The 137,146-nt window shown below is 43.1% G+C and overlaps 14 protein-coding genes across 30 annotated transcripts in view; 12 read left to right on the top strand and 2 right to left on the bottom strand.

The window, feature by feature from the left end:
• The first annotated feature begins 13,022 nt into the window (after positions 1-13,022).
• ube2d4 (ubiquitin conjugating enzyme E2 D4) lies at positions 13,023-19,850 on the top strand. The gene is made up of 7 exons (XM_076039053.1): positions 13,023-13,544; positions 14,936-14,999; positions 15,114-15,145; positions 15,233-15,310; positions 15,448-15,553; positions 16,231-16,324; positions 17,289-19,850. Exons 1-7 carry the CDS (start codon positions 13,521-13,523, stop codon positions 17,332-17,334), a joined length of 444 nt encoding a protein of 147 aa, XP_075895168.1. The 5' UTR covers positions 13,023-13,520; the 3' UTR covers positions 17,335-19,850.
• Positions 19,851-20,152: 302 nt separating this feature from the next.
• dbnlb (drebrin-like b) lies at positions 20,153-28,087 on the top strand. 6 transcript variants are annotated; one of them, XM_076039046.1, is made up of 15 exons: positions 20,155-20,565; positions 21,580-21,635; positions 21,878-21,990; positions 22,076-22,150; positions 22,233-22,382; positions 22,781-22,858; positions 23,078-23,229; positions 23,323-23,377; positions 24,036-24,110; positions 24,390-24,513; positions 24,833-24,949; positions 25,279-25,359; positions 25,587-25,645; positions 25,742-25,835; positions 26,799-28,087. In XM_076039046.1, the coding sequence occupies exons 1-15, from the start codon at positions 20,483-20,485 to the stop codon at positions 26,933-26,935; spliced, it is 1,449 nt and encodes a 482-aa protein (XP_075895161.1). In that variant the 5' UTR covers positions 20,155-20,482; the 3' UTR covers positions 26,936-28,087. The 6 variants fall into 6 exon arrangements, with proteins under 6 accessions (XP_075895162.1, XP_075895166.1, XP_075895161.1 ...); XM_076039047.1 differs by lacking the exon at positions 24,036-24,110 and having other exon boundaries at positions 20,153-20,565; XM_076039048.1 differs by lacking the exon at positions 24,833-24,949 and having other exon boundaries at positions 20,157-20,565.
• A 2,959-nt stretch (positions 28,088-31,046) lies between these two features.
• Positions 31,047-38,235, top strand: arid5a (AT-rich interactive domain 5A). 2 transcript variants are annotated; one of them, XM_076039000.1, is made up of 7 exons: positions 31,047-31,150; positions 32,231-32,301; positions 34,679-34,847; positions 35,009-35,061; positions 36,039-36,136; positions 36,223-36,382; positions 36,467-38,235. In XM_076039000.1, exons 1-7 carry the CDS (start codon positions 31,147-31,149, stop codon positions 37,691-37,693), a joined length of 1,782 nt encoding a protein of 593 aa, XP_075895115.1. In that variant the 5' UTR covers positions 31,047-31,146; the 3' UTR covers positions 37,694-38,235. The 2 variants fall into 2 exon arrangements, with proteins under 2 accessions (XP_075895115.1, XP_075895116.1); XM_076039001.1 differs by lacking the exons at positions 34,679-34,847; positions 35,009-35,061.
• Positions 38,236-38,891: 656 nt separating this feature from the next.
• On the top strand, positions 38,892-41,746 carry gins4 (GINS complex subunit 4 (Sld5 homolog)). 2 transcript variants are annotated; one of them, XM_076038949.1, is made up of 8 exons: positions 38,895-39,162; positions 39,298-39,384; positions 40,202-40,315; positions 40,396-40,493; positions 40,589-40,677; positions 40,801-40,891; positions 41,026-41,130; positions 41,380-41,746. In XM_076038949.1, exons 1-7 carry the CDS (start codon positions 39,064-39,066, stop codon positions 41,120-41,122), a joined length of 675 nt encoding a protein of 224 aa, XP_075895064.1. In that variant the 5' UTR covers positions 38,895-39,063; the 3' UTR covers positions 41,123-41,130; positions 41,380-41,746. The 2 variants fall into 2 exon arrangements, with proteins under 2 accessions (XP_075895066.1, XP_075895064.1); XM_076038951.1 differs by lacking the exon at positions 39,298-39,384 and having other exon boundaries at positions 38,892-39,162.
• A 1,383-nt stretch (positions 41,747-43,129) lies between these two features.
• On the top strand, positions 43,130-44,798 carry ppp1r3c2b (protein phosphatase 1 regulatory subunit 3C2, duplicate b). The gene is made up of 3 exons (XM_076038948.1): positions 43,130-43,156; positions 43,276-43,336; positions 43,925-44,798. Exons 2-3 carry the CDS (start codon positions 43,317-43,319, stop codon positions 44,796-44,798), a joined length of 894 nt encoding a protein of 297 aa, XP_075895063.1. The 5' UTR covers positions 43,130-43,156; positions 43,276-43,316.
• A 54-nt stretch (positions 44,799-44,852) lies between these two features.
• Positions 44,853-56,012, bottom strand: phyhip (phytanoyl-CoA 2-hydroxylase interacting protein). 2 transcript variants are annotated; one of them, XM_076038946.1, is made up of 6 exons: positions 55,856-56,012; positions 52,924-53,024; positions 50,644-50,832; positions 48,564-48,738; positions 48,206-48,323; positions 44,853-46,408 (listed from the first exon to the last, which is right to left on the bottom strand). In XM_076038946.1, the coding sequence occupies exons 3-6, from the start codon at positions 50,818-50,820 to the stop codon at positions 45,862-45,864; spliced, it is 1,017 nt and encodes a 338-aa protein (XP_075895061.1). In that variant the 5' UTR covers positions 50,821-50,832; positions 52,924-53,024; positions 55,856-56,012; the 3' UTR covers positions 44,853-45,861. The 2 variants fall into 2 exon arrangements, with proteins under 2 accessions (XP_075895061.1, XP_075895062.1); XM_076038947.1 differs by lacking the exon at positions 55,856-56,012 and having other exon boundaries at positions 52,924-53,141.
• On the top strand, positions 55,454-59,319 carry polr3d (polymerase (RNA) III (DNA directed) polypeptide D). Its single transcript, XM_076038952.1, has 9 exons — positions 55,454-55,587; positions 56,433-56,600; positions 56,831-56,874; positions 56,962-57,119; positions 57,213-57,337; positions 57,416-57,578; positions 58,094-58,341; positions 58,678-58,830; positions 58,927-59,319. The coding sequence occupies exons 2-9, from the start codon at positions 56,439-56,441 to the stop codon at positions 59,041-59,043; spliced, it is 1,170 nt and encodes a 389-aa protein (XP_075895067.1). The 5' UTR covers positions 55,454-55,587; positions 56,433-56,438; the 3' UTR covers positions 59,044-59,319.
• Positions 59,320-59,639: 320 nt separating this feature from the next.
• LOC142897058 (glycerol-3-phosphate acyltransferase 4-like) lies at positions 59,640-73,374 on the top strand. The gene is made up of 13 exons (XM_076039092.1): positions 59,640-60,138; positions 60,894-61,492; positions 64,405-64,474; positions 64,565-64,865; positions 66,586-66,660; positions 66,777-66,866; positions 68,684-68,777; positions 68,878-68,993; positions 69,151-69,206; positions 69,296-69,381; positions 69,978-70,106; positions 70,233-70,312; positions 71,911-73,374. The coding sequence occupies exons 2-13, from the start codon at positions 61,325-61,327 to the stop codon at positions 72,017-72,019; spliced, it is 1,374 nt and encodes a 457-aa protein (XP_075895207.1). The 5' UTR covers positions 59,640-60,138; positions 60,894-61,324; the 3' UTR covers positions 72,020-73,374.
• A 1,202-nt stretch (positions 73,375-74,576) lies between these two features.
• On the top strand, positions 74,577-91,339 carry inpp5l (inositol polyphosphate-5-phosphatase L). Its single transcript, XM_076039093.1, has 16 exons — positions 74,577-75,139; positions 78,707-78,748; positions 79,071-79,171; positions 79,394-79,481; positions 83,839-83,902; positions 84,951-85,054; positions 85,301-85,353; positions 86,413-86,532; positions 86,799-86,889; positions 86,976-87,071; positions 87,522-87,596; positions 87,757-87,830; positions 87,915-88,026; positions 88,360-88,428; positions 88,686-88,745; positions 89,963-91,339. The coding sequence occupies exons 1-15, from the start codon at positions 75,080-75,082 to the stop codon at positions 88,725-88,727; spliced, it is 1,191 nt and encodes a 396-aa protein (XP_075895208.1). The 5' UTR covers positions 74,577-75,079; the 3' UTR covers positions 88,728-88,745; positions 89,963-91,339.
• Positions 91,340-93,170: 1,831 nt separating this feature from the next.
• nkx6.3 (NK6 homeobox 3) lies at positions 93,171-95,869 on the bottom strand. Its single transcript, XM_076039003.1, has 3 exons — positions 95,187-95,869; positions 94,230-94,399; positions 93,171-93,540 (listed from the first exon to the last, which is right to left on the bottom strand). The coding sequence occupies exons 1-3, from the start codon at positions 95,602-95,604 to the stop codon at positions 93,307-93,309; spliced, it is 822 nt and encodes a 273-aa protein (XP_075895118.1). The 5' UTR covers positions 95,605-95,869; the 3' UTR covers positions 93,171-93,306.
• Positions 95,870-98,804: 2,935 nt separating this feature from the next.
• Positions 98,805-101,045, top strand: LOC142897025 (E3 ubiquitin-protein ligase NEURL3). The gene is made up of 4 exons (XM_076039031.1): positions 98,805-99,001; positions 99,173-99,706; positions 99,857-99,979; positions 100,139-101,045. Exons 1-4 carry the CDS (start codon positions 98,953-98,955, stop codon positions 100,345-100,347), a joined length of 915 nt encoding a protein of 304 aa, XP_075895146.1. The 5' UTR covers positions 98,805-98,952; the 3' UTR covers positions 100,348-101,045.
• Positions 101,046-102,743: 1,698 nt separating this feature from the next.
• LOC142896983 (E3 ubiquitin-protein ligase NEURL3-like) lies at positions 102,744-104,833 on the top strand. The gene is made up of 4 exons (XM_076038968.1): positions 102,744-102,802; positions 103,291-103,800; positions 103,951-104,055; positions 104,261-104,833. Exons 1-4 carry the CDS (start codon positions 102,751-102,753, stop codon positions 104,458-104,460), a joined length of 867 nt encoding a protein of 288 aa, XP_075895083.1. The 5' UTR covers positions 102,744-102,750; the 3' UTR covers positions 104,461-104,833.
• Positions 104,834-112,578: 7,745 nt separating this feature from the next.
• sorbs3 (sorbin and SH3 domain containing 3) lies at positions 112,579-135,712 on the top strand. Of its 7 annotated transcripts, none has more exons than XM_076038872.1 (21): positions 112,579-112,709; positions 121,482-121,560; positions 122,341-122,529; positions 123,314-123,386; positions 123,562-123,695; positions 123,882-123,945; positions 124,813-124,842; positions 124,927-125,014; positions 126,348-126,456; positions 127,908-127,961; positions 128,119-128,226; positions 128,772-128,830; positions 129,842-129,912; positions 131,309-131,370; positions 131,458-131,504; positions 131,620-131,734; positions 131,813-131,938; positions 133,002-133,535; positions 133,680-133,756; positions 133,890-133,996; positions 134,455-135,712. In XM_076038872.1, exons 2-21 carry the CDS (start codon positions 121,549-121,551, stop codon positions 134,514-134,516), a joined length of 2,121 nt encoding a protein of 706 aa, XP_075894987.1. In that variant the 5' UTR covers positions 112,579-112,709; positions 121,482-121,548; the 3' UTR covers positions 134,517-135,712. The 7 variants fall into 7 exon arrangements, with proteins under 7 accessions (XP_075894987.1, XP_075894992.1, XP_075894988.1 ...); XM_076038877.1 differs by lacking the exon at positions 112,579-112,709 and adding an exon at positions 115,032-115,176 and having other exon boundaries at positions 133,002-133,103; XM_076038873.1 differs by lacking the exon at positions 112,579-112,709 and adding an exon at positions 115,032-115,176 and having other exon boundaries at positions 131,312-131,370.
• Positions 135,713-136,301: 589 nt separating this feature from the next.
• The window catches only part of pdlim2 (PDZ and LIM domain 2 (mystique)), a 31,034-nt gene continuing 30,189 nt past the window's right edge, over positions 136,302-137,146 (top strand). The window contains exon 1 of one of the 3 annotated variants that reach the window (XM_076038882.1): positions 136,302-136,357. The gene's annotated coding sequence lies outside the window, so the exon portion shown is untranslated. Of the gene's footprint in view, positions 136,358-136,960 lie in introns of those variants that run through there. The other 2 variants (XM_076038881.1, XM_076038880.1) reach the window with 2 other exon arrangements.

The raw sequence follows: 137,146 nt of genomic DNA on the forward strand, positions 1-137,146 counted from the left end.
TAGCCCGGGGGCAGATCGACTGGTGGCCAGAAAATGTATTCAGAGGGAGCTGTCCCTGCATCTGCCTTACTTTGAAGTTGCTCTCCCTACACCCCAGCTCACCGTACGTGACTGCGTGCTCATTTCCACCACCACCCCCAACTCTCGCTGCAAAAGAGACGCGTTTCTCCCTGTGATGTGCATGTGTGTGTGTGTGTGTGTGCGTGTGTGTGTGTGTTTAGAGACAGAAGGGGTGTCAATCCATTGCTTTGGAGAATTCAAGGTCATTCTTTTATGTTTTGCCAACTGACGGTCAACCAGCTCCTCCAATCAAAGAGTTGCTTAATTCAGCAGTAATTCTCATCCCTGCATCACATTTCCACCTCACTCTTTTCCTGTCTTCTCTCTGATCTGCTGCAGTGTGCCTGACCGGTCTTGTGATGCCTATCCGGCTCTGTCAGACCCTCTAATGACTCTGGTTAAAGTGTGTGGAGGACGTGTCGGATCGCACCGCCTGCTGCCGCTGCTTCCATCTATCTCACTTGGCGAGATTTAAGTCTCACTTGATTGTGTCTGATGCGAACGCGAGTCATGTCTTTTTTATTAATCTAGCAAGCGCAGAGAAGGTCTCCATTCAGCTTCGGGGAGTTAGGCTTTTGTTAGGTTGAGCATTCAGCATTCACTGAATGGCACACTGAACGTTTAAAGATCCTATTTTCATCCTGGACATCAGTGAAGCAGTTGTTGCTGATTCGTATTACAAAGAAAAACTCAATACATTTCCCAAAGACGTCAAATTTAGCTCTCTGTTTATAACCCTCCACACCACCATTTAACCATAACCACCAATTTTTGAAATCTCCTTCATTTCCAGGACTGTGTGTTTTAACACACTCTTGATAAGCGGGGCCAGCAAGTAAAGGACGGCCTTTAGCCATTGATGGGACTTTTGTTGTTTCTTTACCTGTTTCCAAAAGTGTTCGGAAAATAGAGGACTGCCCCTGCCAAAATGTTAGCGACCCGATTGAAAATCAGTTGAAGACAGCTAGCTGAACAACAGCATCAACACGCCTGCAGTTCAGTTAGCACTCGTCTTCTTCACCATCTTCTTGTTGTGAACTAGCTTTGTGAGCATGCATTGGGTCATCTTCTCATTTTGAGGTGGAAACAGACCTTGTTAATGTTCTGCCCAAACAGGCAAAACTTAACAGGTCAAAGACAGCGTCTACAGATTTATTCACTCGAAAAGTAGCGCTTTCCAACCTTGAATACAATGGTTTCATCTGGACGAAAAGCCTAAAAGACACAAAACCAGTAGATATTGCTCAAGAGAATTTTGCATAACATTAAGACCTTTCATGTAAGGGTTTAAAATCCATATTGATACTTGTCACGCACAATATTTTATGTGTGAAGTCTGTATTTCAAATCACCCTGAGGCACATTTTCCTCCACATGACCCCATTACAAACACGCGGCACGTACACCAACTTTCTCACTGAGGTATCAGATTTAAAAGTCTAAACATTCGTCTTTTCCACTGAGGGCCAGGATCCATCGCTGATGAACTTACACAACGCGTTTGCATCAGCGCCGTGCCATATTAGCTCACCTCCTCAGTCACCGCACTTAAGTCTTGATGGGAGTGCCTCATGCAATCATGGATCTCACAAAAATAACCTCATATCCGTTTTAATCCACTGCAAGGTCCCCTTTCCAGGCTGGTGTGGGCGTATATGGCATTTAAGACTGAGGATATGATTAGATGACAGTTTTTACTGCTTAAAGGGTGTAACTGAAACATGAAACTGTGCAGAGAAGGAGGTTTTTCCCCCCTCACTCCTGCCTTGCACCATCTTGCTGGTGCTTTGTTGCGTTTGTGGTGTTCCTTTGTGTCCTAAAGGCTCCTGTTTTTTCCCCTTTAGAAAACAGAATGCTTTTCTTTTCTTTTTCAGGAACATGAAGGTGAATGATCAGAACACCAGATGAGTTTATGGCTAAAGATCCAACGATCCAACATGGAAATCCAGGAAACATCCAGAGATTTTGACATCTCTGTGTCCAAAAATAAAATGTTTCACCTTGTGAGATGCTAATCAACGCAACCTCTGACATTGTGCGACTTGAAAAACATCAAACATGTCCTCCGGTGTGGATTAACATGGCTACAAAGTGCTCGCTCAGGCCCCTTTGCTGAAATATACGGACCTGTTTTGCTGTATTGCAGAGGATGCTTTTAAGGAGCATTATTTCTGAGGACTTCAAAGCCGGCCAAATGCACTCTCCTTTGGAGTCCGCAGCTGCTTGAAAATGTACTTATATTTTCCAAATGGACAGGAAGAGGCCCTCGCTGGTATTGAGGTGATGCTAATGCAGCGTGGCACTGCTCTGTGTAGCTCTGTTTACGGCACAAAAATACATTCCGCATTTAAAAAAACAAATAACTTTTTTTTACAGGCATGATTTTCATATTAACCTTAATTTCCTGTTATTTTAATAACCCAGGGACAAGCACAGTCTTTATTTTGCTTTATAGAAAAACTGAACTTTATGGTTTTAGCGGAAAAAAAAATAAGCACAGCCAATAATGTCCTTGTAGACTCTCTTTACAACGCACAGCTCTGCCATAATTGTCCACGAAGCCTGACGCAGGCTATTATCCACGCGTTGCCATTTTTATTGATCTAGTTGACATCATGGCTTGCAAGGTCGCCGGTCTTCAACTGTCTGTGTTTTCTCAGCTGAGGACGCACTGCACCGCTCCTCCAAGGGCCAGAGACTCTTTGTCCTGGGATGTAAACCCTGCTGGAGCGACAGGCTGTTGATTTTATTTAATAAGTCCAACACATTTTTCTCTCTCTCTCTCTTTTTTTCTAATAGCTGTTGCACACACAGGAAAAAAAAAAAAAAACGCTGAGGTTTCGCACTATGCCGTGGACCATACATTTCGGCGAAGGCATGCATGGCTGCAGACAGCTGGGAGTAACTCGAGCCGTCCCGGTCACTTATCAGCCCTGGCATCCCTGCCATTTCCCATAGCCATCTTCAAGCCAGAAGAATCCAGCCATTGTTTTCATCTCTGTGGGCCTTGTGTTAACTCAGCAGTGCCTCGCTGATGGCCGCAGAGATATTAAAGAAAAAGGTGAATTTGTCTTTGTCTACATAATCCCGGCTCGTGACATCCAAGCTCTATGTATGCGCGTGTTTTTTGTTGTTGTTTTTTTTTTTGTTGTTGTTTTTTTCCAGGGAACTGGGAAGTTCGCGGGGGGGTCCACACTTGATGCGGTGGTAGAGAGCAGCTGCACCTGCCCTGTATGTCAACAACAGGCTCTGGAGCAGACACTCAAGAAGAGAGGTGGCTTTCACACCACCGGCCTCACTCAGGCTGCCTACTTTCTAAAGACAACAATGACCACGCTGCTCTGCGGCGCTCCGGAGCTTTTAGGCTCTACGGGCTTGGCGCCTGGTCTGTGTGGCCTCCAGATTATCTCCCGACTGAGCCCCTTTACATACAAGCTTATTGGACTTCCTCATGTCCCCTTGTTTTCCGTGCCTCTAAAGTTTCCAGGATGCTTTCCGACGGTCTGTTTTACACATAGAGTCGGGATCCCCCCGTGGGGGTTGTTAGGAGGTTACGGGGGGGGTAGTAACAGGGTCAGGGAGAAACTGTCAGTCTATTTCCTTTCTCTGGCCTTGGGAAACGGCACCGCAAGACTTCTGCATATTTTTAGCGTCCTTGCTGGGCTTTCGAGCACGCCTGTCCACAGGAGATGATAAAGTCTATCCCGGTCCACGAGGGCTTTTGCTTTTCTCATAATTATTTGTCATTAGCCCTGCTCTTTTGACTTTTCTTGTTTATTTTAATAATTATTATTAGTTCTCGCTCCCGCCAGCCATGGTAATCATAATCATGCACATGGTCTGGAAAGCATCACCTTATTGCACTGATGCATGCGTAAATCTTCGACAGAGTTGCTGCACAACCCTCTGCGGGTGGACGCTGCTTCGTGGTGGAATGTCCACAGCTGCTTGACGGTGTACTCTGTCACTGGGGAGAGATGCATGAGGTGATGTGTGTGTTTTGCGTTTCTTTTGTCTTTTCATTTCTCAGCTTAATGGCAGTGGGAATACAGCTTGGCGCCACATCCTGAAAAGACATTGATGTCAGCGGCGGCTTAGAAGTTTAAACTAACAAGCACAACTGCACGTTTCTACTGAGCAGTTTTGTCACATTTATAATAATGCAACGCGGTCAAAAATCAGCTTGCTACAAACGGCACTCTTCAATGGTCGTGTGCCGTGACTCTGCAGGAAAAATGTTTCCTGCTGATCAGAAGCATCCAAAAGTCTTGGCATTGAAAGCGACACTTTGAAAACAGTTTGTGATTAACAAAGCAGAAAAACAAGCCGCCAGATGAGGAAGGTAGTGTGCAAAGCACAACGACCATATCAGCCCTGGGCACACTTTGTTCAAGACTACGGCATGTCGTGAGTGCTCGCATTGAGCCGTGACCGTGCTCTCGCAAACCTGCTGGGCAGTCATGCTCATTGGCATTAAGACATTATTTACTGAGAATCACCTGCCAGAGCCGAGATGGTGTTGCTCACAAACGTGTCTTACCTGCTGCGCCACATTTCTCCTTTGCGATATCTTCAGGTGCATCGACTGCACTCTGTGAACCACTGTCTCCGTGGCCCTTTGTGTCAAAGACTAGCAGACGCCTTGATGTACTCATCCTTCGGATCGCTGCACTCCCCTGCAGAGTTGCAGTAATGTTCTAATTTGTCTGGGCATCACGCAGCACAAACAGCTCAGTGCGTGTCCCCGAGAAAGACTTCTGAATGAAGAGGAGGTCGTGCTACTGTAGAAAATAAAAATATGATTTACACTGAATTCCTCTTTAACCATGTTAATGTGAGCTCAACAGTCTGCTGCCCTGGCTTTCAGATTCCAGCATACAGTTATCACTTAGTGAACAGAAAGGTGAGTGCCAATAAAAATAAGTCATTTCTCTGCTGCTCAGGCCCACCTCTCCACAATTCTGGACTTTGCAGCTGCAGCGTGCCGTGGAAAACAAACAGTGCAGTGCAGCTGGGCTCCTCAAGACAGCAAAAGGGGAATTTTAATCCCCTCCCCCCCTTTTTTTTTCCTTTGGCACTACTCAGATTTATTTGGTCATAAAGAGTGGAAAAGCACCCCACCATCTGAAAAGGATTGGGAAGTGAGAAGGCAAATTATGCCAGATCCCCCTAACTTGCAGACTTGGAAACACAACGGGCAAGGAAATGAATCCCCCAATAGGTCAAAGTGCTTGACGCGCAGAGGAGTCTAATTATCTGAGATAGTGACACCTTACTGGGATCAACGGAGGACAGCGGCAATCAGCCTGTCGCACTTAAGGGAGGCGGGAGGGCGCCAGAAGCGCGCTAAATATGCTGCAGTGCAGAATTTTTTAAAGCGCCGTCGCTTGCAGGAGCAGTTTTATTGGCATGAGGTGTTGCAAGCCAGAGGCGAACCTACATGTGCCGCTCATCCATTCCCCGCTGCTTGGTCTGAAAACAAACTGTCCAAGAGCCCAGCCTCAAACCATTTCCAGCTGTCACGTTGCGACTGAGGCGCAACTCCTAACCTGATATGACAGGGCAGGACGAGGTGAGCGGCCGGCCTCCAGAGGGACTCGCAATATTGTTACTGCGAGCATGAATTAAAAAAAATTAAAAAAAATAGATTAAAAAAAATACAAGCATCAGGTCATGATTGTCCATGGAAGAAAAGCGAGGATGGCCACGCGCCACATCTATTGTCCGCCCCCTCCTCATAATCCTCTCATTTCACATGATCACACACCAGACTCCTTCAGAGCTAGATGAGCATTTATAAGGTCAGAGAGTACGAGGAGCAAGTACTGTACTTGACTAGGTAAGTACTCCTTTAGGGTTTTAATGTTAGACTCTGGCTCAATATCTGTTTGAGGTAATTATTACATCTGTTTGGCAGCCCAAATTACACACGAATGTTCTAATTTTGCAAAACATGTGATCCACTTGTGAAATACGACTGACTGAACAATAGCTATACGAGTTATTTCCATTGTAACTTGTGATGGAAAGAATGAATAGCTGGTAGTGCTCATTTTGTGACTGACTAAGTGGAATTTCTGGCAGAAAGCTAATGAAGTTACACTCTGCTCTGTAAAAGGGTTACAAATGCTCCAATAAAGGGTAGACACACTGCCACTGTTTTAACAGGGAGCTGAGAAAGCACATCATACCTTTCCATGGGTTTGTCACAATGTGCATGTTGAAATGCACATTATAGAACAGCAGTGTCCAACCACGTGTTTAAATCGAGCCACCATTTCAATGATAGTGCTCTTGGATGTAATACTGCGTCGAAGAACTCAAGTCGGAAATCCAACTTAAAATTGGAGGAACAAAAAGATGATTCTGGGTGTTAATGTCCTGAAACCAGAGCATTATCAGTTACATTTCCAGAGTTGCATGTCTGCCAAGTAAGCCCGAGAATATTTAATCTAACCAAATAGTGTCATTAAATATTAACATAAGAATATGACATCAACGACATTAAACACTCATGTTAACACATGTTAATGTAAACTCAGAACAAAAACGTAAATGGGTTACTGCTGCCATCCATGTTGGATTTCTCGGCTAATCTCATTAACATACTTTTCTACAGAAGTCAAGATTGTTAAAGATAGGTCATCCAAGTTAGTGGTTGTCATGAATGAAGCATTTCATCACAGGCTTCTCTACCTTTACATATCATCCCGCCTCCCAGGTGATCTTATCACTTAATCAGAATAAATCCCACCATCACTGGGCTGAAACCCTATAGAGTTGTGCAGCAGGGGGGTTTTCCGTAATTAACATAACAGGAACCATTGTGTGACACCGAGTTATGTAGTTCATGATGTTTCTGTTTGTGTTTGATTGCTGAGGGACATTTGATCGGTCATAGGCACGATGCCCAATAAGCAGCAAAACAGCAACCCTTGTCGTGTACATTAATTGTTTAACTAAGGTGAGTTGAGTTAAATTTGAGTTTTATTCAGTATTGCAAATAATTAACATGTTTACATTTTATTTAAATCAAGAAAGTTAAATAACTTAAAATGTTAAACCAACATTTTAACATTTTAACTAGCAAATAACTTAAAAAGTTGAATAGATGACTTTTTTCAAATCAACGAGCTGAGAAAAAGTACAATTCAAAAAAGATGATCGTAAATTGACAAATGTTGTACATTGTCTGTTAAAAAAACAGGCAAAGCTGCTACTCTTTTTTTCTTCCTATTTATCATTACTAATCGTGCTGACAATAGAGAATGTACTTTCACCATACCTATATTATAGGGAAAAAAAATTAGAAGCAAACAACGGGAAGGGGAAAAAAATACAAAAAAAGTGTCAAGACAATTTTGCTGGGGAAAAACTTTTGAATTTAAAATAGTTACATTGCTGCCCTCTAGGCCAGCTGGTTCTTAACGCAGTGTTTCCACGATGGTGACGTCTGATTTCAATAGGCCCTGTGTTTCATATTGTGGTGGCTCAGACAGTAAAGATCACTTTAACTCAAATGCTGGGATCTGCAATCAATCAATAGAGCATTCAGCAGCAGCACTACCATAGTGAGTCACTAAATTGTTGACATTCATACACATATAGATGTTTTAGAAAATAACACAATAAGGACTGCTGCTTTATGCTGGTGTCTGAACTGTACAAGGTTTGGTTACTGTTGATCTGATAAGATGCACCGCAGCAAAACAACTTGGACCCATGAGAAAGATAAATAAGTACTCTCTGCGACGTCCACAGTAGCATGATTACTTTCCATAGAGCACGCTGTGCAGGCTGCAGGCCCCAGCAGTCTTTGGTTCAGTCACGAAGAAACAAAAACAACCACAGCAACAATCAAACGTAATACCAAGATAGGGGGACATACGTAGATGCTGTTTCACACAGGCACAGGAAATTTGAGTTAAAGGTTAAGGACGACTCTGTTGTGGCAACATTGTGTCTCCATTTAACTATCATAAACGTCTGCTGTTATGAGGCGACATATTTAATCAGGCAGCAAAAACAGCATTTATAGGGGCGTTTGTGTCCCATGCTATTTCCATGGCCACTGCAATCAGAAGCATGTATCTGCTCCATAGCCTCAGCCAGTGTTTAAGCTGTCTGGTTGTTAAAGTATAACATTTGTGTGGTGAAAACAGCACAATGCAACCACTGCTCACTTGGCTGTTTTCTTTTTTTTTCTCTCTGCCTCTAATGATATGCCTTACCCTCTTCTAACTGCACGGATTGAATTTCCCATTTATGTATGGGAATTCCGGAGAACGAAGACGAGGAACGCATGCACAGAGAGCAGAGCACTGAGAGCCAAGCCATGAAGTTACAAAAGGCAGCCAGGATGTCTGATGTGAAATATTCAGCTGTCTGTTTCATGAAATCCCTGAATACTGTTAGAAACGAATAAAAGATAAGACAAAATCGAGGGGAAAATTTGAGAATTTGATTTTAACGTGTTTTTTTTTTGTTTTTGTTTTTTTTAAGGGTCTGTGTCTGTGTGCGTAGAGGAGGCTGTGTGCAGCTCTTTATCAAGCCTCGCTATCCAACCTCTCAGCTCCCCTTTTGGGCCTTTAGGAGCATCCTGTGACCTCTGACCTCCGGGACAATAGAGGCCAGGACGTTTCCCAGTGAGCAGCGATGGAGCCAACAACAGGAACATGAGGGGTGCTCCTGGGAAACAAACTGTTTATTGTGCAGCAGGATGGACAGCCCCCACCCGCCATGTCCCACTCACTTACTCTCACACACACACTCACACACATGCACGCACGCACATGTGCGCACCTCTGCACAACGTCCAGCAACAGGTGTTGATTTTATTGCCAATTAACCACGTTGAAGGATTAACGTTTAAATCTCCTGTCTCCAGTTTAGGCAGAGTGTGCATGCAACAAGCACGTGGTTTTACTCTGCACGTCACACAAATATGTCTGCGGCTAAATTTAAACACATTTCCTTTATTTTAATTGATTTCCTTTAATTCTGTCTGCGAAAGCAGCAAGTGAAAAAAAAAAAAAAAAAGCATGTGCGCAAGTGCTTTCTCCTTTTTCCTGCGCTGTCTCAGGCCACAGATAATGTGTTTATATTTAGTCAGACTTTCTGTTTGATAACGGTACCAAGGCGTTTGTTGGTGCTGCCACTGCCTGTCTGTTTCAGAGGAAATCCCTCCTTTGTCTCTCAAGGAAGCACGGCAAAGTGGGAAAACCTGAAATTGTCAAGCCGACCCGACTGAACAGCTGGAAGAGATTCGATCACGGCAAGTCACCGCTGAACGTATTAGTCAACACTCCAGACTGCTTATTACCTCGGCTCTGGAGACTACTCATTGCAATAGCAGCACAGTAAAAGAGTTTCCAGAGCTGTCAATCACCAGAATCTGGGCAGTGGCGCAACACAGAGACGAGGCGGGCTCTGGGGAACGCTCTTTAAGTGCTTAACCCCGAAGGATTACTAGATCTCTATGACTATATGCGTGGTTTGTGCCTGCACTCCACATAATGCACATCTGATAAGGGGGGATCAGAGGTGATAGAAGCAAGAGATGGGCTCTGAGCTCATTCTTCTCTCGCCGGAGGACGGATATTAAATCCTGATAATCAGAGAGGAATTTTGAGTAAGAAAAAACATAAATCAGTTTGGGGGCAGTTTTCAGTGAGACGTACTTTAGTGATAGTGCTTCATTGTAACTTGGAAAGTATGTTTGGGAAATGTTTTTTTTTTGTGGCGAGGAGGCCAAAGAGGTGGATTTTTCATAGAGAGAAACAGTCTTTTACATTTCCTCAATGTAATTCTGACATTTATGTAAAACCTGGCAGCCATCCTCCTTTTTAAAAACTGGTTTAATCCAAGAGAAGACCAAAATCAAAATCTGATTTTTGTGGCAGAACCCTGCTGGCAAAAGACACATCCCATAACCAGACTGTAATTAGACCAAAATTAAACTGGCAGAGTTTACAGCCACAGTTAAAACATATGACTTCTAAAAAGCACATGTTTTGACCAATAAATGTTTATTTGTTTGCATAACTTAAACCCTGCAGCCAAAAAAAAAAGAATGCAGTCACAAGTTAAATTTATTGACCCAACATGGAGAAGGAACAGACAGCTCATCGAAAATACTTTTGAGTTATTGATGGTAGTGGTGAGAATCAAATGTGAAAAGCAAAAAGAGAAGAACTGGGGAAAAAAATTCAATTTTTTTAGGTCAAAGGCCACCTTAACACTGACGAGCAAAATCGAATCACAGCTTAGGAAATGAGCCATGAAACACTGATTGCTGCATGCCATAATGCCCCTTTTACCCAGCTGCCAAGCTCAAGAATTATTTGATTGTGTAGAGTGCTGACTTCACTGCAAACATGAGCACTGCTTGCACATATTGCCTGAGTTTATAATCAAATCAAGACCATTGATACAAGGGGTGAACAAACATCTCTTAGTACGGGGGAACAATGGATCTTTGTTCCACCAGAGAGCCTCTCGCAGAGCTAATACACTGACCCAAGGTAGAACACCTCTGAGTCCAGCCTGTGCTCGGCATTAATTGTGTATGCTTTTATTGGATAATTCAGACATTTGCGAGATCCATTTAAGTTAATTTTCCAAAATGACAGTGAGTGTAGATGCTTTGTCTTGGCAAGCATGGGAAACGGCCACAGAGAGAGGCACACTCTTCGGCTCAGACGCAGCTCGAGCGTAATTGCCACAATAAGCTAAATGCTCTGTGTTAAGCACAATGGAACATCTACTGACGATGATTCATATGACCAAAGGAGACAGATCACCCATGCCTGCTGAGTCCACGGTTTCAAATAACAGCACTACAGGCGACATTCCTCATGAGACGGGCCAGTGAAACTCCCGCCCTCCACCCATATCATCCTAGCTCTGACACATTCACACCTTGGCTCGTACATCAATTCCGAAGTTTGGGCAGCAGTCGTGTAACTGAAAACTCAAATTGTGGACGCGGGTGGGAAATTCCCCACACAGGTTAGCAGTGTAACTCAAACAAAGACGTGACTTGCTTTTTGCTCTCAGTGTTTACAAGGTAGCATCACCCCGTAATTGTATCTGCACAGACTCAAAACACACCAAAACAATGAGATTTGAGAGCTCCGTGATGAGATGGTGACTGTGGGAGGCTCCGTGAAGTGAGGGTTCGGGCCAACAAACTGTGGGCCTGACTGCATCTGAGGGCCTCGTGCTGATAAACAACCTCTCCAACTAGACAAGCTACGAGTACAAGGCCCTCGCTCCACAAGACCCAAAGTGCTACCTCTGCTGCTGGCTGAATCTGATTACAGACAGGCCCCGAGGACAGGCAGGTCATTGAGAGCACAAGGATGAGCAAACAATAAGATATTATCTGAAGGAATCTTCAGCTTTCCAAAGGAAAATGGTCCCTCTCAGTGTCACATTGACGATAGGATCCTCAACCTGACACTGAATCAGCCATTTAAGAAGAATGAACAGTGTGCCCCATTCATGCATACTCACTAAAATAATGAGAGCTCTTTTTTCACTCTTGTTTAAGACATATAAAGGGGAGCTCATGAGGCTTTGCGAGACAAGGCTGTGCAGAAACTGGAGCACGCAGCTGACACAGATGAATATGCCTTTACAATGATTGGGCGATGAATGAGCAAATTCTATAGCATTTCTCGCTATTCTTACGGTTATATAAATAATACAAGTAGTGGATTTGTGCTTTACCCTATCTTTGAAGTGATCTTTTTTCCTTTGAAGAAATTCACAGAGTAAACAATTATATACAGGACTTTGTCCTGAGAATTCAACATCGGGTGAGAGATATGGCAATGTAAACTTGCCAACTGTTTGCCTTTCCTGGGTGTCGTTGCACCTTTCAAATAGTGACATCTTGTGGTCACCTGGCCATAAACACGCGTCACATTCACAAAAGAAAAATAAACGTGCATGAAACCATGGACTTACTTCAGAGCGTCTGCTAAGATAAATATATTTAAACAAGAAAATGTCATGTGGTTACATACGGTATACCATGAAAGTTTGCAATTATTTTCCTTGAACAGTGACCATACCTGCGTACAGGTTCAATTTGCATACAAGGAAATATCTCAAGAGGAAAACTATTTTCTAAATACTTTTGGGCATCATTGCGTTGAATCGAGGTAAGTCATAATGGTTTGGCCGTTATTTTCTCATTTAGAGAATTGTATATTTACGTAGTGTATATTTATATGTTATCCACAAACGTACCTACCAACCTAATTAAAATTGCATTATCATATTGAGGGTTTTATGCCTACGTGATAGGAGAACTATGACCACTATGGTCACATTATTGTGGAATTAAATTAAACGAGGAAGTTGTATTTGTCTAGTTATGATATTGTAAGTCTCGCGATACTTGCTAAAACGGTAGGTGTCGTGCAAAAGTGATTGTCCCGAGAAAAGGGATTGTGGGCCGCGGGAGTGCGCACAAGCTCTTAAAGCTGCAACGCCCTGTTTATATACCATAGACCTACTGTGCGCAAGAATATATTTACATTTTTAAAAAAAAAAAAATTGGCGTCCCCCCCCCCCCCCCCAAGGTCCAAATGTGCTCTGTCGAATCGGTAGGGTGTGGCTGTATACAAACCAAAGTTGTTTTAAAATGACAATCACACCTTCCCATAAATTGATTTCTGATCTGTGTTTGCACTGGAAAGTGACTGTATGACTTTTGGATGGAATCACAGGAGTGCCAAATTTATTTATATATAAATAAATAAATAAATAAATAAATAAATAAATAAATAAGATTCCATACTTGTGTGTGTGTGATGATTGTGACTATTTCAATTTCGGGAATTCTTTTTTTCCCCCGTCAAAATTCTGAGATTAAAGGCATCCGCTTCAGTAAAGGCAGTTAAGGCAGACACATGCTGACACATATTAAAATTAAGTCTTTGGCTGTTTTAGTGTTTGAGGTGTCCCAGAGAAAGCAACTCCATTAGGTTTGGAGCTCACGTTTTCTTCAGCCACACCGCGTCTCACTTCCCGTTCTGCCAGAACACATCTGCCACAACTGACATTTCAGACCCTTCAAGCTCAGACACCGTAGTCAGTGCACGGTTAGCTGCCGTTTCCGCTTTGGCCGTGCACGCTCCCGCGAGCTGCATGCACTTCTCAGCAGCTGCACAGTACTTAACGTAACACCAGGCACGAAGAGGGATGAGAGACGAGAGCAAAATATCTTCGTTGTCTTTCCCTGTTATGTCAAGAAAAAGCTCCATTCTAGATATTATCTCGAGTAAGTTCAAGTAGACAGTTTGAGCCATCAGCTTGTCACATGCTAGGCGTGATTTCCTGATTAAACGTTGAGGGAGATTCGGAGGTACGCGTCGAGGGAAACTAAATTGTATGTGTGAAAAGCAAATTGCTAGCTGACAAGCTACCCAGACATAGCCATTGATGTAATGGCGTTGAAAAGAATTCAGAAGGTGAGTATGTGTTTTTTCCCCGTTCGTGTATTTGCAAGTACGTCTTGAAGACACGTGTTTGTTCTTGTAAACCCCGGTTTGAATCATACCCATACTGATTTCTGTCGCTCGACTCGGCTCCACCGGCCTGCTTGCTTCCTTGTACTCCTTTTTGTAATAATTTACAGACAAAGACGAGCTAACGACTAGTGGCCCTGTTGGTGCATTGCTACAGCAACACCTAGGTATCAACAAACACCGAGACAACGCCATCGTTTTGACGGCTCCTATTAGTTGGTGCCTGGTGTAATGGTTTTCTCGGCGGCACTTTTGACGAGGTTACTTCAGCCAACAAGCTAAACAAATGATACTGTAGCACCTGGCTAGCAGCAGGCTAACATCAGTAGCCCGTCCCGTGGATTAATTGGGCGACTTGCACAGCGCTTTCGTTTGACAGTTCAAGCTTGTCACTCGTCTTTGTGTTTGTCTGTTGGTGACAAAGAGTTGGGGCTGTGTTTAGTCGCTGAATGACAGCTGCTAGCTGGTTGCCAAAATTGACCCCCGGTGTTAGTGTTGCCATATATGGAATGTAAATGGGCCACTGGAGCAGGCCACGGTGTGTATTTATATAACAGAATAGATACGCTTCCTTCATCCAATGTTAAATAACACGATTAATTGCTATTTTAACGTCTGTTTATTCCCTATTTAAATCAAGAGACAGTCGATGGTACCTCTACCTGCGGTTTTTTTTTTGTTTTGTTTTCAAATACTCGCTGTTATTGTTTATTATTCTGTCTGTGCCACTGAATCGTTGTTTTGGAAATTGTTGTAAATTATCGATTTAAACAATTAAAAAACCCCGCTGACTACTAACAAATTCCTAATTTAATGTTGGCAGACCTTTTGAGAGCAGCCATTTTGAGCATATGCCGTTGAGTTTACACAGGTGTTTGTAATGATACTAATTAAGGTTCACTTCCATTAAGGTCATTCGGAGCCTGGATGCTGCCCTCATCGCTGTAGGGCTCTCGTACACTAAACTGAACTCCATCCTGATACAAACTTCAACTGACCCGTATCTTAACCTTGATAAAATGTAATATTGCACCTGAATCTGCAGCCAGGTCAGCCAATAACAAATGGTGGGAAAGTTCTAGAGCCATGTGTAACTAAGTTAAATATCCAATAATATTATATGCTAACTTTAAAAAAAAAAATCATGTTGGGGTTTTAGCTATGTCTATTTTAATTTTGACATTAATTATTAATAACTTCTGAACCAGTGGAGAAAAAAAGTGCAAGTAAACACACCACAAACTAATCAAAAGCAGACTAATTAATGGTTGACCTAAATTAAGCTAATGGTTGCCAAATAAATACATGTTTTAAATGTTTGGTCATGGTTGTAGGAACTAGGAGACCTGCAGAGGGATCCACCAGCTCAATGTTCTGCTGGACCAGTTGGGGAGGACTGTGAGTAAATACTCTCTGTAACAATTGATACCATCTGAGCTTTCGATAATGTTTCTGTGGATGCTCTTAAAATTGTCTGTTTAAATATTTAATTGTTTTTCTCTACCTCCCCAGTATTTCATTGGCAGGCGACAATAATGGGCCCGGTAAGTAAAATATTCAAAAGTGTAATTACAGATAAAATATAAGGTGCAAAATTGTCAGTCATTTGACTTTTGTTTCTGTTTCTAAAGAATGACAGTCCATATCAAGGCGGAGTATTTTTCCTCACAATTCACTTCCCAACAGATTACCCCTTCAAACCACCCAAAGTAAGTGAGAGTCTGTTTTTAAACCGCATTATATTACTTATTATATTTATGGATTTTTTTTTTTTTTTTTTTTTTGCTGTGCCACCAGTCATCTTCTTTGCATAATATATTTAACATTATTTACCTCTCTGCCCCAGGTTGCTTTCACAACAAAAATCTACCATCCAAATATCAACAGCAATGGAAGTATTTGTCTGGATATACTGAGATCGCAGTGGTCGCCCGCATTAACAGTATCAAAAGGTAATATCAGTAGGTGTTAATAAAGGCTGTTGACCTTGTTACGATTCCCAGACCAATCCCACCACCACTAAATGTATTACATGCTAATACGTGGACATTTGTTTTGTCTTTGCATTATTGAGCAATTGAAGTTAATGGACAAAGGTGACTACTCATATGTTCCAAAATAATTCAAATGACTATTTAAAAATCATTTGGTGATGCATTACATACATTAACTGATGAGTTTTGTTCTTTGTTTGTTTCTTCTTTTTTTTTTCTTCAGTGCTTTGAATTTCAAGCATTAAAATGCACTTTCAAAAGCCCAGTTAACTTACTGCTGCTGGCTATTTGGCTCTTTCAACATGGGTGGCGTCTGAGCAGATGCCTTTCTATATCACAATCCAATATTCAGTTACTGTCTTAAATATACCTCAATGTCAGCATTGATGAAGTGATTGTCTGGGACCATGTAATTATTCCAGTAATATGTTAAAAGCAAACAAAGATTGAGTCCATTTCTATTGACTAAAATATATGATTAACAAAAATATTCCTTGTACATTTTATTTTGATGGCTTAAAAAAAGAAAAGTGTGTGCATGTCATTAAGTGACCTTTGCTCTTGAAGGTCTTAGTCAATGAACCCCCTTTCACTTGAATTCTAATTTGAATATTTTCTGATAAATTTTTCCACAGTATTATTGTCTATCTGCTCTCTTCTTTGTGATCCAAATCCCGACGACCCGCTGGTACCAGAGATCGCCCATATATATAAGGCCGACAGGGAAAGGTGAGTAAACTGTAGCAACATTGTTTATTTGCTGATTTCTCTCTCTTTCTCTCTGAATCAGGAGTTTAAAAAAATTGATAAATGGATGACAGTCATGTGAACATGTGAAAGTACACGTCCTAAATGGGGAAATGCACTGAAAAAGAGAAATGTGAGCTTTCAATGAGCACATTCTATTCCGTTACAATAATATGTTCATAAATTAAGTGTTCAAATAGTGTTGAAACTCCGTTGGCCAACATTGTGTACACAAGGGACATTTGTGCTGATAAACGTGGTGTGACGGAAATATCATCTGACTTTAATAAAACTCAAAATTAGTACTATTCCGTTTAATCCCATTAACAACTAAATATAGTGGAGTGCTTCTTCCTCTGAACAATATGAAAACAAGTCAGGAACAAATAACATTTATTAGTACCTTGCACTTATCTGGTTGTTGAGATAAAATTCTTGCAGATGTAATTACTTTTTAAATGACATGTATAAGCAGCTGACTAGTCTACAGTCTTATGATGCAGTAGTAGAGCTTTGCACCAATAGCTGAATAGTCTTAACAATGTTACTCATAGAGTTTTAGTCATTAAACTCTTCAGAAGAGTTCAATGACTTAACTTAATTAACTTTCCCAAGAAAGTACAATCTCTTGCCCAACTCAACCTTCATGATTTATTTCTTTTTGTGAAAATTCTGTCCACAGGCAGTGGCTTAATCTTAGCTGTAAAAGTAAATGAGATGATGATGCGTCCAGAGTTCATATATTGGTGAATCACAGATAGACGGCAACTTAAAAGTCTCCATGAAAGAGTTCAGGCAGTATTAGACAATTTATGACCCCAAAAAATTGATTTAGATGTGTTTTGTTTCTCAGTGTAAATGTCTGTGGTGAGGTAGAATTGTAAAGCTATGACTGGAAAAAAAACATTATTTGTTATTAAAATCCTCTTTTTGTGTTTTTGCACAGGTACAACAAATTAGCAAGAGATTGGACGCAGAAGTATGCAATGTGAGAACAACCAGGGAGATCAAAATACAAATGTGAAGAAGAGAAACGTGTTCAATTTGTAACTTGAAGCAATTGAGCAACGGAGGGGAAATAAATGTAAAAGCGAAAAAAAAAAGAAAAAACAAACTAGACAACAGCTCATCTTTTGGAAGCGGAAGCATTACAAAGAGGTACAGTGCCACCTGGCTTTCCACGTGCTGAGCTGCTACCATTTGCTGTCCTTCATGTCTTGGTATGGAACTGCTGAGGAGGACCTGCTGGGCTCCTTAAAGCACTCCCATATGGAATACTGGAAACTCTTCACGGTCCATACCACGACACTCAAGACTTCTTACTCTCATAATGGCTACAGTGAAAATTACTCATTGTTGCTCATCATACGGCCCCATTTTCACTGTCCATGACTCATATCGCGCTACACAACAGTTTTGGTTTTAGGAGCTCGGCTCCCCTGTCATTTCAGCGGTACCGCCTGTGTCCCACTGGATGTATTGTTATTGTATTTCCATGTATTTAGTGGCCTTTCTGTGTTAATTATTTGATAGTATTTGTGCAATGGAGGCAGAATGTCCCCTGACGATATGGTGCAGTGCCATGACCAGCAGCCCATCTGTAGGTACATACTGTCTCTTCCCCACAACAATGTGAAAAGACGAAAAGAATCACACACTGCATTTTTGAATTGCAACATTATTTACTGGCGTTTGGATGACACTGGAGAGCTGCTGTCAGAGCAGCAGACCTATGCCTCATTGTCAAGGGGGGGCTCCGCAGCGTGAATGTCAACTTTCGTTTTTCTCACACATGCTCTCGTCACTGTTTAAGCTGTATAAGCGAACATCCACGGCTGGTGTCCACAGTGCACAAATTACTGCTGTCTGACTTGTTACTTGTCACGTAGCTCTGAAACAAAAGCTGCATCCCGCGCGATACAGCTGAGCTCAGTACAGTTAACTCAGGTATTCAACCAAATCATCAGCCTTTTACAGACAGCGACGCATGGTGAGAAAAATGACCAGGGCTCATTCCATCAGGCCTCGAAAACGTAAAACGTTTAAAGCGATAGGTTTGAAGTAAAAAAAAATAAAAAAAAAACAAATCCTGGACTAAAAATTGATGACGGATTAAATTTGAAGTTTTGAATTCATATAAAGTAATGGTTTGTTTTTCCCTGTACCTCCCATCCTTCTCATGTTTCATTTCATTATAGTTTGACAAAACATGGATGTGAATGGCTCTTCAATGACTATTTTAACCCTTTCTGTGCATCTATTTTGTTTTCTCAAAAAAAAAAATGTAATGGCCTTTGGTCACGGTTCGTGTCACTATACTCAAAATACGAACGTCAGCGTTTGCAGTATGTTGTCATTTTAAGTCAGAAGCATGATGTTACTTAAGGGGAACAAGTGCAGTAACTTGCCATGACAATTTAATCTGCTTTAAGTATCAGGTAATGCAAAGTTTGTCAACTTTTTTGTTATGTTTGCTTTTATTATCAGGTCAGCAGAGATTTATTGCTTTGGAATTAATAATCAACACTGATAGTAAAACAGTTTGTCTGGTTGACACAGTTTCTGATCTTTTGTATTGTATCATAAGTTTTTTTCCCCCCATTTATTTCACCAGAAGTTGAACATGATTGTAATGTGTCATAATGTAATATAGGTTATAATCCATTGTCGTCGTGGGAGAAAGTAGTTAGGAAATTTATTTTTTCTTTCAAATCTTGGTTTATATTGTGCTGAAGTCACCAATATAAAGGGAATGAGTTGATTACCATGGGGAAAGACACTTGTTAACAAGGCATTATTGAGTGGCTTCATCCACTGCAGTCAAATACAAAGCATGAACATATTAGCTTTGATTGTAGATTTTACATCACAGTTTAGGCTCCACATATAGGTAATTAACATATAGTTAGACGCTGTAAAGAAAAAGCAACAAATCATATTGTCCTGAAATAATGTATATGCTGAAAGGTGATGAAAAATATATACACTAAATGCAGTGAAAGGGTTTCTTTTTGTTGTTTTTTTACTGCCAAATCACAACTTAAAACGGCTTGTTTGTAACAGTACTAGTTCCAACTCGGTGTGCTTTGTTGTTTGCTCATCTGGCTATTTATTCAGAAAGCTGAGTTTCTTCCAACTGTTGAATGGAGCCTCGATCCATCTCGTGAGTGACGTGACATTGACTTCCTAGACTTTATGATAGGCAGCTTGGCATGCTTTGCACTCTGGAGAACCTTCTCACAGCCAGTTTCCAGATATCAGGGATTTCGTTACAACTCATCTGCCTAACACCTCGGACTAAGATTTTAGCCTTAACCCACATCTCGTGCATATATTCAGAACATATAGGGACAGAGTTGTCACGTGTTGCTGTCAGGGCTGCATTCCCCATTCGTGATTCGCTCCACCAGTAGGCTTGGAATCCTGCTCCATCGGCTTCAGCATTTTGTTGAAAACCTAAACCTGGCTTCCTTGTTTTTTGAATGCAGGACCAGCCTTCATGCATAGGGGGAAAAAATGGACTACCTGTGTGCTTCAATCAAATCACTACATACCTGCACATCCTCCCAGTCCCCAGAGAAATAAATGACTGACCTTGACATAACGTAAATAAAGCTCACTTTGGTTTAACGTTTGGTCAGTCTTGGTGTCTCAATGATGTTAAATGTTAGATTTTAAAGCAACCTATATAGGGCACCGGCATTTTTCACTTAGGCAAAGTCGTGGGGGAGAAAAATAAAGTGCTGCCCAATGCCACTGCTGCTCTTCGAGCTGTAGGGTGCGCTTGGATCAGAAACATCGCGTCGGGCGTCTTGCGTTGCAACATCCACCAATTACAACACAAGGAAGTGGTCTTCTTCTTCCAGTGACTTTATACTTACCGAATCATAGATATGGTAAAAGGCGCTGCCTTCTATGATCTCTAATCGCAACAGTAAGAAGAACGGAAGCGTGAAGCTTTGAAATCATCCGTCACCGTCCGACGCTGTGTGAATGTAGCCACATAACCGCTAAAGTAGCTTCCGTGCAGCAGCAGCAGCAGCAGCAGCAGGATCGCCAGCCAGCCACTCCTCCTCCTCCCCCTGTTCAGGAAGGGCGCATCCCCGGATAGCTAGCTGGCTAGCTGTACTCAGCGCAACGATGGCAGTAAACCTGAGCAAAAACGGCCCCGCTCTGACAGCTGCCTTTAAAGAAGTGGTGGACGAGAGATCCAGTACTAACTGGTAAGGACAGACTGTTTGTGGCTTTTAGAACCTGGTCGGAGGCGTCTCGTTAGCCGCAGTGACGGTTAGCATTGAGTCAGTCGTCAAGGAAGTTCACGTTAACCTGACGTTGGCTAAACTTAATGTGTCATTCACTAGTACTAATTGATAACCACAGCAAAAACCTTTGCTTATTATGCTGGCAAACTTTGAAGTAGGTTTTAATTTACTCACTCTACATGTTATCTTTATTTATCGCCAGTCTGACCTGTACAAACGCCTGTCAGGCTAAAACTGAAAGGCTAACGTTAGTAACGCAGTCAATTAGCCTGTAAACGTTACTTTGCCAACCACCCAAACAGGAGAACAGTTTCATGCGTCTTGTAGGTCATTTGGCTGATGGGTTTTTAGCTCACTTTTCTGTTTAAACACTTTGTTTGATAAAGTTGCTCTTCGCCCTGTCTACTTCCTGATTAACTATAGTTATTTATGTAAAGTGTGGGGAAAGTTGGTGGCTTCAGCTTCCTCTTGGCGGCATAAAAACCGTGCCGTGAACTTGCCTTGAGATTAAAGAGAACCGTGTTGCTGACAGCTCTGGTGTTTAACGATGACCTGATTAAGCGAATCCCAGAGAGCGGACTGTCGGGGGACGAACAGCAGCCTGGCTGCATGCTTTGGAGACGACTCTGACAGAATGACATGCCACTTATTCTCCACATTTAGTTGTACCCGCTGTACTTGAGTCAGACTTGCTGTGGCTGTTTAAGTTTCTCTAATAAATTTTAGCTAAATTTATTGCACATGTGAAAGGTAAGCCAGGAACGTAAAAGTCGAAACGTCTCTGTGTTGAGTCCATCTTTCTACACGCATGTTCCCCAGCAGAGATGGAAAATTGAAGTATGTTATGTATTTTTAAAATATCCTGTTAAATTTAGTGAACATGGTGCCAATGAAACCATGCTGATCTATGTGAAGCATGCAAAGTCACCTGATGTTATGTCAATCTTTTTTTTTCTTCTTCTTCTTAACTTCTAGGGCCTTGTTTACGTACGAGGGAAACAGTAATGACGTCCGCCTGGCCGATAAAGGGGGTGAGTGTTTATTGGGGTTTTTTTTTGTTTTGTTTTTTTTAGGTTCTCAACATGATTAAAAAAAAAAAAAAAAGTGTGCAGGAATTTCACCATCAGCATAAAGCTGCAGCACTGGAAAGTCTGCACAAAAGAATAGCATGCCTCTGCTCTCCAGTCCTGTCATCCGTAAAGGGAAAAATATCCACAGTTACACAATCGACCACAGTGACCATTGGAAATTTTCCACTACTTCCCTGCATCAGATGGAGGACTCGAGGAGCTGGTCGAGGAGCTGAACAGTGGCAAAGTGATGTACGCTTTCTGCCAAGTCAAAGATCCCAACTCCGGTCTGCCGAAAAATGTGCTCATTAACTGGGTTGGTACCGCAATTTTCGTGTTGGTGGATCGTTTTTTGTTTTGTCTTACGCCATGAATTTGAGGAATAAGTCTCGTTGTTTCAGACTGGAGAAGGAGTAAAAGATGCCAGGAAAGGAATTTGTGCAAACCATGTCAGCTCTATGGCCAATTTTCTCAGGGTAAAAGCAAAGAACATTTTTAGCCTCGCTTATGTATACAGTACATCGTCTTTATGTCTGAAAAGCCATCTGGTGGTTTCAGGGGGCCCATGTCACAATCAACGCCAGAGCGGAGGAGGATGTCGAACCTGAGGTGATCATGGAAAAGGTGGCCAAGGCCTCAGGGGCAAACTACAGCTTCCACAAAGAGGCTTCCAGCAGGTTCCAGGACAGCGGGCCTCAGGGTCCTGTGGTATGTAGCGCTCGCACTGACTTCCTGCCGCGCGCCCTTCTGTTTGTTTGCAGTTCATACCAGACTGAGGGCAGGATCTTATCTAAGCTCCTTAATCTCCAATGTGGCTACATTGAGAATGTTTGCAGTTTTCAAGATGGCCATCTGTTGATCCCATGCCTTCTAACACACTGTGTCAAATTTAGTGTTGGCTGTACTGTACTCAGTGCCTACTCAAGTTTTTCTTTTCTTTTTTATGTTCAGAATGTGAAAGGTCAAGAACCTAGTGAATATTGCAAGGGACATTGATTGGTCTGAGCATACACATGGAGTATTCTGACTACTGCCCTCAAGTTAAGTCTGTGCATCTCACTGGAGTTTCTTCTGAAGTGTAAAATCTGATGGTTTGCTTCACGCAGGGCTCTGTTTACCAGAAGACCAACGCCATGACTGAAATTAGAAAAACCAACAAGGACAACTTCTGGGCTCAGGCAGAGGTGGGCACCTGATTTCACATTTTCAGCCTTCTGACTGGAGCGACATCTGTCTTGAGGGCCGGGTTGACGACACGTTTATGGTTTCCTCCAATTGTAACATTTCAAACGTGCCACTTTTTACATCATCATCTCTTGTGCGTAGGTGTTTTTGTGCATCACTGACGCGAGCGATTTAAGGTCTTCGCAGAACACTTTTTACGCTCTTTACTTGTCGTTTAGAAAGAAGAGGAGAAACGCCGACAGGAGGAGCGGCGCAAGGCGGAGGAGGAGCGGCAGAAGCTGGAAAAGGATCGGAAAGACCGTGAGGCCAAGGAGACGGCCCAGAGGGACAAACTGGATAGAGAGAGGGCCAGTCAAATCGATGAACAGAAGTAGGCTGCACGGGCAAGAGATGAAATCTCGGAGAAGGTGGGACTTAAAGGTGAAAATGGCATTTTTCTCTCTCCCTGTCCCCCGTCCAATAGGAAGTATCAACAACAGCAGGAAGCTGAGACCAGGGAGAAGGGCAGGCAACGTCAGGTGAGTGCTGTGCTCGCATGTCATCTGATGAGGAACCTGATGGACACATACGGGATCCATTTATAGATGAGGGCTATAAATAAGTCGAGAACATTTTATTTTATTTTTTATTTTACACAAGTTAAAGGAGGCTGAATCCAAGTGACCTACTTCTAGCTCAAAGTTAGTGGCACTGCGTTGTCTTTTCTGTCGTCTCCTCTCACGGCTGTATTGACAGCTGATGGCCCTGATCATTTAGAAAAGAAAGCCCAGCTATTTTGATTTAAAGAAAGCCGATTGTGCGGCATAAATGTGATTTAATACAGCAGTGAGCGCTCGCTAACTCTGCAGAAACCTTTACGTTCTGCAACAGTAGTGCAAGTCTGGACATTTAGGCAACGTTTAAATTGGTGCAACTCTTCACTTTTCCCGCTGAATTTGTAGACGTTTGAGTCCAGGTGCCAGAGTGAAAGGAGCGAGAACCACATTTTCTTAACTTGATGTGAACCAATGAGAGAAAAGCAAAGACCTTCCCTTTTTTTTGTAACTTTATCGTGACTCCTGTCTACACGTGGCCTGGAATTCAGACAAGGGTTCTTCTTGGTGGTGGTGGGGTCGTGCTGATGTCAGTGAGGGAGCTAATCGTTAGCTGTGTCAACATTGATATTAACACCATCAGGAGGAGGAGCAGCAGGCGAGCCAGGCAGCACAAAGGAGTGCAGTCAGCAGAGGTGAATCTGTGGAAAAGGTGAATGTGAGTGGAAAAAAAACAGTGCTCTCCTCTGACCCGACTCTGATTTCTCACCCGTCTGCAAAACATGACTCCTGCTGCTCTCCGTCTTAACTTCCGACCTTTAGTGCATGATCTGCCTTCCTTGATCTTTACTCTGCAAGAAAAAAAACATCCGTCTGTTCTGTCACAATGAACACAGACAAACTTTCCTCAGTCTAAAGGATTTCCTGCTCGGCGGCGATGTGTAAAATTCATCGTCGTTTTCAACACGGTTTCCCTTTCGCTTTTCTTTTCGTCCAGGAGGCGGCCTCGCTCATCTCTCAGCGGGCAATGAACCCGCGAGAGATGTTCAAGCAGCGCGAGAGAGGAATAACTCCCAGCGACTCGGACGTCCCCTCGGCTGCTCCTGCGAGCCCCCAGCCAGGTATTTCATCCTATTTGTCCCCTCACCCCCGCGCCCACACACACACACACACACACACACACACACGCAAACTAGCGCTTGTTGAGCGATCGAGCAAATCGTCTCCCGTCGCCGCCTCTCATCCATCAGACTGTCCCGCTGATCTCACAGTCAACATTGTGTCTCCATCATAGTGTCTTCTTCCTCTTCTGCTCAACGTGTCCACACTTTTGTTTCCCTGTCTCTCTCTCTCTCTCTCTCTCTCTCTCTCTCTGTTTCTCTCTCTCGCTCATTTTTTCTGGTGGGCGGGGCATTGCTCTCGGTGTGCGTCTCTGCTCAGGGCGTCTGCAAAGCCCCTTTCTGTCTAAGCCTGCGTATGAAAGTGAGCGAGCCAGCTCACCTCAACGCCAGGCTTCCCCCGTGCCGGCAGGCTCCGCCTCCCCCATCCCTGCTGCAGGTGTGAGCTTGCACCTACACACACATACACACACTGAGTCATAACAAGCCATGTTTAACCAGTCGTCGCCTGCTTTTTATTTCCCCTCGCTGTCGCCACTGTCTGTTGTCACACCTCATGTAATCACTGATTCAATCACGACTCGCCCTCTCACCTGGTTTCTTGATTATTATTTTTTTTTGTTCGTCAGCTCCACTTCAGTAGTTTACTTTGTGCTAAGAATGCCAAACACTCCTGGTGGTGGTTTCTGTTCGGCCTGTACGGACTTGTGATTGTGCTCCTCCGTCTACATGCATGTCTGTGCTTGTGTCTCCGTTCTGGGTGATAAGAGCCCGATGTGAATGACGGACAGTCCACTTTTGAGCGCGATGAGCAGGAGCCGGCCGCCCCCCCACAGGAGAGGCAGAAAGGTGGGGCCCACTTCGACACGGCAGGCATCGGCGGTTCAAAGTTTCTTTCTTCGCTCTCTGGCTTCCCGGCCATTCCATCGCCGCTTCCTCAAAAAAAAAAAAATCAAAAATCAAAAAACTGCTGTAGTTGCTTTTCTCTGACCTTTTGCCCTCAGTATCGTCTGCTGCCACCTTCTGGTAGCACTTGTGTCAGACGCACTCAGGCTGATTGTTATCTGCCTTTCCAGAGGAAGAACCGGCCGCCAACTCATACGTCCAGGAGGCAGTTCATGAAGATCCGCCCCAGGTAGAGGGTTACACACATCTGTTTAGAAGGAAACCTTACACCGTCCTCATCAACTAAATTGCTCTGAACACAACTCCCCTCTTTTCTTTTTTTTAGTCTCAGTTGGAAGAAAATAACCTCTATGAGGTGCCAGCAGATGAGACTCCAGACAGAGGCACCTGTGCCAGAGCCTTGTATGACTACCAGGCTGGTGAGTGAGCGTTCTGTCATTATCATTCCATTATAGCCATTGAATCAACCTGAAGACGGTTAATTGCTTTTGGGGGATGTCAAGGAGCACTGAAGAGCTCATTTCAGCTGCACGACTAGACTTGTTCAATGAAATCATCCCTCATTTTTCTGAACTGTTATAAAGGATTTGAGGCAGATGGCTCAGACCGCCATATCGGAGAAGACGTGTTTAAGGAAGACTGTCACTTTTTTGTAATATAGTTCAACCGAAAAAATATTGATATTACCAAACGTTGCTGGGTTTGCGTCACATTGTTCAGTTAAAAGAAATACATCCATGCTAAAATGAAGGCGTGGGCAACAACTGTGCTGTGTGCCACGTATTAAGAAAATGATGTGTCGAGGCGTGATATACTGTATTCACTGTCAATAAATGAATTAATAATAAGGACAAGGAAAAAGATAAAGGATGCAAACGAGTGACAGTAGCTATGTTCACACGGGCACAAATGATCGGAATAAAGGCCCAATCAGATTAAAAATGTTCCATGTAAACACGTCAATCGGGAGAGTCTAATCTGATACGGTCCATTCGGAAAGGAAATTTCATTCGAAAGAGAGGTGTTTTTTTTTTCCGAATGGCGACCATGATACACACCCGTTCAGATCCTGTCTTCCTGGTTGGGGTAAAATGATCTCCACCGCGAATGTGAGCTACGTCAGCATGACGCAACACAGGCGGAAGTGCAGCTTCTTCTTCTTCTGCTATTTCTGGAAAATTAGGCAACTCCATTCATTCCCAAATTATTTATTCTGATTAAACGCTTGGTGCATGTATGCGCACGTCATGATCGGATCATTTCATTTAGCGTCCATGTAAACGGTGGATTTGGAATTTTTTACGATGAACCACGGTTTAGATCGGATTGGAGAAATTTGCGTGTGCAAACATGGCTAACGAGACCCCGGTTCCGTCCCGCAGCCGACGACACCGAGATCTCATTCGATCCCGATGAAATCATCACGGGCATCGAGATGATCGACGAGGGCTGGTGGCGGGGCTACAGCCCTGACGGCCACTTCGGAATGTTCCCAGCCAACTACGTGGAACTGATCTAGCCCCCACCCCGCGCCACCTCCCCACCGGACCCCACCCCACCATCCCAAGATCGTCACAGCGGCAGCCCCGGGCGGAGAGACTCTGCGGCACAGCAGCGGTAGCAGCCAGCTGATCGGCCTGGGCCGAACACACGGCGCAAAGTCCTCCGCATCACAGGCCAGTGAGCAGCTCGTCACTGTGGGCGTCTCAAGTCTTTCATTTCAAAACAAGCGATTCCATGATGTAGTGATGTTGTGCGCAAAATGACGGCTTAGTTTAGCAACTTGTAGAGAGACCTTACGACTCGACCAAAACTCTCCCGCCCCAAACGTCGTCACCCATAAATGTGATGCAGTATGATATAAGTCACAATTAAAGTTGATCTTTTGTGAGCATTAACAGCACTTCTTGTTAGCATTCCTTACAGAGTGACTTTGGCTCTATTTCAGGTATGATTTTTGTCTATTTTTTTTTTTTTTTTTTGTAGCAAATGCATTTTGTTCCTGAACTTTTCAGTTGGGATGAGAGAAATCAAGTGGTGGTACTGAGTTTCTGATCACACTTGAATCTTCTGCCTTGTTTTGTATTTCTTTGCCAGTGGATGTTTTTTTTTATTATTATTATTTTAATGTGATCAAATTGTCATCCTGTGTAAAATTTCAAACCCTGTTTTAATACTGATCCGACTGTGGTTGCATTGAATATTTTTGAAATTAAGGGTGTTTGCTGTGCTGTGGGGTGGTGGGAAAATACGTAAAATTGATTGATGCCCTTTAACTGTGAGTATTCTAGTTGTTTCATTTCAGTCCTTTGTCATCCTGACAAGATTATTTCAACATTAATTTTTCATGGACAACTGACTAGCCTGTCAAGTTCATTTCAGATTTCGGATCTTGCCGGTCTGAGGTTGAATTAAAATGCTCATGCGTGCAGTATATTGGTGGAACTGAGGTGCCATTAAGAGGGGAAGGGGATGCTTTTAATTGAACTGTAAATTATGCAAGCGAAACAAAACGGTTGATCCCTAAAAGCTGTAAGACAAAGAGAAAAGGAAATGGATTTATCTTGGAGTGAAACATTGTGAATTCATTGCATCGTTCATTTGAATTTCTTTTTTCCCAGAGTCTATTGTAATGCAGAGGCATTCTTCATAATAAAATAATCAAACACGCTGCAGTGTCTCACAACTTCCGCTAAATTACCAGGGATATAACGGTTTCAAAGGACCAAAGGCCATGAGGGATTTTCAGAGGGTTAACAGGAACTTAGATGTATAGAGTGAATCTGAATATGTGTTTTACCGTTAGTTTCCTGGAATGAGGCAGCGGCGGGGGAATTCACACGCAATGCATAGTAGGTTTCATTTTCAATAGAAAAATCAGATTGTGTTTCTTGCAGCTTTCTTTTTTCTTTGGATGAGTTTCAAACAAATTATATTTGATGATGCACAGAACATCTGCACATAATAGTGTGTTTAAATTGGGGCTGCCTGTTTTTTTTTTTTTTATAACTGTCTACATGTTTGTATGTGTGGTTGCTTAGTTTGATCATTTCCGAATGATTATCGAAACCACAGCTTTGTGGCGCGCGATGCAAGACTTGGAGCTTTTGAGTCAGCTCAGCTGGAACAAGAATTGCTCATTTGAAAATAGATTAATGTTTTCCTGCAATCCTGCTGCAATCAAGTATAACTCAAACTGATTTTTTTTTTGATTGATAAAAAAAAAAACAAAAAAAAAACACCCACTTCCTAATAGTTCTTAAACAGTAAATCTTAAAATTGAGTTTTTGAAATGAATCAACTCCTTCATCTGAAATTTTCCACTTAACCTAGTTTCATGTTGACTGGGCCTTCCACCTACATCATCTAGAAACTGTAAGGACAAACACATTGACTTTCACTATTATATATTGTACAAAAGACATGCATGAACTTCTGCTTTGAATAACAGGACATCTGCTTGTGACGGTTCCTGCGAAGATCCTTTGTAACTTGTAACATGTGATCGCTCCCCCTGCCGGGAAACACACAGTCAGGACAATGACGTACTCGGGGCTGGTGTTCAATTCACAATATTCTCTCCACACGGTCTCACAAGTTGTTGCTGCCCTCGCAACATTCTTGCATGTGTGTGTCAGTGAAAGTCTGAGATGAATAGCTCAGGGACTTTTTCTTTTTTTTTTTGGTCTCATCGTGCATGTTTTGGGCACATTGTTGCGATAGCTGTTGTCAGCTGCACAAGATTTATACATTTTATTATTTTTATTTTTTTAAAGGACAGCTTGTGCGGGCCCATGATCCAAATGAACCAACTCTGCTTCAAAATGTTTTCTCGCACTTCATTCCAGATACAGCGTTTACAATTTTCTCGTGAGACCTTTCTATTAAATTGAAAATTATTTGGCCTTCCAATGAATAGCGGAGGTGCTTGTTTTGAAAACATGAATTTGAAAGAAAGAAAAAAATCCCTCCGATTTGGACAGGTTTCGGATTTTTGGTTATTTGACATTTAAATGCAAATCGTGTTGAAATGTCACATTATCTGGAATAGGGCATCCCCCTTTTTAAACAGATCAAAAACAAGCAGAGGAAATGTGGATGGTGTCACCTGTCAGTGTTTTTTTGTGAAAAAGATCTCTGTCAGTGATTGGAGGGCAAAGAACAGAGGAGCAAAAGATAGAGCACCTTTTGATCTCGATCAGACACGGTTAAAAGCGATGTAATTAAAAGTCCATGCGATCTGGCAGTGTGTTTCCTAGTATTGCTGACGAGGCTTCAAAGAACACACACAGTGTGTTCTGCGCATCAGAGAAATAGATAACAAATGTCAATTTTAATTTCAGTCTCTGTGGGAAGAAAATCAAGAAGAAGCCATCCTACCCTCTTTTCAAGCAAGCTCTTTCAGACAATGGCCACCTGAAACTGTTTTAAAGAAGTTGCGTTTCACCTCTTCCTTAAAATGTCACCAGTTCACGGCGTGCAGCTCTTAACGCCTGAATCTGTGATGTCCATCTCGTAAGTTTAAGGTGGGCTTGAAAATGCTTTCATCGAGTTGACAGCTCTTATTAACCTCTGAAAGTATTAATGCAAAAATATGTATGACACAATCCATTTGCATTCTTTGGATGACTTGAGTAAATGTAGTACTGAAGGTGGACACACAGCCGTCGCTGTTGTCGGGTTTCAGGGTGTCGACTCCTGCTCTGTTCTGGAATATTCAGTCAACATATTCAGTTCTGTTCGATTACCCTTAGAAAGTGCAACAAAAAGCTGATTGCTGGTTTAATATGCAACATTTCAACATACACAAGATCAAATTTTACTTGTATGTTGTTCTGTAACTTGTAAAAACCGCCTATAAATGTAAAAACAAAAACAGTTTTATTTACTTTTTTCATTTCAGTTAAACAAAGATGTGTTTGATGTTGAGTATTTTAGTATGAATAATGATACTAATGAAAGTGACGGGGATGATTAAAGAGTTCTTTTGCTATTACGTCTGACCGTATCCCATTCTGATTTAATCACTGGCAGACATACAAATGCAGTGTAATGTGCCTCCAAATGGATTTAAAGACTAAAACTGTTCTGTAGTTTAGACTGAATCACTTTGTCCTGCACTGCTGCATTGTGTAATGTCCCCTGCAGGAAATGTGTGACGCTTACTCAAGAATTCTGTCAGTCACATTCGATTATGGAAAATACAAAACAGGAAAAAAACAAAAAAACACACATGCAAGATGTAATATAATAATTATTTCCTCATTCAACTTTGCCATTATGTTATTGAGATTTGTGACGACAATTTTCCATAATTATGACACAAACACTGCATCAAAAATAAAAACACTTTTTTTTAACCAGTAAAGAGGGATGTGATTCAAGTGTTGCTTGGAAAAAAAAAAAAAAATTCAAAATTTCACTTTCATTTGTCTCCTTTTGCTCAAAAGAGTTCAACAGTTGGGTCCATAGATTATCTGAACAAATAAAAACCCAAATGCTGGTTTTGTCATTTTGAAATTCGCCTCCTGCCACTCAGAAGAAGTGTTTTCTGAACCGCCAGAATAGTAAGAACTCAGTTTCCCAGAGTCATTGCAGTCGACCAATCAAAGTCTTCTGGGACGCACCTTCCTATTTCGTGTTGTGAAGTTGAAGAGGACGCCGCAACACTTTTACAGTCAGGCGAACACTGTCAAGGCTTCCTGAAGACCCGAGGAGCACTTCTGAAAAATGGGTGAGAATAACATCTATCTTGTTTAGAAGGAGACCTGCTGATTAGATAAAATCCTGCATTGTTTAAGTCTCATGAGGGGAATGAATGTTTTTGTTTTTTGAGAATAATTCGCATGTAATTTTGATTATATTTTTTACGAATGTGTTTGTCAAATGACACATTTTGTGCTTTTGTGTCTGCTTTTGAGAAAGTAAATCTAGCCTAAATTACATTCATCTCGAAAATCAGATTTCTTCTTTATTTTATCGTCAACCGGATCAACAGCAATATTTCTGCCTTCATGCTATTTATCATGACTCAGATAAATATCTGCTTAAATCAAAACTGTTTAAGTGTATTTCACACATTCTTTGGAGGTGCATTCAAGGCAGTGGACTGATGCCAGGAAATATGTCAAAAATACTTCTTGATCGTGTAGAATGGAGAAGTTCAAAACGACTGAAAGCAGAATTTATGGTTCAAGCCACAGTACAGGAAATAAATGATCTCAAAAGAGAAGCATATTGGTTTTGACTCGCGAATGATTTCGAATGTGACAGAAGAGCTGCAGCGCTCAAATTCTCAGAATTACTTTGTCCCCCAGTCACACCTCGCCCAGAGAGCTCTTTGTGTCATTTTCCCTATCAAATACATAGACTAAGTAGAGGCAAAACAACACACACACACCGGAACATGACAACATCTCCACTGTCGCTGCTCGAAAGCTCTACGGCCTTGAAAAGAATCACCTCCGTGATGTCCGAAGATAACACAGAGTTTAACATTTCACGGATCCCAACTTCAGATTATCTCGCCATTGTTGTACTCAAAGTATGTTTTACAATATCGTATACAGCATGCAAGCGGTTGTGTTCTTGAGCAGGAAGCGGTTTTGAAACCTGTGGTTTCATATCATGCTCGGTTGACTCCGTGCTCGACAGATTTCTATTTTTTGTGCTGCCCATTACAGAAATTGCTCAACGCGTTCCTGGCAGTGACGCCGACCTGTTGTGAATTCATTTGTAGCGCAGGGTCAAATGGCCTGGTTTCACCGAATGTCAAATGATGTAAATGTGTCTCTCCTTTGTCTTGTGCCTGAAGATCAGGAGGACCACAGTGAGGCGTCACAACCGGCAGCGGCCAGCGAGGATGAGTCGGGGACAGAGACGCAGGTGATGCACCACTGTCACACAGGCTAAATGTCAGTTGGTCTACTGGCAGCCGGCTGGGCAATTTCCAGTTACAGTTAATCAGTGACTACAGGAATGACTGCTCAGAGGGAGTTATGCTTTGCGTTTTCATTTCCCTTTTTTAGTTAATTTCAGATAGCAGCCAAGCGCCAAAGTGCTGATTGCGTTAGTGCATTTGTTTCATCTCAACGTTTGCGAAATGACTAACCGGGGAATAAGTGACTCTCGTCTGTCTTCCGAGAGGGCCCTGAAAAACGCACCAGATGCTGCCGCAGTGCACTCGAAAGACACACGCAGAAAGGTTCACGAGGTCCTGGGAGAGAGCGTTCTGGTAACCGAAACGGAGAGAGGCCCAATATGAGAAGCGCAAATTAGCTCAACTAATTTCCAAAGAGCGATGTTAGCCGAAAGCCTGGTGGTTTCTGTGGTGACTTCTGGCCTTCCCTTTGCATCATTCCAGCACGCCACTGACAATCATTGCGAGAGTCACATGTGAACTGCGCACTGACATCACCCACACTCTTTTCCAAAAAAAAAAAAGAAAAATCACCTAGTGTAGTGGAAATTAGTAACATCGGAGAGCACCGCTCCGTTGCAAAAGATTCTCTAAACAGTTAAATAAAAAAAAAACACACACAAGCTCCTCCTAAAAATAGAGTCCAACGTGTACTTCCTGTCCCTTTGAATGTGTGCTATGTTGACTTTTTTTCTTCCCCTCGACTGTGACTTATGTGCACACTTATATTCATAGGGTCACGTTTAGAATAACATCAGATTTTTTTTAGCCCAAAGTTCAAAATAAAGTGATCAAGTGTCCACGTCCAAAAAAAAATCCAGAGAAAAAACAGTTAACCTTGTTTGCGGTTAAAAGTTCAATTGCCTTAAAAACAAAACTTTTTTTTTCTTTTTTTTTTTGTTTTTTTAGGTAAAATGCAGCTTTCATTATTGCATCTACTTCCTCAATACAATAACTTGCTCATGGACCCGAAAGTTTTGCAAGCAGTATCTTAAAATAACTGAAAGAGCCATGAATTCCAGTGAATCAAGTCCAGGATCCTCAAAAAGCCTTTTTTAGCTCGTCATCTCCAGCTCAAGAGCGCTTGAGATGAAGACAAAACGTCTTGTGTGATGCAAACGTTCTGAGGTTTTAGCACAAACAAAATATCAGCAGTCGCTATGGTGGAAAGTCTGGGAACGACCGTGTGAAGCTGCTGAACTGTGACTCAGTCAGGGCCATCTTGGTTAGAGGCCTGCACCTTCACTATTACTCACCCTGGTTGCCTACTTCTCGGAACCAGAAACCTCCTAGAGGAACCCAATTCAATATGAAACCACCTCAAGTCATTTATTGTACAAAAGTGTGCCTTCAAAATAATGCAGCATCTGCCTTCGGTGAAGCATGTTTAAGATATTGACATTGTTGATTGTGGTTTCCTGTGACACACCATCCCCCCAAAAAATTTATCACCGGCAGCGGCATTGTGAGACTTTCACATTGGAACAGGTGGTGTGAAAACCCGTAGTCTGTGATTTGCAGAAGAAGAGAGAAGTGAATCAATCGACATTCAAAAGCCATGAAGGCCAGTGTTCACTCATAATGTAATTGAAACCCCGTCGTCCAACTTCTGTTGTTAGGTCATCGCTGTTTCACGGTTTTCTTGAAATGTCTTCAACTGATGATTTTAATTTTGCATGCCTTCACTGTTTCATTTCTCCTTTCTCGCAAACCACAGATAGTGACATTGTCAATTTCTCGTACACGACTTCTGGGTAGCGCCACACTTAAAAAAAAACTGTTTCTTCAAATCCTCTTTTGAGTAGATTACAAAGAAATGGACAAACAATGGTTTAAATATAAGTTTCAATGGCCAGACAACGTATATATATATTTTTCTTTTTATATACATATATATTTATATGTACGCACACAAAGATATATATTTATATTTTTTCCACAACTGTTACACACTAGTTTATTTTGCGTGTTGTTCAACTCATGCAAGTTTAATTCATGCCCTCTGTTTGTTTTAGACTGTCGGGTTTTCAATACCAGCGACAGACAAGTCGAGACCAAAAACCCCACAAGTCTGCTGCTTTCTCCTCAGACAGGATGTATAGCGGTTATCTAATGAAAGTAGCGGTAAAACCTTCCCCACCGATTTTGATGTTTCATTTCAACATTTGCACCCCAGGAGATTTCAGTCAGTATCATCTTTGCTCATCTGCAATAATCCCCTTCAACTGTAAAACCCGGTTTCTACGTCAGTGCAATCGGTCGAGTCACCTGATTTTGACTAAAAGGATGTCGTTTTTTTTTTTTGGTTTGCGTCTGATTCATTTGGGTTTCTTGGCACTGCAGGACTCTGCGACTGTCATTGAGATCCACGACTCCATGACTAAATGTGAGGAAGACATGGGGCCTAATCTGTCACAGGTGGAAGAGAAAGTGTTTGCAGCAAACCTGCATGCTTTTATGAAGAACAGAAGTTCACCCATAGAAAGGATTCCACATCTGGGCTTCAAGCAGAGTGAGTCATTACCACTGTGCTGTTAATACTTCACACAGCTTTGAATTTAAAATAATAATAATAATAATAATAATAATAATAATAATAATACATTAATGTAAATGTAGCCAAATTAAATTACTTTTATTTTAACTTACGCTGCATGTCATTTGCTGTCATAGTTAATCTATGGAGGATCTTCAAAGCTGTGGAGACCCTGGGGGGCTATGATTCAGTAAGTAACAGTTAATCATCTAACGACTAGAAAAAAAAACTTTGCATGTATCTCTGTGTAAAATGCACAGCAGGTCAGGCACTGTGACATGGTGGTTTCTACCACAGCAGAGGGTGTCTATGCTGCAGGGCTGCTGAGTTTCTCTCGCGTTTGATGTTGCTACCGTGGGACGAACTGCGACAGAAGCAACTCATAGTGAGAGGACACAAGATACAATGCAGGGGCTTCAGGCGCAGTTGGGTGCTGGTACGAACCACGATCACTCCATTGTGTGTGAGAAAAATTATGACAGCTCTACGCATAAAAGAATTCCACCAGTACTTTACAACAAAGCAAGCTTTGCAACTTTACCAGCATCGCAGCCAATGGCTGGCACTGTGACAGAGAAGCCACACTCACTCAGAGGGTGTTGCATGTGTGAAGATTTGAATTTTACCACACATCATTTAGCGATTTACTCAAATTGCTGGCTGGAAATGACTCTTTCGTGGCTCCCAAGTGTGCAGGCAATGTGCACTTGGTTTAAAAGAACATGGATGAGTTCCAAATAGCCAGCAGGGGGCTCTCTCCCTGGTGTCAAAAATAATTTGACTGTTAAGACAGTTTATGAGAAAGCAGCGGTTCTGTTTTTCCAACGTGATACATGACTTCAGTGGACGCTTTTATAATAAGTGTGGTTCTGTCGCCGCAAAAATAAGGAAAAGTCCATCCATTTCTTCTTTTGCTTTTCTTGGAGATTTGTTCTCAATACGATCAGTTTGATGGACCTATTTCTGTGCTCTCTGGCGTGTAAAATATCTAGGTGACAATAGGAATTGTTATCTATAAATCATTTTATCATGAAGAATTCTACTCTTTGACAGTCTCGTTCACACTGTCCAAGACAAACGTCAGAGTTGCAAGATTCATCATCGACCGTTTTCTATGTTTTATGTATTTGTCGTGACCTTCTTCATTTCCACTGTGTCATCCAACAGGTGACAGCGCGTCGTCTTTGGAAGAAAGTGTACGATGAGCTGGGTGGGAGTCCAGGGAGCACCAGCGCTGCTACTTGCACTCGTAGACACTATGAAAAGTAAGGGCCGACTGTGTTTCCAGAAAAAAACTAGCACAGCAAATTGCTGCGGCAACAATTCACAATTGCAAAATATGTTTCATCAGGCTCGTGCTGCCATTCGAGAGACACATAAAGGGAGAGGAAGACAAACCCCTGCCACCCAGCAAACCACGAAAACCTTACAAGCGAAATTTGGATGGCAAAGTTCAAAAGACTGAGAAGAAAAGGAAGCGGAGTCATTCAGATCGAGAGATGGATCCTGAGGTAACATCCAGAAAACATTTTACAGGAGCAAAATAAGCATTGGCGACGGCAAGCGTCCAACATACTTTTTGTTATTGTTTTTAGATGCTTCACCAGAGAAGTCCAGAGGCTACCTCCCAAAGTGAAGCAGTGATGCAGCCTCACCCTGCTCTCTGGCCTGCCACCGCTGATAGAAGCAATCCAGACTGCCCAAGCAGGGCTCCTGCTGATTGTTGCACCTCGGTCTACGCTCGCCTCGCGCAGGTTCCCACAACCAGCCCCTGGACTGCTCACATCCCATCTGCAGCCGGAGAGGTCATCTCCCCTCTGGAGAAAAAGAAGCGAGTGGCTCAGGCCAGCCTTAAGTTGCCTCTGAGCCCGCCGAGCGAGGACAAAGAGAGACCGTCTGTCATTCACTGCTCCCAATCTCCGGCCCGTGCATCCTCCAGTCACAACTGCAAATTTTCCGATGGCTCTCCCATTCCTTTATCATCATCATCCTCCCGGAGCCCTTCCCCTTACTCCGTTTCTTCAGAGGACAGTGAGACAGGAACGAAGGAAGACAAATCCACGATGGGCCTCCTTCATGGCTCCTCAAACTCAGGAAAAAACATCCCCTCGAGTATCGAGGAGCAAAAATCAGTCATGTGCAGTCAAATACCCAAACAAGTGCAGAATAAAGACAGTTCTCATGTGAGTTTCCAAACTACAGACTCATTCAAAGTACCAGCTATAGACTCAGCCTGGAAGCCAATGCACAAAGAGGGTGGAAGATATTTCCCCCCTGCTTTCATAGCGTCTCCTGATTACTCTTTGAAGTCTGACTGGTGTCCAGCATCAACGTCTAGTTTCACAAAAGTCATTCCAAAAACTGTGCAGCCACTGCGGCCCGCTCCCATCCGTCCAGGCTTCAAAACCCACCAAGGCAGGTTGATGCAGCAGGACTCTTTGGCTTGTGCGAAGAAGCTGAGCAACATGCCTCCGTGGCTTTGTCAGGCAGAGAAGCGGGAGAAATCCAGGACGATGCCTCAGAAAGTTCCCATCAGTCAGGAAAATCTGGTCCATTCCGGCTCCAGGCCGCCAGTGTCATGTGTTCTGTCAAGTCTCAACAAATCAGTGAGAGACTCTCGCCACCAGCCTCTTCTGCCCCCCGGGTTTCTCTCCAATAGAATGAGACTACCTCAACCTCAGCTAATGTACCATCACGTCCCAGTGACCCCCGCTCACCCTGGTCTCATGGGGTCTGCTCTTTACCAATATCCATACTCCATTAATCTGGTAAATCCCCCAAATGCATACACCTTTCCTTCCATTTATCCGTACAAGCTGTGAATATCTATGTCCATCCCAAAAACTATGACAGCACCGATTTCTGTTCCATTCTGATGGTATTTGTATGACACGCTTCATGTTCATGTTCTTGTTCCGTAGCGAAATTAAGATATTCTCCTTCAGAAAAGGTACAAAACAATTATCACCTGAATTCTTTCAAATAGGTGCATTATATTTCCAATAAAACAGTAAAGCTTTACTTGACATTAATAGTATTTAACAGATAAATGTGATCAATTCATTCTTTATTTAAACACTTTACACAAAATGGAATATGGTTAATTTCATTTCATTTTGCTGAACAGCCAAGAACCCTGTACTGTATTCTGTTGAGTTTGTGGGGTATTAATGAAACTGCATTGCCACATGCAGCTGTGTGTATCAGTGTATGTACCACATCTGAGATTGGTAATTACAGGTGTATTTTTTTCAGATATGTTAAAAAGAGTGAGTGAGTGAGTGAGTACAAAACTAACAGCCAGAAATAAAAATAAAAAATGTTATCACGTTATTACAGAAAGTTTGTTGTTCTTATTTCTTTGGGGGGGAAATCGCTACTAGTCTAACTTCAAGTGTGTGGTTTTTTTTTTATTATTATTATTATTCAGGGGGAAAATCCATCAAGTGACAAATTTCCATTAAATAAATCAAATGTTTTGGATAATACCATAGCACAACCTTTTTAAATGGGTGTGGGTAATGCCATGTGCATTCTAGATGTCTCTTGATATGCTTGAGACAGCACGTCACAGATGTGTTTGATTGGCTTTATTCCTTATGTCTATTAAATTATCTGTTTTGTTTTGGTTATTAACTGAAAAACAAATCAAGATAGTGTTTGCAGACACGTATTTATATATGTGTACAGCATATGTTATTTTACATTACGTCCATTATAAACCTATATTTCGTAGTAAACCCGAAAAGGGTTGTTTACATTAGTAGCTGTATTCAGTCTGATTAAAAGAAACATATCCTGAATTTAAGCTAGCAGGAAGTGCTGCTTTATAGATATATTTAGAAGAAGAAAAAAAAACATGCGTTGTGGCAGGATGACACCAGAAAATTTGACTGGATGATTCCCTTAAGATTGTAGCCAGCGGAGTTCTACATGCAAGCGTTCAAGAACAGTACCTCGCTCAGACCGTCCGCGGGTAAAACATCCGGAAGGAGGAACGCTAAACGCGTGATCTCTCGCGAGAAGACGGTAGTGGCGCGAATAAACAAGGACTCTCCTCCAGCCGACCTGTGGCCGCTATTGTCGCGACTGCACTTTGGCAGACGTTGCGCACTGACAACTTTGCTTCCGCGAACTCGTGTTTCTAAAAGCTAAATCGGGGACTTAAAGTAAGGAGATAGATAATAAAAACATGTCGGACGCTGCGTCTGACGACGGCAGCGACATCAACCAAGATGACACGCAGGAGGAGCTCATGACTCCGGCGGAGCTGATCGGCAAACTGGAAGAAGTAAGCTCATTTTAACACAGGAAATATCGCGTTGTCTTGTCTAGCTACGTGTTGCAAACGCCTTACAACACGTGAATGTCACCCCTCGAGACACGTGTCAACAGTCTTCGTGTGTCGTGGTTGTTTGTGTGGCAGGCTTGGCTGAATGAGAAGTTCTCTCCGGAGCTGCTTGAAAACAAGTCGGAGGTGGTGGAGTGTGTGATGGAGCAGCTGACTCACATGGTAAACTTACCGGGGAACACCTTCCCGCCTACTGTCTCTGTGTTCTCGAGCACGAGTGACCGTGCACAGCGCACCGATGGAAATGCCAACCCACACATTTGTAGGACGAACGCTTGACTGAGTTCCCCCCCCGACGCTTGATGTTGATGAACCGTTGACAGAAATGCGCAAGCGCAAGTCCTCTATACACACCGCATTGTAATCGATGGCGGTTAATTAGCAATAGTATTGCGGTCTAAACACCAACATATTATATTTATTATTTTAATATTTTAATTTCCACTGTGAGTTTTGCCTCTCCTTCCACTCTTACATTATTATTTATGTTTATGTGTACATTCTTTTTCTGTATTGTCAACAAGAGGCAAAAATATGCTCTATATCTGTAGGTGTGTTGTAGCTTTTTGGATAATCAACTGAGCAGAACTGCTCTATTTTAGTCCAGATTTTTATTTTTATTTTATTTATTTATTTATTTTTTTTTTTAAATGAAGACATATAAATGCCTATAAATAGAACCTTTGATTACTGTTTGTTTGAAGGCACATCATCATATCCAGAACTCTAAAATGTCTGATCAACAGTGTTTGTATATAAATCCTAATTAGCAACTTCCCCCATCCAGACATTCTAACAGCTTCCCCCGCTGATCACAGTCGTTTGACCTTTATGACCCTCGTCTCATTACCAGCAACACACAGCTGCTTACCTAAAACTAATGGAAACATATTTTAGATAATGTGTTTTTCTCTGCTTGTAACTCACCCCAAATAAAGGAAACTGTTTACATCTTGTGTTGACCTCTTCGTGCTGACAGGAGGACAACCTGCAACGGGTGAAGAAGGGCGACGCTAAGGCTGGAATCCACCGCATGGAAATAGACAGGATCCGCTTTATGCTAAGCAGCTACTTGCGCTCCCGTCTGCAGAAGGTCAGTTGGGTAATGGGCCAAAGAAAAAACCCTGACATTTCATCATGGTGGAATATTACAAATGCTCAATCTTTGTTTAGATTGAAAAGTTTTTCCCCCATGTCCTGGAGAGACAAAATTCTCGAAAGGCTGGAGAGCCGTCATTGCTTTCGCCGGAAGAGTTTTCCTTTGCCAAAGAGTGAGTGGGATTGGTTTTTCTTTCCATGTAATGCTTTTCGTTTCTCGCTTCCACTGTGAGCATAACAACTAACGGCACGTTCACCTGGCCCACAGGTACTACGCCAACACAGAGAGCTACCTGAGGGTTGTCGCACTGAGGCGCATGCCCTCCAACCTGCAGAGTGTGGACATGCTCAAAGCAGGTAGAGTTTCACTTTGATTGACTTTAGCTGGCACTACTCATGTTTGACACCCCTGATCCAAATGAATCCCAGCTGAATATATATCAGACTTTTAAAATTAAACTGTTTCTATTGTGACGGCAGTGCCAGAGCCTTGTTTGGACTCCTTTGTGTTCCTGCGTGTGAAAGAGCGGCAGGAAAACATCTTGGTTGAACCTGAAACAGACGATCAGAGGTACCTCTTTTTCCACTTTGTCCTCGTTTTTTTTATTTATCCCCACTGGGTGGCAGTGTTGCCTTTTGTCAGTTGACGCTTTTGTCTCTTTTCTGCATGGATACTAAACTGGCGATGTTACATTTTCCTCTCAGAGAGTACGTTGTGGACCTTGAAGAGGGCTCTCAGCATCTCATGCGCTATCGAACCATCGCCCCACTCGTCTCAAGTGGAGCTGTGCAGTTAATCTGAATGTGAAAGTGAGTAAACGGTGACTTTGAACGTGGCAACTGTGTCGCCAAGTGCTGCCCTCACACCCTCTGAAACAACAGATCGGCAAATTCCTCTTTGCAGATCTTACATAATGCGCCGCTTTGTGGTGACATCTGGATTTATTTTTAGCCCTCACCTCTTTTTTTTTGTCTTGATAATGATGTACCTTGAAGAACCTCGGTATGTTTTGATACGCAGGCTGTGTACACAGCTCACTCATTATGTCTCTGTTTTAGGTGCGTTGGCTGGCACGGCTGCTTTTGGCTGCAGGAGGTCCGAAATTGAGCAGCGCTTCGCAGACGCGCAGCAGTTAATGATGCAGATGATCTGGGAGTGGCCCCGGCCTGTCTGACTGTTGTCGGGATTAAAGACTAATTTTAGGAAATGTAAGCACAGACATTCGCTGCCCCCATGCGCACGAGTGGTGAATGTCAGTAAGTGCTTACTGAAGAATGAAGCCGGTTCACTGGAGCGGCACTGCAGCGACGTTATTTTTGGATCTTTTTTTAATCATGTCACAACATAAGTTTGGTTACATAATGCTCATGCATTCTGGTGTGTTGGTGTCTGTTTGACTTGTAAATACAAATCCTGTTACTTCAACCAGATTGCTCGCATTATTGGCTTTTCTCTCTTTTCCGGCCAAACTAGGATACGTCAGATGACTCAAAGATGAAATTTCATCAGCTCACTTGCTGCTGTAGTGCTTTCCGAACTGAGCTGTTTATGTCACTGAGTTGATATGTGAAGAGGACACTTCTTTTATCTGCGAGGGTTTTCATTATTTTGCACTGCTCTCCTATATAATCCCTTGAGATTAATTCTGGTGCGGTTAAGGAATTATTAGGATTTTGACTATACAGATTCAGAGGTTTGCATTTTCTTTTCTTTTATTCACTCTTTTATTTTGATTTATCAATAAAAGCGGGGTATGACATTTTGTGAGGCAATAATGGCCGCAATAACACCGTTATGTAAGTTCAAAGAGCCATGAGTCATGAGCCACCACTGGAAATTGTGGAGATATGTGGAACTAATTAAGAACCGAGGGCGAGCCTCATAAAACTGAGGAAGCAGGCTGCCGCCTGTGCAGACCAAGCCGCCGTTATCAGGAAATTAGAAGTAATTGCATTTCAAACACTGAAAAGATCCAAGCTTTCATGAAGCATGTGTTTGTTTTTTTTATTCAAGAAGCTGGATATCTTTGAATTCTTCACTGAAAGAAAAAGAGAGAATCAAACATTGGCTTGTCTTTGAATTTTATTTATACAGCAGCACCGTTGTTGTTAAAACTGAGTCCGTTTCAGAGTGAAACTGGAACGCGAGGAGCTCGTGGACGAGTTCAGACATCCTCCGTCAGCATTGGGCCGGGCACTTTTAACACGTTTCTGCCATAACTCAGCGGTGAAGCTGAAAGCTGTAAAAGGGTTCACGTTTCATGCAACTGGATATGAATGCGCTGGGGTCCATCCTCCAATAGCTTGGCTGTCGTCTATAAATCCAGATCCTCTGCATCACACATGCCGGCGGGCCAGAGGATTTTATGAACCGGCCAGCAGAAGACCAGGGCACTATCCTCTCACAAGCTCCTGTGTCCATGGATAGGTCTGAGAATAGAGGCCAGCATGGCTGTCATAGTTTCCATAATGCAGGCTAAAGTGCACTGGAGCACCAAACTGACACATCAAGCCTTTTCAATGACGCACAAAGGTGAAGGGGGACGACAGTCACGGATCATCAGGATGTTCTACATACAACAGTTTCATATGGTTGCGCTTAAGTTTGATAGAACAAATTATTTTTCATAAACAGTGGAACACAAACAGTACATGCAGGTTCATGTGACGGAGCACAAACTCACAAGAGTTGATCTGATTGGTTGGGAGCGGAGTGCTCAACATAACAGTGTGACGTCTCACCTTGGGGGGGTATAAATAGGATCTGGTTGCGCACACTGCTGGCAAGGGGATGACTGAGACGGCACGCAAAACAAGTTGCTCCAGGACACAGTCTGTAAGTGAGATTAATAATGTACGCATGTCTGTATGAATGTAAAGTGTACGGCAGCCACCTTTCCTCCACCAAAGTGGTGAGAATACTGTCTGTGTGTGTTTGCACTTTTTGTTCCGCAGAACTCCAAGCAAACGTGGAGAGCGTTTCCCTCGAATCCAGGATGGAGATGTTAAGTGCGACGTAAGCTGCTGGCACTAACCATGCAACTCATAAATGTGACTTTGTTACACTTTGGATAGATTCATCTACCCGGCACACCAAAAAGGTCCTTCTAAAATTTGAAGATGACTAGATGATTAGATGAACTAACTAGGTTTTTGGCGAAGCTAAGCTCTAGCCAAAGCCATTCAGTACTAAATAAAAATACTATCAAAATGCTGAAGTTCTTTTCTCCCCCTAATTAGCACCATTAGCGCAGTTTATTTTTAGCATGAAAATATCCATTCATGCAGGTAAAGCTTCTACTCTATATCTTTGCAGCCACTGCATTCTTGTTCAGCCTCTTTATAAAAGCAGAGTGGATGGCAGATGATTGCTTATGGAGTCATTAGATCGACTGAAGATGTTATCTTTTGGAGCATGGCAAGAAGCGAGAGAGAACTTCTACCGCTTCACGTGGAACCCAATTCCATTAGATATTATTTTCATTGCAGCAGTCCAGTCTGGGGGTTATTTCTCATCATTTGTTGCCAGGGCTAAAAGTTTTGTTCCAGTAAGTATGTGAAAGTTTGAAAGCGGCGTTGCTTTGCTTTGTTCTTCCCTCTCAAGCCTCCTGCCTGCGGTTGGCCTGAGGTCAACGGCCCAATCAGCCGGACTTAACGAGATAGCGGTCAGGCTCTGCTTGAACCAGAGTAAACAACTGTGCCCTCACGTCTGGGTTCCCATCCTGAAGCCGCAGCGCCCCTGTATCCGTCCTCCGGCTTTAGATCCGCTACCCCTGGACGTCCTGAGCCGGGCCTACCTCACCCAACCCCTCCCCTTCCTCCTGGACGACTTTGATGACTTGGACGACGACGTCTTGCTGCCCATCAGGAACAAGCGAGTGGTTTTCGCCGACTCGTGCGGGCTGTCCCTCACGGCCGTGCGGGAGTTTTCCGACAAGGAGGGGCCGTCTGACCTCGACCTCCTGCCGTCGCTGCAGGATCTGGGGAGCATGACGGAGGACGGCTACAGCTGCACCGTCAGCACCTGCTGCCCGGGGACGCAGCTCAAGCTGGGCTTCCCGCAGCCCTCCGCTGATTTCCAGGCCTTCCGCGCTAAGCTGGAAAAGAGCATGGTGACCCTGGAGAGCTGCAGCGTGAGCGACCAGGCCCTGCGAGGCACCGTGCGGGTCAGGAACGTCAGCTACCAGAAGGACGTGCGGGTGCGCATCACCTTCGACTCGTGGCAGAGCTACAGGGACGAGGCCTGCGCGTACCTGCCGAAGCGCTTTGGCGGGCCCCGGACGGACATCTTTGAGTTTGACATTGCTCTGCCCAAAGTGCTGGATGCCAAGAGGAATGTAGAATTCTGTTTATTTTATCTGCCCGGCGGCCACGGCGAGCCTTTCTGGGACAACAACGATGGAGAGAACTACAGCATCCGCGTGAGCGTGAACTCGCATCTGTGCAGCAACAAGAAGCTTGAAGTGAAAAGGGCATAACTAAGATGTGAGTCCTGTTTTTCAGATGAAGTGACTGAATATTTTAAGACGGTAATTTTTTTTCTATGAAAAGAGTGATCGCAATGTGTATGTATATATAAAAAACTTTTCAAGAACCCATAGTCGGTGTTTGTTTGTTTTCCTCAGTCAGCATCCAATGTGTTTTTTTTCTTTTGTCACATCCAGCGTGTGCTTTACTGTTGCTCAAGGGTGCAGGGATCCTTTTTACTGTGGGCATTTCTGGGATTCCCATTTAGGTCACAGATTATTAGGCAGGGACAAACAGAAGCCAAGTAGCAAGAGTGGAGCTAATCTTGGCTCAGCCCTGTTGACTTTAGGAAGCAATCTTCCTCAAACTCAACACACATAGATACCTCTAATAAGGTTTACACAACACTGAGTTTTTGGTGTGCCAGGAGTCTTAATACAAAGGTTCAACTAATTGCGTCACAGGAATGAATTTTGTTTTTAGAAAGGTTGCTAAAAATGTTACAGCCATAGTGTAGTGTTATCATCAGAAATTTGGCCGTTGAGAGCTTTTTTCTCTCTGAATCACAAACGCAAAAAACTTTTAAAAGCTAAAAAAAAATAACAATAAAACCACAAGCTGCTTTACTGCACAAGGGAATGTTTTTGGTATTTGGCTCCTGCAGGTGCAATTCAAACACTGCAGTCAGGGAAAAGACATGGGAAATAAAGTGTTTGAAGAGGCCAGACACACCAGAGAGCAAAGATGACTTAGAGCAAATACATGGTGATTTAGTCTAGTCGTCTATCAAGTCCCCAGTTGTGTATTTCATGGAAGCCGTTAACAGATCTATAGTGGTATTTCTAGCTATGGTCCTGATGGAATTTTGCGGTTCACTTTCTCTTTTGTTTACCACTCGATGCGAGCAAGGGGGTGAAGCGAGGCGGCGGCAGCGAGCAAACACCTGAGAGGTTGACCGATTCCGCTGTGCTCCGACCGACACGGGACGGACTCAAGACGTTCCGCCTTGTCGAGTCCGTCAGCACACACACACACTCACGCACCCCAGTCTGCCACTGCATCTGCAGCCTGGCCTCAGCGTCCCACACTGATGTTGCACACCTTGCAGCTGGGGTCCTTCTTAGCGTTGGCTGTGGTCTGACTCATGAGCTGGTGGTGCCCGCTGATCTGCTCCACTCTGCCCTGGTCCAATGGAACCGGCTCAGTGAAGAGCACCTCGAGAATGACGTCGCTGGCGTGGCAAAAAACAGGCTCCTCCCCCGGACGCTGGGACTCGGTGTACGTCAAGAAGGGGTTGGAGGCCAAGTCCAGCAGTGGGAGACGGGTACGACAGAAGGCGTCCCCCCCCGAGCCGACTGGGGCGAGAACCAGCACCACATAATGGTAGGCCGTGTACATACAGTAGAAGTCTGCAAAGTACAGGCTGACATTGGGGTTGAGCAGGTGCCCCGCCGGGATCTGGAAGCGGAGCGGTCCGTACGGGGAGTCCCTGGGTGGGAGGCCTGTGTCGAACTCTGTGTTGCAGCTGAAGAAGACCCCTTGTAGTTTCCCGTTGATAGGAGAACCGTGACTCCCGCTGCAGTCCTTAAGCACCGGACGCATCAGGCCTTCGCATTCTCTCCTTTAAGACAAGTCAAAAGAGTAGTCAGAAATTTTAATTAATGTAAATTGTAAAATGTAAAATGTAAAATGTAAAATGTAATGTAAAAAAAAAAGATTTAAAAAGGCCTGACAGAAGGAGTGCAGTTATCCCTTTCCTGGTGTGTATTTGATGTATCCAAGAACGGAGGCATAAGGATTCAGGGCAGGTTTTGCTTTGGCCCAGAGAAGTTGAGGTGTTCTTAACGGGAGCAAGGCATTGGTCCGACCTCACATTAGTCCGACCTCCCATTAGTCCGACAAATTGCCCATTGGTCCGACCCCCACCACTTTTGTGTGGTGGGACAACTTGGAGGGCTGGGCACCAGGCCCACAAGTCTTCTCCCTGTGATGGAACGTGCATCACTCCTCCCTGGGATCTACCGGGGAGGAGATCCTTACACTAAAAACCTAACCCTAACCGTAATGGGAGGTCGGACCAATGGGCAATTTGTTGGACTAATGGGCAGTTCCCGTTCTTATCACGGCAAAGTAAGGCTTGCTGTTCTTAAGATCAAATAAACCACTTTTGTTGATTTTACATACTGCCAATAAAGATTCTCTTCTCGATTAACCTGGCACTATCGTCCTTTTGAATTCGTCCCATGTATCCATCTGGCAAAAATCCCATTAAAACAGTACAAACCTAACCCCCTGTCACCTCACACAGGACCTTTCTGTCTGGACTTTGCATGTTCTCCCTGTGTCTGCATGGGTTTTCTCCAGTACTCCAGCTTCGTCCCACGGTCCAAAAACAAACACGTGAGGAGAATTGGGAAGTCCAATTTGTCGATGGTTGTGTTTGTGTGTGTGTGTGTGTGTGTGTGTGTGTGTGTGTGTGTGTGTGTGTGTGTGTGTGTGTGTGTGAATGTCTTGCTATATGACCCTGCTATGAACTGGCAACTCATCCAGATTGTAACCCTGCCTTTGCCCCATGACAGCTGGGACGGACTCCAGCACTCCCCACGACCCTAAGTGCACGAGGAAGTGGGAATGGATGGATGACCAAACAAACATTCTTGCTATCATTTTTAATCAGATAAATCAGATTAGCTGCTGCTGCCCGCCACTCCTAGTTTAGCCAATGAGCTACAGCAAGTCAGTCAAGGCATGTCATTGGCGTTTATGGCGACATTAGCCGCGTGTCACTGCCTCTTGGTGACGGTTAAATGTGCTGTGAACTGAACTCACACCAAGGAGAGGCTAGATTAATTGTCAGAGTAAAGCCTTTAGTGTAGTAGCCTCATGCTTATTAGCATGAGCTACACTCAGTTTTTTCTCTTTTGTCTTTGTGGGCTTTTAAGTGGAAGCTATTCCTGGCTTTGTCCCAACTAAAAGGGAAGGGGCTGGGAAACACAAAACATTTTGGTGCGTTATTAATTTGGGAACTTCTTGGCCTGAGATCCCAAACTCCCTCTTCACTCATGGTACCAGCGGACCCCGAAGACTTTAGAGGACAAAGATCAGGGGAAGACTGGGGATTGTGACAAATGGATTCGAACCGCCCATAATCAATGTCTTAGTGAGCTTTATGAAGCATGCAGACGCCATCAGAGAGTGTTCAGTTGCCAAGAAAGGATCAGCTAGCACACATTATATTGACGGGAAGGCTTTTATCTGTCAAAGACCATCCGCATAAAAGCCAGAACTCAGTCTTTCCCACCAGAACATTTTAATGGAGCAACGACTGCCATTAACCAAATCTGACCTACCGCAACTCGGAAGTCATTATTGCTGCAGCGGTCTGCTGTACACACTGTCAAAATGCTCATGGACGTACCTGACAAAGTCGAAGTAGTCCGGGTGCTGGTTGCGGTAAAACACAGAGAATTTCAGCATCCTCCCTGCAGAGCCTTTGGCCTTGTCAAGGAGCTGCTGCAGGTGTTCCATGGCGTAGTCTGCAAAGTTAAAAGGAGCCACATCATTTCAGACGTCGGCGCTACTTTGAAATGCTAATGACCCCTTTGTGCCTCATCAGAATTGTAGTTTTTTTTAAAAATCCACAGCTGTTCTCTGTCCTCATTTCCTATTCCTGTGTTTAGAACTTGTCACACCGTTGCGCTCTTGCGCTATAAATACATATATTTATATATATATATAAGCACACATGCTGTCTGTGTATGACAGGTTGTCTCTACCTCCAGTGCTGAACTCAATAACCTGGCTCCACTCCGACACCAGGTAGTCACCGTCGGCTTGTCGGACAGCGGTTTGGACGGCGACACAGTACTCGGTCCTGGGGCTGAGGAACCAGTGTCCCCTCACTGCCATGGGCAGGGGTACGGCCTTGGCCACCAGCTTGGTCGGAACATCCTGGAGGTGGAAGCAGGAAGGAGTTACCATCAGGGACTGGAAGCCAGACTATTACAGGCTGCTCTGTTTTCCATTAACATTTCAAAACAAATGTAAATTTGATTGTTAGTTAGCCACTGACCTCAATATGTTTTTTTTTCCCTTGCCTTTAATTAGCATGATATTTCATTTCGGGCCCAAGCTGCTGTAACTAGGATACATCGGATCAAATCAGCAGCTTTGTTTTAGCCAAGGCCTCCGAGGCACTTTGTTTGTTGCCATGGGCCCAAAAGGGCTCCATGGCAACATTTCTGATGCAAGTTTGTTTATGCTACTTTGTCTGTCAGTGAGAGAGAAAGAGAGAGAGAGACCAAATCTCCCATTCCTGAGCAACTCAGTCAGCTCTTTGACACCATTGGAGCGCTTTGACATCTGTAGAGCGCTGTCTGCTAAAAGAGGCAATAATTGCAGTCAGCATGTGGCACCGGAAACCACACAAGGTCAAAAAAGCATTCAGCTTAAGCTACTGGATTTGAATTCAGATGCAAATTAGGGTGGCACAGAAGGCATTTTTGTCGGAGCAGGTGTAATAATGCCACTGTTATCGGGACAAGAATAATTACTTGACTGATCCCCATCATCTGAGTCACCCATTTCTCTGCACTCTTTGACTGTGGCTCACAGGCGAGTAGAGTGCGCGAACATTCTCAAAGAAATCTAAGAAAATTTATGACACTGGAGTGATATAAATAATAACGGAGTCAATGGGATGTTATTAAAATGTTGTATTAGGCAATGGATTTCACCAAAATACTGATAGTTATCCAAGTTCTATTAAATATTAAAGCAAAATGTCTTGTGACAAATTTGGAATAAGTTCGGTGCTGGTTCCACTGATTTGACAGCATTTTGCTGCCACGAAAGAACATTTTGCAACCACACTGTTTTTCTTTCTTCAACATCCAGTTTTGTAGTTTTTACCTAAGTGGGACATTGACCTACATCATCCAGACGGCTTGCCATCCGTTTAATTTTCTCCCACATCCATCCGCATGTGGGAGAAAATGAAAAACAATTTTCATTCTCCCACCGCCTGAATGGAGTCCATGACAAATATATTCCTTTCAGACCACAAAGTGCCTCATGTGCATTGTGTGTGAAAAGGGTTTAAAAAAAAAAAAAAAAAAAATACTGCTCCGTGTGTCAGTCCACTTTAAGCGGAAACAGTAGAAGTGAGTCACTGGCCCCAAGCTGTTGACTGCACTCATTTTCCCATTTTTTTGCCTGTATCAAAAGTGACTGAAAGGGCGCAACCGCTGTTTTCTGTGTTCGGGCTCAGGCGCAATATCGGAAAGCAGTTGGACCCGTCTGCTGACCCGAGTCGGCCTGAACGAAATGCGTGTTTTGTCTTATTTTGGCTGCTCATGAGGGAGTGAGGGGAGGCCCGAAGGTCACTGAGGAAAATGGATCAGTCGGAATCGGCAATACAAAGAAGACAGCCCAGTGAGAAATATTGATTGAGTGGATGGATGGATGGATGGACGGATGGATGGATGGATGGATGGAAGGATGGATGGATGGATGGAAGGATGGATGATGGATGGGTGGGTGGATGAGTAGCTGTTTGGATGGATGGATGGATGGATGGATACATGCATGATGGTTGGATGGATGGGTGCGTGGGATGATGGATGGATGGTGGATGGATGGTTGGATGAATGATGGAAGGATGGATGATGGATGGGTGGATGAGTAGATGTTTGGATAGATGGATAAATGGATGGATGGATGGATGGATAAGTGGATGGATGGATGCATTAGTGGATGACTGGATGGATGGATAAGTGGATGAGTGGATGAGTGGATGGATGAGTGGATGAGTGGATGGATAAATGAGGGGATGCATTGCTTCTCGGACTGTCAGACCCGGTGCTTGAAGCGGTTGGGGTCCCGGCTCTCCTTGCGGCTCAGGTCGATGAAGAAGTGCGTGGTCCTGGACGTGTCCTCGGGGGCCATGTCCCACATGATGCGGAAGGAGTCGCACGTCACTTCGCAAATCTGGATATTGCATGGGGTGGAGAGGGGGGCATCCATCTCGGTCATCTGCCGTTAAAACTGAGAGGGATGAGGGGGCAGGGGGGAGTGGTTAGAGTAATCTGGCACTAATGCCACAGCTGGAAGAACGGCAGCATCTGCTGAGGGACATTTCAATGGCACCACAAAGAGCCGGAGAGCGGACACGACTGCAGTTTAGTAACATCAAGCGCCTTCGGACCGAATCCAATTAACCTTTCATTTAGGGACCTGCGTCCGAGATCTTTGCTCTTTTCTTTCCACTTCCCGCCTTGTCTTGCCCTTAAATGACATTTCCCCATTATTACACAAGCCGGTGCCCTGCCATCTTTGCGACTGGCCTCTTGCAGCCCCCCTCCTCAATCTCATAATCCACCTACAGCCCCAGTATCCCAGCAACCACACGGCCTCAGCCTCCCTCTTGTCTCTTCAGTCCAATGTTCACAAACGAAGGGGGTCACAAACTAAGCAGCAGTTTGAAATAAACTTGCCCCCCCCCAAAGAAAAGATAACGACATAGCCACTTTCACTGCAGTGCTCGAGTGCCAGCCGTTGGCAAGAGCGGCTGCGGCGGTAAACTTTTGTTTTTCTGGAACTTTTATTGCTGTGAGGGAAGTTGCTTTCGGCGGCAGGTGATGTATGATGATCTTTGTTCTCTCTCTCTCTCTCTCTCTCTCTCTCTCTCACCCTCTCGCCCATCACTGTTCGATCCGGGCCGCTGCACATGGCCCTGAGCACCGGACCGAGGTCAATCTGTCTGCGGAGGTAGTGTTTGATTAGCTGTCACCTTCCTCCTCATAAACTGACGCCGGCACTCTGCAGGCAAGTGCGCGCAGCGGTCATCCTGTTCCGTCTCCACCGTCCGCCCGCTCACAGCTTTCACTCATCCCTAATTTGTTGCTGCAGTCGTCCTCAGGAGCATCGCCTGCTGCCCCGAGCAGGGAGCGTTTGCCTTTTTATCGCTCAGCGCCTTGCGTCCGCCCCATTATTGGAATCGCTTCGGCCCATGTTAAGTGATGCGCCTTTGAGAAGAGAATGAGTAAATACATAAAGAATTAACATTAATTGCTGGTTTTAGGCCACAGTTGCCAGCTGCCGGCGTCGTTGTCCGATCGAGGGCTGCGTGACGGACAGGCGGCATCAGCTCATTAAAGGCTGTGGACTGTGAAATTTGTGCAATAGCTCGCTCACACAGCGAGGCGGTAGAAAAGGGTGGCGGGGTGGGGGGTTGTTGGTCTGCATCACACACGTGCGTTTTCCAGCTGCTGTTCACGTCTCTTCACTTGGTGTCTCTTTTTTTTTTCCGAGATCCAAACTGGGGCAAAAAAGGGGGGGGAGATCCCTCTCAGGACACGGTGTCAGCACGTCAGCCCCACGTCTCAGCCGTGTGAGTGCGGCGTGTGTTCCACTTTTGGATCGAATCGCATGCCAGGCGGTTCAAAGGAAGCCTCCTATAGCGTTCACACACGCAGCCGTCGCCCTCCTCAATGCAGAAATCCGTAAAAAGGAAACGTGAGCCAATTATCTGAGCTGCGAAAAAACCCACTTTGATGGCCAATTACTGGAAAATCAGGCAACTGGGTCCAAATGTAATTACAGCAGAGACTCGCATCCCAAATTATGAATCAGCTGCAGATGTGTATGTAAGGCTGACTGGGAAAAAAAAAAATCCTACAGAAATGTATCACCTCATGCATATGGAGGGAGGCAAAGGCACCGCTAGGGTTTACATTTCAGCACCTACAGCTGTTGGAGGTTGAGGGGGAGAAAAAAAAACATTGCATGGTGTGAACATGTTACGAGACGCTGATTAAATAGGCTGTCACACACAGACATAGTATGACTAATACAGTGCGATGGGATCTCACACAAATAAACCAAGCGTTAAGACTTTGGGAAAGGGGCGGCGGTGGATTTGCTTGAGCCCCCTCGGGGATGCCGTGCCAAACGGCGCCGGTTATGGATGCAACAAAGACTATATGGACTGCACTGCAAAGTTGGCATTAAATGTCATCTCGCACACATGAACGGCGCAAACACAAAGGCTGGACCGACGAGCGCCGCTTCACATCATTTCACCCGGGAGCCTCCGCTGTTTTGTGAAGAGGCGGCTGATTGAAGAGAGTTCCTTACTTGTGTCGAGGCTCAGTGGATCAGCGATGGCAGAAGTCGGGTTCCAGCCGCTCCGGTGTCCGGTATCTTCCTCCTCCTCTTGCTCTCCTCCTCTGCAGCGGCTGATGACAGATCCCGCAGGAAAAACTGATTAGGAGGTGAAACGAGCACACGGACTCCTCTCTCTCACTCTCTCTCTCACTCTCTTCTTTTTCTTCCTCTCTCTCTGTGTTTCTCTCTCACGCTGTGTGCCGCACAAACATCCTAACCGCCCCCCCCACCCCCCTCCTCCTCCTCTGCCTCCCAGCATCACCACCTCCCTCACCCACCACTTTTTTTTTTCCACACACACTCCGCTCTGTGGATGATGTTTGCTTGACTCATGCGTTTAGCCACATGGGACGAATTAGAAAAACAAAACAAAACGAGGGAAACATAGATTTAAAAAAAACCCACAAGAAATGTAAAAAAAATAAATAATAAAAAATCACAGTGGAGTGCGACCACGCTGAGCAAGTCAGTAATCCTCACTGGCATTATGCCCTCACCATCCAATCCCACATCACACATCACTCGCCGCTAAATCTGCCCTGGGGCGCAAAGTCTATACACACACACACAAACACACACAAACCTACACATTACACACACTTGAATGCAGTCCCAACACTCAGCTGCTTGCATACATGTCACCTTTCGTCGTGACCTCAAAGCCCTTTTCTTTTTTTGAAATACACACTCCACTGGCTGAGCAGATTATTCCAAGAGGTGGCCCAGTAAATAACACAACACCACCGAGACCTCAAAAAAAAGAAATGCACGTGCCAACTGTTATGCCATATGGACTAACCTCGCAGGCCATCCCTCTCCCTCCCTTCCTCCCCTCTCCCCCGATGGCCCCACTGGTCGCGAGGGATGCCGCTGTGTAAACCGGGACTAAGCAGATTTCCGCTGGCATTCATTTTCATAAGAGATGTCTTTGTGTTTGCTCAACCTCCGGGGACAACTTCATTTTGGATTTGGTTGAGGATTACAGAGGCCCTCCTCCCCCCACCTGCCCAGATTAATAGCGATAATCTGCTGCTAAAACAATGGATACGTGCGCACAATAAAAAGATAGATGACAAAGAGATGATCTGATAGTCAGAGTGCCATCGTCTCCCAGACATCATATTTTTATTCTCCCAAACCCCCTCCCTTTTTTTTTTTTTTTTTTTTAATGACAATGATGTATTGCTGCAATTCCATTGACTGTAAACAGCCACATCCTTTTCTGCCCAGCGGCAGATATCCTCAGAGTGTAATTAAACTGTGCTCATCTATCATTAGTCACAACATGAGGGGGGCAGACTCTGCCCAAATAACACTCTCAGCTTTGCTTGCGGGGGGCATGTGTTGTTACATGAATGATCTATGATGTCCTGTGAATGAATAAACAAATGAAATACAAATCCATTGTGTACCCTTGATGCCCAAATACAATCTATGACTATCCATTAGTTAATATGCCATCAGTCACATTTATGGCACGTCTCAAAGGTCAGTTACTGTCTTAAAAAGATTGGCAAAATTCAATTTGCCAATGTTTTTTTAAATTCAATAACTCGAGAGAAATTAAAAACCATCTTTCACTTTTTTGCTTCCTGGCTTTTGTAGACTAAGTGTATGCTTAAATATAGTTCTAAAAGTCATTTGCCATAAAAGTAATTTGTGACACCCATTATGGTGTCACAAAGAGAACTAATACTTCTTAAAGGGTAATGAAGAGAAGAGAAAAATTAATTCTGATGAACGATGAACCAAACATTTTAGATTGTACATTTTAAAACTGCCATCTAGTGGAAATGGTATTGTATAAATTGTATACATGCTGCTTTACCAACTGCCTTATAATAATAATAATAATAATAATAATAATAATAATAATAATAATAATAATAACTTGTGTGCTGGCTTTTCAGGGTGAATGACTATGAATGCAGGACAAGCAGTGACAGAAATTGGATGTATGCATGTTTGTGTTTATTACCATTACAGTGTAGTTGAATTAACACAAGTGTTTTCAAATGACACTGGTACAAGGTTTCATTTCTATGGTCTGAAAAAAGCACAAATGTTGGGTTACTTAAAATAAAAGGCTCTGAAAAATTATACAGAACCTGACCTGAATACATTTTAATTCATGTCACCACTATCCAAGGGCATGTCTTAATAATTAGGCACTGTAAAAAATGTTTATGGTCCATCAAGTTTTGTTTCTGCTTATATTTTGGAATCATCCCGCAATGAAACAATGTAAAATGGTATTTTCTTACATGCTATTTCTAATTCTTTCCAATTAGATTTTTGCAACAAAAAAAAAAGAAGAAAAAAAGAAAAACTCATTATCATGAGCACATTATTTACAACGGATAAATCATTCGGTCCAGCAAACATAAAAATGGATAAGATAATTGAGGAAAATGTGGTCAAGGAAGATGTCCACAGAAAAATTACGGGTTTATGCGTCTTTGCTTGCGCAGGTTTGATCCCCGTGAAACGTCAAGCGATGACGTCAACGCAAAGTGTCATGGCGCCGGCCGTCCTGCATTGTTGGAAGCAGCAGTAGCTCAAAACAACTTGTAATGACACTTTCACTCTACGTTTGGGATCAACTCTCGATTACGGCAGAAGCGGGATCACGACGTGAGTATGCAGAACTGTTCGGCGTGTTATGCTTTCTTCTTGACAGTCGTAATTCAGCGTGTATCTGAGTGAGTAGGTGTTTTCGGTGCTCGATTTGGACACGTGTTGCTGATTTACGCTGTATTTTGGGTAAATACGACAACATACGTTGATTTGCGAGTGTTCACTATGTTCAAAAGACAATACTACGTTGACGGCACTGTCACGTCCGATCGAAATGACCAATGACAAAAAATGAACTGAAGGAAAACTACATGCTGCAACCCACCGGCAAAATGAAGTAGTAATCATCGGTGTCATTTTCAAAAAATAAAAAAATCCAACTCAAGCTGGGTTCCACGGTATCAGCACCTAATGTACGTTTAATGCACACAATATATTGTGTAATTCTAGATGATGCCATAGCATCACGTGATGTAGTAATTAAATCATGTGATCTCCAGTTTCTTTCAAAGCAATTTCAGTCGGATATGGATATTGTATACTTGTAAACGTTTCAGGTCCAATAAATAAAGTTTTGTTCTTGAATTAAAAGAAAATATTGAATTGTAATTTGGAATAAAATTAATTTAGCTGGTTCAAGAGTTATTTTTTCTGTACTTGTAGACTGTGGCTATCGCATCGAAAACGCATTATCCCTATACGTTACCTGTCATGTATTAACCATGTTTACACATATAAACACCGCTGATCATCAATAAGAAATTTCCATTTACCACCACAGGGTTGAAAACCCTTAAATGATGATGAGGGCCCTATTTTGTATAAGCAAAATCATGGAAACCACAAATTGTTGCAAATGCTTGATGCCTTGTTTCTTTTTTCTTTTCTTTTTTTTTTGTCAGTTTAGGATGGCAGATTCAGGATCGGGAGACATGAGCGGTCAACGTGTGCCCACGCCTGGCGGAAATCCTCGCGTTCCGTTCCCGAACCGCCGACCGCCAGCCGGCATCTCCCCCGGCCGCCTTCCCTCCATGCGTTCTAGAGATCTCACCTTAGGAGGAGTGAAGAAGGCAAGGCGGCAGCATGCACCACAACCTAACTAGGCATAAGATGTCCTGAAATGTCCTGAATGTTCTATCAGATGTTTAATGATGTAATAATTTATAGCTAACGAAAGTTTTCTGTTTTCACCCTGTTGCTTTAAAATAACACATTTTAGAGCTGTAATTGTAATGATTAATTTTTTGCCTATCATACTATCAGAATCTCAGAAATATATATATATATATTTTTTTTGCAGAAAACCTTTGCACCCAATATTATCAGCAGGAAAGCCAAAGAGGAGTGAGTTCAAAACCGATGCTGATAGACAAAAATAAGCCCAAGGGAGGTTTGTTTTCACACGTGCTGATTCATAACTTTATCTGTCAGAGTGAAGGTTGACAGCGAGCCGAGGAGAGGTCGCCGTGATGGAGAGCGGGGTCGAGGTTCCAGGGAGAGAGGCCGCGGCCGTGGACGGGGACCAGATCTCATCCAGTCCCACTCCATTTTTGAACAGGGGCCCGCAGAAATGATGATGAAAAAGAGAAGTAGGGTTTTCCCGTCTTCTTCTTCCCTCGTTGGCGTGGGGCTAGTATCCGTACGGCAACTTTAAAGTCATGGACTCCCATTATTCGACACAGGTGGCTATGAAAATGAGAGAGATGCCCCAAGCGATGGACCATCGGCCATCATCAACATCAAAAAGGAGAAACGAGAGACCGAGGAAGAGACCAAAGAGATTCTGCGCAATCTAGAGAGAGATAATGTGAGCCACAGCCCACTCTGTTCAAATGCTGCTTTTAGGGGCTTCTGGGAATTTAACCGTGCTGTATCATTTGTTCAGTTTATCGACGATCCCTTCCTGAGGAGTGAGCAGAAGAGCTGTCCTGTCCAGCTGCCCCTCGCCGTGTCGGGGTGGGGCTTCAGGGAGGAATTCAGCACTTCTGCTGCTGTTAAAAGAGAGAAGGTGGAGGACGATGATGAGCCCATGGACACTGCAGTGGAAGGTAAGAGGAAGTCTCTCCTTTGGCTTGCCTTATTTTCACAGCATTTGTTGCATTGACATTACATAGCCCGCAGCTATATGATAATAAACATATGAGAAAGGACAGTGTATATATAATAATACTGTACTTTTTAAACACAACAGTAATAAGTGTTTTTTTTATTTTTTATTAGCTGTTTTGTTGAACTAGTAAATTCAAAAGACAAAATCGAAAAGCTGTTTTAATTCAGATGTACCGTAATCTGATTAAATGCAGGACAATCAGATCCCTCAGTTTGAAACAGTATAATCAGATTTACTAAGAAATCCCATGTAAACAGCCTTACTGTTTGGACTTTTTAAAGAAAAAAGAGAGTTATTGGGAAGTGTATACAAATACTTAAAATCTATTAACTTCATTAGCCACTTGTAATGTTGAATTATGTGTTATTTTACCAATACCAGCCACTGCAAAGATCAATAACCAGCTTGGAACAAATCATGTTTACCTTGCATCCCCCATTATTTTGCCTGCAGTAAAACAGGAGCCAGAGGAAACGGAAATAAAGAAGGCAGAAGCAATTTTTAAGCCTCCTCCACTCCCAGAGCCCGAGGTTCTGTCCGACCTGCTGCACAAGTGGAGCCTCAGCAAAAGCGACCAGCTGTTCTTCATGCAGCTCCCCGACTCGCTGCCTGGCCAGCCCCCGACCATAGAGCACAGGCCAGTGAAGACGGAAGTGCAGTCAGAGGACGGCCAGTCTGTGCTGCTGAAGACAGAGACCCAGGTAGGCACTGAAGCACCGGCAAAACGGTTTCACTTTTCTAAAGCCCTCACCCAGCTTTTGTTGCAGGACAGCGAAGAAAACTTTGACACATTTCACTAATGGCACCAAACTTTGTTAATGTTTTTAGCTGAATTTATTTTTTCTGGGTTCTGTCAGTCTTAAAAATATCTAATGTGTTCATAGTTGTTTATCAGTATGAAATTATCTTTTCCAAAAAAACATATCGCTAATGCATTAAAAAAAAAAAGAAGAAGATAAGATTGTAGTTCTTTGCATAAGTTCATTGTGTATTTTTTTGGATCCTGATGCATTTTATCTTATTTTCATACGCAACAGGAGGAGCAAGCTGAGGAGAACTGCTGCAATTTAAAGGACCTGCGGGAGGGTCCGATAGGGAAGATGCTGGTGAGGAAGTCCGGCAGGGTGCAGCTCATACTGGGGCAGGTCACCCTAGACGTGTCACTCGGGACATCGTGTTCTTTCTTCCAGGTTTGTTTGCAGTCTCGCTCCGCCTCCTTGTCTCCCCAATTGTGTTTGTATGTTTTCACGTCTCTTTCCTTTCTCCCACACCCTTTTATCAACCAGGAACTGGTCTCTGTTGGCACAGACGGAAGAACAGGCGACTTGTCCGTACTGGGAACAGTCAAACACAAAATGGTTTGTTCTCCAGACTTTGAGGCCCTGTTGGAGAACCTTGCTTGATCAAGGCTGAATGAGGCTGTTCAGTGCTTGCATGAACTTCCCCTGTCCTTCAACCACAATCACATCCATTCTGTATGCATTTTCTGTTTCTGCAGTTAAAATGAGGACCTATTTAAATACAGTACATAGGTGTCGCAACATTGTCACGTTGTGGCAAAGGCAAATGAATTTAAGGTTTTAAGTTGAGTTGTGCCAAAATTCAATACTCTGAAAGATCACTTAACAAGAGTGTACATTGATGTAAATGTGTGAATAAAAGGTTTTTGTTTTTCAGTATTTTCATGCCATATGTATGAAAGTGTTGTCGTTGTAAAAGTTGTCCACTGTCTTTTAGTAGATTTGGGGGGTATTATATGTACACTGGATGATTGCTGAAATTTGCCATGATTGCTAAAACACTAAATCCATTTTCTGGCTGCACCTTCAAAACACTTTTTTTTTTAAACAAAGTTTATTTTCAAGGTTTGTAAATTTAACACTGAGTTTTGTGGTTACAAGGTTTACAGTTTCAAAAGATGTATCTTTGCAATTGTGAAAAATCATATTTAATGCTTAGGTTGACAAATATTTCACACAGTACCAATTTCCGCACATTTGTTAGTTTCCAGTGTGAATAACAATTGCGTCTTTACGTGTCAAGTTCAGTCGAAACTTTTAAATTGTGCAGTTTTCACTTTTATCCAGCAGGTGTCAGGCGAAAGCAGTTTGAGTGTGGTGCGCCGTGTACAGTAGGACCGGTGTTACATTGAGTTCTGTGCGCCTGCCGGAAATTAGAGCGTGCAAGTCTGGCGAGCGAACGAGCAGCGAGAAGACATTGCCTGGAGAACAAGTCGGTGTTGGCAAATTATGTTACTCTGCCTTCGCTTGTGGACCTTTCATATTGATGCCGTCTGGAATTTCCATGATTCAATTCTGACGTCTGGCTCAGAATTGTGAACACGAAAAGCGCCCGTCGTTCGCCTGTTCGCTCGGTGTACACAACTTGTCATAACACCACCTGGAGTCTAGACGTTCCAAGCCCATGTTTCAGATGCGTAGCCTGCCAGCAACGGACTACAGCGTGTCTCCAAAGAAACCTTGTTGTGCAGATACCAGGTACGTTTAAAAAAGAAAGAAAGAAAGAAAGAAAGAAAGAACGAAAAGAAAAAGTAAAAGCGTTTATCTGCGTGAACGTCAACTTTTTTTGCACAACAAAATTATTCGGAGCTCATAAAATTCCAAGTTTACTCAAAGGTGCTGAGCTTTGAATCTCACGGCTGGTAATTTGGGACTGTGACGGGGTGCTCGTACAGCGGCGCTAGCTGCAGCAAACCACCGGCACACATATTTTAATGTTAGCATAACCGCTAGCTCGGAAGCATTAAGATAACTTACTAAACAGCCCGCTGACGGCTTGGTTTCACGACCAATTGTCAGGTTTGTGTCCCGTTAATCGATAAATGTAAATGTTATGCTTTAAAGGCTGATAAATAATCTACCCTAAATGTGTTCCGTGACGACGAGCTAAGCTAAGTCAGTGTGGGATGGAGCCGCTTGTTCGCCGCATCACCAGAGCGGATGAGAAGAGACGGCCTCCAGTCTTATCAGCACCGTGGCTGCTGGTAGCTGTAATGTTAGCCTTGACGTAGCCTTATCTCGCTTTTCAACGAAAGCGACGTGTTTGGTCTGCACGATAATGGTCGTACACACCGGTGTTTTCTCTCAACAGCGAACGCAGCACAAACCTTGGCGAAGACCTTTTAAAAATTAGACTCTGGCCGTTGCCAACGGGAAACGTTTCGTGTTCCGCGTAACGAAGTGTTACAGTCACATCGATCCCTCTGAGCGTGTGATTGTTCCGTCTTTTGCAGTTCTACGGGAAACCCTGGACGTGCCCCTCGAACCAGAGCACCACCTGCTGTGCCCGCTGTTTTCGCTTCATTGTTGACATCGCTCGCACCCTCGGGGAGGTGGGGTTTTGCTCGAATAACAAAGGACATCTGCAGGAAGGATCGTGCCATTGTTTGGTCGCGGTCGAAGGCTCCTCGCTCTCTCGTGGAGTGGCTGCTGCGTTTTGGAGGCAAACTGCATCAGTGAATAATGACTATCAGTGACTCTACACGAGACGGAGGCCCCGAGATGGTCTCTTGTGATAAACGTAGTTCCTGTGTGATGAGAGGGTCCATCCTTTGAAATAGCTTCATGAAGCTCCTACTTTGACAAGACTTAAAGGCCATTTGTGGCCAGGGGATGTCTGCGATTTCTTACGAATTTTGAAAAAGTTGATACCGTCAACTTCAAGATGGAGCTCTTCTTCAACCCTTTTGACAACTTGCTGTGCATCCTGCTGGGCATCTCCTTCACGGTGTGGTTCACCCTGCTGCTGGTCTTCATCATCGTGCCTGCCATCTTCGGGGTGTCCTTCGGCATCCGGCGTCTGTACATGAAAAGCCTATTAAAGGTCTTTGAGGTAAGAGCCTTTTTGTGCTGTAAACTTCCTTTGTGTCAAAAGAAAGTGTGACCGGAAAAGAAAACATGCTTAGAAGTTATTTTTATTTTTATTTTAATTTAGAAATTGACAAGACAAGAATAAATTAATGTTGTAAATAGTGTTCTCAGCTCCGGTTTGGTTAACAGTGTCTAATGACGTGTTTTCTGCCAGCATCCTGCTGTTGAGCAAACATGATATTGTATAAGGGTGTCGTTTATTTGCTCTTGTGTTTTTCCAACTCTTTTAATGGGCAAAAGTTGTTTGTGCTCAGTCTTAAAAAGTTGAATACAATGAATTAAGTTGCTTTTCTAAGAACAGCAACTGAGTGTTCTTTTTCTGGCTTTGCGTACGTACTACATGAGTATTGTGACAGTTTACAAAATATAGAATCAATCCTGCAAACCAGCATTGTCTGGGCTTCAGCTCCAGCTGAGGATATCTTGCACGTCTGCTAGCATATTACACATGGATGTCCAAAGGGGTGTCCTGGTTTTTCTCAGACACAGGAAGATACCGATTAATTTTTTCCCTCGTTACTGCCTCTGACTGGTCCGTCTCAATAGTATCCGGGCAGAGAGCACAGATCAACATCGCAGGCACAGAGCTATTTTTCCCTTATTATGTAACTGGCGAACACAGCGGTGCACACGCTGTCAGCGGCTGCCGCCTGAGATGTGGCTCTTCCGGCCTGTAATAATATTACTTGCCAGGTTGCGCTCTTCCCCTATCTGAGACGAGAACAGAGCAAAGACATCTCTGCGAGGGCCTTGTTGTGCATTTACACAACTTTCTAGTCTAGACCTTTCAAGTCACTGCAGGGCAGCATCGCTGCCAGAAACTAATCGAACTTTAGTGATTTAAAAAGTGTTTTTTTTGTTTTGTTTTTTTAACTCCAGGAGAAAGAAGTGTAGACTCAGAAGATTTATGCAACTGACATTGCTCATTTGATCGGTCTGGACAAAGTTTTGTTGACATGACATTGTTGTTAACTATCATCATCATCATCATCATCATCATCATCATCATCATAAGTGTTGTTTTGATTGCATAAAGCAGAGAATACAGATTGTGATGAAGGGTCGATGAATAAAACAAATTACGCACATAAAGTGAGCAAGTTCTAAGTATTAAACGGAGGAAAACTAAGGTCACAAAAGCCTTCCTGACAACAGAATGGTCTTTAGGAACGGAAATCACATTGTCTACTGACCCAATTTCAAAGGTATTATTGTAGATGACCCGCGCCCACATTATGTAATACAGGACCAGTAATAGTGACCTGAAGTTGCTGAGCCACTATACAACAACTAAGCCAGCATCATCCTCTCTACTCCACCCAGCTGACTCACGGGTGCAGCTTGTCACAACTTGAAAGGTAGTTTGACCAATAAAGGCAAGGCCAAACAATGCCCAGTGCACCGTGGGGCCGCTGCACTGCAGGGCAGATGGCAATCATGAAACAGTCAAATGTAGATCACGCAGTATGTCTTGCAGGCAAAACTCCTAATGACTGCTGCCTATACTGGACATGGCCAGGAGGAGTTTACACAGCGTTTCCCTGAAGCAGCCCTGCCTGTCCTCCTGCTAGAACATTGCGTCCTTTTCTTGGCTCTCGCTAGACATGTCTGCTTTCGTTAAATCCTGCAGAGTGTACATTCTATACGATGGGGCAGGGGGAGGGACTGCTCTTTCCTGATTTTTGAAGCTGTGCACTCGCTCACCGTGAAGAACTTCCTGCATGGCACCAGAGATTCTAGCCTGCAGCTCCATTGCAGATGTTTTAAGTCTGAATTCTTGTAGATCCAACATGAAAACTCACACTTTCATATTTTCTCGAGGGTTGCAAATTATCGATGAATTCATTAATCGTTAGTTGATTGACCTTATCAATCGATTAGCGATTGATTGATCAGCAGCAATTTTTCCTGAGCACCTGAATTTTACAATGAGAAATGTGCAAGGAACACATTATTTAACCCTTGATTAATGTTGAGGGTCCAATGTAAACCCATTTTTACATTAGAGAACAGTAAAAACACCATAAACATTTGTCCTCTGAATTCTGAAGTTCTTCTACTTCTGAACTTCTGAAGTTGTCCTCTAATGGGTCACTTTTTTTTTTTCTTTCAAAAAAAAGTTGTTTTAAAGGAACTTGTTCCCGGTAAATTATGACCATCGCAGTATCTACAGGTGAATTGCTCTTTCCTGCCACTACACTGCTATAATGATATGAACTACCTGCATAAAAAAAAAAATTCAATTAATTGCGATTAATTTAATCTAGTCGATTCAATTCTTAATCGTCAATTAATCGATAATCAATTAATTGGTAACATCCTTGATTTTCTCCAGAATATGACTGGACAAACCACGTTCCTTTCCAAAGACAATCGACTGTTGCTACATTCAGGGTTTTGGTCATTGCAAAACAGGAAGCTATCTTGAGGCGTGTAAACAATGGTAGTTAGAATTTTATCAGAACTGTGCAGGGTGCTTTTTTTTAAAAAAAAAAAAAAAAAGAAAAGAAAAGAAAAAAAAAGCCTCTTCTCCTCACAGTCATTGGCCAGACCATAGTGAAAAACTGCTGTGTGTTGTGGCTCGGTACACACAGTGCAGAGGGAATGAAGCCTGTTGCTGTTACCAGCCTAAACCCTCACCAATCGCAGTCACAATCAGAAAGATTGACCAAGTTATAATAAACATATGGCTCAGCTGAGGATACTTTCAAGGGGCCTGTCTCCCCTTTTCTTGATTGGGTTTTTTCAAGGTGGACATGCGAGTCATGTAACTGGTCTGTCTGCTGTGTCGAGTTCAATGAATGCATCCAGAATCTATATGGAAAACATCTAAATTTGTCGCTCAACGGTATTTTCCATTTGTTCTGTTTACAGTGGGCCACACTGAGGATAGAGAGAGGAGCAAAGGAAAATAATCATACCTTACACAAACCATATTCAAACGGTAAGGTGTTTTTCTCCTCAGCATATCTAAGTAGAGAACATGCCACTGACTGTATTGTTTAAGTACTCTTGCCTCTCTGGACTGCTCCAGCCATCATCGCCAGAGAGGACACCTCTTTAGAGGAGGAGATCAAGGAAATCCGACGGAGTGGCAGCAACCGAGACCTGGACTCCTCCACTGAGTTTGAGATGTCTGACATCTTCTACTTTGCCCGCCGGGGAGTGGAGAGCATCATGGACGATGAGGTGACCAAGCGCTTCAGTGCCGAGGAGCTGGAGTCATGGAACCTGTTGACCCGCAGCAACAACAACTTCCAGTACATCAGCCTGAGGTTGACTGTCCTGTGGGGGATGGGCGTGCTGATCCGCTACGGCGTCCTGCTTCCTCTCAGGTACCACCGACACTATTATATGCTTAGAGAGTGAGCGGTTGTACAGAAAACAAACAGTCAATGAATGATATGTCGAGAAGAGCTGGAATCTGGGCCCCTCTGACATCAAGTTTTTAAATCTAAAATTAGATTTTGACAAAATGCAGCGTGACATTCCCTCATATTGAATGAGTTGTTGCTCAGCAGAATAAGTTGTGTCCACAATTATGTGGACATTTTCGCAATGACACTGGTTTTTGTGTCTTGAGAGCCGTGCACACCAACAGTAGATTTCCAAACAGTCTTGTCCACATGCAACCAGTGATGTCACATGTATGCCAAACCAACATTTGGTGATGTAATTTTAAGCACAAGACGTGTTGGCCAATCGAAAACCCCAACATAAAACGGGTTATCATACAGTGATGGAAAAGTTTTTGGACACCTCGTGCAATTGTGATATACTGAAGTCCTCAAGTGCATTTTATATTAGTGCAGCCAGCAACATTAACCCACATGCTGCATATAAAATGTTCCATCCAGCTGGATGTTTCAGCCAGACGACGTCCCGCTCAACACATCCAGAGTGCAGAAACTACAAGTGCACCAGAATTTAGTTGACTTCTTTTATCTTATTTACAATAAAAAAAAAAAAAATTTTCCGTTTGTTTGTGTGAATCTGGCTGGAATATAGATATAAAATACAAGAAAAGTGCCGTCTGATGTGCCTTGTTCTGAATGTAAGAGTGGTCCTGGTAATGTCTACATGGTACCTAAAGCACTCAGAGACTAGCAGTGTTCTGGTAGTGCCGACAAAAGATGACGTGAAATACAGGGTAAAGGATTGGAAGTAGTAATTGAAATAGGGCCAGCATGAAGAATGATTACATGATTATGTGCACGGGTTTGGGAGAAGGTCTGCTGCAAGGGCTTTGAGTCAAACATTAAGTGTTGGCACTTGCACTCAGTTAAAAAGGGAGCTCCTCCTGCAGGGTCAGCTTATCGCGACACTGGGACACTGACTCATTTCTAAGCCTGGCTGGCTCATTTTCATTTGCCAGTGGGGAGCCAAATCAGGCCGCCGCCACGCGCACACGCACACGCACACGCACATGCACACGCACACGCACACGCACACGCACCCGCTATCTCCATTTCAGTTTCCTGGGTGCTTTGATTGATTGTCTTATCATCAGCGGCTGGGCTGATGTGCCGTTTTGAGTCTCGTGTGACCGACATAGCTTCCACCTCCTTTGTCTTCTCTTTAATTAGTATGGCTGCACCTTGTATGTCCCTGCAGTATTGGTTTATCCAGATTAAGTCAACCTGTTGTGTCCTTGTTTGCCCGACTTCAGGTTCTGAAGTCTGTCATAGGTCATCGAGGAGGAACTTAATACTTTAATGAAGAAGCGTGTTGAGGACAGAATTAACTGGTCAACTTATTTTCTTGTCTTAGATTTCTTCTCTTGCATGTAACAGTAGGACTGATGGAATGGAAAATAAAAACATGGTGCTGTAATGTTTTTGTTGTTGTTCAAATTGGTTTTAAAATATTTGGTGTAAAAAAAAAAAAGTATCGTTCTGAAACAGGTATTGAAACAAAGGTATTGAATCGTTTCAAACTAATTTTTCAATAATATCCAGCCCAGTTATTTTGTTACAGCACATGGTATTTAATTGCATAATTGTGTTTGATGTCAATGAATTCCATGTCATTGATTCTTCTCTGTGTTGCCATCAGGGTAACTCTTGCCTTCACGGGTGTGGGCCTCCTTGTGTTCCTCACCTCTCTGGTTGGGCTGCTGCCAAATGGAAGGTAAGGCTACATGTTGACGGCTGAGCCCATTAACAAACAAAAAAAACAATGTGTAGAGGACCATATATGAATGTATAAGACACACAGTAACAGGTTCTGTCGTTGTCATCTTGCAGAATGAAAAACTTCTTGAGTCAAAAAGTCCATCTGATGTGCTACAGAATATGTGTGAGAGCTCTGACTGCAATTATAACCTACCACGATAGGTAAGCATTGGGTTTTGTCTCTTGAAACACAGTATTAAGCAACAGATATTTTTTTTTACTAAGTTTCCTGGGTGTTTCCGATACAAACAGGATGCGTGAGAGAGAAAAACTTCTGGGACAGTGCAGCTGATGAACAGCCGGTTAGACAATGTGTTTGACTAATGTTAATGAGGTCACACAAATTTCAGGCGCAATATTTGGTCAACGGTTTAAAGCTTTCAGACCTGTTTGAAAGGACAATTGCACACTGACTGGCAGTTAGAACACAAGCTTATGACTCATCCTCTTAAAACTACATTTAATCAAATACTCTACAAAGAAGAGGTATTTAATGTTTAAATGAATAAATTTATAAATCAATATACTTTCATCTTTAAAAACTTTAAACAGGCACAGATAATTAAAGGAGGATCATATTTTTCCACACGTTTTTCTCATAAAACCATATCCATGAATTAAACGCTCGTGTTAAACACAGGTTTATGCAGATTTTCAAATGCATCAAAACAAGCATAAAAGCATGCACTCACTGTTGTTGTCTATGTTCATTTGATAACAGAATGTCAGCGTGGACACAAAATCAGCAGCTTGAACACCAAACAAACAGATGAGGCATTTGACGACCACACCACACAGCGGCTGTATAATGAAAGGCGTTCACTTATCAGTATTTGCTAATCCAGTGTATCTGCGGTCTGCTGGCATGAAATTAATATAATAGGTTGAAAGAAAATGTTGGGTTTTGATATCGCTAATAAGTATATTCATTTGTTCAGCGTTTTGTGTTTTTTACCTTGACATTACAGCTCCTATAAGAAAGATGTGAGAGACATAGACACATAAGAAAACAGAGTTTAATGTTTTGCAATAGGCTTCTTGATGCTGCTAAATCTTGCACACACAGTTTAAGGTTGAGGCCTTGTCAAACTGACGCCTTTCTTTGCTGAGCTTGTCGTTAAATGTGAATTTAAAATAACGATCAGCTTTTTGGTTTCTTAACTTTTTACACTTAAAACTACAATATAAAAAAACCCCGAAATGATCGTCATGCTCCCATTATTCTGCTTTCCGCAACATGATCCGGCGCAGTCGTCTCGCCATAAAAGGAGCGGGGGGTCTTTGTGAGGTTACATAATGTGGGATAGGTTATCTTTAGAGAACAGATATCACGGTGTGTTACCGAGTTGAAATGTGACAACCAAGAGTGCCGGCATGAAAGAGCTCGGGGCGGAAGGAACTGTCTACTTTCATGTTCACTCTGAAAGACATAAGTGCCGACGTGAAGTATGAATCAAAAATGGGTCGCCGGAGCAGAGCTGAATATAGTCCGTATAGCCACAGTTGACATGTTAAAAGCTGCCTAAGTTAAGGCGGTTACTCTATCTGTGGAATTACTGGGGTGACCGTGGTGTCCACATTCCCCTAGCCTGGTCACACCAAAAAATGCAGCCTTCGGCGGGCCCTCCCCCGAGTGGCTGGAGGGTTGTGTCAGGAAGGGCGTTCGATGTGAAAACACGTCTCAATTTAAACATGCAAATCAGTTTTGCTGTGAAGGGAACAACAGCGAAAGCAACACGGTCCCAGGAGTTCAGGATCAGGACGCTGTGACTTGAAAGTTTGAGGCGACAAACCTTTGACGTGTCCAATGTGAAGAAGTAACAGCATGTAGCACATTGTATTTGCTTTCTTGTGCCAAATTGTATCGCACAATTGTGTTTCTGCCGCACTTCACTGAAAAGTAGTTTATGGTTTCCTCCTCCTCAGTTTACATTGTCAGCGGTGCAGATTTACACCATTTGCTTCTAAATATTTATCAGTGAAAACAAACCCAAGAATGGCGGAATCTGCGTCGCCAACCACACATCACCCATCGACGTCATCATCTTGGCCAGTGACGGCTGCTACGCAATGGTATTTACACCAGCGGCAGTGATCAAGCACATCTCAGTCTATTTAGTTGCTGTTTCGGAAGAAAGTCGTTAAATGTTTTCTGTGTGTTTTGTCGGTTCAGGTTGGCCAGATTCACGGCGGCTTGATGGGTGTCATTCAGCGATCGATGGTCAAGGCCTGTCCTCATGTCTGGTTTGAACGCTCAGAAGTTAAAGACAGACATCTAGTGGCCAAAAGGTATTATTACAAGTGTGTCACTGCATGCTGTTGAGTTTTGTCGTACAGTCAAGACGCAATTATGAACATTTCACCATATACTATTTAATTCTTTGCGTTTCATTGAATTCATTGAATGTCATTCATTCAATGGATGTGAATATTTCTTAATTTGCAGATTGAGTGACCATGTTGAAGATAAATCCAAGCTGCCCATTCTCATTTTTCCTGAAGGTGAGTGTCGAGGATCTGATGTGTCACTGTCTCACAGTGGCATTGTTTGACATTGACAACTCTGCATTCTTTCCTCTGTCAACCTGCAGGTACCTGCATTAACAACACGTCCGTGATGATGTTTAAGAAGGGCAGTTTTGAGATTGGTGCTACAGTCTACCCCGTGGCCATTAAGGTAAGACCAAAGTGTTGTGCTCGTTCAGGAATCACCTTTGCAACAGTCAGTCTAAAGAAATAAAATACATAATTTTAATAAGAACATTACAGGGGAATTTGAATAAAAGATGACACCTTGCTCATAGTTAAACGCTATTTTGGAATTTGGCCTCACTAATATAAATAGTGTCTTCCTTTTCCTCGTGGAGTTGTATGCTCTGCTGCCTTGGAAAAACAGTTCCACCCATCTAGTGAAACAGCATGATCCAGGATGATGAACCGTAGACAAGTTTATGGGATGATGTGGACATGAAACAGCCTCTGATTTTCCATTGTCCAGGCAGCCTGACTCCTACTTTGTCCTTTAATGTTTTTGTGATTGGACACTAGCCAGGCGCAGGCTTTATTCCCCTTGTTACTTCTGCAAACGCCTGCGTATGTATTTCTTTCTTGGTAAAGTGAAAATAAAAACCTAGCTTAAAAAGGACTCCATTTATGGGTCTTATTTCACAATATACGCTGTTTGTAATTGCATCGTTTTTTCCCCCCGGCTTTGTGTCAGTTAAATCGAGGGTAACGGTATTTTTGTTATTCTGGCGTGTCTGATTTTCCCAGTACGATCCCCGCTTCGGAGATGCCTTCTGGAACAGCAGCAAGTATGGCATGGTCAACTACCTGTTGCGTATGATGAGCAGCTGGGCTATTGTGTGCAGCGTGTGGTATCTTCCCCCCATGAGTCGAGAGGTGGGACCCCACGGTCACTTCAGTGAATAGAACAGTGAATTCGTTCACCTGCAAACTGGAGCTTGTTAAGACTCTGTCAAGCTAAACGGTTACCACAGTTAACGTTGAGTCACTCCTTGTCAACAGGAAGGCGAGGACGCCGTGCAGTTTGCCAATCGTGTGAAGTCAGCCATCGCCAGGCAAGGCGGACTGGTGGACCTCCTGTGGTACGTTATCCAATTTTCCACGCTTTTACCTTGAGTGTCGACACAATGACTATTATTATTATTTCATGCTACATAGTTGAGCATGAAAAATAGACGCCTTCTCACTTTTTAGGAGACATAGTCGGTCTTGATTTTGGTGCAATAAAAAGGCCAAGACAATAGCCGCTGAAGGGTTAGGTCAACAGAAAGTGAATTTATTACACTTTGCACGCCTTACGGTTCAACACCTTTTCCATCCATCTTCTGTCACTGCCTATCTTGCACTCGGTGTTGCAGGGTGCTGGAGTTTATCCCAGCCGTCTCAGGGCAAATGTGGGGTACACCCATTTAGTGGCTGCACGTTCACACCTGCAGACATTTTTGAGTTACAAAATTGCCAATGGTGCATGTCTTTGGGAGGAAGCTGGGGTATCCGTAGAAAACACAGACACAAAGAATATCAAACTCTGCAAAGAAATGTCCTGGGAATCTTACTTGCAACCTTCTTGCTGTGAGCTGACCCACAGTGTCACCCAGACCGTAGGATAAACGCACATCAGCGTTAGAGGAGAGTCCACAGCCAGAAGCTCAAGTGTCATCTGGGGACAATTTTGACGTAACATAGTAAAGCAAATACAGCCGTTGGTAATGATAATATTTTTTTCTAACTACCTCTTTAATACTGGTCAAACAAAGTCTGGGTATGGCACTCCATTGAACACACCATGGGGCTGCTATTGCTCTACTTCAGGTCCTCCCTGGTGAAGTGTTGATTTGCAGCAGGCGTCACTCGTTTTCTCCCTTTTTCAGGCCATTGAGCCCCTCTGATTCTCTGCCTTATCACTATCAGTCAATCATTTTGTGCTCGTAGTAAATAGCGGCATTCAAAGTGTTGGATCAGACCACATTCAAATTTGAGCCAAAGTGACCCAATCTGTTACTCAGGTCAGGTCAGAGCTTTTGAGATTAAAAATGTACGAGTTGTTAATTGCAGTGCACACACTTAGTAATCAGTCATCATTAATGTCGTCTGAAAAACAACTGAGAAAAAAAAAATACTGTGACGCTGATGTAATTGCAAAAGGAGTCGCTAATTATGAGTGTTACAATCAGCCTTGGACAAATAATCAAATTCAAGTGGCCAGTCAGATTTTGTGAGCAGACCACTGCTAAGCCACTATGCACACAGTGTTACACAACACTGTTGTAAAAGTCAGTCAAGACTAAACTGAAAAACTGAGAAAAGCGTGCTGCGCTATTATGTTTTTATTTTATTCTTTTTTTTTTGTTTTGTCTTTATCTTTTTTTAAATGTAAAATTGATAAATGGGTGAAGGAACCCAAATTATCCAGTTCACTTTGGGTCAGATTGAGTTGCATAGTAAGGATGTGATGTCCAATTCCACAATTGGGGTGTTGGTCTAACTTTCTGTTAGTCTAGTCTAAACTTTCTGTGCTGCGCCCTTTTTTTTTTATTAGGTAAACGAAGAGAACGCCAACACCCATGTTTAGTATACGTGAGAGAGACCTGCAACTCAGATAGGCAGTTTACTAATCTCAAAGAAGTGTATCAGCAGTACATTATCATCGGAGCGTAACCCATTTTGCAATCTTTTGCAGGGACGGAGGACTGAAACGAGGCAAGGTAAAAGATACCTTTAAAGAGGAGCAGCAGAAGCTGTACAGCAAAATGCTGGTGGGCACCCAGGAAGACCGCAGTCGCTCCTGAGGGAGCTGCGCTCTGGTGGACTGAATCCCACACCTGCTCGGGACGGGCACCTCTGGCTCAACAGTCTGTGAGCTTACTTTACTAGAAGTCTGGACTCCTCTGATGTCAGCCGCACTCCATTTGGCTTCCTCGGTCACTGCCTCGACCCCGGCATGTTCACTTCGCATCGCTGATGCGGGTCACTCGGAGTCCACCGGCCTTTCCTGGAGCAGCTCGACTTGAAGCTCGGCTTGCATTAGCATGAAAGCAAAGTGCACACGGTAAAGGAGCGACGTCTTCCTTCGGGTCAGTCTTCAGAGGGAAAACCTTGTTTTATTCGATTTAGCGATTTTCTGTCTTTGTCTGATGTGTTTTTATTTTTTTGTTATTATTATTTTTGGTCATGTTTATTTCAAAATTATTTTAAAGTTACAGATTTCAGTGTACCTGGGATGTAAAAGAAAGTACTGTAGATAAAATCTAGTTTGTCCTAAAGCTAAAACCTACAGCTGAGTCTGGGTTTTTGCATGACTGACGTGTCCAAGGCAAAGTGTCAGCCTTTCTTACATCATTTTTAAGTTGTTGTTTTTTTTTTTTCCGAAGAACGGAAAAATAATGTATTTTTATGCCTTGCATTTGACATTGACTCTCACTACAATCTCACTACATTTGGTTATCATCAGAGTCGCATTGCAGGTCTACTATGAATATGTTGACTGTTTGTTTTTTTTTCTCTCCGTGGAATGTGCAAGTTTTTACATCATGAAATGGAAATTGCCCACAGACGGTTCATTTTAATGTAACATTAACTGGATTTATTTGATACATTTCTAGCGTTGCCCCTGTTTAGGACAGAGACTAAAACACGAGATGATAATGTTAACAGTTTTCCTGATTTAAGGTATAGCCATAACAATTAGTTGTTACGCAATACTAATACATTTCTAATTATGCCTCATGTTTTTTTATGTTTTGTTTTTTGCTTCCTGCTTGTGCAGTGAACTTAGCAGTGAAGTTTAAAAACTACATTTTCTAATGTCAATCCTTATTAGTCGTCGTCTCCTAATTTGGTGGCCTCTTTTATGCGGTTTGTAAAAGAGAAAGCAGTGGAAAGTCTTCACGGGTTTGTTAGTGAAACCCTTGCTCCGTCTTGTTGCGTTATCAGGGAGATGGATCATGTTCAGTATGTTCAGCAAAATAAATGTTCAAGAATGTGATTCTACCTTTTGACTCCAGGATTGTTTATTTGCTTCTCATGACCATGTTGATTTTCTCCAAGCGGAGTAAGGAGTGGGTGGTTTACTCTCCCAGAGCTAAATAAAGCCACATGTTATGTTGATGTATATGCCATTAAATTCATATTTGGGCATTTGTAACTCAAGTGTCTCACTTGTGGTCCCATCCAAAGCATTTTTCATTTGATTGTCTTAGAATAGCGAGTTCCAGCTGCCCTGCTGTTGCCTTTTTCCTTTTCTCTGTTTTTCTTGGCAGGCCAGTCTGTCCTCTGGCAACATTTCCTGGGTGAGTTATTGTCCTGTGGAAACCAAGCCATCTTCAAGTTCTGCTGGAGGGTTATTTTTAACTTTATGAATTTGCTAGCTTTTCCCTCGCTGACTATGCATTCAGGCATTGCTTCTTTTTTTTCCATGGATGTTTATTGTTTCCTCTGCAGCGCCAAGGCGTCTTGCTGGCTACAGTAAACGCCTCACTCCTTTCAGAAAGGCCTCTGCTTTAATTGTATTTGTACGCGTCCCAGTGATGGACTTGATGGCATTATTTCCTGTTTGATAAGTTTTAAATGTATAGTATGGTGTCGTTGGATTAAACAAGTGGCTAAAGTAGGAGTAGGAGAAGGCAATGAGCCCAAAAAGCTGGCTGTGTAAACTGTGCCGTGGTTGAACAGTTCCCTAGCAGCACTATGGTGACCTGGAGTCAGGCTGCCAAGCCATCTTTAGCCCTGGACTGGCCAGGGTGGCACAGATCCATCTATTCTCAACTTGACTTTTTTTTTTTTTTTTTTGTACAACTCCAATGCGTCAGTGCTTTGATAGAAAGAAGAATCACTTGCCAGGTCGTTAAACACTGGAGCTTTTCCAGGTGTTGGAGGCAAGCTGAGAAACTGCAGGGCAAGCATATACACAGCAGTTTCCCTGCACAGCTATTGCACTATGACCTAAAAGAAAGTCCTCGAGATAAGATGGAGCACAAAACGCCCAGCTTCTGCATGTTCCTTTATCAATGTCTGCCCAGCTAAACAATAAGAAAACGACCACATATTTCAGAGCGTGCACAGTTACCCACACAGACCGACTTCCTGTTGAGACCAAACTTTAAAGAAAAGCCGAGCCTCACAATTCCGTTTTGATCTGTTAGGAACGTGTGAGAATTGTGTAGTTCAATACTAATTGAGACTTTAAGGTGTGACTATTAAAAACTATAAAGCATTTGAAAGTTAAAAACAAATGATTCCAAAGCGTCGACGTTAAGCAGATAATTGTGGGTTCAGGGTTTACGCACAGAGAGGGGCGGCTACACTTCAAGTCGCAACAACCTGAGACGAGGAAGACCGCGCTTGACGACTTGCAGCAAGTGGGCGGAGCGCCGGAGTTGGGGTTAGTTCCTACTACCATTCTGCTGCTCGGCCCGGTTCTCCGAGCGTCCGTAAAGGCAGCAGCAGGCATCCGTGCCGCTTTAAGTCCGCTTAAATCAGCTACTAGTCCAATTAACCGGGAGAAGGCGTAAGTCCCAACTTACCACCAACCCACCTCCTCGACTCGACGCGATGGACATGAGAGTCGCTCAGGCGAACCACGAAGACCTGCAGACTCCCGCCATCCACGACCAAGTTCGGCCAGGAGCGACGCTGCTCTCGTCTCACTGAACATGTCGTTGTACTTTGAGCGCTGATAGTCGCGAGCCGGGCCACCGTCTCCCACAGTAAGCCCTTACTGAGCTTCCCAGGGAAGTCGCCGCTTCGGGCAGGCCCCAGACGTGCGTCATCCGGCGACGCCGCGGAGTTTCCTTCGAGCTGTCTGTTCGCGAAGAGAGAGAGAGAGAAAGAGAGACGGGTGCATCTTTAACATGGAAATGTACACTAACGTGCTGCTCGTTACCGCCAACGTCGGGTCGCTCTTTGAGAACGTAAGTAGCCCACCACACCACCAAGGGTAGAAATTAAAACTGCACGTCGGTGTAACGCTGCCAGAGGATTATGCTTAACACGGGTAGGCTCAAAGGGAAAAATTAAGACGACAGGGCAAAGGGTAGAATTGCTCCTGAGCGCTGTTACCCGGCTGCTAGCTTAATATGTTTAGCTCGAGCGATGCAACCAAGCGCGCGATCATGTTCAAGTGAGCTATTGGTCTAATGACGTTTTCTACATTTGGTTAATTACGCATCTACCGCACTGTTTTTTTTTTTTTTTTTTTTTTACGGGTTTCCACTCAAGGTTCTACGTCAGCTGTCAGGAGCTTGTGCGCTGATCGTACTGTGCCGCAACAGTGATTTAAAAACAAAACAAAGTACTACTTCATATGGAATTATTATTATTATTATTATTATTATTATTATTATTATTATGAGACGCGCGTTACACAGTCAAGACCAAGGCTGTGATCATTTGACGCTAAATAGTGCGAGCTTTAAACTGAGATGTGTGTCACAGTGTCCCCAGCTGCTGTCAACTCGGCTTGAGAACATTGAATAAGGGGACACAAGAGTTTTTTTTTTTGTTAAGAGTGCAAGTATTTAGCTCAAGCTGTTTTTTTTTTTTTTTTTTTTTTAAATGGAAGCAAGGTATTTTGTGTTTAGGGGTTTGCTGCTTTATTCCTTCAGCATGGCAAATAATGTGAAACAGATTAAATATTTACTCCTGTTTCCAGTCACTGTACAACGTAAGTGGGAAGTTCGTGTTACCACACAGTGACTCCATAAAACCCTGACACCCTGTATGGTACACGCACAGTCACATCCTGTGACATGATGGTACTTAAGATATAGTTTGCAGCCTTGTCTCAGAGGTTTTGACAAAAAAAAGGAAAGAAAGAAGGTAACCATCGAGAAACATCAGCAATCAGGGTGTGTGTGTGTGTGTGTGAGAGAGAGAGTAAGGTGGTGGTGGTGGGGGGGGTCTCCTGGAGCCTTTCCCAGCTGTCAGGGTGACACCCTGGACTAGTTGCCAGTTCATTGCAGTGCCACATAAAAAGACAAAGACCTCTCCCCATTCACACACAAACACTAGAGTTCCCAATTGGCCCCAGATGCCTGTGTTTGGACTGTGGGAAGCCACAGAACCCAGAGAGAACATGCAAGCTCCACTCAGAAAGGCCCCAGACCTGGGATCGACCCCGCAACCTTCTTACTGAGAGGTGACGGCGCTAACCACTGCACCACCGTGTCCCCCCCACAGACAGAAAGCACTTTTTAAATAATTGATTAATGATTTTCAGCTGGATCTGGGCTCCTTTAGTCTATATACTTGGCCACACATTCCGTGTGTGGGTTTTTTTTTTTTTTTTTTACACTTGGCTGGCTGATGAAATGTTTCTCCCCTGGAGGGAGGAGGGCTCATGCACTCATGGAAATTTGGCTCTGCACCATGTTTCCGGTTGCCAGATCTGGCTCTAATGAAAACATGTTAGATCCCATTGTGGGAGATATGTAAACAGATGAGTATCTCCCTCTAGGGACTTGAGACTGGAGCTCCTCTCCTTACTTAAGCCCCCCTCCCTATTTCCATAAACAAACATTCCAGAACGCTCGGCGGGGCCTCGCGGGTCGGAGCAAGACCTGAAACGCCTCGCTAAATAAATCCTGTCACTTTTACAGTAGTGGATGAGGGTGCAGCGCTGGGAGACAGTCAGCTTTGTCTGCAGTTTTCTGTCACCATTAACGCTTTAAACTGGAGGTGAAGTTCCATCACTGTCATCTCCTGGTGTAATGACTAACAATAGGCTCAGGTGTAATGGAGAGATTCCGCTGCCATAAACCTTCTCCTGTCTTCTCCACACACAAAAGTGGAGTTTGAACCGTTACCTCTTCGTGCTATTGCAGCAAACATATTTCATCACGCTTCCTCACTTATACTATTCCACAGCTTGGCAACCTTTACCAGTGCGCTTGACAAAAGTAGCCCTCCAGTCTCGCCCGCCCTCACTGATCCTGCAGGGACTTGCTCCAAACCTCTCTCATTTAACGAGCCCGGTCTTGTCGCCTCACTTTAAACCTACTTGTTTGCCTCAGGAGTGCAGTGATAACATTCTTTTGCTCAATTGTCTGGTCAGTCAGGTACTCTTGACTTTTTGCAGGCTGCTATCCAAACCGGAGTTGTGAGGATGGGCTCTGTGTTTACGATTTGATTGCATAAAGTTTGCTTTAGCAGAGTCCCGCGGGCCTTAATTCGCTGAGGTGCAGCCATCCCTGTCACACATCCATGCAAATACACTATGCAAAGGCACCTCTCAGCTGGTGTGAATGCACCTGGCCTGGCGCATGGTTTGTCTTCGTCTGCCCTGAAGACCTATTGGGCGTGTGTGCTAGAACCGCGTGTAAACGCCAGGGTTTTGTTGTTGATAACTATGCTGTTTACAGTCTGCCCCAGTGCCAGACAAACCTGCTTCACTGGGAGAAAAGATTGTTCGGTATGAGATGAGGCTACCAATAAAATGCTGGCAATGTGTTTTGTCGTCAGGATCTTATTTTCCATTCATCACAATGAACGTGTTTGTCATATCAGTCATGGAAAGCATTTAGAATGCGTAACATATGACGTGCCAAATAATGGAAACTATTTTTGATATGTTGTCTTTGTCTATCGAACTATGACTGAAGAACTACAGATGGGAAAATAACAACAATCCATTTTTGCTCAGTCAAACTAAGTCTTTCCTGCCTTTTGTCCAACCTGCAAGACACCAACACTCAGTGAAAATGTCATCATTTGATCAAATCAGATGGATGTCTTTTTTGTTGAGATTTCTCTGTCTTTAAATGTCAGTAAAAAAATCTTCCTGTCAAAGTCTGAGCAGAAAGGATGTTCCCAGTAAGCCTTAATGTACTTGAACAGATTTGCTGCTGTGTCTATGTCACAATCCTACTAACTCCAGCACCAATATCAGGCAGAGGAAACAATGTCCACATGTGTTTATTATGTGTTTTTCCAAGCTTTTAAAATAAAAAAAAAATCAATTCCAATTTTAATTGTTCGATAAACTTTGGGGATTTCGCCCAAAGACCAAATGATAAACTGAAAGGATTGAACTGAGATGCAGTATCAGAAAATCCTGAACTAGGAAGATGAGATCCTGAGAATTATACAAACTATCACCAACGACTTCACATGAATCCAGGTGAAATAGGATTACATTCTTCATTGTTTATGCTTTTGGAGTCAAATATATTTTTGTTACATCAAGTCGGTCTGAGGGGCTCTATGATTTTTTTTTTTTTCCTGCTGAAAGCTGCCACACAGAAGGCGTTATTGGCTCAGCTCAACCTCTTACCTAGAAACTCAAGACATTTTCCTTGGAAAAGTTGCCTCTTGAGCAAGATGTTTGCTCTTTTATTGACCCTGACAGCCTCGGAATGTAAAGTCAATTGTTGTACCAGCAGTTCGTTGCGCTGCCCCTTAGTGGCCAAAACAAATTAACACAGAATATATTGGTGATTTTTAAAAAGATTTGCTCAACTTTTCTCTTCTTTTGTTTTTAGGTTGCTGAAATCCAAAATGAGTGGTTGCAGGAGCTGTATAAGGTGAGTCGGCTTTCAAACACCTTCAGCTTTTTTCCTTCAGCTGCCCTCTTTTGGTGTCTTGCTCTTCCAACTCCAGTGTCCAGTGGACACGCTATTACTATTTTCCACATCTCTTGCCACGCTTCTCCTAATGTGTCTCTAAACCCCTCAGCCATCAGTGACAGACGCACCTGGCCGTGTTTGCTCAGAGGACAAACACCGACCTTCTGCGCCTCTCACTAATGAAGCTCACCTCTCCCTGCAGCTCAGTGTTGACCCTCTGCACTCCTCAGTAGCGTGGATGCGTAATGTGAAACTTTTTTTTTTTTTTTTTTTTTTACAGACGATCCACAACTACCAGCCGCAGTTTGTCGCCCTGCACTTTCAGGAGGTTGGAGGGAAAGACTACAGGGCCAACATGAGCCACGCTGAAGATTTTTTCAGGTTGGCCCAACGCACCTTTCATAATTGAAGTTCTTGTCATTTTTATATCGATTTGTTACTGAAAAAAAGAAACCTAAATATATATTTATGTTTTACAAAACATTTAATAAAAAATAATTTTATGATGACGTTATGAATTAATTACTTAAAATGTGAGCCATTTTCTGTGCGCTGACTATTCCATTTAGTCCCATGTTATCTCTGCTCTGTGTCTGCTGCCAGGTCTATTGCATCCAGTGAGAAAATGAAAGACTTCGACAGAGTCTGCATCTATGTGGACAGTCAGTGTAAAGCAGAGGACAGCTTCACGGTAAGAGACGCCACGGACGCTCTCTGGAGTGTAGTAGTAACAGCTTTTGTCCACTAGATGGTGGTCCTTCTCCATCGTAACACTCAGAGCTCCTCACCAGTTCCCTGCACTGGGCTGTAAATCAGCCGCGAGGGCAGGTCACTGGCTTCAGTCTTTGCCAAAATGTAGCGAAACAGCACAAAACAACAGCACTGGGATGAGAGTTTGCCTTGCAGTGTGAGTCAGTAAGAGTGGAGTGCAGCTTCATTCTCTGTTTGTAGGTGAACAAAGACATGATGGTGCCCACAAGTTTTTTTTTTCCCCAGGTTTTATTCCCAAGTTGGGGCACTAGTTTATTGTTGCAATTTGCGTAAATCACAACCTAAGTAATTTGCTTTAAGAAAAATAGTGTCTTAACTTTAGGGCTATTTTGTTTCACACATAGTGTAGTTTGCATCTCATGATTCATGATTGAAGCGGGACAGGATTTTCTCACAACTGTTCTGCTCACAGATGCAGTTGACTTCCTGCAACACACTGTCAGGAACATGATTTCTAGTCATCCACATGTCCTCAATGTTGGTGTGACCATATTTTGATTATGGAAAAGCACTTGGCAACTAGATACTCAAATGATACTCAAAGTTTAGCCTCAGACTGGAATATATTTATGCCTCTCCTGTATGGTGTTGGTTTGGTTCCTTTATCTAATATCATGCTACCAATCCGCGTGTTCGTTTAAGGAAGAAAAGGAGACAAGTCAATCTTAACCAATTTTATCTGAAAAGAAGAACAAGACATTTGTTACAGAGATGTGATGGAGAGATCTCTGGAGTCGAGTCCTGGCCGTCACCGGAGTCAGACGGACTCCTTTCTCCCAAGGAAGTCCTTAAATGCAAAGACAAACAAGCTGACTCCTGATTTGAACGTCTTCTCTAGTGTCGTCCTTTGATTGGCTGTCCATTCTTCCCCCTTCAGTCCCTGGGTGTTACTACTGTTTATGAATCAGGGAGCAGGTCCTTATTTGGCCGTGAGCCAAATGGTCCATTCTTCCTTCCGGTGGGACCCGTTGAAGCAATGTCCTTCCAGAAAAGTCTGAGGTGATAAGTTTCCATCCCTGTGACTAAAAGGTGCAACTTGTGATCGTATTAGTGCATTTTTAACCATTAGGGGCAGTAACGCGCAAAACTACGGCTATGTCTTCCCTTTACCACTTTACCACTCTCCAGTCTCCCCAGGTCACTGTTCACGAGATTTAATGAGTCTTTGGTCACAAGTTTTTGAACACCACCAGGGCACTGGTCATGATCACCAAATATACCCCAAAGCACTACAGATCTGTTGCCAACGCCTGAGTACAAATCCAACTTTAACTCCCACACTGCAGTCCAAGCTGTCCTTGAAGCAACTTGGTTGAAATCCTGGTCTGCTTCATTCTGGACAGATATGAGGTTCATGTAACGTCATTGTGACAAAGTAAGACTACGTGTAGAACGAGGTAGTTACGGCTTTACAAGAGGAAAATGATTGGCTTCACACCAAACACCAATACATCTTGTTTAGGAAATCATAAACTCCTGGTAGGGGAATACGATGAAAGCAAAGATAAAACCAAAAGCAGCCTGACCTATTGGCCACTTCGCTTTTATACGTGGATGTAATAAAGTCACAAGATTACTGTATAAAGGCTTTTAAGTCCACTTAGGGCCTGAAAATATGAGCGCAGAAAAAAAATGTCATTATACTTGTTATCTCAGACTTGTTGTCTCATCTACTAAGGAGGCACAATGAGGGTTGCAGCTATCACACGGGCGAAAATAAAGCACATAATCCATTTAGCGCGTTTGGCTTAATGAATATGTAGCAAGAGGTCTTTCTGGCAGAACACATGAAATATTGAGCAGAGCGGACGGAAATGGATTGTTCAGTGGTCAGTGGTTTACCAAAGCTGCAACTGATTGCCGCTGTTATTTCTGTGTTTTTATTGAGCGTCTTTGAACGGCAGATATTAACTTTGAGCCAAACACTGGTTGCACACAGGACAACTCATGCTGCCCAGGTTGCAGACGTGATGATCTGATTCGAAGCCACTTGGCATGAGCCCTTTTATTGTTGGATGGTGTGTGTCTGTGTGTGTTGTGCTGCACTATGTTATAATACAGAACTATACCATTTTTTTTATTTTTATATCCATCCATTTATCCAGTGAATTCATAGCATAATAAATAAACTAACAATGTGTTATAAGAACAGTGGCAGTTTGAAGAGACCACTACCTGCCAAGTTAATAGGTTGTAGTGATGTATAGTGACACTCACTCATTACCATTGGCATTCAAGTCTGTTTTTTCTGCGCTCATTCATTGGTTGCTTGATTTTAAGTATGAATTATTCATTTCAACCAGTTAGGGAGATGACACGGTGGTTAGTGAGCACTTTCTGACACTGGGGCCGGAGGTCTTTCTGTGTTTTGAATTTGCAAGTTCTCCCTGAGCCTGCATCAAGCACTCCAGCGCTCAACCTTTGTTTAGGCAGCATTAACCTCAGTTCTGTTTTGGTCAACTTTTTGATTAGTACATTTTCCGTTGCGCTCTTTTAAAGCAGCTGGGAATATTCCTTGATGGGGGGGGGGGGGGGGGATAAACTCACTATCTTCAGCTGAAGAGCTCGTCCTTGGTTTTGTCTGAAACGCTAGCGGTTTAGGGCAACCCATTCCGAAAAGCGTCGTTGTGGAAAAGTGAGTCTTACCTAAACCATTAACCCTCACTCCTCCCATGTGATGCCCCCACACAGGGCGACTGACTTTTGGGGTCAATCGCTGCATCTGTACACTGAAGGTGTGTGAAGTGAAGAGGAGAAAGTCAATGGCCAGGTGTTGGGGGAGACGGGCCAAAGTCAATACATTTAACTCTAGATTAAAACTATTGATCCCAGCCTATTTGTGGCCCATAAATAAAGTGTAAGGGGGGGAAGCGGGAGACAGCTGGGACTAAGTTCTCCCCGCGCTCCAGCGTTCGCACCCTGCACCGCTCGCCCTGAGAGGCTCGCTGGGCCCCCTCCCTCCCGCCCCCCCGCCCTTCCCAGTGTCTCATTCTCATTTCAGCCGTGCCACCCACATTGATTTTCAATTTGTTTCCCCTCGGCCTACGGATCATCAGTTATATTGCCAGGAGAGTTTGGGTTTTTCTCCTTTCAGAGGGGCCGCAGCAGCAGCAAGCAGCAAGCAGCAGCAGCAGCAGCAGCAGCAGCAGCAGCAGCAGCAGCAGAGGGGGCCGGGTTGCACACACTCCCCCGTACAAATGGTGTTTTGATAAAAAATCACTTCAAAGTCAATATTTTTTTATTAAACTGTGCACAAACCTGATGGATGAAGATAGGTATTTGGCCGAGTATGTGCTAGAGGGAATGTGTATCCCAAAGAGCTTGTGTGTGTGTGTGTGTGTGTGTGTGTGTGTGTGTGTGCGTGTGCGTTATGCGTGTGCGCGATTATGTGGTCTAATGTAAACTTGACCAAAAATAGTCAAGCTTAACTAAATTCAAGAACCTAACCACATGTACCTAAACTGACGCCAGAGTATTTTTTCTTTTCCCCCCCCAAACCAACTTTTGCTCTCAGGATAAACTTGATTTCCTTGGTTGCGTCTGTGCAGACACAACCGAGGGACATTTCTATTTTCTTAACTGAGTGTGACTTTGGCACCGGAGATAAATGAAGTCTTCGGGGAGAGATCTCTCACGCCGGGCGTCTCTTGTGCGCGGCGGTCCGTCACGCCCCGAGTCCTCTGAGCACCGGCTGATTTTTCCTGGGCCCCTCCAGCCGTGGCGGCGGCGGCGCTGGCAGACAGCGCCCCCCCCCCGCTGTTTAATACCTTTTAAATTGTTTTAATTTTCTGTCTGTATTGATCGCGGAGGACCGCGATTAATCAGATCAGCGGAGCAGGCAGTTAGTACATTAGAGATTGTCAGCGCCGCGTCACGGGCGATTGGGTGCTGAAGTGCGCGTGTGCTGTCTGAAGTTTCACGCGTCTTTGAGGGAGTAACATTGCACTGAAAGGCCGGAGCAGGCTGTTTAATACAGGAGAAACAGAAAGCTTACACTCCTCTTTTCTGGGGTTCACTTCTGAGTATTATTCATTATGTAACACGTCCACCGCTGTAATGTTGTTAGAGTTTAAAGTCAGTTTCTTAGATTACAAAAGTTCAAAGTTCTGCTGGAAATATTCAAATATCAAATTCCGTACTGATCTTTGTTATTGTTGTCTTCTCACCTGCTCATTGGTTCCGATGCTTTTGCATTTGACTTACAGGTTACAGCATGAGTTGACATAAAGATCTTGTGTTGCGTGCTAATTAATGACATTGTTCCTCTGTCCACGCAGGCTTTGGGCAGCATGTACTTCATCCACAAGACGCTTGAAAACATCCGTCAGTACGATTTTAACGGTAAAGAAACCTCATCTTCACAATGAATTTGAACAGGTTGTTGTCCTCCAGTAAGTAAGTTAGGAAGTAAAGTTTTTTTTGTATAGCACTTTTCACAGATACGAGATCACAAAGTGCTTTCCATTAAACAAAACATATACATCAATATAACACATAGGCAAAAGGAAGGAAGAAAACACAGACAGATGTAAAAGCAAGGAACAGGAGCTGATGAACCAAAAGCCTGTCTAAAAAGCAGTGCTTTCCCTTTAGCTTGTTTTATTTTTCATATTTCAACACTTCTTGTCTAAAGTTCTCAGGAAGTCAGATACTGATCCTACACGCAAACAATACTGAAGAATTTGACTGACGCTTCCACATAGCGTTGCACTCGTCAGCTCCACATATTTCACAGAAATGTGATTATGATCGTGTTTGCAGCCTTAATTAGCCAAGTCATTAGGTAAAATCAGGACAGAAAGGGGAAAGATTAACGTCAAAGTCCCACTGTCACTTCCCAAAGTATGTGACATTTGCTTGTACACCCTAGAAACAAAACACATTGTTCCCAACATGAATTAAGTAGTTGGATTTATTATTCCAGCCTGTACCCTGTAACCCTTTTATATAACGGTGCAGCCAATAGAGTAAAAAAGTTGCACTTAATTGGCCAGAAACTTGGGGGAAGTTTTGCTGGGTTCTTCTTGGTAACTGCAGTTTTATGTCCACCTCTCCAAGACGAGCGATAGCGCTGGAGCTGAGTTTAGATTGGAGCTGTTTTTTTCTCATTTTCCATTTTGCTGCTGCATAGTCCAGTCACGTTAGCCATGAAAAAGCTCCATAGAAGGGCTTATGGAAGAACCATAAACCTCCGCAGCTGCCATTGGCCGCCAGGCCCCAAACAAATTGTTGTTTGCCAAACACAGTCTAATGGCTCGCTTATAGATCCTCTCATCACGTATGCCGCTCTGATGAGGTTAACACCAGTTTATTGATCGCTGTTTGCATGTTTTCCCACTCTTTTTTTCGTCTTCACACGCTTCCGTGACCGGCTGGGTGCCTCTAACAGATAAGGATTTTAAAGAAGTGGCGGGCCAGAACAGGCATCTCGGCTCCCTGGATGGCGTCACCACGGTGGAAAAAGAAAAATTTCCAAAGAATTTCTGGCCTGACGTGAGTATGCATGAGCGCACATCTGTGTATGCCGGCTTTTGTGCGTGCTCGTGTGTGTGTGTGTGTGTGTGGACCAAAGGGAGATGTCGGGACAAATGAGTCTACTGGGGCTGCTGTGGGTGTCTGCCTGCTCTGACAGGGAGATGAGACAAATTATGTGTATAAATCAATGATTATCAGTTGGTTCCCTGCAAAGGCACGACATACTGCCGTTTAGTGACTCGCTCTAATTTGTCTCTGTTGCAGTTCAAGTGGTCCAGGAAAGGCTTCATGAGGACCCGCTGGATCATTCACAACCAGTATGTACCCAAATACACCATAGCTGTGAGTTGAGGGAAATCCAGCATTAGCAACAAACTCCTGATTTAACTAACAAAGAGAAGAAACCTTTTTAAAGCAGCCTATTTTAAAAAGGCTTGACAACTAAACACACACTTAAAGGTGTGTGCAACTACAACCTGGCAAACAATCGTTTGGAAGAAATAAGAACAGGATATCAACAGGAAGCCAGTACGTTATGATCATTTGTCAGAATGAATGCAAATTATTTGAAGTTGTAATTGTCTAAATATTCCACATGAAGATCACACTGTCAATCAATCAGCATTTACTTATGCAGCCCTTTGTGCTTTAAGTCGAGGAATAACAGGGACAAAGAAGAAAACACAACACACAGCAAAATCAGTCAACATCAAAATCTGCAGAATGGAGATTTGACAGTGCAACTGTGCATTAGAAGTCATTGGAGATAAATAAATCTTGAGCTTGAACGTGTGACACTGTAAACAGGGCTTCCAAAATCTTTAGGCAGCAATTGCAAAAGCACTATCACCATGTCATAGTAACTATTAAAATAGAAGAAAAATAACATCTTGTCAAGAAGAGAGTATAGCAATTGACTCTATTTAAAATGTGAATAGTAAAAATAACGTGTGACAGTTTGTTGGATAGAGGACCAGTAGAGGAGGTGTCCTGTGGGAGTCTGCAGTTCAGCCTATGAGCCCTTGTGTCAGTATGTCAACATATATGACATACAATATACTGTATATGTAAGTGTGTTTCTCTGTGTGTGTGTGTGTGTGTGTGTGTGTGTGTGTGTGTGTGTGTGTGTGTACGATAAATACTCAACAGCGGTGCCTGCCAAAGTTCAGCTAGTGTTTTCTTAAAAGATGATGTAAGTGATACTGCGATACTGCTCACGAGAAGAAACACGTGCCCAGCTTCCTGTAAGGGCTTTACATATCTTTAGCGTTTGAGGCATTATCACCCTTGAGGTAATGAAACCTTGCTTGTGTGTGTGTGTGTGTGTGTGTGTGTGTGTGTGTGTGTGTGTGTGTGTGTGTGTGTGTGTGTTCCAGAGGCCTCGACCTGGTAAACGTCCACCTGTTCCACGATGCCTCCAACCTTATTGCCTGTAACTCCAGCCCTTCCATTTACTCAGCTATCCGCAAAAACGCTCTCAGACACGTCATCAACAGGTCAGATTTGGAGCGTGGCGCGATAACTATGACAAGTTGTAAATGCTGACATAAAATTTCATAATCTCCTGTACTGTATTTTGTACAGTTTGGGTTTAATCACCCTGAGTCATTGTTTTATCGTTATTGTTTGTATCTGCAGCCAATCTTAAAATTCCCCTGCCCGGTTATTTAATACGTTCTGCAAATGAATCATTGAACTGTCAGGTCCACACTCACGACGCTACACGCATAGACAACGTGACATGAATATGTTCTCATTGCAGGATATCAGACGGCCATTGCACTCCTCCTACACTGCCTTTTTTCCTGTTTGGAGATTTCAACTTCCGTCTGGACACGCAGAATCTGGTTCAGGTAAATAAGATCAATTTCCTGAAGTTCGGGTGTTCGGCTGCCGCCGTCTTTGACGCTCTCCCCCACTTTTGACCTGCCGTCGGCAGCACTTGTCTACGTCAGCGGAGGCGCAGACTGTGAAGAAGAGCAGCAGCGATGAGGTGGAGAGAATGATTTGGGAGGAAAAAGACAACGACCACCAAGTAAGTAAAACTTGCGAAAGAGGACTTGGGCCACAGAAGGAGAAAAAAATATTCCTGGAAGGAGATTTTTGTTCAAGTTTTCATTTCGAGTTTTAAGTTGAAATTTTGTGAATAAAGTCAAAATTTCGTGAAAAAAAAGTCGACGTAAAAAGAGGAATTTTGTGAATAATGTCAACGTAAAAAAGGCAAAATTTTGTAAATAAAGTAGAAATTTCGTGCATGATGTCAACGCAAATAAATATATATTTTTTTGTTTATGTCAACTTACTATACTCCCTATACTTTACTAAAACTTTGTTCTCGAATTGGAAACTTGAACAAAAAAAAAATCCATCTTAATTTTTTTCTTTTCTTGTGGCCCTAATCCTCTTCTGTAAAAGCCGATCTGGGGAGGACATCGGCCGACTCTTTGTGTCATTCTGTCTCATTTGGTTCTCACTTCACCCGCAGGTGCTGCTCCACATCGAGGAGAAGCTGTTCGCCTACCTGCATCAGGCGTTTTTCAGGGAGGACAACGGCAAAGCAGTGAGTGACAGTGACCTTGCAGTCACTACACTTTAGGAAAATCCCATCGGTGGAAGAGTCATCTCGTGGCAAATATGTTTTTGGACCCTCGCCAAGTGGCCTGTGCTTCGTTTCACTGTGTCACGCGTCCCCAAACCAATATTGGCTTTCCATGTTACAGCTTTTGAAATATGATAAAGAAGCCGCTGCCTTTGATGATGTTGTCCGGGAAGAGGACATAAAATTTCCGCCCAGGTAGGGCAGTAAATGAGATCAGAATCCCGTCAGTGGAGGACTGCCACTCCCGCCAGTGTGTCTGACATGCGCTGCTTCTTTCAGCTACCCCTACAGTGAAGAGTACACTAAACCCACGCAGTACATGAACACCCGCTGTCCCGCCTGGTGTGATCGTATCCTCATGTCACACTCTGCACAGAAATTCATCCGCAAGGTCAGTGAAGGCGTCCTGTCACACTGTCACACCAACAAAAAAAAAATCAGCTTTTTAAAAAAAAACAAAAAAAAAACTTTTATTGCAACTCTGACAGAATAAAATAGATGTGAATATTCAAGAAGTGTCCGTATTGATCCTGTATACAGTTGATTGAAAAAGGCTTACTTTTGGGGCAAATTTGTTTTTTAAAGTTGGATTTAAGCTAAATCGATGTTAGAAATTAACATGCCGTGGGTGTTGCTGAAAAACTCTTAGTGGTAAAATGTCGCTGCTCCTCCATCTCCAAGCACCTGCCTGCAGATTCTTAGAGATGTAAATCCTTCTTTTCAGAGCGAAGATGGGGAGAAGAGCGTCGTTTACAACACAGTGGGCTCTAACGTCTGCATGGGAGACCATAAGGTAACAGTTGCACACTCAAAGTGCATCAAGCATTCTGTTGTTGACAATGCACCGGCATCTGATTCTGATATTCAAAGGAACTGAACTCCCTCACCGACTTCTTCCTTATAATTGCAGCATTGATGACCGTTGGCACTTTCGCGCGAGCACTTTTGAATTTCCTTTTGAATCCCGACGCCGATAAACCGATTGCGTCTCGTTCTAATTGCGTCGGGCCCGTTCAATAACTCCACTGTTTCCTTGTGCTTCTCCTGTAGCCGGTGTTCTTCTTCTTCTCGCTGGAGACAAACGACCATTGACTCGGATCCCTCTTCATGGTAAGAGCGCGTGGCGGCATGCGCGTCGCTGTCTGAGCTTGAAGATGTACGTGTCTTTGTGACAAACCTGAGCGGGGGGAGGTTGATGTGGAGGGGGGGGGATGTCCAATGTGCAAGTGCGAGGGGCAGCAATCTCAGCGCGCTCCCCAGAGAGCAATAAGCCCCGGCAGGCCATTGGAGAGGAGATATGAACTAAGATGAAGAGGCCGCGGGACACGGCCTCTCCTTTGTGTCCGCCGCAGTCACACCAACAGCCTCGCTGCCCCCCTGTCACTGATCTATGTCATTTAGATCCTCTCCATGATCTACACACTAAGTGCACCGCCGCCCTGCTTTTCATTAATTACAGCAAGGCTTGCCAGCGGGAGGGACATGGATCTGGTGCCCAGACGGCGTATTGGCATTTTTACGGCCATGATTTCGTTGCACCGCCTTTTTAAGTCGCTGTTCCTTCAGGAATAGATGGCGTATTTATGAGCCCTGCACGGTGGTCTCATCCACCCAGTGAGAGAACTTCTTTGAACTTTGCTTCTTTTTGACTTCATACTGAGTTACTCAGTGACTGGCTAAACAAATCAGTTTATTGAGGCTCACTGTAAACAAAATGAAACAAAACAATTTAATGGGCCCTATTGATCTGAATTTTTAAAGAGAAAAAATGTAGTGTAATGTAGTTGGTAATTTTCTTGGCGGACAGTGTTTTAATTTACTAGAAATAACCATTTTTAATTTCGATTGAAAGCAAGCCCACTTGTTTTGAGGTAGCTTCTGTGTGTGACCGTGTGGATGGAAGTCCCTTAACATTAAGGCACAAACATGCAACCTCTAAGTGCCACATACTAATGAGAAGTTTGTTTTAATGCACAAAAGGAAATTATTGTTCCGATGACTTCAACATTATTCTCTTATCATTTTTGACATACACATTTCAAAATAAATCTTGAATGAGGAACTGTGTATGGACACCTTTTTAACTCTGATTTAGCCTAAAGACTCATGAAAAGTTGTCTTCCACCCCTATAGAGGGTTAACATTGTTTGCAGAATGCCAACAGCCTTTCTAAAAATAAGATGCTACTAAATCTTACTCACACAAGGCAGACATTTCTGCAAAACTCCTCTGAGATGATTCAGCAGATTTTACAATCAATTGTGTTGTGGTTTCTTAGTTTTTTACAAAGAAGTGAATGCTGACTCTGAATCTCTGTCTTCCCACAGCTCTGCCACAGTCTCAGTATCACAAGGGTAACTTCCCAGCACAACCTGCTCACCTTCCATCCAGCCCAGGGTCTCCAAACTGTCCCTGGTCTCTCATTTGAAACCACACCTGCGGTGACCTGATAATTTCACTCGGTACTTTCTGAGACTTCACTCGCTCTCTGATCGGAGAACTCCATCTAAGTCCTGCTCGCAGCCACAGACAGTGCTTTTTGAATGTGACCAGATAGCAATGTAGAGACTTTGTGTGGAACATGTTTTTGCACAAGTAGATCTTTGTCTTATTAGGGTAATTTGAGTTGCAGTGTCTTGAAAAAATAAAGAAAGGAAGAAACCGCTTAAGAGTCAGATAAAGCCCAACTTTGGCATTAATGAGTAAATCAATCAATAAATACCTCAGTTTCAGTGCATTAGGAATAAAGAGCTCAACAGCCTTATAAGGCTTTCTTTATTGAACACAGCGACAGTCAAAACTTAATGATGAGGCTCCAACATTTAGCAACTTGAACCCAAAATTACACAGTGGGTTTCATAACAAATTCTAATCATGTATTCTATCCCATTTATTGGTATGCCATTTGTTTTTAAGGTGCTTATTATAACAGTTTTACAGAAGAGCACCAAATGTTAAAGGATGCTTCTATCTCAGTTTGTGTATTTTCTCAAATGTAGCCTCCTCCTGTAACTGCACCAACTCCACCCATCATGTCTTTATTTAAAACAAAACGAAAAACGAGTGATTTTAATCAATCGCTGTCATGACTTTAACATGCAAATGTAGAAAAGACACTATCCAGTGGACACGTATCCACGCTGTAAAGCGAGACCAAATGGTTCTGTGTCGCTTGTGATGGCTGCAGGAGGACTTTGTCTGTAAAACTTGTGTTCATAAATAGGCACTTTTGTCTGTGATAGCTGCACATTATAGCTATAATCTATAAGTTGTAAATGTTCTCAGTTTTTGAAAGTCACAAAGAGAAGTTATCAAGACATTTCCACAAGGTTCTGGTTAGCATCCACCTGATTTCATTGCCAAAAGAATTACACTGTTTGCATGTTTACGTTTAACTGTGTTTCTGGAAAGTGTCTCCATCACATAGCTACACTTGAATTTTGCAAAATCCTGTTTTTTACACGTGTGCACACATACAACACAGAAAGCACTGTTTTGCTTGTGTGTTTCATGGAATTCTTATGCTATTTTATAGCACTTATAATCTCTAGCACCAGGTCTGTGATGTATTTTTGACATGTACATTATTGGTTAGATTGTTTTTGTTTGATCTGTTTTTAATTATAACTAAATTGAAAGACTTAGATTCTTCTTTTTATTTTCAAATGTACATCCACTCATAAAGTAGTTACAAACATGAGAAAGGTTTCGGGGATATTCTTTTTATTTTTGTGTTTTGTATTGTTCATACAAAATCTCTCTCTCTCTCTCTCTCTCTCTCTCTCCCTCTCTCTCTCTCTCTCTCTCTCTCTCTCTCTCTCTATATATATATATATATATATATATAAATATATATATATATATATATATATACATATATATATATACATATATATATATACATATATATATATAAAAAAAAATATGTGTTTTCATGCATAAATGTCCTGATAGTCATACCAAGTTTGGAATGTTGGTCATGTCTGTACAGCGTGGCTGGCACTATACCTTAACAAGATTAATGTAAGTGCAAATGTCTGTTCCAATCCATACTGGTTTGTAATTAGTGAAACTAGCAATTGGGAGCAAAGTGTATTCCGTGGCCAGTATTACCTTTAGATAAACTGGTCAAACACTATATGATTTTAATATATCTCTTTTTTAAATAATAAAAAAAATAAATGCCATAATAACTTTTGTCTCCTTATTGATTCATCAGCATGCTCAGCTCATGTTGTAACACATGTCGGGCAACTTTGTCTTCTGGGATCAACCACAGTAATTTCTTAGCAATGTATTTGAGTCACACCTGTCTGTGCATCACCCTAATCCAGTTTCACTCAAAAAAAAAAAGGGTTGAGTAGGATGCCTGACACTGACGCTTGTTCACTTTGAATTCCTGCCTTCATACTGGGAGCAATTTTGACAACTGACAACAATTGAAAGCCTTGCTTATTTAAACCACACTTTGATAAAAAATAATAATAATAATAATAAATTAAAAAAAATTGTGCACATGGACACCATGCATGTACTGCAAAATTTCACAACAAACCCTGTTGGATTTCACGTTCCTTTAATAGTTATTTTCACGCAGTCAGAAGCGAGTATAAAACGTATTTTTATGACGACTGCTTTTTATCATTTAGAAATACTTGCATCATTCTTGTAAGGGGTGTAAAGCAATGTGTTTTTAATGATAAAACATAAAAATAAAATGAACCAATGTAACCTAACACTGTCAGCCTCCAGATTTGTCAGTTTGTCTTTCTGGACCATAAGGACGCTCACTGAGCCTAACATGTGAATAAGGATGTCTGTTGGTATTGATTTAACATTGAATTGGATTGCAGGGGTCATTGTCTCCAATTAAGACTGACCATCAGGGTAAATCACAGAGGTCTCAACCTTTGACCTTTGTACTTCTTTTCTGCGTTTTTAAAATTTAAATATGGTGGTTCATTTGACATGGCAGTTCAATAAGAGTTAACTAAAAAGAATTGCATTGTGTGCCCTGCGGCGCATTTTTTAAAGCTAACACATTATCAGGGATAGGTTGTTTACCTGGACACTCAAAATCCTGCACTCTGCATTACATCCCCTTGGTCTGATATCAATAGAAATCATAATGTATCATCATGTACGTCTTAATTATGTAAAATATTTTGTAATACTACTCTGTAGTGTATCAGTAATATAGTACAGTAATCAGTATAAGCGGTTTTGTTAAATGATGCAACTTTTAATAAGCACCAAAATAACAACAGCTTTTTTTATTTTTGGTAGATTATCATGCATTTTTATAATCCCATTTATTAAAAAAAAGAGGAAGAAGAAAAAATGCAATTCATCCCAATCCACATACACACACATTTGGGGAAACAACACAAAACATTTTTTTTTTTTTTTTTACCTTAACGTATATCTGATCTTATACTGATATTTACAAACTGCTGCGTTCCTCCTGCGCATGCACAATTAAATAAGAACCGAATAAACTTTTTATTTATTTTTTTATTCATTTATTTATTTATTTATTTTAAACATCGAAACAAAACAAAACAATACAAACAATAATTTGAGCATGCGCACGTGCTTGCCGGGGTCGCGCGAGTGAGGAAGTGCGTCACTAATTACCGATTGCACGCGCGCAAGTCGAGTTGAGAGATTGTCAGACGTGGTTCGGGCCGAGGCGCAGCACCGAGAACGCCCGGCGGTGCTTGCGGAGCAGCAGGCGGATCTTGTCGTCGTCCGAGTCCGGGTCCAGCGGCTTGTTGTACTCCTCGTCCTCCACCTCGTTCTCCGAGGCCTCGCCGCTCTGGCCCGCCGCGTGGCCGGCCTGCGTGGAGCTGGGCTCCGTGGCGCTCTTCTTCCTCCACTTGGTGCGTCGGTTCTGGAACCAAACCTGAGCGGAGCAGCTGGAGCGTTAACCTCGACACTTTGCGTGAACGTGTTCCTTAATTTTGTCATACAGTGGCAAACCTGACCCATTATTCTGTTTTCGTGGACACTTTCCAACGACGCCACAGATTAGCCTTCATCAGGCATAGGCAAACTACGGCCCGGGGGCCATATGCGGCCCGTTAAGTTTTTTGATCTGGAACCTGAACTAAGAACTTGAACTAATTATAATAATAGTAAGTTTAAAAAATAATAATAGTAATGATAATAAAAATGCTGTAATTCTTTCATTTTGTTCAGTGTTTTACGAGTCATTTCAATAAAGAGCTAAATACTGTGGGGCTTCTAAGACATGCCTCATTGTAATGCCTTTGTTAATTTTTAACAGACGTTACAGCACATGTTTTCTACATATCCTATGATACATTTTTTCTCCTATGAGGTGGGTCACCAAAACACTCCATCCATCTGCTGCTGCAGCCCCTCTGTCAAATTTTAGAACTCATTTTGGCCCACCAGTCAAAAAGTTTGCCTACCCCTGGTCTGCATCATGCCATCATGCAGTTCGTACAAACAGCAAAAAAACAAAACAAAAGCACAACTACAATTAGAAGTCACCTTATTCATTGTATACCACATAATGCATATAAGCAATATTGTCACAGTATTGGTGTCGCCATGGTGTCTGTTTACCTTGACTTGTGACTCCGTCATGCCCAGAGAATAAGCCAGCCTCGCTCTCTCAGGCCCGGCCAAGTACTTTGTCTGCTCAAATGTTTTCTCCAGAGCAAATATCTGATGCCCACTGAAAGTGGGTCTGGTGTGCTTCTTTCTGGCAGACATGTCTCCCAGAGGAACCCCGCCTGAGAGCATCAACAGAACGGTAGGGTTAGAAGAAATGAATATCTGCATACTGTATACATTTAAAAAAAAAAAAAAAAAGAAGAAGATAAAATAGTTGTTTTTTTCCCGGCAAACAAAACAATCCAACAGATCTCATTTGATTGCATTATTATGACATGTCACTGGTTAGGCACTTTATGTAACCGTTTATTGTCAACTGTAACTGCACCATCGTCCACACCTATCACTGACATTTATTCAAAATACCTCACCCTCTCTATTTTTGTCCCGTCTGCACCTTTTGATAAACACAATATTAAATCCCTCTACCAAATTTGATTAATAGTTTTTTAAGACCTGGGAACTGTGATGTGTTTAAGGAACTGTAATCATGGGAATTTCTAGATCCAGATATTCCACCATGGACAGGTTACTGGCACCTTCAAATGTCATTCAGAATACGCAGCGTTTTATGCAGGATGTTTTTGCCAAATTTTTGGGTAGGAAAGTCAACCAGAATTTTATATATTACATTTTTTCTGATCATTATTACTACCATGGTTTAGGGCTGCTGCTGAAGACAAGATACTCGAACTGAAAACATCAGCAGTAAACCTACAATAAAATTGACATGTTTATCCAATTTGCACCAAGTTGCCAGACAAAGTCGAACGGATGGATGATGTTTTCTAGCAATGCGTCAGCATCAAAAATCTTTCTATTGTCCAGGTGAGTCTCTTCTATTACGAGTGCTCTGACAGAGGCTTTGAGAGGGTGTGATGTCTGTGTCGGTGGATGCTGACTCACTGTTGGAGCACTGCTGCCTTGCTCCTCTCCAGTCACAGCTGCTCTCCGCCCAGCAGCTCACACCGCGGCTCTTCATGGTGCACTCGGCTCCCGGCTTGGAGAATCCTCCCAGGTTGGAGTTGTAGTCTCGGTTGTAGTACACGGACGTGCTGGTGACGGAGGGTCCGAAGCCGCTCATGGTGGAGTATCCGGACAGCAGGGTGGTGGTGGTGCCTGCGGAGCCCATCCCCACCATGGAGCGGCTGAGGATGTCGCTGATCCCGTGAGGGGTCCCCGGCGGCAGCTGGCTGTTGAGGCCCGGGTTGAGCTTGTAGAAAGAGTTTGGCACCGAGTACTGGCACACTGGGGCCTTGAGGTCCGTGGGGAACTGGTTCAGGCCGTTGTTGAACAGGAAAGACCCCTGGATGTTGGGATCCATGGGTTGTTCTTTGACTCTGCCTGCAGGTCTCAGTAACACATCCGATATGGTCTGGAAAGAAAACGTCGACCCCTCCCCAAGCAGCTCAGTGACAATTTAGAGCAAGGTGAGTAGTTAAATTCCCGTCCTTTGCCAAAGTGACCTCCACATCAGGAGGCAGCGGAGAAGCACGTCAAGACTTCACTCTTGCCCCTCAGCTCTTGTTCTCGCCGATAATCCCATATCTGAAGTCCTGCACAACTTTGCCCCCCAGACGCAGATTTCAGTGTTGTCCTTCCTTCAGGTCCCCCCTTACACATCATAAATAAGTAGGATCTGAAAATGAAGTGTCACCGTGAAAGAGATGGGCCCGCATTAGAATGCAGCCAGGGATTGGCCGGGGTCTCGCAGCTGCAATGTCTTCCTATTGGCCCCTCTGTGAGGGGCGAGCTTTTCATTGGCAGGCAGCAGATTAATAGTTTTTTGAACAGGTGGAGTGGGAACAAGTTGATTTTTTTTTTCCCCATTTGATGGCCTGCCATGTCTGACCAAGAGTGGTGGAGCAGAGGGGGCTGAACCCCAGAAGAGCTGCTGGCTCAAGCATGCTGGAGGAAGCCAAGTACATTTTGCGACGACACTGTGACATTTACCAAAAAAACATTCATCTGTTTTTATTTTATTTTACCATCATCTGCTTTTCTTCATTGTAACCTCAAAACAGAGAAGCACTGTTTCCCATCATATGAGTCATAGCTGACTTTATGCTGATGAGAGGTATTTGAATAATAATAAATATATTCGACTTGTTCAGACTGAGGAAACCTTAGTCAGGTGTTCACTCCACTATTTGAGGCCGTCGCATTGCTGCCTTTGTTAAAATTGCAGTCCAATATACAGAAGGTTCAACAAAGCTTCAGTTTAAGCAGGGCGACAGTTTTGGGAAGCTGTAAATAGAGAACTGTATGTGCAGTGGAATTTACTTTCGATTTGGGTGTGAGAGATATGACACGATATGGAAGCCAATAAACTAGACTGTATACACTATAAACTACTCACACTCTCTTGGATGGACCCGGAAATTCAAATCAGCTCTCACAGACTCGCCCTTATTCTGGAATGTGAGTCATTACTTTTCACTTCAGGTGGTAAAGTACGTTGTTATGATGTTATTTACGACGTGACAGCTGAGCTGGGATGTTTTGCAACAGTTTACAATACTGAAGGGTCGTGCAAACTACTGAAAAACATCTTTATTGTATTGTAACTTTTGACCGAGTTTGATGTTGGCTGTTTTTTAAAATGGGTCTTTGGGATGTATAATCACAGCTATTTGACAAATTTAGTACACAAAACTGTAACAGGAAGACAAGTAACTGAGCACTTTTGCTTTGAAACAATTATTTATTTTACATTAGGTTCATTTGTTTCATCTGATTCAATATCTTGTTATGTTTTTTTGGAGACACTTAAAGCAAAATACATGAGCTGAAACATCCGCTACAGTCCGCTACAGTATACAAGCTCCACTTTGTGTTTTTGTACCGCTGTGGTGTTTGTGTCATACTGTTTGTCACATACAAAGCATATGCAGCATTTGTTTATTCCTGGTTTGAACATAGAAACTGTTCATACAATATACAATAATTGTCAGATTCCAAATACAAGCATTAAGTAAGCAATTTTGCGGTAAACTATATATGCTGTGTACTTTTTCTTTAACAAGAAAAAAAAAGAAGAAAATATTCAATCAGGAAGGTTAAATTAAAAAAGTTTACTCTTTAAAACAAAACAAAAAACATGAAACCGTCCCTTGACAATGCAGTGACATGTGATGTATATGATATGCATACATTGATTACTGTTCATTTTTTGAGTCTTCGTGTGTTTGATGAATTCTTTCCTAATGTTTACAGTCAGCTGCAGGCACATGGTTTCCTTATACATACTATGTTTTTACGTAAAAACCCCAAGACACACTGTCATCTGAGATTGAAATTCCCCACATTCACACATGACAGGAGTGATTTGAAGCTTTGAAAAAAGGCCTTGAACTTTAAGGGAGGAAGGAGCTCAAAACTTTCCAATGCTGATGAGGCAATTCCAGGACCTCCATTTATGGCCACATCCTGTCACATGATTAGAAGGAATTTCTTTCAGCCACAATGTTTTATATTATCATCAGAACAAAGTAACAGGATATCAGAGTGTCTAGGAGGTGGTATTTTCCATGATGTAAGATCATGCCGCTGTACGGACCCTGTGAAAAAGGAGGTTGTTTCTTTTTTTTTCTTTTTTTTTCGAGAGATTCTTCATGCATTAGCAACATAATACACTAAGGTGAAACAGAATAGGCTTGAGCATTGTTAAGGGAAGACAACACGTTTCTTAAAATTACTTAGTGAGTGACTACAAAGTCTACACTATCACCGTACTGTAAATACACTACACGTTCAATTGGATCTTTCTTTGTCATGAAATATTAGTGATCCTGTTCTTTGACTTTGTTGTGGTTCAATCTTCCATTCCATACACTGAGACGAAACGCTTTCTGTTCAGTGGCGGCTACGGCGCAACACGGGAAGCTCGCCACCTCATTTAACATGATGATGAAGCAATCAAGGATCCCCCCCCCCCCCTAGCAATAACATTGTTAACCAGTGTCTGACCCAGTAAGAAGAGTGGGGAAATTTCCCTTGTTAAGTCTCCCTGGCGTTAAATTGTCTGGAATACGACCATCTTAACTTTAACTCATGGTGTAAGAGAGTAGAAACGTTTTAAAGACCCAGAAACACAGGAAGCCAAGGAAATGTTAAACGAGGCTGACTTCAGTTCAACATTGTACTTAATTAATGCTTCAGTTTTTCCCCCAGTGTCAATTTTTAATATCTTTGATTTTATGCCTTCAAAACACTCACAGTTCAACAGCCAAGCTGTTTGTCCAGAACTTTAAAAGGAGTTTTTAATTGAAGAATTGCAAAACAGCCTTTCCTCTTAGTGTCAGTATTTTAGTATTGCCATGTTAGCATGTCCACCTGCACTTTCTTCAGACTTCTTCAGTAACTCTGCAATAAGTGTACGAGAGGGGAAAAGCAGTATGAGCTCAAGATTTATTCAGTTTGAATGCAAAGCTTTGTCATGGATGTCTTTTTTTCAAACAGATACCGTCTCAATGGCATGACTCAGAGACTTACAGGAAGCCAAGCTGAACACTGCCAACACTGGTATTTTTCCAGAGCTTTTGAGTCCCTCCCTCCCATGTGGCTGTTTATTGACACACACCACGTGCACTATGACTGGAAGCCGACACGCCTCTTTCACTGCACTAGAACTTGAAGCAAGATACATGACACACACACCGTCTATGAAGATATGAAGAAAAGAAGTGTTAGGCTCTTGAAGATGGCAAAGGACGACACTGGTGAGAAATGAACTTTATTTGTACTTTAAAAAGAAATCTTTTGACTTTATTGATGGGAGAAATCATGAAACGGAGATAAATCGTTTTTTTATTTATATAATTTACTTGCAAATACACAAAGCTAGGTATATTTATGTAGATATTTCTTTTAATTGTTACTCCTAATTGCAGGTTTTAAGAAGAAGCATGTTGCAGTTGTTGAGGAGAAGCTGTCACACCAGTGCAACAGCTCCTGCCTGGGACTCCTGAGCTTCCACAGCCAGGCTGTGGGTGAGAAGGTCTCCCTGAGCCAAGGCTCTCGACTGGCCACGAGGCCAGCTACCACCTTCAGGAACGGCCTTGTGTTCAGTAGCCGTGCAGTGGAGATCCGGGAGAGGATCCGCTTGAAGTTGGTCGGTTCAGCACAGCGCTGGGAGGGAGCTCTGCGTGTGGGCTTCACCACTGTGGATCCAGCAGCCAGACAGCTGCCGCTGCCCCCCCTGGCAATTCCTGACCTTACTAACAGTCCTGGTCACTGGGCTGCTCCTGTGCCTGAACTCTTCAGCCAGACAGACTCAGAGCTGGAGTTGTGGGTGTCTCATGGAGGCTCCATATACATCCAGAACAAGACACTGAAGTGCCGGATACAAACAGGAGTGGACGTCAGCAAACCGCTGTGGGCCATGATTGACGTCTATGGGCAGACGACATCCATCTTCCTGCTGGGTGAGTTCACACACTGCACTCCAGCAATGGTTGCCTTTGTGTTGCTGCTTGTTTTGATCATTCTTCCATTTTCTGGCAATGCTAAAATCATTTTTGCACCAAGTGTTCCATATAGTGTGAGTTAATTTACTACTTTATCCTCCAATGTAGGCTCACACAAAAGAGGACTTCTCTGCACCAGACGGTCCTGCCCTGCACCTGGATACTCACCTGAGGGTTTGTTCCTGGGTCACGCTGAGAGTCTGTCTCTTCCTGACATGAACGCCCCAGGAGGTGAGAGAGAGAGAGAGAGAGGAAGAGAGAGAGAGAGAGACAACCAACAATCAAATGTGATCTAGTCTGAAACTTAGTGTGTTCATGCTGCACCAAGACGTAGTTGATCTCTATGTGGGCGATGTGTGACGGTGGTTTATCTCTTTGGGTCTCGTCCAGGCAGTGTGGACGACTGTGTGGTGTGCATGGTGGGAGAGGCCAGCATCACTCTGCCCTGTGGACATCGCTGTCTGTGTCAACTCTGTTTGTCCAGAGTCATCTACGAGTTTGGCAGCTGCCCCCTGTGTCGACAGAATATATGGGAGGCAGAGCACAAGCTGAGGACCGGTGACGTTGAGAGTCCTACAGAAAAGACTGAGCGGAGCTGAGCTCTGTTGCAATAGCTGAACGCCTTTCAGCTCATCATGTGAACATTGTTTTTTTGTTTTTTTGTTTTTTTAATTTTCATAGTACATAATGTGCAGCACATGAAAAAATATTTAAAAATGTTTTGTAAACTTGAGGTTACTGTGACTTTTGATAAACACATTCATATTTATATTATTTATTTTGCATAATTATATACTGTATTTATTTTAAAAGGACATTGCTTAAAATGTGTGACAAGTATGTTGTATTTACAGTTGCATCAACTGTGTTTGAAAATCTAAATCTTTATTTTTGTAAAATGACCAAGGTAACCAATGTTTTGTACTTATTGTTTGATTGGAAAATAATTCTGAAGATAAACATGATCATTACATTCTTGTCTGTCTGTCTACTGTGCTCTCCTTTTTGAGTGTTTTGAAAAAGCAAACCTTTTTGTTGCTAGCAATCCAATTCATCTCAATCCAGTTCAATACCAATAAAGTCACATTCAAAATGAAGAGCATGTGTTGCCCCTTTAAAAACACTGTTAATTGTTTCTACCCGGATTTGAGCCACCCGGTTTAATGATCAACTCAAGGACTGATAAGATAAGGTTTAATAGACAGAGAGCGGCTACGATCAAAATGAGTTCACCACTAGATGTCGTAGTTTTACGACGTATGTGCGCCAAAAAATAATTCAATAAATGAATTCATCGATTCTTTTACTAATTGCCTAACTTTGCCTCGGGTTTAGCATTCCATTTTAGCATGCTAGCTTATCATTTACACCAAGCAGTGTTCCTTCCTCGGCAGGGGGAGGAGGGCAGTGGCTCCAGAAGGGGGAAGAAAGAACTTGGGATGCACAACACCGACAACAGGAGTTGTGCGCTGAGCCTTTCAAGGAAAATGCTCAACTGAAAGTTTGTTTTGGTGAGATTTCTGTGGATAAATGATTAGTTGATGTTATCGACCATGCAGAAAAGGAAGCAGAAGCCATGATCTCAATCTTAATGTAAACAGAGACACACCCACACTTTCTAAATGTCAGGGCTGCAATGATCCAAAATAAGATAACCAGTCAGGATGTCATCCAATCATTATCCACTGCTTCGCTGTCATAGAGTTTATTTAGTCTGATAGTGTACCGAATGCTCTCATCAATTATTTCCAGTCAGCTTTAAACTTTTATTGTTACAGTCACGTCTGCTTCTTGCTGACACATTAAAGTGGATTGTTTGTCATATTAAATCAAACAAAACATTAAAACTATGTCTGTTAAGATAACAACAACAGCACATCTTATCTGAGAAGCAATTTACCAAGATTAAGGTGTTGAATTTATATATATATATGTGTGTGTGTGTGAATATATATATATATATATATATATATATATATATATATATGTGTGTGTGTGTACATATATATATACATATATATGTATATATATATATGTATATATATATATATGTGTGTGTGTGTGTGTGTGTGTGTGTGTGTGTGTGTGTGTGTGTGTGTGTGTGTGAGTTTGATATCATTTCGTTCCTCTTCATTTCCCTCTCTTTAAGACTTTTTTGCTTTGACTTTACTCCTCATACTATAATAGAGTCGCAGTTGTCGAGGTGCTGCTTTGGTAGCATGGCTGCTGTTTGAACTGAAAACACGCTTGTCACGGCAGCTGCCTCAGTACACATTTAGCAAAATTGTCCTCTGATTCTTACTCCACTCTGGTTCAATTAATTCTGTCCTTTTTTCCGTGAGTTGCATCTTTTCCCCTGTCCTTGTTTTCGTCTCTTCTCTTCTTTACGCCTCCAAGTCTTTCCTGACAGACTTTCTGTCACGCATAAAAAGGCCCTTTTTGTTTTATTACCCTTATTAGTAATGACTGAAATGAATTCATTCATTTTCTACTTCTGCTTGTCCTGCAGTCAGGGTTGTAGGGCTGCTGTCGTCTTTCCCAGCTCTCCTCAGGTGAAGGCAGGGTTATGTCCTGCACAAGTGCTCAGTTTTATACCACGGCCACATATAAAGCAAACAACCATGAGTGAAAATCTCATGTTCCAATTCTAGGCATCTCTTTCGATAGACTTCCTTTGACTCTTTCATTTGTGTTGTATTTTCCACCCTTTTACCAACCATGAATCCTGTAAATTGCAACCTCATCAGTTATTCGGTATGTAATATAATGCTTTACAATTTATTTTGTTCAGAAAAGCAAATTAATGCACGTCACCTGATCCCAAACCGTACGTCTCTGCTGCTCCAAAGTCTGTGATTTACTGGAAACCAAACTGGTAAGTCCCTCACATGCACATGGCCCTGCCCACTGTTTACAACCGTGCACCAAGCCATCCAGCCGACCTACCTTATCGATGGCATTAAAAGCGAGACACATGAGACACACACATCATCTGTGAAGACATGAACAGCAAATGTGTCCAACCCTTGGAAATGGAAAGAAAGGACAGCAATGGTGAGAAACGAGTTTCCTTTGAACAGAATTACTGAGACTATTGACTTCATTGATGTGTCAAGACATGTCATTTACCTGTTGATACGAAGGGCTTAAAATTGGTGAGAACAACGGAAGATAACAACGTTTATTGTCAGAGATGATGAGATTATGGTCTGTCCGTTTTTGGTGGGAAAACAAGCTTTCCCAGCTGCATAAGGGACTTTTTCCCGTTTAACTCGTGTGCAAGATTTATTGTTCATTTATTTAATTTGTTTGGTACAACTTGGCCACTTTTGACAAATTCGTTTTGTTGAAATGGAGACATAGCTTTAATTCATCCCGTGTGATAGCACAAGTTAATCTAAAACGTTTTTAGATTGCTAGAATTTTTTTAATTTTTTTTTGCAACATAGTTTTTTGGTGAAAACAATCAGGTTGTAGGTAGTTTTACAGAGATCCAAACAAAAACATGTTTACTCATCCATGTGCCCGCTCTCTCTTTGCAGTTGTTGAGGAGAAGCTGTCACACCAGTGCAACAGCTCCTGCCTGGGACCCCTGAGCTTCCACGACCAGGCTGTGGGTGAGAAGGTCTCCCTGAGCCAAGGCTCTCGACTGGCCACGAGGGCAGCTACCACGTTCAGGAACGGCCTTGTGTTCAGTAGCCGTGCAGTGAAGATCAGGGAGAAGATCCGCTTGAAGTTGGTCGGTTCAGCACAGCGCTGGGAGGGAGCTCTGCGTGTGGGCTTCACCACTGTGGATCCAGCAGCCAGACAGCTGCCGCTGCCCCCTTTGGCCTTTCCTGACCTCACTGACTGTCCTGGTCACTGGGCTGCTCCTGTGCCTGAACTCTTCAGCCAGACAGACTCAGAGCTGGAGTTGTGGGTGTCTCATGGAGGCTCCATATACATCCAGAACAAGACACTGAAGTGCCGGATACAAACAGGAGTGGACGTCAGCAAACCGCTGTGGGCCATGATTGACGTCTATGGGCAGACGACATCCATCTTCCTGCTGGGTGAGTTCACACACTGCACTCCAGCAATGGTTGCCTTTGTGTCGCTGCTTGTTTTGACCATTCTTCCATTTTCTGGCAATGCTAAAATCATTTTTGCACCAAGTGTTCCATATAGTGTGAGTTAATTTACTACTTTATCCTCCAATGTAGGCTCACACAAAAGAGGACTTCTCTGCACCAGACGGTCCTGCCCTGCACCTGGATACTCGGGTCACGATGAGAGCGTGTCTCTTCCTGGCATGAACGCCCCAAGAGGTGAGAGAGAGAGAGAGAGAGAGAGGGAGAGAGAGAGAGAGAGAGAGAGAGAGAGAGAGAGTGAGAGAGAGAGAGAAAGAGAGAGACAACCAACAATCAAATGTGATTTAGTCTGAAACTTAGTCTGTTCATGCTGCACCAAGACGTAGTTGATCTCTATGTGGGCGATGTGTGACGGTGGTTTGTCTCTTTGGGTCTCGTCCAGGCAGTGTGGACGACTGTGTGGTGTGCATGGTGGGAGAGGCCAGCATCACTCTGCCCTGTGGACATCGCTGTCTGTGTCAACTCTGTTTGTCCAGAGTCATCTACGAGTTTGGCAGCTGCCCCCTGTGTCGACAGAATATATGGGAGCCAGAGTACAAGCTGAGGACCGGTGACGTTGAGAATCCTACAGAAAAGACTTAACAAACCCCAATGCCTTATGGCGACAGTGTCAACAACTGAATGTATTTCACCTCATCATGTGAATGTTTTTTTTTTTCATATTTTAACTGTACATATTGTATAGCACAATTGCACATGTGAACCAAAAAAAGTACTATAGAATAGAGTTGTAAATTATGTAATAATAATTTTCAGCTTTAGCACTTTTCTATATACTTTGAATAACAATGTGAAGTGTGAAGTTATCTGAAATGTTTTAAGTGTATTATAAACTTCATTGAAATTTGTATTCTTACATTCACTGTGAATGCTAACAAGAGGTAAAGGCAAACCTAAATAATTTTGAAGACCTGCTTCGAAGTTATATGTAAAAAGCAATGACCAGTCTGTTGTATCGGGAATGAACGATATATATATGTATATATATATATATATATATATATATATATATATATATATATATATGTATTTAGAGTACTTATTTCACTGTACATGATTTGATTTTTTTTATTTTGTGTGCGTTGTGTAATTCGAACCAATGTTTTGAACACATGACTGAAAATTAAATGTCGTAAATATACTGTTCGTTTGTCTCTATTCTCCTTTGTGAGAGAAATAGCATAGGTTATGTACTTGCCGTCAGTTCTGTATATCTTAAATCAGCTCATGTCTAAAATGAAAAACATTGGGTCCTTTGGGTTATCTTTGCAAAAATAAGCAATTCAAAAAAAGTAAAAAAAAAAAAAAAAAAAAAGTAAAATAAATAAATAAATAAATTGTTTTTTATATATATATATATATATATATATATATATATATATATATATATATATACACATATATATATGTATATATTTTACTCGGCTTACTTGGCATTTCTTACTTGTCATTGACCCCCTTGCGATTTGTTTATTCTGTTTATTATTTCGTGATCAACACTATTATCTGATAACTTATAGATCAGAATCAGAGAATCAGCTTCACTGGCCAAGCAGGCCGTCAACTACAAGGAATCATTTGCCAGCAGTTGTTTTTCCTCTTGTGCAAGGAAGAGAGGAGAGACAGTGAAAGACACACTTGGCACACACAGCCAAGTGGAGAGCACGACACACAAGGTCTTCAATGCTCCTGACAGCAGGTGTCATGGCACCACTGATCTGCACAGAGAGAAATCTTTTTTTCCCCCCAACTCTAATGGGCTTAATATGACATATCGCTCCCTTTTTTCCAGCACAAAACCTGTTTGTCACTAATTCACACTTTTTATCTTTTTTGCTTTACTCTAAATTGATCTGAATTGAAACACATGACACTGGCCACCTGGTCTCTATTCTCAAACTATCTCCTTGTGCAGGTGTTTTGCAGAAAATGACAGATACTTTCCTGGAATATGTCTCCAAGTGACCAAAACAGTATTATATTGCCCTCATAAAAATGAAATGACTTCGTGTTGCACCTTGACGGGCTGGTGAATCTTAATCCTCCTCATATAACCAGCAGAAAGAAAACAGTCCACGTGTTATTGTTATTATTATATTATAGCATGAATCTGGCCATGACCAGATATAGTTCACCCTATGATCAGATAAATCAATGGCACAACACAGTTTATTTGCTGATGTTCAGCAGCTCTTCTCACCTTAGCATTAAAATCAAACCAAATAATCACATTGACAAAATGTGATTGTGACTTTGAAATCAGTGAATGGTCAGCATTTGTCTTGCCGTCGCCGTCTACCATTATTCTATTTATTTTAGAATAAATTTTATTGCTACCAGAATACAACTTAAAAATGTGTTCATTAGAAATGTTGAAAACACAGCAGATATCATCTTATTTTGTACTAATACACAATCATTATTTTTGCATTATTATACTTTTACTATCATCAGCATTTTGAAACAAAATTTAGATTTGTAAACAAATGAATTCTTAACATATTTCATATTTTCCTAAACATATTATGATGAATAAGGTTGTGTGTTCGTGGAAACCTTTTTGAAAAGAAATCGAAATCTTTGCAAAAATAAACTATCTCACTCAGCTATTGACCCACGTATAACTTGTTTGTTCTTTGTTTATTATTTAGTGACCAACTCTATTATCTGATAAGATAGATTCAGAATCAGCTTCATTGGCCTTGTAGGTGGTCAACTACAAGGAATCATTTGCCAGGAGTTGTTTTTCCTTTTGTGCAAGGAAGAGAGGAGAGACACACTTGGCATACACAGCCAGGATGGCCTGGAGAGCAAGACACACTGATCTGCACAGAGAGTTTTCCCCCCCCTCAACTCTAATGGGCTTAATATCCCATATCACTCCCCATTCTTCCAGCACAAAACCTGTTGCCTACTAAACTAATTCACACTTTTTTTTATTTTTAAATTGATCTGAATTGAAACACATGACACTGGCCACCTGGTCTCTATTCCCCAACTATCTCCTCCTGCAGGTGTTTTGCAGAAAATGACAGATACTTTCCGGGAATATGTCTCCAAGTGACCAAGAATGAAACTAAATTAAACAGTATTTTATTTCCCTCATAAAAATGAAATGACTGTGTGCGTGAGTGTGTGTGTGTGTGTGTGTGTGTGTGTGTGTGTGTGTGTATTATGGTCTTTGTGGATAGATGTCAACTGGATGTTGTCAGTCATGCAGAGATGGAAAGAGAAGCCGTGATCTCAATGCGCTCGTAAACAGAGAACAACACCCGTCTCAGTAACCAAACTCCTGCTGTCATCCATGCACTTCTTCCTATTTAGCATCTCTTTGTGTGTAGTTTGTTCAGTCTGATAGTGCACAGTCTTATTAGTTAGTTATTGCATGCTTTAAACTTTCATTGATTACAGTCACTTTGTCTTATATAATAATGTTTTTTTTTTTTTTTTTTTTTTACATAGGGACAAACGAGTGATGTGGTATTTGTATTACTGGACACTGGACCTCGATTGTTATCCAGCAGGTCGTATTTCAGGTTCACTCCAAGTTTCAAATCACTCCTGTTGGTGACAACACAACTAAAAACGTTTTGACCAGTGGTACTCAACAACAGGTCTCCATTGCATCTATTGCTAAAAACAATGAACTTGAACCACCAACTGAGCATTTTGTGACTCATCGGTGTATGTTTGGTGTTTAATGTGTCATGATATCAGTCTGTTTGTTTCCGCTCGTTAGCTAAATGTGTGTTGTTGTTGTTGTTGTTGTTTTGAATGCCAGTGGACAGCCCATATAAGTCGAAGGATCTCCTTTGACTTTAGGACACCCTCGAAAATGAGATGGTTTGTCTCAAGGGTTTATCCTATTAACAATAAATTGAAATTGAAAAAGTTGTTGTATAATTGCAATACAATGACTATTAGTTGCAAACTGTAAAATAAAATAAAAAATATCAAGGCTTGCCTTGATGTGAAGTGAAATACATTAATCCTTTACAGAAACAATTAGATATTGAAAAACATAACTTTTGGAGTTTCAATAAAGGATAAAAGAAGAAAAGTTTTCACGAGTGACTTTTTCCTACACACAGTTTCTCGTCCATGCAGGATTTTATGTCTTTTTAATCTTCTTTTTTTAGTGTGTACGTAAAATGAAAAGAAAATTATAAGTACATTCAATTCCTTTTGGACACGAAGACATTACATTAGACACAATGCACAGCAAGTCTCTTTATGTAAGAAAAACGAAAAAGTGGACTTCACCCTCCTCATATAACCATCAGATGGAAAACAGTCCGTGTTTTATTGTTATTATTATATTACTTTGTGTTATAGCATGAATGTGGAAATGAGCAGATGTGGCTCACCCTATGATCGGTTAATCTTTCAACCAGAATATAACTTAAAAATTTGTTCATTTGAAATGTTAAAAACACAAGAGATACCATCTTATTGTGTACTATTACACAATCATTATGGTGCATTATTGTACTTTTACTATCATCAGTATTTTGAAACAATATTGAGATTTTTCTAAACATATTAGAGTTGACTAAGGTTGTGTGTTTCTGTGACTGAAAATTAAGTTTTAAAGTAATTCTTATCCTACTGTGATATATAATGATTTTATAATAAAATAAATAAAGTAGCATGTAGTCATGCATTTGGAGTGTGTACTTGCACTCCACAGAAAAATAACAAAAGTGAAAGTGTTATTCTGGCTCGTTTGTTATTGCCCGTTTAATCATTCCACTGAATCACATGTTGCCGTCTAGTCTTCATGCACGTAAAAATGTCCTGAGGATTAAAGATTGAAAGGTGTCTCAAATTGAAAATGAAAATGCGCAGAATTATGCAGACTTTTTGGTTCTTTACACTGTAAATAACGAGTGAAAGTGGCAGAACTCAAACACTTGTGTTGACAGATTCAAAAGCTTTTTGCCGCTATTTGTGGCAGTAATCACAAATATTATTTAAAAAAAAAGTTTTGAAACTATTCATATTCATGCAGTGATAGAATTGCACAACAGAACTGTGAACCTTTGATAACATTTTCTATTAAAAAAGGGCAAATTGAATACACGTTTTGTTGAGCAACTTTATTGTACACGGGAAAGGCCTGCTTCAAGATCACTCTCAAGTTAATTATTGCTGTGAACATTAAGCTGTGATTGGTATTATGTTGTTTGTCATCTTCAGGCTCCATTTCCTAGTCACACTTTGGATTTCATTTGTTAACCAGCAGATTCAGACTATGCACACCCATCCAGACCCACTGCATTCAGGGTTCAAGGCATTGCTGGAGCCTATCCCAGCTGTTTTGGAGTGAGGGCAGACGCACACCCTTTGGCAAGTCTCCAGTTGCAAGACCTCACGGAAAAACAAACAACCTCTTGCACCCACCCACCCACCCACACATTAAGACAATTTGAGTGTTTATGGACTGTGGGAGGAAGCCGAGGTACCCAATAAGAAGCCACATACAGGGAGAACATGCAGTCTTCTCGCTGTGAGGCGACACCACTGCACTTTGTAAGGGTGACTAGTAATCAACATGTCTTCATCAACTGAGCACTTTGTTGGACATTGACGCATATTTCTTTAATAGATGAGTTTGATAATACCATTTATTTTCCTTTATTAAAACACGTGCATGTGAGCATATTCATATTTCCTCAATGTAAATTTAGCAAATGTTTGTGCTTTTTTAACTGTATTTGTACCGCACATGTTGTGTTGTTTATTTTCGGTGTTTTTGTTTCTAGGATTGTAATGAAGTGAATTACAATAGTATTAAGGTATATAAAATATATATCAGGTTGTATAATATATAAAAATAATTTCAGGCTTAGGTTTTTGTGTACTCAGACATTTGTTGGAGCGGATGGACTCATCGTGCAGTATGGGAATATAGTAAGTATAGGTTGCGTGACCCTGTATGGTTCCATAAGTTTAACAGGTTCCATAAGTACAAAACAAAATAAAGACTGTAAAACCTAAACCAAAACAAAAATATTTTCACATTTGCACTGTAAGTGCCACTGATCTGATCTGTAAAAGATATGAGCAGGGGGAAGAAAAGCACATGAAATCAGACATATCAGAGAAAAATTGTTGACGTAGTGGACAAGTGCGCCCCCTAAAGGAGTCTTTGTGCTACGTTTGGCATAATACTTCGATAAAACAATCACACCAAAAAGATGTTCAGTCAAAAATAAATTGTTTAAATATTTGTATTCACTTTTTCCTTCTCTTATATGATTCTTGAGCAAATGTAAAAAAAATAATGTATTTTTCGTAACCAATAATGGATGCTCCGGTCAGTGAGTAGTGGATTGCACAGTCAGTACACTGCCTGTGAACCTGACATTTAGGCAAATCATTTCTATTGGTATATATGGGGTTCTGGCGACATCTGCCTGACTTATGATGAAACGCAAGAAGCCACGCAGTTCTTCTTAGAGCCACTAGGGGGCAATGCGGCCCAGTTAAAACGATTTCTGTAACGTGGGAGCGCTTTACTGTAAGTCAATGTGGACGCTCTTCTTCCTGACCGGTTCACCATCGCCTTCTGCTTCGACTTTGGGTGACACTTGTAACAGTCTGGAATTTGCGTCTTGCTGCCCTCAGGTATTCCCTGGGCTTTCCGTCCACAACAACATGACCCAGGATATATAGGTCATTTGAATCGGTGTCTTCAGATTGTTTAACAGTATAACTGAGGGTTCGGGTCCTCTCTGACTTTAAGTAAAAAGTAAGGAAAAAATAATAGGGATGGATGTTTTGTGCAATACTTGAAACTTTAACTTCATACTGTATTTATTTATTTACTACTTTGAACTACGACTACCACCAAGTAGTGAAGTCTGATTTGTCCAAGAGAGATATGTGACATTTGGTTGCTCATCACAGAGCACGACATGTTCAATATTGAACTTGGATGGCAGCGTGGAGCGTCTTGAATGCAACAAGCAGTTGAGACGCAGCCTCAGTGTTTGGAAACGTGGGCGTGGGATCCCACAAACTGGCCTCTCAGTAGAGCCCAAACAGAAATGGGCAGTTCTGTGTTTGCTCCTCCCAAAGGGGAATTGACAAATCATAAATATACTATGACTTTCTATTGGCAACAGTTACTTTTGGAAATACACTTTTTCATGCAGGGAAAAGGTCAAAACATGTAAATTACAGCAAATGATTCCCAGGCTAGGCAACATAAGTCATCTGCTGCATTGATGATTTATGGGTTTAATAAATGGTATACAGGCAATGGGAGGTTGCCCTTAAATAGCCAGGATAAATGAAATGAATGTGAGGGTTCTTCCTGAATCTGAACCACTAGATGGAGTATTTCTGTATATCTGTCACTTCCCCCATGTATCTGGTCAAGAGTCCATTGTAAACATTTGTCTGAAGTAAGTAAGTGTCTTCAACGTTCACGACATCATAATCCTGGTGGCAACAGAGGCTGCATTCATACATTTTACAATATACCATGCTGGTCCTATGCTAATTGATTTAAAGCTTTAAAGGTCATCAACCATAACACAAATGTATAATGTTAATTTTGTACAGTGTAAATACATCCTCCAATGTTTAATTAGAGGTTATCAGCAATACAGGACTCCGTGTCCAGCGCTGTCGACCTTTGCACAACCTTGCTCAGAACTACAACTGAGTTCTGCGGGGTCTGCTTCAAGGGGAGACTGCATTTACCACAGTGTTGCTGTGATCTTTATTTTCTCATGCATCACCATTAAAAGAAGAAGCAGGTTTCCCAACAACAGCAGAGCTGCTGCAAACTATTTCTGGCTTTATTACCCAAACTTGCAAACCTTGATCTGATTGCCTTTATTTCTGCTAATAATATTTCAGAAATGTTTTTGATGTCCAGTATGGAATTTTGCCATCTGCAGTGTGTATTGAGTCTTTGATAGTGTATAGCCCACCTGCACTGGTATTTGCTAAAGTGATGTTTAGCAAATATTTTTAGCTATGTTTTAGCTATATTGAGCAAGATCATTTTCCTATTAATGCAATTCGTAACTGCAGCTTCTAAAAATAATGTAGTGTATGTGCATGAGCGCATCATGTTGGCAACTGACAAAGTGTACTTATATATGCATATGTATCTACTGTTGCCCATGTTTTGTTTTTCCATCATGCTGTAGCTTACCTCTAATTTCCTCTCAAATGTATTTCTCTGTCTGATGATGGGAATCATCTTTTCATACAAGCTGCTTTCAGTGGAATTGCATGTTATGCTTTTTGTAAATAACTGCGAAAATGTCCCCGGCCCCCAGCGAGAGGCCTCGCAAACAGGTGACTGAGACAATGATAGAAATCAGAAGACGAAGACCGTCTTCTGAGAGTGAAACACAAAGACAATATTGTAAAGCAGCTATGAGTGTAGTTGTCACTCAGGGCCCCTTCATTGAGATGGCTGTGGAAAGCTTTCCCTCTCTCTCTTTCCCTGTCTCTCTCTCTCTCTCTCGCTGGTACGTCAACCACCAGGAGGCGGGATCATGGAGCCTGTATGAGAATCTATTATTTCCAGCTGTGGATGGAAACTATTACCGAGTGCCTTCTCCCCGATGAGCCTCCAAATGCACACTCACGCAAACACACACACACACGTACGCACGCCTACAGACTCTCCCTCCGCGCTGAATCATTCACCAGATAAAAGACACCCTGTTGGCCTGAGAAAGAGAGGGAGGGAGAGAGAGAGAGAGAGAGAGAGAGAGAGCAGCGAGAGTGGTTCCCTCCTTCTTTTTCATTCACTTCCTATCTCTCAATCCCCGCCGCACTGACGGGACCCGCAGCCGCCGCCTGTAAGTACGGCACAACTTCTGCCGCCTCCTCGCGTGCACTTTTCCGCCAACTGTCTTGTCACTGCTTGAGCTGCTCGGGCTTTCAGGGAGGAGGGTCTGTTTGTTTCGACAGCAGAATCAAAGTGTTTCCCTTTTGAAACTACAGTTACAGTTACAGTTAAAACCTGCGTTAAAGGTTAAAGTTATTGGAGTGTTCCTGGCAGCTGCCTCACTTTTCTCAGCATGCGGTGTGGCACCTGGAGGAGGGTGGACATGAGGACGGCTGTATGAGACAGCAGCCCTTCAGTGTCTGCGGCGCAGGAGATTATCATCAGACATCTGTCCTGGAGATCTCTCCTGTTGCGTCTTCGCTTGCCGTTATGCTCCGAAACATTTTAGCGTTTTGCACTAATCCCGCATTCATCGGAGGATTTTCCTTTTTCTTTTCCTTTCATAAATAAGCGCGCTGGAGGTCCCACGAGCGTTTTGTTTATAATACCATAAATTGTTTGTCCTTCGCTCCTGGGATGTGTACAGCCATGGAAGCCAACTTGTTTACCGCTAGAATAAACGCTGATGCTTTCTGTGTTTGTTCTCAGAGACATTCCACAGACATTTCCTCAGAGCTTGAGCTGAGCTGCGGCACCAAACGACACGGACCTTCTTATCAGCCATTCCCCATGAATATGACCTGGCTCGACTCTCTCGGGTTCCATCTTCATTTTATGACAACTTGCTTATCTCGAGTCCTCATGCGAGACCTGTCGCTCATTATGTAACAGATTAATGGCGGGGTTTATGCACTTGCCGGAATCTTTGGTTGACAGGGTGTTTTAATGAGCCTCCGCACTAACACAAAGGCTCAAACAGCTCAGTGTGAAAGGACAGTGACTGGCCTTTACGGCTTCATTGAGGGCCTGTTGGATTCAGTCCATTCGAGAGGGTAAAGCGTCACGCCTGTCTTCTTCTCTGGAAGGGATTTTGTAACGTAAAATGAGGATCTGAAATAAGAATGGTTTTGATGTTTCCAAGAAACAAACAAAATAATTAGAACAAATTGAATGAGGATCCTGGGGTGAGAGTTGACTGGTTCCAAAGTTGCCATTACGTCTTTTGAGATTACCTCACCTAGCTTTGGAGTGACCGGGTGTCTGATGTGGTCACAGCGGGGTGAAGAACTGCCGGGGTGGGAGCCTCTGACTGAAAGCAGCTCTGCGCAGCATGTCTCTCAAACTGTTTGGCAAAAACAATCCAGTTAAAGTACAGACTGGGTAAGTGGATACCCTGCACCGAGTCTCGGTCTACCCAGCCAGACCACTAAATAATTAAAAAAGTGCTGAGTCTTTGTATATTAAGTTGGCCAGAACACACACCCACACATACGCTAAGTCATGGAGAGACCTGAGGCTCAACTGCTAATTATTATTTTTTGCTCTGTTTTTAATTCACTTCTGGGATCAAATGTGCCCAGTTGAGGCAATTCTGGCCGGCCCCTTCACCTGCACTGTGAACCTTGTGAGTGTGCTTACATGCCTGCTAGCAGGTTAGACTCAGGTATTCGCAGCTGTTTGTCTTCACTGGCGAGGACTGCAGACAAACTGGAAGCCCTGGTTTAATCTGGACGTGCTTTCCAAGCAGTGGGAATGGAGTGCGAGTGTGAATGTCTCTTGTTGGCTCTCTGGTTTTAAGCAGTCATCCTGGTAGGGTTGTGTATGTGTGGAACCTCTCGGTGTGGTAAATCACCTGCCCAATCGCAATACGGCATAATATCGATTTGTTTGGATGATGATACGATGATACAATTTCCATTCAGTTCAATCTAGGAGCCTGCAATCGACATGAGGTGGTGTCGAATGCCCATCTAACACAATCATACACATATATAACAATGTTGTATATGGGTGCCCTTCCAGAACAGTTTGTATGCACTGTTTGAAAGCGGTGCACACACAAATTCTGAATTTAAATGAATAATGTAATAATGTTATCTATCTTGGACTTTGGCTGCTCTGCGTGCAACACAATGGGACATAAAAGAAAGAACACACACACAAACAGAGGAAAACAAGGGATGGAGACAAGGGTCGGGGGTGTTGGGGGTGTGGTGGAGGCGCTGGCCAGTGTCTGGTGTGAGCGCTGGAAGTGATGAACTATTTGTGGCTCGGCCGGCTCTGTGAAATATCACCCTATCACAACAAAAGGCCTGCTTCACTTAAAGGACGGCGCCCTGAGCTGATGGGCGCAGGGAGCAGGGAGCCTGCTTGACCGGGGGGCGGGGGGTGGTGGTGGTGGTGGTGGTGGTGGCTGAAGCTGCCATGGTGATGCTTGTCAACCGGGAACTCACGGAGGGCGAGTGAGAGCGGAGAGAGAGAGAGAGCGAGAGAGTGAGAGAGAGATTGTGTGTCGCTGCCTGTTCCGTGTGAGAGTGCAAAGGGAGAGCAGGGAGCGGGGCGCAGGGAGGGCTCCACTTGTTGCTGCCACGCTTGAGGTGAGTACCGGCCTTCAGCGGGATCAAAACACGGGGACTGAACTTTTTACACAGTGGCCGTTGAAAGGCGCGCCACGTTTCCTGAGGTGGGGCGACCTGTTAGACCACTCTGGGCCTCTTGCAGGATCGGCGAGGTGATGCTGAGTGGAGTGATCAGTGGAGTGATCAGCGGAGTGATCAGTGGAGTGATCAGCGGAGTGATCAGTGGAGTAATCAGTAGAGGGATCAATGGAGGGATTACTGGAGTGATCAGTGGAGGGATCAGTGGAGGGATCAGTGGGGTGATGACGAGTGGAATGATCAGTGGAGTGATCAGCGGAGTGATCAGTGGAGTGATCACTGGAGGGATCAGCGGGGTGATGACGAGTGGAGTGATCAGTGGAGTGATCAGTAGAGTGATCAGTGGAGGGATCACTGGAGTGATAAGCAGGGTGATGACGAGTGGAGTGATCAGTGGAGTGATAAGTGCGGTGATGACGAGTGGAGTGATCAGTGGAGTGATCAGCGGAGTGATCAGTGGAGTGATAAGCGGGGTGATGACGAGTGGAGTGATCAGTAGAGTAATCAGTGGAGTGATCACTGGAGTGATCATTGGAGTGCACTGTGCGCACCTGAGAGCTGCAGGGGTGAGCGGAGCAGCAGTAACTTGCTTATGAAAAACAAACTCGTCATTGAGGGTCTGTGATTCAGGGCCGGGGTGTTTGGAAACATGTCATCTCTCATAGACCCGGGTGTGTCTCTGCATGTTTGTGTGTTTGTGTGTGGGGTGAGAAACTTCCAGGTGAGCTCCAGAGAAGCTGGATGAAAAGCGACTCTCTGGCTGCTGCACGCTGGGAGCCGTAACGACCTGCAGTCATTATGGTTCAGCCGTCACCACCTTCCCCTCCAGAGTCCCCCCACTATTTACTGTCAGGGCGATTTCCGCGGCCCGCTGTGATCTTCTTTGTGACGGCACCGAGGGTCTCGGCCGCTGCCCCTCATATCTGCCCTCGGCTTTCCCAGATAGGAAACGACAGGCGTACGAGGATTTGCGTGATTCTTCTGCTGCAACTGTTCTTCCTGCTCTGCCTGACACCTTATGTTACAGTTTTATAAACCTTGAATGACATGCCGAGTTTTAGTGCAGCTCCCCGCCGGCCCGACCGCCCACCCTTGAGGCACGGCATGCATTGATTTATCACCCCGGGCGGCTCCTCCTCTCCTCAGCAACGCGGACCCTCACCATTGACAGGAAGCACGCAGACGTGGAGCGGCCGCCACTGCAAGGAGGAGCACCATACAAGGAGGCGAAATAGCTCGCTCCTGATAAATGCGCGTATCCGCCAATAACCGCATATCATAAACCTCGCGGCTCCACAACCTTGTATGGGCTGCGCACGCACATCTGCAAAAGTCGCAGAGGGGGCCGGCGGTCGCGATCGACCTCGCGGCAGCACCTCCGGCGTCCTCACATAGCTGCACTGTGACTCACTGCTGGTGCTCAGAAGAAATAAATCTCAACTTTATTTATCCAGCAAAACGCGCTTGTTAGTACCTCCTCGCTGCTTTTTGAAAACACATCTTAAATATGTTGATTTTTCTTTTTTTTTAATGGGCCTCGTTATGTAACTCTCAGGGTTACATGCGGCCTCCGGTTTGTCTTGTTAATGTGTGCAGGGAATAATCTCTTCATAGCAGGATTAGGACTTGTTTGGACTTGCAGCATCAAGCGAGGGAAGGTCAGTTGCAGACAGGTGAGCGTTCAGATAATGAAACACTGAGCTCAGATTATGACCGAACGTCTCGGTGCTCGCCACCCGGAAGGACCAGGGGAGGACTTGGATCTTTTTACGGGAGCAGTTGTCAAAGTTCCCACATGAACTCCGTCAATGATTAACCCGCAGCTGAACAGCCGTAACGAGCGGCCATCAGCACCCATGTGACCGCATGAGTCGCATTGAGACCTTCGTTCTTTGTCAGCGATGAATATGTTGCCCTGCGATTGTGCGTGAATGATTAATGGGCGACGCGATTCCCTCTTGCGGCTGGCGTATCATCGCTTGGCCCTGACGCGTGAGCCGGGAGAGAGCAGAAGAGGTTCATGGGTCAGCAAGTGCGACAGCCATTCATTAGGGGATGCGCGGCCACCTTGACAGCCTGGTTGTAGCGGGGACAATAGGGGGTGGAGGGCTCTGCGTGCGGTGGAAGAGGTCATCAGAGAGGGAAATGGGGTGGCTAATGAGTGTTGAGGAGCGCAAAGAGTCACTGCAGGGTCACCGGTGTGGCTGAATGGGAACGGCGCAGGGCTTTTTAGGCCAGTTTTAAGGGATTTCCCTCCCTTTTTTTTTCAAGGGAGGAAAAAGTTCTCGCATGACTCTGTTGCTATTCCCGTCTTGGTGATCCTCCCTTTGTTGGGATTCACTGGACTCACACGGGTGTGGTGAAGTTCAACGCCCTAGTGGCGTCTGAGGGTAGCTCCCCAAACACAAGTTTTACCATTAAAACATCCCCCCTCCCCCTTTCGTTCATCCAAGCACAGATGTTAAACTCGATGTCCAACATCTGGCACGGTGCACCAAGGGAGCGGAAAGTGGCAGAGATTTCCATACTAAAAACCCCTTTGGTTCCTATTTGACGTCCTCGGCTGCCCTGTGACACACTGAAATATGATGCACGGGTTGAACGCAGTGAAAGATCAGCCGATTTGCTTTTCAGGGAGGGGAACACGTGAAAGACGCTGGTGTTTTGGCCGAAGAGGACAACCTCTCCACTGCATCTGTGAAAACGCTGTCGGCTTTTATGACCCTGCTTTTCTTTCCGTCTTTAAACTTTTTCCTGTGGCGATAATGAAGCTCCCTCCTCGCAGGGGTTCCACAGACAGACACGCAACAGGGGCTGTAAAGTGAACAGTTGGGGATGATAGAATCAAAACACAAACAGTTCTAACCACCCCAGTCTGCGTCACAGCACAGGCCCAATGTTGAGTCTGAGTTGTTGAATAAGAATGTGCTGGACCTTCAGAACATACCAAGTGGGAGACACATTTCTGGACAGGGATGTTCCTGCTAGTTATCGACACAGAGTTTTCCTTATTAGGCAGGATTGTGTTTGGGGGCTCTCTCAGGGCAGATGCATGAGCTGCGAGAAGATTTCTCTGCTGGATTTATAATCCGGGGAAAGGAAACAGAAGCCGTGTAGGATATACTTCCGAACAAATGACACAGAGACGATGTTAGGGAGAGTTCACACGTTGCGGTGCAATATCAAAGGCATTGCAAGCTTTGAGGTCTCTGTTTAAAGGAAAGCCTCACGTACAATAGTAATTACGGTAACTTAAAAATGTTTGAATAGAAACATTTCACATGCAGACAAAGTAAATAAAAAAACTCAACAATATTTTATACACTAGGACATTTCTTTTTCAGCATTTCTTTTTTGTTTATCTGTTTATCATATTTATTCAGCCCCCTTTGCACTCCTCATCCAGTCATGTGTTTCAATCGCTGCATTGTGTTATAATCCCACCTTCTTTCAAGTTGTGCTAAATAAACTCTTAAGATTAGATACCTTTTGTATTATTATACATGTCCTTCAGCATACATTACAGGGTTGGTCTCAGCTTTAAGATCAGCTCTATGCAACTGCTCAGTTCCTGTCAAAATCCAAAATACAGAGTGCACGCATATACTGTCCTGCCTCAAAGCTGTACCTTTGATAAAAACTCAAATTCACTCTAAAGTAGAACATGAAGATCACACTTGTGTTCCCATATTGTTGCGTAACTTTGCAGACTTATTTTAAAACTAAAGTTCTGAAGAACTAAATAAAATAGCTTGCTTCCCTCTGTGAAATCAGTTGTAACATCAGGGTTGTTGTTGCAGTAACCAAGGCTTGGAAATATACACGTATACTGCTTGTGTGCAACAGCCTGTGGGTGTCTGATAGTGAGCAAGACGGATCTAATTACACTAAATGCTATTTTGTAGCATTGTGGAAAATTTAGGATGCAGTGTTTGTGTAGGATTACCAGAGTAGACACACAAATTGGGTATGTCATCATCAGTGCATCTCCCCTTCAATTATGTCTATTTATTTTTCTAAAGAATGCGTCATATATGAAGCAAATGCAGGCATTGTGAAATGTATATACACGTCAGCGCGGTCGAGAAGAGAAGCCCCCATAGTTGCTCTGCGGGATTTAACCGCTGTATGAAAACACGGGCGGTCGAGGTGGTTGACGTCCAAGTGTGTCACACAGATTGTAAAAGGGAACTAATTAAGCATAGAGTTCCTAAGATGTGTAAATGCAGCCTGTTTGCGGCGTTGTCTGTTGTCCTGCTGTATTCACGGTCAGCCGGCTGTGATTTGTTGTGGGTGACGACAGGTCAGCTGCCATGCCTGGCCAGTAATTGTATTGTTGTAGACACAACCCTCCAGTTCCCATATTTCCCCTGTTGCGTAACGCAGTTTGTCGGCAGATGAGGTCTCAAATGAGTGACGCTGTTGTCTGAAAGTGGAATGGAACACTGCTGCTGTCACCGCCTCCTCCCGACCCTGCACCCAGAGGCACAGAGTGCCGATAGAGCTCCGAGTCCTGACTGCCATGGTTACAAGCTCTAATATTCAGCTGCAAAGGCCACATGGAAAAGTCATTGGTGCAAATTGTTGCTGGACAGCCTCTTTGCTCAGGAGTTTCTTAGCCACGGTGCTCTAAATTACCAAAGAAGAAAAAAATATACCATAATTCTTGTACTGACCTCTATTAACAATTGAGTTTCTCCCAGTGAAAGATGACGGTGTTGGACTTGTATATCGAGGCAGGAAACCTAATTGACAAAAATGTTAGCAAAATTCCACTGGCACGACTCCCAGTCAACCTTAATCTGTACCTTTTAAGGCTTTGTTTTCTAAAGTAACTTGGAGCGGAAGTTCAACTCTGTTGTTTATCCACACCGTCTTCTTCTTCAGCACCGGCTTCTGCTTCTTTAAACATGGAGTGCTGCAGCTGTGCTTCTTCTTCTTCCACATTCAGGAAGTAAACCTGCAGCATCACACCAGGCCTGGCATAGATACTACATCGTTTTCAGTCGTTTACCTCGTCTCCGTGGAAATGGGAATTTTCTTTTTAATACGGCTTCGTGTAAACATGTTTTTTTTCAAGAGTGTTTTCAAAAATGTTTCAAAAAAATCTCTATCAGTGTAAACGGCCCCTTAGTGTCGCTTGACAGTGTAGTGGGTATGCATGCAGGGCCGGGCGGTATGCTGGTTGTGGTTTCCATGCCAACACAGTTATTATGGGCCATTTAGCCACTGTGGATGAGCGGAAACAGCCACTGTCTCATCCCCTACCCAGGCCTCTGATCTAGAAACAGCAGCCTAATCTGTTTTTCTGAGGTGATGATGATGAGGAGCTACACTATCTGACCTTCTCCATCAGCCAGCGCCTCAAGTGCGCTTCAACGCAGCCTTGTGTAAAAGAAAAAAAAAAAAAATCCAGGGCAGCCACATGCTCATTGTTTTGGGTGGATTTCTTTTTCCTTAGCAACAAGGAAAAATTAGTGACGGCAAGTTTTCCTCTTTGGCAGACTGAACGATATATAGTGGAACAAATGTAAAGGTTGCATGAATCTCAGATGGCCTTTGTTACTGGGTTTAACCGGTTTTGATTGACGCAAACGAGGGTTAGGGTTAGGGTTAGGGTTAGAGAGCAAAATGTTATAAAAAGGCACAAGACTGGAGTAAATAAGATAATGTCATAAAACTGTTGACGGCCTTAAAACCTTTTATGTATATATATATGTATATATATATATATCTCGTACATTGAACATTGTTCAATGGAGACTGTTTACTGTTTGGTGCCAGTAAAGTTTTGGCCATCTTGCTCGTAAGTCTTGTGACTGCTATCCAGTCTCACACTATGTGTAAAAAAAAAAAAAAAAAGGCTGATGTCACATTTTTCCATGCAACACTTAGGATTTGGCTGTTCTTCTGAGCAAAATAAATCATGGTAATTAAACTGAGACTGAATCCTGATAAAATTCTAATAGATATATATTCAGTCTTGTTTTTTTTTTTTTTCCAGGAATTTGACATCTGCACTGATAATAAGAATTTAAGAAATGTATCTTGATTGTAACTAGTACCAAGAAGTAAAACAAACAGGGACAAAAGGTCCAAAGGTCAGATGGAACATTTGCTAAAATAAGTAAAAGGAACAAAAGCAAAAAAAAAAAAAAGATCAACATGGTTTGATGACTCTTTATGTTTGTTTAACACTTTCAGTTTTCATAATGTTTATAAATACATTTTTTTACTCTCCCCAGACTCACTTTTTTTTGACGTGGGTGCAAGAGTTTTGACCTCAGCTGCACAAGAACCAACAGAGATCACATGCAGTCTCAGGTAAAGTCAAATTTCTGATTTTGTTCAGTGCTGATGATTCCGTCTTTTTTATCCTTATCGTCGTGAAAGAAATGTTTTCAATATCCTGAAAAGAACGAGTGTCCCCGTCGCAGTATCTCGGTGGCAGGCCGGTGCAGTAAATAAGAGCATTGGTGGACGTGGGTTTTTTTCCCATGACCCCTGGCAGCACACAGAGAGGACCAGAGCACCTGATTCATTTATGTAGCATTCCAATGGAGGAGTTGGTCCGGCCATCATGGGTGATGGGGAGGGGAGGGGTGAAAAGGATCACTATGGAGACCATAAAACCACTCTTAGCCTTGCTGGACTTTGAGGTTGACATCAATGGCCCCTTCCCAACCTCCCTGGCCCAGGCTCCGCCCCCTGGCTGGAAAACAGGGAGGCCCGGTGAATAGGGAGTTAATGGGCTCATAATGGTCCTCTCCTGTTTCAGTGCCCCCACTCTGCACCTTGAATGAGGCCTTTCTGCTGTCGTGGCGAGAGAGATGATGAAGAGGGTGGAACGCCACTTCCCACTGGCTCTGCTTTAAATAAATTAGGGGCCTTTTCATCATCAGAAGACAGCCACCCCACCCCCACTGCCCCCCTCCATAGGGGCTAGTTATTCTCGGGGGAATAGCCGGGCCCGCTAACAAGTTCACATGACCTCCCGCGGAGGGCGGCGTTTGCTCAGAGCCAACAGGAAGACGCGTCGGGAGCAGAGTTCACACACACACTTGGTCATCATCGCTACTGTTTCTTGATTGTCCTGTTGTTCAGCAACGTGCCGATGCGGTCAGCAGTCCCAATGGCTCCCAGGCGTTCTCCTATGAGGGGCCTGGAGGTTCCTCCCACCTGCAGATCCTTACTTCTCCAGAGCTGGTCCATGAGGTGGTCATCTCCCCCGGGCTCCCCACGCCTCCTCTCAGCCCTTTTCGCTCCACCAGGGTGCCATATGCAGGGGTCAAGGTGTGCATAAGTTAAGCTGCGTTCAAGTGTAGGGCATGGCATTAGGCAAACAAGTGCTCCTCCTAGTGGACAAAATGTGCAACGCAGCATATTCCTCATTGCGTTTACTATTTCATTTATTTTAGTATTTAATATTCAATATATATTTATTGAGTTTTGAAGAGGACGCACACCGTAGAAACTTGGAGGTGCTGGTGGTGGCACGTGACATAAGAAGAAAACAAAAAGAGAAACCAACGCACACTCCGCTCCAAATGCGGTCATTTTATTCGACAACGTTTCAGCCTGTCCCGGCCTTTGTCAGGTCACACTGTGAGGTGGCAGCAGGGGTGGTAGATATAGAGGAGGAGCAGGTACACACCTGGTAATCGTCAGCCACTAATTACATGCAAGCAGAAGGAAAAAACGTGAGGGAGGAGAAAAAGGAAAGAGAAAACAAGAGGGAAACAAAGAGTTTACATATATACATTGTTTTCAAATGCAAAAAGAAAAGAATCATTTTGAATTACAATAAAATGTGAGAAATAAGTCAGGAGAATATATCAATATTTACCGTAATAGAAACAGATCAGTTGCACATCAGCCCATATAAGCATCATAAGCAAAAACTGACTGTTGCAAGCAGCACTTTAGATCATATTCTACATTAAGACCGTTTGGTCTTAATGTGTTAAGATAATGTATACAGAAGTGTTCTCTTCTTCTTAAGAGATGAATAATATATTTATTGAGAATTATTTTTTAAGCAGTTTTGTTGTTGTACATATTTTCTTTCTTTCTGAAGGCACCTGAAGTAAATGGCAGTGGACCAGCAGGTCTCAGCTTTGGATCTTATTATGGACCACAACAGTCACATGGTGAGATTTTTTTTCTTTCAATGAATACATTTTGTTAGATTTGCAACTATTTAAGTTGTAATTCCACATCTGGGACAGTTAAGATAGAGAGTAAAGTTACTGAATGTCATTCGAAGTAGCTCGGATTAGGTCTCCAGCCTGCTCGACAAAGTTTCTCATGGCGACTGCATTTCAGGTCCACTGTCCAATGGCGTCCAAAGCGTGGCCACTTTGCCACGCGGCTGGACTCCAACCAGAGAAGAGAGGCTGATAAAGTTCTCCGGAATCGGGCCAGTGGATGAAACGGGAATGCCAATTGCCTCCAGATCAGTAAGACAGAGACGCTTAAAAAAAAAAAAGATTTATCTAATATGTCTGCAACAAATTCCCACAAATTATTATTTTTTGTTGTTATTGACATTTTGCCCACATTAAATCCAGCAAAGCAAAGCCAAAGATGTGTTTACCTTCTGCTCTCTCCCGCCCACCTTTTCTCCCCCCTCCCACCTCCCTAAGAGCGTCAACAAGCCCCGAGACTGGTACAAGAGCATGTTCAGGCAGATTCACAGGAAGCCAGAGGGTAAGGACGCTCCTCCTCCACCACTTCTCACACTCAACAGCCCCTCTTTCATTGCCAAGTATTGCAAAGGTGATACCGCAAACAGATTAGGGTTGAGCGTGAATAAGTCATGATGAAAGACGGCCTAAAGTTTGTGCCATTACTCCTCGCTGGCTCTGACAATAATCCCGCTTCTTACGCAGGATTCTGCGAGATCAAGCCTTACATTTGTCACTGGTGTGTGTTGTTGCGTAACAGAAACGAATCCCGTGTTTTCGTGCACGGCTAAGCTTTGGTGTAACCTTCCCTCCATTGATGAGTTTTTTTGTGCGTGAGAAGTGATTTTTTTCCCCCCTGCTTATGTTCGCCATCAGAAGAGCAAGATGTAAAATTTAGCCGAATTAGACATCAGGCAAAACAAACTGCACTATGCAGAACCAGAGGAGTATTGTCTTAGAGTAGCGAGTTGACCCTTAGTTTATCTTCTTTACACCATCTGTTTGTTATTCGACCAGGCTGTCCTCACTTGTACTGTATGTTTGTGCATGAGCATCTCCTCTTCCTCCCTCTCTTCAGTCCTCATGATAAATGACTGACTCAGTACCAGTAACACTGGAGACTACTGGCCTTGTCTTGGTTTGCTCATTAGCTCAGATTAGATTGTTTATATTGTATGAATTTCAATATGTATTTCGTTGCTCTGTACTTGTGACATGTGCAATGACAATAAAGTGGAATTCTATTCTATTCTATATAGATTAGATACAGATGCATCTACATACAGCAACACTTCTAAACTTTGATATAAACAATCTAGTATTCTTGAAAAGCTTTATATAAATTCTGGTTGATGTGCTTAAATGCCACTTTCTTGCACCTGTGTTTCAGACCTGGAGGACTCGGATGGTTGGTCGGACAGTAAGTGAATCCACTGAGCTCTGTGGTTTCTGTTGATCTTTAACACTGAGTATTCCACCAGGTTTTCCCTGCTCTGTTTTGAAGGGCTCAGCACGTCTGTCACCACCGAAGAAAGTAGTGAGGCAGACAAGAATCTCTTCAGGCTAACACCTCATGGAGCTCTGCCAGACTGGTGAGTTTGTGTCGGGTTGCTGCAGGACCTCCAGGGTCAGTGGTGCGGCTCTGCTGCATCACGCTGTCGCACACTTCTACACACCACATTGTGTATGATTAGCTTCTATCAATCTTTTCTGGCAATAATAAGTGTCTTTGCTTTGTTGAAGGCTGTGTAAAGAGAGACTAATATTATGTTTAACCAATCAATCAGTTTTTATTTACACAGCCCAGGCTTGCAAATACAATGTGAACAAATACATACGATAAAATACATATGAAAAAAAAGTTTGTAAGTTGGCCTGACTACTGCAGGAGTGGTAACTTGCGACTTACTAAAGATTGTATGTCATCAAACAGGAAAATATTGTCTTTGAGTTTTAAAGGTTCTGGTTCTGGTCTTTGTTGCGTTCACAATTCTGAGATGCAATTCAAGTGAACGTGGACTGTGGAAAAAAGATCCTGTCCCAGCTGTCTTGAGGCAAAAGTGGAGTTAAACCCTGGACAAGTCGCCAGTTTTTCGCCACATTGAAAGACAAACAACCATTCGCGTTTGCACTCCCTCCTACAACCCATTCAGAGTTCCCAATTTGTCTCACATTCATGTTTTTGGACTGTGAGAGGAAGCCGGGAACGGAAATATAATTGAAAAACTTCTCCAAACATCACACCAGAGGGACAGTTCATAGCAGTAGCTTTGTCTTTATCTTTTTCAAGGCTAGATGGCACCAAAGTCCCAAAACACATCTCAAGCTTATCGCAAGAAGCCTCACAGAGAGACCATCAGTTCACAGAACAAAGTGGACATGTACATGAAGGATGAGCTGGTTTGTTGATTTCTGGAAGCAGCCAGTGTTGCAGCTCAGTGCTGGACATAAATTTGTATACTTGACGTCTAGATGTAACTATAACGAGTGTTTCTTTGCCAAGCATCAGAAAAATGGTTTAAAATAATTCACAAATAAAAAAAAAAATTAGAAACATGTCCAAGCTTGGCAACAGAAATATTAATTTGAAAGTGTCAAAGCATGGGAACAAGTTGCAGTGTGTGTACTGGTGGTGATGCGCAACAAGCTCCCTGTTACAAAACCACACCAAAGTGACTGTGTTCCTCAGATAAGCAGCTGACATCCAATGTGAACACTGAGGAACACTCAGGCCAGGAGCAGCCGAGGGAGACCGTGTAGGACGGACAAGTTTGGATTTGTTTCTACAGGCTCTCACAATGAAGCCGTGATTAAGTTGCTGTCCCGTGTGCGTGCGCGCGTGCGTGCGTGCCTGTATGTGTGTGTGTGTGCGTGTGTGTGCGTGTGCGTGTGTGTGCTCACCCGTGTTGGGGTTTTATGTTTCAGGAGTGAGGATGTAGATAAGCTGTCGGACCCGGGGAGGCAGCACCCTCAGCCCAGGAGTATATTCGACTTCGAGCCGGGAAAGAACACGACCTCAGAGAGCCGCAGTCAGGTACAACCAACCTCAGTGCCTCAGACAGTCTTTGTTTTTTCACAGAGGATCCCTCCAACTCCAGATTTATCCCGTTGTTCCTGTTGTTGTTGTTGTGGTTGGCACTGGATCTGCTGGAATTCCTTGTCCAGTCCTGAACTGTTTTGCAGGTGTCGGTGCTCGGGGATAGGTTTCCTTAAGGATTATTGTTCAACTCCGCTCATACCGTCTTCTCACGCAACGCTAACTAGCGTGTGTGGTCATTCCACAACTGTTGCCATATGTGCTGATGTCTGTTATCTAATAAGACTGCAGGTTTTTCTTTTTAAAACTGTGCGGGCTGTCAGAGCTATACTGCCTGTGTTGTGTCACTACTAACACACCCGGGTGCTTATTTAATCATTTTTATTAAGTTGTTTGACCAGATCATTGTTTAAAAGATTAAAACATTTGTCTCTGAGGCTTTGTTGTTGTTTTCCATAAATATCCCACAAAATAATGCGTCCTGTGTCCCAGGGAGACAGTAGAAATCTTTGTTTTCACCCCCTCCTCTCCTCCTACCCAGGGGAGCGGAGGTGTCTTGTGATTGCTATTAAGGTGTTAACCTCTTGTGGTGTGTTACGGCTCGCAGCTTGGCGACTTATTCCATTTCCTTCATTTTCATTTCCTTACCGATGTCCTTTCCCCCTCAGCAGCGCGCACACCATATCAGGTGGTGGAGGTGCTGCTGCTGCTGCTGCTGCTGCACAAAGACATGGCAGTGTGTGATCGTAGTGAGGATGACTCTCAGCCTTGGCGTGCAGGCAGAGCCCCTCGGCCAAGGTTTTTGCAGGGGAGAAATTCGAGCGATGCAAGCGTTGTGCGTTTCTTGCCTTTTTAAGCAATGCTGCGCAATGCTTCCCGATTGGCGTGAAGTCGTTGTGAAGAAGGAGGGTGGAGGTTTTCTGTTACTAACTGTGGTGGAATTTGATATGCAACCTCTTTCCAAGCGGCAGTGGGATGGATATGAAGGTTTTTGTTGTTGAAAAGAAAAAAAAAATCAACTGACTGCAAAAGTATGAAACTTTAGATGGAAGGCTTGATTAAAATTCCGTTCTTCCAAAACCCTTTTTATTGTAAAAATAAATAAATAAAATAAATCAACTGACTGCAAAAATATGAAACATTAAACCGAGGACTTGATTAAAATTCTGTTCTCTCAAAACATCCCTCTTGCACTTTCCCCCCTCTGTGTTTCTTTGCCATCTGGAAGGAAACTCGTCCACAACTTCTACTAAGCTCGATCTTATCTTTTGCTCCTACTGTGTTTTGGAAGAAGTGGATTTTAATTGGATCGTTCTTGGATTTATGACTCTCTATTATCTTCATTGCGCTTGGCAGACTTGTTGTTTTCCCAGACTGCACAGAGCAACTCGTTGTGTTTCTCAGACAAAGTTATGACAAAAGATTATTTCCCTTTTCTTTTCTTCCAGACACACCTGTCTCCGAAGAAACAGCCTGAGAAGCCCAAGTCTCCTTCCATAGAGGTGAGCTGCTTTGCTGATGTCTCAGTGCCACTTCAACCCTCAAACTCCAGTGATTTCCCTTTCTTTTAAATGACCTAAAAGGGACATTTTGTTTTGGTGCGCAGTCTTCGTGTTATCACTTTTAACCCTTCCCGCCTCCATCACTGCTCGGTCTCAGGCCAGCCTGTTCTCTGAGCTGGATCGGCTGGGGGCCGAGCTAGACTCGGAGATCCAGGGTCTGGAGAGAAAGCTTTCCCAGAAGAAGCAGCATCGAGGCCGGGGTGAGGTACTGAGCGCCCCCTCCTGACTCTCTGTGTTGAAGCACCGCCTCATCTGACAACACCTCCCCCCCCGTACTCCCTCCCTTCAGTAGTAGAGCCTCCCCACACTGCCGCCGCTTGTCACCTATGACCTCTTACGTTGTCGTCCAGCCTTGGAATGACCTGCCTGCCTTGCACTCAGACGGAATCGCTTTGTAATCACCTGCCTGCAGTTCTCCTCCGAGATTTGCCTGCGAAAATAATTAGTTCTCAGTTCAGTTTGAATGTTGTTTGTCTGTTTGTTTGTTTGCTCTCCTGTTGTTCTTCGTTCTCCATTGATTGAATCTGCCCACTTGCACTTGCATCGCAGACGGCTCGGGCTTATCTCGACTTGAGTCTAGTCTTTTGTTTACCCCGAGGAGGATAGGACCCTGGGGATTTCCCCCCCCTCTCCTCTGGGAGTGGTCAGCACCTCTACTTTTGTCTGAGTTGTTGTGAGATTTACTCAGAGCTGTGACAGACTGTAGGCTGCGGGAGGCAAGCCGTCTCTCAATGCGCACTCTGTTTTCAGGAGGCCAGGGGCTGGAATGTGGGAGCTGCTCCAAAGGCTACAGGAAACACAAACTACAGGTCAGTGACAATAAGAGCGCTAAACGTGATGCTGGGCAAGTTGCATATAGGCAGCACAAGACAAATGTTAAAAGTATTTTATAGTGTTTATTTATTATTTACACTTTTACTCTGAAGTGCCCTGATAGATCAAGGATTCCCAGTACTCTCTTTACTCTGTATAGATAGAGTTAGACCTTTTTTCACTTTACGTGTAGATTGTTTTCTTGAGCCACGTGCAGGAAAGGTCACATTTTTGAAAGCCCGGGTCCCTCAGCTATACCCTGCTGCTTTTTAAGAAGCTCAGCGCCATAATCAGACAGCGCCGCTGTTAATAAACCGCAGGGGTACCTGCTCCGCTGGTGCGTCACGTGACTCCCTTTTTTTCCGCTTGGCAGCGGATGAACTTTAACGAGTTCAAGTACAGTATTTGTAACTTCAAACAGCGGGCAGCATTCCACATTTCTCACCATGTGTGTAATGTTTTCAGGGAGGATTCTCGCTGTTGTTTGCTAAGTTGAGTTCATGAGGTTTGACCTTTTTCTGGCTAAGTGGGATAAGAGGGTGGGTTTTTCGCAAACAGCTTGTTGCTAAGGACTGGAGCAACCAAAACCATACCAAAGTAAAGGCTAATCCTGCTTTAAACGGCCGCCTGTTACATACACAGCATGTTTAACTGCAACCAGCTGGATGTGCTAAGATCAAAAACAGCACTGTATGCACAAATGCAAATAGGTAATTTCTCCAAGTTTGGGGAGTTTATTATTACCTAAGGAACAACCACAAAACAAATAAATTTTCAGGGCTGTTTAGATCATTTAAACATCAAATTACATTTAAACTTCTCGTTTAGGGATGACTCATGCAGTATCATCTGTATACGTTGCTAACAAGTCTGACTATAACAGCTGCGACCAGATGCGCTGGAACAAAATGTTGCAGGAGAGCATGAAAAAATACCTCATGTCATTATACATCATGCTGACAGTAAAATAAACAGTAAAATTGTGGAAAATTTTGTCACTTTTTCAGCAGCTCAACGAGTCCGAAGCAGCCCATTGTTCACTCTGCTGGCACGTCCTTGACCTCTTCACCTACGTATGGTAAACACAGAATTTTTTTTCTCCTTTTGTGTCCTGCTAAACACAGACCTGTGGCTTTTTTCAATGATATGTATGATGAGACTTACACTCTTACAACGCAGGGTATTTGCCCTTGTCAGCAACAAGGGCAAATACACTTCAAACGGCTAATACTGTGAACACAAAATGTTGCAAAACCAAAAACACAAACAAACAAATGCAACAGTGAACTGCCGCAGTCACAGAAAAAAATGTAAAAGCACAAACCCTGGTAACAAATACAGGGGAAAAAAACACAGCAAATGCCAAAAACCCACACAAAACCCCAAAACGACCACAAGGGAGAAATACCGCAATTTAACTTAACAAAATATAAGCGCTTGGCCACTAGGGGGACTCAACCTTCGGGGTCTCCACGACGCTGACATTAGCTATGTAAATATGTTGCTCTTCCATAATATTGTAAAAGATTACAACCACAAAAGGAAAACACACCTTTTCATTTCACATCTCAAAAAGCTGCATTTTCATCCAAACATCCCGCTCATGTCTTTAAAGAAGGACTACGCCCCACAGGACTGAATTCTCAGGTGCAGCGCCCCCTAGTGGCCTGGTGCTTTGTTTTTTGTTAAGTGAATTTGCAGCAACGTTTTTGCCATTTTTCCATCTCATTTGTCTCCTGGCTTTGTATGTTTTTTGCCTCTGCAATGTTTCTATGACTGCAGCATTTCTCTGTTGCACAATGTGTTTTATGTGTTTGTGTGGTTTTGGTTTTGCATCATTTCTGTGTTTGCGTTTGGCTGTTTGCGGTGTGTTTGCCCTTTTCGGCCACCATATGTCTCTGTGCTTGATTCCTTGGCAGTCCTTGAGAAATACAATACCTTCCTAATGAATGATTCCTGCTTGATTAAGGGTGCTGCAAGAATTGTGTAAACCAATTGTGTAGTAGGCCAGAGTGGGCCATGAATGCTAATTGTTCCCTCTTGAATTTGTCTGCGCTCTAAGCTCTAAGCACTGCCCACAAGTGAACGATGTTTTGCACTTCTCCAGCAAAATACCTGAGCAGGCTGCTCATTCAATCAGGAAGCATACATTCATTGACAGCTCTTAGTAATCTCATTTGCCAAGATCCCATGATCCTCCCTTCCTGGACCGCTGAAGTTCTCTTTTCCCGTTGTGCGGCGTTTGAGTACGAGTTTTTCCTATGGAACGGGATGGTACAAAGGGTGTGGAGGAAAGGCCACAAAAATAGGAAGTTGAGCTCAGAAGAGCTGATTAGAGATTAGCTCTATCCAATTGTTTTTCCTGGAAATGAGTCAGCGGGGAAGCAGCCAGAATGAGTTCCAAGAGCTCCTTTTGAAAGTGTGGTAATTGCTGTTGTTGAAAAAAAACAAAAACATGTATGCATGCTCCACAGTAGATCGGCTGTCCCCTGCAAATGAAACCATGCCGCCCCCACCTAAGAAAGAGGAGAAAAGGGTACGTTTCTCTCACATTGTAGCAATTTCTCTTTGGTAACTCTGATCAAGATTGTAGAATTATTTGTCTTTTTATGTTTTTTCGTAGATGAGAGCAGCACGAGCCAAGTTTGACTTTCATGCTCAGACACCCAAGTGAGTTGCAGACTGATCTTTTCTTTCTCATTACTTGTGCTTTAAGTCCTCTCAAAAATATATGTGTTCAGACACTAGAGCAGGGATCTAATTTTCTTCCATGTTGCCTCCTCAGAGAGCTTAACTTGCAGAAAGGGGACATTGTTTACATACACAGGCAGGTCGACGCCAACTGGTTTGAAGGAGAGCATCATGGGAGAGCGGGTATTTTCCCGACAACTTACGTGGAGGTGAGATTCTTCATTTAACGCCGCTTCTCAGCAGTCATGTCTCAAACTGTTCTCATCTCATCACCGTGTCCTTGGCAGATTCTGCCCCCGACGGAGAAGCCGACTCCTATAAGGTCTCCCACCATACAGGTGTTGGACTATGGCGAAGCTGTGGCCCTGTACAACTTCACCGGTGACCTTCCTGTCGAACTGTCTTTTCGTAAAGTGAGTGATGCGATCGAGCTGAGGAAACGATTAGAAAGGATAGAGGAAAAGATTGTCTTTTGCACCGGGCCGCTGTCTGAGCTTTTTCAGATCATGTGCACCTTTAGCATGTGATAAAAAATCTTTTTAGCGAACGACACATCAACATTCCTTCCAAGAAAGATGAGATTGAGATCAATCCCATGACTGTATACTAAATAGGCGTCTTGTCTACCCGCTGCCATTAGCTACATCTTGGCTCAGTATGCAGACTGTAAACACTGTGGAAACATCAAGCCTGAACAAACGTTTCATTAATCTGAAAAATATCCGATCTCGATCCTGGGGCCTTCCTGTTCGGAGTTTGCATGTTCTCCCTGTGTCGGCGTGGCTTCTCTATCTGGCTTCTTCCTCCTACAGTCCAGTCAGATGCATGTGAGGCAAATTGGGAACTCTAAATTGTCCATAGGTGTGTTGCCCAGCAATGAAGTGAGCAGAACCCAGCAAAACTCCCCCATCCTGACTGCAGGTGGAAGCGGGTATAGAAGATGGATGGATGGGTGGAAAATATCCCTTCTTCCAAAAAGACAAACTTATTTTAAAGCCCCTTAAAATGTTTCATCATTATCATTATTTTAAAACACTGGACGTAAAGAACAAATCTAAAAACACAAGACCTTCATCAGTTTACCCCGGCACTTCACAGACCAACCTATTTGCTCCACCTCACAGGCGGGGGGAGGAGCATCTGCTTGGGACACCATCTTCTCTGGCTCATACATTGGGCTGTCATGTGATCTCAGTCACGTGACCATTATGTTTCTATAACTGCCAGAGCTACTACCTGTGGACCAAACAACTGATGAAGGTGTTTAGTTGAAGACCAAATTGTCTTATGTTTTTACATTTGTTCTTTACGTCCAGTGTTTCAAAATAAAATCCTTTTTAGAAGAACTTTCTACCTGGATAAATTAATCTCCACAGATAGATTACGCAATAATAATCTGTTAAAACCTTATGTGTCTGTTGTTATGAATCATTAGTACTCCAATTTTTGAAAATTGCTCCTGTCCTTCTTCATAAGGGCGAAGTGATCGACATAACCCGCCGTGTAGACGACAAGTGGTTGGAGGGGAGGATCTCGGGAACCAGCCGGAGCGGAATCTTCCCAGCCAGCTACGTCCAGGTCAACAAGATGCCCCGCACCAAGTACTCGGCGGACGACCTGTCGCCCGGGCCCATGTCTCCCATCTCCCCCGGACCCTCGAGTCCGGGACGTCCACTCCACTCGCCCTGTCCGCGCTCACCTTTGTCCCCCTTCACTCCGCCTTCCCTCAGCCCCAAACCCGCGCACTCCCCCCTGAAGCCGTCCTCGCCCGTCCCTTACGGCAGCCCCGCTTCACAGTCACGCTCCCCCACACTGACACCCACGTCCAAAGAAACGAGCCTCCGCTGGCCCCACAGCCCCTCCACTGCTTCCTCGCCCGTCAACCAGCAGCACTGGGGTGTTAATCAGAGCTCCCCTGCTCGAGCCGTTTCACCCTCGCCAGCACCAGCACCAGCACCAGCACCAGGGACCAACATGGCCTTCACTTCCAGACACACTGACCCGCCAAAGGTCTGCTTTCACCGCCTCCCAGAGAGGAAGTCACTGCAGTCACACCCGCGTCCGCCACCTTGAATTTCTGCGCCGGCGAGAATGTGGCTCATCAACTTCACTTCATTAAGCCTGACTGGAGTTTTTTTTTCCCTTTTCCCACAGGGCGCGATGCCGAACCACACTGCTCCGCACACACAAGTGCAAAACAATCACGGCTCCCCAGCGGTGCAACGCCAATCGTGCGTCTCCAGGTTTTTCCATCTGTTTGCGCTGCTGCATTGAAACAAACTGCTGCGGTCGTGCTGAACTCACGGCTCAGACCGACTGTTTGTTTTTTTTAAAGTGTCTTTTTTTCTGTGCTCTCTTTATTAGATACAAAGCTGTTTACAACTACAAACCCCAGAATTCTGACGAGTTGGAGCTGAGAGAGGGAGACATTGTGCAAGTTGTGGAGAAATGTGATGATGGCTGGTTCGTAGGTACGGAGTTGATTCCAGAACCACAGAACAAGGAATTTGTTTTTCCTTTCTTTTATTTCCTGTGTAAGCAGAATAATTCAGAGCTTTGTGGAAAACTTGATAGCTGAGGTAAAATGCAGCCTGCACTGCTGTATTTGACGTTGAACAGTTGAACTTGAAAGCTACTTCTTATTATTGTTGTATTTTTATGTTTTACATGTTTCATATTCTGCGCAGTTGTGCATCCCTATTTGGTATTTATTGAGTATTTACTTTAATAATTGCTAGGGAAATATGATAGATGAGCTAATCCAATTCGATTTTCATTATTTTAAGCATCTCAGCACTATCTAAACAGTATCAGTTTGCCCCCTTGTGGACATGAAGAAACATTGCAGCTGCTATTAGCACCAAAACTTTAATCTGTATATTAAGAATACTAATAAATCTATATATTTCTTTGCTGTTACATTTTCTAGGTATGTCAGAACGGACTAATGGTTTTGGAACGTTTCCCGGAAATTATGTGACACCAGTTTGACCTCCCACCTACCCGCCCACCACCACCACCTTGGGACTCACGCGGGCCCGACAGAACACTTAAACTCCCCCAGCAGATGGCACTTTTTACAATTCCAGCACCCCTCCATTCCCTTCACCCTCCACAGTCCTCCGACTGCTTTAGACACGCATGTGTTCACTGCCTTCAACTCTTGTGAAGACAGGAACACTGAGTGGTCGCTTACCTCGTAGGCCCCGCATGTGTTGCAGTGTGCATGTGTGTGTTTCACTGCTACCTGAGCGCTTTCACACACACACACCACGTCAGGAGACAGAGAGAGCACTGAACACACAGTTTCCAAGGCAAATAAATTACTTTCACACTTCACAAACTGCTGCCAACAGCTCTGGACCGCCACAGTGCCATTACCAAACACAGCATTGATTTTTTTTTTTTTTTTTAAACCTAGGTTGACAATGTTTTTCTGCTATTTTGATTCTATTAATATTTTTTTTTTCCAATATCTTCTTCAGATTTCCTTTCAGACCTGTGAAAATATCCTGGGCAAGTTACAGGGGAGGACGTTGACATCTGTAGATGCGTACACACAGTATGAGAAAGGACAAGTTTAGGTGAAAGAGACAAGATAATGACGGAATCAAACACTTGTTTTGTTTTGGTGCAAATAGTTCATATGTGGATGATGTTTGTAGGTCTTTAGCCATTGAATGGAATGCCAAAGATAACTAATTAAGAGCTCATGTTCGGTTTGTGTTGTTTTGCGCAGAAATGAACTTTTAAACGTTTGCAGATGTTCAAGTTCAGCTCAAGGTGAGGTTGGGAAAAGAGTCCCCAGACTCAACTTATTTAGAAGATCATTATGTGTGCGCGCCAAATTTAACTCATTGTGACGTTTCTTTATTAAATTCTGAGCTGTATGCTTCTTCTACTGACTTCTACTGTTGTCGTAGTACTCTCAGTGCTGGGTTCTTAATCAGCGTTCCCAAAAAGCCTTACTAGTTTGTAATGGTCAATCTGTCAGTGCTGAATTAGAGGATCTCCATCATGAAGTCACTGTGCAAAGCTTAATGATATATTCATGATTTCAGTGTAAAAATTAGTCATGTTGTAAAACAAGAGATGGCTGTACAGATTGTAGCCCTTTATCGAAATGAAAATATAATATATACTGTATTTGCTTATCAAACAATGTATCTCAAGTGTATGGTACGCATCTGTTTTTGTTTTTTTGTTTTTTTAAAAGGTATTAAACGAGTGACACTGAGCACTGCAGCTTGTTTTCACTGCCTTATGTTTATGAAGGTGCTTTAAATATCTGTCAATGTTCCATTCACTTCAAAGAAGATCTGAAGGTAAGAACTCTCAATAATAATAATAATAATAATAATAATAATAATAATAATAATAATAATAATAATATTTTTTTATTTTCTCTTCCTCAACTTCTTTCTTCATCCTTTGGTTTTGTAAGTTTTAAAACTTTAACTTTTATATGGTTTATGACACTGACTTAAGACAAGACTGTTGTGATAATGACATAACTAACATTCTGTAACCACAGAAAAAAAAAAGTATGCAGGAGGATTAATACAAAAATTAAAACAAGCAGTTGGAGTTCCTGAAACAGAGTAAAAGATAACAGGACTCAACCTGCGTGGACTCCTGCGGACACAGACAGTCGACCAATAGCAGCCAATCAGCAGTCTCTCAGCAGCACCTGGTGCGCCAGGTGTTTGTAATTAAAACACACACGCGCACCACTAATTAGAACAGCTCCGGGGTGCAGCTCGCGCTGCTGCATTACACCAGCAGGTGACGCACGGACCCTGCTCGTTGCCGCCGCCACAGCGTGCTTCACGGTAAGTGATGGGAACTCTGAGTCTTTTCAGAGAACGGGTTCTCTCGGCTCGGCTCACTAAAAAAAAAGCGCCGGTTCTTTTTGCTAACAAGCGGCCAGAGATTTTTTTTTTTTTTTTCTGTTGTTGCATGTATTTTATGACCAAAATGATGTGCTAAATTGAATGACTAATGTTCATGGTTAAAAAAAATATTGAACGACGGACACATGGAACACGGTGCAGTAAAAATAAATATATATCAAAACAAACACTCGGCATAATACAACTATGTACAAGTGAAAGAACACATCAACAAACACAAGATAAAAACAAAAAGCAGCTTTCAGCCAAACATTTTCATTTTCAACATTAAGGCTTGTTTGGGTTTGGTTAAACACAGTCGGCTCTCTTGATTCGCTTCAAAGAGCCGGCTCTTAGAACCGGTTCGTTCGCGAACGAGCCGTCACTGCTTCACGGCTGAGATGGCTCAATTTCCGGCCGTCTCCCCCTCTGACCGCCTCCTGTCCGGGGCGACACGCCCCGAGCCTCGCCTCCCTCCCTCCCGCGGTGGCTCGGCGGTGGCTCTTATTGTGATGACAGCGCATGGCTCCGCCGGGTTCGTCCCACTCTGAAAACGACAGCAGTCCGTGCGTGCCGCTACCATTGCATTGGAATCAAAAAAAAAAAAGAGACGCACAGACAGAAGCAGGGCGAAGCAGAGCCTCCTCTTCACCTTCATCGTCATCATTATCAACCACCGCCGCCGCCTCAGCGCTCCTTTCACTGACGGAGGCAACTTCTTTACATCTT

The sequence above is a fragment of the Nelusetta ayraudi genome, unplaced genomic scaffold, assembly GCF_046127955.1.
Source record: "Nelusetta ayraudi isolate G7.1 ecotype Tasmania unplaced genomic scaffold, CSIRO-AGI_Nayr_v1 ptg000058l, whole genome shotgun sequence".
NCBI classification, from domain to species: domain Eukaryota; kingdom Metazoa; phylum Chordata; class Actinopteri; order Tetraodontiformes; family Monacanthidae; genus Nelusetta; species Nelusetta ayraudi.

What these genes read in the sequence shown, in the direction of transcription:
- ube2d4 (XM_076039053.1), top strand. Translation starts at nt 13,521, where the DNA reads ATGGCGTTGAAAAGAATTCAGAAG. An exon ending in TGGACCAGTTGGGGAGGACT is followed by an intron (nt 15,000 to 15,113) that starts GTGAGTAAATAC and finishes CTACCTCCCCAG; the next exon opens with TATTTCATTGGCAGGCGACA. An exon ending in AGGCGACAATAATGGGCCCG is followed by an intron (nt 15,146 to 15,232) that starts GTAAGTAAAATA and finishes CTGTTTCTAAAG; the next exon opens with AATGACAGTCCATATCAAGG.
- dbnlb (XM_076039046.1), top strand. Translation starts at nt 20,483, where the DNA reads ATGGCAGTAAACCTGAGCAAAAACGGCCCCGCTCTGACAGCTGCCTTT. An exon ending in ACTTCTGGGCTCAGGCAGAG is followed by an intron (nt 22,859 to 23,077) that starts GTGGGCACCTGA and finishes CTTGTCGTTTAG; the next exon opens with AAAGAAGAGGAGAAACGCCG. An exon ending in TCCTGCGAGCCCCCAGCCAG is followed by an intron (nt 24,514 to 24,832) that starts GTATTTCATCCT and finishes GTCTCTGCTCAG; the next exon opens with GGCGTCTGCAAAGCCCCTTT.
- arid5a (XM_076039000.1), top strand. An exon ending in ACATCTGGGCTTCAAGCAGA is followed by an intron (nt 34,848 to 35,008) that starts GTGAGTCATTAC and finishes TTGCTGTCATAG; the next exon opens with TTAATCTATGGAGGATCTTC. An exon ending in ACTCGTAGACACTATGAAAA is followed by an intron (nt 36,137 to 36,222) that starts GTAAGGGCCGAC and finishes ATGTTTCATCAG; the next exon opens with GCTCGTGCTGCCATTCGAGA.
- gins4 (XM_076038949.1), top strand. Translation starts at nt 39,064, where the DNA reads ATGTCGGACGCTGCGTCTGACGACGGCAGCGACATCAACCAAGATGAC. An exon ending in TGATCGGCAAACTGGAAGAA is followed by an intron (nt 39,163 to 39,297) that starts GTAAGCTCATTT and finishes TTTGTGTGGCAG; the next exon opens with GCTTGGCTGAATGAGAAGTT. An exon ending in TGCGCTCCCGTCTGCAGAAG is followed by an intron (nt 40,316 to 40,395) that starts GTCAGTTGGGTA and finishes ATCTTTGTTTAG; the next exon opens with ATTGAAAAGTTTTTCCCCCA.
- ppp1r3c2b (XM_076038948.1), top strand. Translation starts at nt 43,317, where the DNA reads ATGGAGATGTTAAGTGCGAC. An exon ending in ATGGAGATGTTAAGTGCGAC is followed by an intron (nt 43,337 to 43,924) that starts GTAAGCTGCTGG and finishes TTCCCTCTCAAG; the next exon opens with CCTCCTGCCTGCGGTTGGCC.
- phyhip (XM_076038946.1), bottom strand. Translation starts at nt 50,820, where the DNA reads ATGACCGAGATGGATGCCCCCCTCTCCACCCCATGCAATATCCAGATT. An exon ending in CCAACCGCTTCAAGCACCGG is followed by an intron (nt 48,739 to 50,643) that starts GTCTGACAGTCC and finishes TTCCACCTCCAG; the next exon opens with GATGTTCCGACCAAGCTGGT. An exon ending in GACTACTTCGACTTTGTCAG is followed by an intron (nt 46,409 to 48,205) that starts GTACGTCCATGA and finishes CTTGTCTTAAAG; the next exon opens with GAGAGAATGCGAAGGCCTGA.
- polr3d (XM_076038952.1), top strand. Translation starts at nt 56,439, where the DNA reads ATGGCAGATTCAGGATCGGGAGACATGAGCGGTCAACGTGTGCCCACG. An exon ending in AATGATGATGAAAAAGAGAA is followed by an intron (nt 57,120 to 57,212) that starts GTAGGGTTTTCC and finishes TATTCGACACAG; the next exon opens with GTGGCTATGAAAATGAGAGA. An exon ending in CATCGTGTTCTTTCTTCCAG is followed by an intron (nt 58,831 to 58,926) that starts GTTTGTTTGCAG and finishes TTTATCAACCAG; the next exon opens with GAACTGGTCTCTGTTGGCAC.
- LOC142897058 (XM_076039092.1), top strand. Translation starts at nt 61,325, where the DNA reads ATGGAGCTCTTCTTCAACCCTTTTGACAACTTGCTGTGCATCCTGCTG. An exon ending in GCCTATTAAAGGTCTTTGAG is followed by an intron (nt 61,493 to 64,404) that starts GTAAGAGCCTTT and finishes TTCTGTTTACAG; the next exon opens with TGGGCCACACTGAGGATAGA. An exon ending in GGCGTCCTGCTTCCTCTCAG is followed by an intron (nt 64,866 to 66,585) that starts GTACCACCGACA and finishes TGTTGCCATCAG; the next exon opens with GGTAACTCTTGCCTTCACGG.
- inpp5l (XM_076039093.1), top strand. Translation starts at nt 75,080, where the DNA reads ATGGAAATGTACACTAACGTGCTGCTCGTTACCGCCAACGTCGGGTCG. An exon ending in TCGGGTCGCTCTTTGAGAAC is followed by an intron (nt 75,140 to 78,706) that starts GTAAGTAGCCCA and finishes TTTTGTTTTTAG; the next exon opens with GTTGCTGAAATCCAAAATGA. An exon ending in CGCTGGATCATTCACAACCA is followed by an intron (nt 85,354 to 86,412) that starts GTATGTACCCAA and finishes TGTGTGTTCCAG; the next exon opens with AGGCCTCGACCTGGTAAACG.
- nkx6.3 (XM_076039003.1), bottom strand. Translation starts at nt 95,604, where the DNA reads ATGGATCCCAACATCCAGGGGTCTTTCCTGTTCAACAACGGCCTGAAC. An exon ending in AAGGCAGCAGTGCTCCAACA is followed by an intron (nt 94,400 to 95,186) that starts GTGAGTCAGCAT and finishes TGATGCTCTCAG; the next exon opens with GCGGGGTTCCTCTGGGAGAC. An exon ending in TGACGGAGTCACAAGTCAAG is followed by an intron (nt 93,541 to 94,229) that starts GTAAACAGACAC and finishes TGCTCCGCTCAG; the next exon opens with GTTTGGTTCCAGAACCGACG.
- LOC142897025 (XM_076039031.1), top strand. Translation starts at nt 98,953, where the DNA reads ATGAAGAAAAGAAGTGTTAGGCTCTTGAAGATGGCAAAGGACGACACT. An exon ending in GATGGCAAAGGACGACACTG is followed by an intron (nt 99,002 to 99,172) that starts GTGAGAAATGAA and finishes TCCTAATTGCAG; the next exon opens with GTTTTAAGAAGAAGCATGTT. An exon ending in GACATCCATCTTCCTGCTGG is followed by an intron (nt 99,707 to 99,856) that starts GTGAGTTCACAC and finishes CCTCCAATGTAG; the next exon opens with GCTCACACAAAAGAGGACTT.
- LOC142896983 (XM_076038968.1), top strand. Translation starts at nt 102,751, where the DNA reads ATGAACAGCAAATGTGTCCAACCCTTGGAAATGGAAAGAAAGGACAGC. An exon ending in GGAAAGAAAGGACAGCAATG is followed by an intron (nt 102,803 to 103,290) that starts GTGAGAAACGAG and finishes CTCTCTTTGCAG; the next exon opens with TTGTTGAGGAGAAGCTGTCA. An exon ending in TGGCATGAACGCCCCAAGAG is followed by an intron (nt 104,056 to 104,260) that starts GTGAGAGAGAGA and finishes GGTCTCGTCCAG; the next exon opens with GCAGTGTGGACGACTGTGTG.
- sorbs3 (XM_076038872.1), top strand. An exon ending in TCCCGACAACTTACGTGGAG is followed by an intron (nt 131,735 to 131,812) that starts GTGAGATTCTTC and finishes TGTCCTTGGCAG; the next exon opens with ATTCTGCCCCCGACGGAGAA. An exon ending in CCAGCGGTGCAACGCCAATC is followed by an intron (nt 133,757 to 133,889) that starts GTGCGTCTCCAG and finishes TCTCTTTATTAG; the next exon opens with ATACAAAGCTGTTTACAACT.